The sequence below is a fragment of the Calliphora vicina genome, chromosome 1 (genome assembly GCF_958450345.1).
Source record: "Calliphora vicina chromosome 1, idCalVici1.1, whole genome shotgun sequence".
Taxonomy (NCBI): Eukaryota; Metazoa; Arthropoda; class Insecta; order Diptera; family Calliphoridae; genus Calliphora; species Calliphora vicina.
Genome location: NC_088780.1, coordinates 172,096,991 through 172,241,169, shown reverse-complemented (window position 1 = coordinate 172,241,169; position 144,179 = coordinate 172,096,991). Strand labels below are relative to the sequence as shown.

General features: G+C 30.3%; 4 protein-coding genes across 5 annotated transcripts; 3 read left to right on the top strand and 1 right to left on the bottom strand.

The window, feature by feature from the left end:
- Positions 1-10,984: 10,984 nt before the first annotated feature.
- On the bottom strand, positions 10,985-16,338 carry LOC135954297 (lipase 3). The gene is made up of 3 exons (XM_065504411.1): positions 16,315-16,338; positions 15,542-16,270; positions 10,985-11,371 (listed from the first exon to the last, which is right to left on the bottom strand). Exons 1-3 carry the CDS (start codon positions 16,336-16,338, stop codon positions 10,985-10,987), a joined length of 1,140 nt encoding a protein of 379 aa, XP_065360483.1.
- A 36,291-nt stretch (positions 16,339-52,629) lies between these two features.
- Dtg (Dpp target gene) lies at positions 52,630-66,446 on the top strand. Of its 2 annotated transcripts, XM_065512684.1 has the most exons (5): positions 52,631-53,171; positions 55,206-55,508; positions 55,578-55,649; positions 60,521-60,646; positions 64,280-66,446. In XM_065512684.1, the coding sequence occupies exons 1-5, from the start codon at positions 53,003-53,005 to the stop codon at positions 66,229-66,231; spliced, it is 2,622 nt and encodes an 873-aa protein (XP_065368756.1). In that variant the 5' UTR covers positions 52,631-53,002; the 3' UTR covers positions 66,232-66,446. The 2 variants fall into 2 exon arrangements, with proteins under 2 accessions (XP_065368750.1, XP_065368756.1); XM_065512678.1 differs by having other exon boundaries at positions 52,630-53,171; positions 55,206-55,649.
- A 12,411-nt stretch (positions 66,447-78,857) lies between these two features.
- Positions 78,858-97,110, top strand: LOC135948794 (uncharacterized). The gene is made up of 2 exons (XM_065498246.1): positions 78,858-79,777; positions 96,260-97,110. Exons 1-2 carry the CDS (start codon positions 79,198-79,200, stop codon positions 96,571-96,573), a joined length of 894 nt encoding a protein of 297 aa, XP_065354318.1. The 5' UTR covers positions 78,858-79,197; the 3' UTR covers positions 96,574-97,110.
- Positions 97,111-107,388: 10,278 nt separating this feature from the next.
- Positions 107,389-126,283, top strand: Gr93a (Gustatory receptor 93a). The gene is made up of 2 exons (XM_065504399.1): positions 107,389-108,450; positions 126,128-126,283. Exons 1-2 carry the CDS (start codon positions 107,389-107,391, stop codon positions 126,281-126,283), a joined length of 1,218 nt encoding a protein of 405 aa, XP_065360471.1.
- The last annotated feature ends 17,896 nt before the right edge of the window (positions 126,284-144,179 follow it).

The window sequence follows — 144,179 nt, the reverse complement described above, 5'->3', positions numbered from 1 at the left end:
AAGTTTCAAAGACATGTAAATTAAAAAAAATATCTCAGTTGTTATACATACACACTAATCATGTTCATTGGATGTTCAAAAATATCTAATTTTAATTTGAAATTTGTATTTATGTTTATTTGTTATTTGAAAATCGGCAATTTCAAATTATTCGGTTAACCGATTAACGGTTAATCGATTGAATACCCTAATATATACACAAAATTCACCATAAATAACTTTCATATAGGCATAAATCACACGACATAATTTCATTGTGATCGGTCCATAATTGGTCATAGCTCCCATATAAGGCCCACTTCCAAAAATCACTCACGAATATAAATTATTGATATTTTTATTCGTTCATTTACTTAGCTCATTTACTTGATGTAGGGTGTTATATACTTTCTTACTTGTTTTTATTGCAGAGGTCTAAAAATTATAAAATAGTAAACCTAGCTACCTTGGAGGCAAGTACTTACCACGTTTAATATGTATTCCATTACAAATTGTCTTTTAAAAAATATTCTTTATTTATTTTGTAAAAGATTAACTCCCATATGCATAAACAGTTTATAAATTTATCAAAGGTTTATCAAACAAAATTTCCATACAAAATTTGTTTTATAAACCTTTGATAAATATATAAAATGTTTATGCATATGGGGGTAAAAATATAAATTGAATGAGGAAAAAATATTTAAAATCAATTTGAATTAACAAAAAGGTCATCATTCAAAGGTTGAATTAATTTCACAATATAAAGAAATAATTATGAATGTTGTAAAAAAAGTTCTAATCAGATTACATATCACTCATTACCAAACTACTACGACGGTATGAAGTAGTCATTGAAAAGTTAGTTTTTGCTGGGATATGCTACGAAATGTATTTTTAAGATAGGTTTTTATTTTTCATCTACCGCCCATTTTTTTTGGATTCGAAAGCTCATAAAAACTTTCGAATCCTGCATACATGTTCCGGGTAACAAAATAGATATTTCCATGGACATCGGTTAACATATTACGTCGACGAATGGCGACGTACCATAACGATATTGATCTTTACGAAAGAAATCATTCACTTATTTAATAATTATATCATTAAATAAGTGAATGATTGTAACAAAACGGTTGACTATTTTAAATATTAAATATTATGTAACGGACTAAATGAACTTTCACTTTCAAGAAAACTATTTGCTACCTATGGTTTCGGCTGTGCTCAGGGATAATGGGGTGGAGATCTTGTTTCCCGAAAATAAAATGTACGTTACAAATAATTTAAAGATATAGGTAGCTCTACTATTTCCAATACTGATACAAAATAACATAAAGACAAATCAAAAATTATAAGAAATAAAAAAAATAACCAAAAATAATAATAAAGTGAAGCATACCAAGAAAGGAAGTTAGATGACATTACCCCCTGTGGTTCTTAACCCAACCCTACCTTTGCTATCTTCACCTAGTATAATATAAGATAGCCCAAACTCATGAAATTAGCTGTTTTTTTAAATCTTTCGTGGAATTAAAACAGTAGATTTAAAACATTATAAACTCAATAATAATAAATGTAAAATCTACAAGCAAAATTCATATTTAATTCAATATTCAAAATTAAGACAACAATAGTGAAAATGTTTGTTGGATGTTAACAAAGTTATAACAAAAACAATAAAAAAAACTATATTGTTAAAAGTAACAAACGTTATTAACATTAAATATGTATATTTATAAATTAATGTGTTAAATCAACAACATAAATATGTTAACATCTAACATTAATGTTAATAACATATATAAAAAAATTAATAAAGTTTAAATGATTATGTTAATGTTAATTTAAAAGAAAATTATTCAAACAATATTAATTTAACATGTAAATCAAATATTGTGTTAATGTGTGTAAATAAAATGAGAAATAGAATAAATTAAATAAAAACAATACATTCACCAAAAGATGGATCCGATGTTACAGCAGGTCCATGGATTTGAAATTTTGAATTTTTAAGTAGTTTTAAAATTCTTTTCTCATTTTGTTTAATGTGTCAAAAATGTAATATTAAATTTAAAAATGTATGTTTTTGTTTTTGTGTTTAAATTTTTTAACAGACAGACATGTTTAAAATAAATTTAAAATATTGAAATATACATAAAAAAAATGACAAACAAATTATAGAAAACAATCAAAATTGAAAAAAATTATACATTTTAGGAAAAAAAAATTAAATTTAAAATGTTTTATCCATTTTCAAAGGTCACTTCAAATGATTATAACTTAATGTTATTTGGTTATAAAGGTCTTGTCCAGGTTATAAAAGTCTTGTCCAGGTTATAAAGGTTTGATGTCAACCAAATGTCTCAATAATATGTTATTAGAAAATTTTATAATAAATAGTTTGATTTTCCTTAAAAATTCTTGATCTTGATGGAAGATGATAAATTGTTGCAGGAAAATTTGACTTGATTGGGAATTGTAGGGTTAGAGGTGTGATAAATAGTTTGAGGGATGCAGGAATAGATACAATATATTAGTCCACAAATAATAATAATTGGTCCTTGATAAAAATGTTTTTACGAATGGTTAGTTTGTTCCTTCCCAATAAACCAAACGATATTAAAACGATATCGAAACGATATCATCTAGATGATATAAACTATCATATATGATATCGTTTGCGTGTCATAAACGATAGTTTTTGCGGACTAAATTGTACCGTTCCTTATAATATCGTTTTTCCAGAAAATTATGATACCGTTTTCGCTGTCATAATTTCCAATAAAAACGATAGTAAAATCGCCATACTGCAGATTTTATTCTGAATGCTATTTAATACTAAAAATTATATAAATTTTAATCTCTAATACTAGATATTTCGCTGAAATAAACAAAAACCTGGAAAGAAAAAATAACATATATGTACATATATTTTCATCACATTCATATTTTTGCTATTTGAACGTTTCAAATATTGCATACAAATCATATTTTTGCTATTTGAACGTTTCAAATATTGCATACAAATCACCATAAAATTTAAGAAAATTATCGCGTTTTTATTACCTGCACACAGTTTCAATCAAATAATAACGTTTTAAATTATTTAATATTAATTTTGTTTCCATCTTGCGTTTGTTGTTTGAAAATTTTTAATTTAAATTATTTTTCAGTTTGAAGTTTTTTTTCAAATGTTTGTAATTTATTTATTTATTTTATTGCAAGGCGTATTAACAAGGTGAGTGCGTCCCGGCAACAAATACAACAATGCAAAAACAACAGGCAATTTGTTTTTGTTAAAATGTACGGTAAATGTCAAAATCAAGGCGAATTAAAATATTACTATGTTATTTACAATAACAAATGTAAACATAAACAATGTTTGACATATAGTGTACATAAATCCACAGCGAATTAAGAAACAGCTGATTTTATGCACTCACCTTGTTAATACACCTTGATTTTATTGGAAGGAAAATATTTGAAAACTATATTGTGATCATAGTTGGGGGCATAGGGTAACATAGAGATGAGACGGAATTGTCAAAAACCTAAGTCTGTTGTCAAAAACCTATCTCTTGCAACAACAAAACACATGTTAGTCAATGTATTTTGTTGTTGTATCAGAAATATTATTTGTTGTATTTTTGTTTGACAAATCGGAGTGTCTCGTCTCTATGTATAATTCTCTATGGTTGGGGGTAGTGCACTAATTTTTAACTATCACTAATAGTTAGTGGTAGTGTAAAATACTTCACTAATTTTTTTAATATTTAGTGATGAGTTGAAAAATATAAGCCTCACTCAATAATAGTGATAGTGTAGTTAAAAATGTTTAACTAATAATATTTTGAAAATAGTTAAAATATTTTTTTTTGCAGCCTAATGAAATAATTTTTTATACACTAAAATTTTTAGTTAAAAAAATATTCCTGCACTATTTTTTCCAACAAAGAAATTTTTTACTCTATTCATAGTTTAAGTTAATATATTTAAGGAAAAAACGTAAAAGCGGTATATAAATAAACAAATTACAATAAAAAGAGAATTAAGCAATTACACAGAAAATAATTAGCGATTATTGGCTTTAAGTAAAACAAGCTTTTCGAAATTCGAATCATTTAATTTATTTCTCCGAGGAGAATCCACCATTCTACTAAAAGAAAATAAACGCTCTACTGGAGCAAAAGAAGCCAAAGGCGTGTTAAATTTAAAAAACATTTGCCTTATTATTGGATATTTTTTGAGACTGCAAATATCAGTGTCCGAGCTTAAAAGGAACGCACGTATTTCACTTTCTATGCCATCTTTCTTCACAAAGGTTGAAGGTCATAATATTGAAGATATTAATAAACTAAGTAATTTCTTCAATAACTTTTTCACTTACTGTCAATTTCCCCAAAATCTAAGAATCCTACATTATCAGTGTTTTGTTGTGTTATTATTTCTTCGGATGCTGAAAAACACTTTGAAGCTTGCTCAACAAATATCTGTATATTTAATATTCTAGTTTAAACTGGAATAACTTCATGATCACTAATTTTGAATATATTAGTGCAAAGAAAATTATTGAATTATTTTTTTAGTTATTGTTAAATTTTTTAACTATTTGAGTTTAGTGCTTATTTCTACACTACCACTCAATTGATTTATAGTTAAAAAAATATCACTATCACTAAAAAATATTAGTGATAAAAATATAAGCTTCACTACCACTAAAGCTGATGAAAATTAGTTAAAAATATATTTTTTAAAATAATATTTAGTGCTAGTGAAATGTTGATTGCACTCAACATTTAGTGCACTACCCCCAACTCTGATTGTGATAATATCGTTTTCAATAATAAGTAGTAAATAATATCATAATCGCTCCCATAAGGTAATATCGATTTTGCTATCATATCGTTTTCTGGTTTATTGGGTTCCTTGTTTCCTTTATTGAGGAAACTAAACATCTTACCAATGGAATATGCAAGATGTTCTCAAAATTTTTAAATTGAATATGTGACCAAATAGAATCTAAAACAACAAAATTTACAATTCCGACCATAAGTCTGACATAACAAAATTTCAAAAAAAAAAAAAACTTCTAAATTATCTTACCAATATTCAATGTTCGCTCCTAAAAAATCTCCTTTCTTCCAAGATTATTATTTAAGATTTTCAAAATTCCAACAAAAAATCAAGAAAAATCAAATTAGTTGCCACGAACTAATATTTTCAACAGACTATTTTATAATGAAAATTTCATATACGTACACAAATTTTTCTATTTCAAATGCAAATAAAATCAATGCAATGAGACCAAATATTTTTTTTAAATAAACATTATAAAAGAAATTAGACCTCACACTATATTGGAAATTCACAATTTCCTTACCGTTATTGTCCTTTCATCTCTTGCGAACCAGACATTAAAACATGCAGAAGCACTTAGAAGTATGCACCTGCTTTAGTGAAGAATTCTCCAACTGGATTATCACATCACCAGAAATCATTGGTAAACATGGAAAAGGAATGAGAGTTTGTTGGATTAAGTAAATTTTGATTATTATTTACAAGAAGGAGTACCCACAAATAGCTCACTTACCATTCTAAGACCGAGTGTTACTGCACTCTGTGATAACTTATCTTTTTTTTTATTAATATTTTACTTTTAAGTGTGTGTAAAAATGTTTTCTTTAATTTCTAATTAATTTATTGTTTATTTTTGAAAACTGTCAAACAAATTTATAATAAACATAATCGTTTGTCGGTTGGAATTAGAGTTGTGTAGCTCATGAATGACCTAGTTCAATTGAACTATTCACTCAACTGAGCGAAGTGAATCATTCATCATACTGAGCGTTTTCAGCTCAGCACTGAGCGTTTTCAACTGAGCGGTTTTGTTTTATGCTCATGTTTCATTCAGAACTCATGAAAGAGCTGCACAAGCAGCGTTGCAACTCATAAAATATTTTTCCTACCAAATTTCTGATTAAAAACTACCAAATTTTGAATATTTGAGAAATGCTTTATGGATTGGTTTAAAATTAATAGTTAACGTAAAATTATAGTATTACTGCTATAAAATTACCAAGAGGAAGAAAATTATTTAATAATACTATAATCATAAATATGTTAAACATTTTAACGATTTAACGTTGTCCATCCGATGGACTGGATGGTTGTTCATATAAACTTGTGCACAAAGTACAGGCCATAATTTTAAAGATATTTTGACCCAATGACGGAGCCTATTGAAACTGGTAAAAATCTGTCTATTATTTCAACAGCCCCCTTACAAATGTCCACCCAAAATTTTACTTTATATAAAACTGAAATCTTGAAATAGCTGAAAAAATAATATTAGAAAAGAAACGTTTTGCGAGCCCTTTTGCATTTTTTTGAACTGAACACTACTAAATACTTACATATTTATCTGAATAAACTAAATTTAAGAAGTAACTTTGTAAGTATATTTCATAAAATAATAATGAAAAAGGGAAATACATAATTGTTATTGTTAAAATAATAATTGTAATTGAAAGTATGTAATTAGTAAAAAAAATACTATTTCAAAAATACATTAGTGGGATTATATCTACCAAAAAACATAATTAAAAAAATACAAAGTACTGATATTCTTAATTAAATTAGCAATATTATTTCAATCACTTTTTTTTAGAAAACATATATCTTATGCACTTTTTTACTATACTGCTACATCAACAGAACACTTGTCAGCTGCCATTGTTATATCATAAAATAATTAAGTTAATGTTGATAATATTTTTATAAATTTTTTTGATCATATATGTATATATAAGTTGTAAAAGTCAGGTAAAAATATATATTTTGCCAATTGATAACTAACATTATTTAAACGGGAAAACCCCCAAAAAATTGCAACAATATTCATTTTGGTTTAGTTATTGTCACATTTTTGTTTTGGATCACAATTATCAGATCATCAAAATATTTTTCCTTTTTCAAATTCCAGTTAATATCTTGTGTTTTTTGGTAAAAGAATACCTTCTAGTTAGTGAATGTTCTACTTAACATTTTAATCAATTATTTATTTTGATTTAATTCACTACAAGCAATTCTCAAAATGAAATGGTCATTATACAACATACTGAGCTAATGAGCTAAAAGAGCGACCTAGTTCATTTCAGTGAGCTGAGCTGAAAGGAGCTAATAAACCCAACTCTAGTTGGAATCACCGAATTTGATTTTTTGGTTTTATGACCGAATTTATTGGTTATTGTAACTGAAATCGTCAGTCCTCTCTGCCGAATTCCTTAATTTAATATTAACCAGACTCAAATTGATTACGTTAACTAATAATACAATTGTAGGAACCTCAATTTTATTACAATTATGATTTTTCACTTATAAATAAAAATAATCTGTGGAATTTATAAATGTTCAATGACTACAACACAATATTGAATTATTCTACTAAATTTTCACAGTTGCAACCGATTTCCAACCAATCCGCTTATTCTATGAAATATATACACATACATACATATACATATATAGAATAATATCACTGTCCAACAAATATACACAGAGAAAACAGATTCGTGTTCACAACCGAATTTGTCGTCAATCGAATTCTGTAGGTTCCACGTACTATCACAAAATTCGATTACAATAACTCAATAAATGGTACACATACAATTCTATTGATGATTCACTCAACTGTTTAAAAATACTAATTCGGTAGAAAGAACTGAATCTCTCAATAGGGATAATTAATATATTTTGTTACCTTTATGCTTTAAATTAAACTCTACTTTTTCTTTTTCTTCTATTTATTTTCAAAAAAAGAAATATTTAGTACCAAAAGTTTATAATACATTTAGGCGAATAGTGATTTATAAGTCATAGCTTGAATAATCTTGAATGACTTCTCTTATGTTGTCTGTTTTGAAATTTCATGGTGAAAACTAAGGCAAATCTAGAAGTATTGAGACAAAAAATAATAATATATCAGAAATTACTTTCTACTCGAACAATGCATGTAGTTTTCTCATATAGTTTTGCTTACAGAAACCAATCCAGGATGGGTGATAGCACAGAGTAATTTTGTTTTTTCCCTGAAAGTATGTACTTTCTGTAGTATCAGAATAATAGCTGTTAAGAAACCAATGAAAATTGTAGAACTCGTATTTATTTCGGACACAATATTTTGAGAATTTATCTATTGGACATACCTTTCTTCCATCTGCTAATACTAAAATTTTGTATGTTTATTAATTATATTTTTGGTTTTTGAAAAAATAATTTTTTTTTTTAAAAATATTCAAATAATTTATTTATCAATGTCAAAACAACCAACACACAATTTTTTGTCGGTTGAGTAGACTGAATTTGTATTTTTTTCGATTAGTATCATTAATATTTGGAACTAAAGACGATAATGCTGAATACAATTATGTTCTCGTTGCCGAATTAATACGATACAATGTTAATACGTACAAATCGGTTACAATAACCAATTTATGAATTGTTGCAACCTTAATTCGATTACATTTATGTTTTAACACTTTTGAATATAGAAAATCTGTTGAATTTATAATCTTTTAAACATAACAAATGAAATTCGGTTCATCATATTCATTATTTTCAATCACAACCGATTTCCAATGGATCTGTTTTCTGTGTGTATATATGTATATGTACATAGAGAAAACAGATTCGTAGCAGCAACCGAATTTGTTGACAATCGCATGATTATGCATTCGATTGACAACAAATTCGGTTGCTATTATCTATTGCTATTATTATGGAAATCTAGTTGTTGGTCACAAATTTATTAAAATGATTTCTTCAAAAGCGTATTTTCTAATACTTAATTTCAGATTGTTTTTGTATATTTTATTTTTAAATCTCTAGAGTCTAGACTATTCTTAACCCTTTTATATTTGTGGTCAAAATTGTCCAACACATAACAAGTAAACCTTGTGCGCAAAGTACAGGTCGCAATTTTGAAGATATGACGATAAAATTTGGTACATATAATTTTAAGGACCAAGCCGAAATTGGACTTTATCGGTTAATTTATATATGTACATATGTATCTACACAAATTTCGCTCCAAATAAGTTTTATATATACGAAATATACACCCATACATTACGAAAATAGTTAATAGAATTTACATTTATTTTGATTTGGGAAGTGCACAAGTTTTTTTTAGCTTAATGTTACACAATTTATCACATCTGCTTTGTATTATCTATGTTAAATAAAACGATAATAATATTTGGTGTTAGTGAGTAAAATACATAAATATTAACATCTATACATAAATATGTAAGTCCTCTCTACATTATAATATTGAGCAATATGAATTGTCAGGAAATCATTTAATAAATTCAATAAAAATAGCTAATTTGTCAATAATTTATAGTTCAAATGAAAGGAAAATGTTCCGTTAAAGTTTAAATGCTATTTCAAGTGAAAGTCGAAAACAAATTTATCGTACTGTAAATTTAATTAGGTTTATTTTAACAGCTTTCACATATTTGTGTATTGAGAATAATCCAAAAACTTAATTTAGAAAATAATGTTTAGTTACGTCCATAGAGAAACATAGAGCGGAAACTAGAAAAAAATTCCAAAAAAAAAAATACTCAAAATAATCACACACACGAGCACTGTTGCCAGATTTGCCGATTTATCGGCATTTTGGCGATTTTTGATAGTAAAAATGGCAAAGTGCGATTTGCCGATTTTAGTCCTTAAAATGACGATTTTGTGAAAAGTCTTTATTTACATCAAGGTTTTCATATAATCATTTAATTAACAAATACAATTAAAACACATTGAACCGTAATAGTTTTTGTATGATAGAATATGATATATAAAAATATAATCCGAATTTAAAGAACTTAAATTTCATGATTTTAATAATTTAATCAATCAAATCAAAACAAAAAATGTTAAGATTTTGGAAAAAAATCTTAAATTTTTAACTTTTATTTTTAGACGCATTGTCCGTGCGTAACAAATTTTTAACCAATATAATATTAATAACAAATTTTTAGTTCGTTTATACAAACAGTTACTTGAAGGATTTCTTTAAACCTATACTAAAGACTTTTTAAAATTAATGAAGTTTGATTTTTCCGAAATTCGTATATGTCGTTGGAAATGTCTTTGAAATCGCTTTCTTATCTTAATTGTTTATGTATATGACTTAGTATTTGAGATACATACATATATGTAGGTAAGTCGTGTGGAAAAATGAGAAATAAAAACGGAATGGTGAAATAACTAAATAATTCTTATTATATAACACATATTTTACAACATTAATTCTTTAAATATATGAATTCTTTATTGGATTATAAGTTTTTTTCTAAAAAAATCGTAAAATTTCACCAAAAAACTAGATATTTTTATTTTTTCCGTTTTTTTGACGATTTCAAAAATATTTTGCCGATTTTGACGATTTTTTAGTACCATTTTTACGATTTTATACCAAAATTATGTGGCAACAGTGCACACGGGTGTTGTTTTTGTTTTCACGTAGTTTTTTCTACTAATACATTCTCACCACTTAGGTTTCTGACAACAGGAGAGTTTTGGCTCTATGTCTATTCTCTATGGTTACGTCCTTCCTAAAATATGGTGACGGATAAGTAACTTGTTTTTTATTGTTCCCATATTAAATTCAATTATGAATATGGAACTTAGTACAGACCATAGAGAATTATACATAGAGACGAGACACTCCAATTTGTCAAACAACAATACAACAATGATACAACAACAAAATACATTGACTAGCATGTATTTTGTTGTTGCCAGAGATAGGTTTTTGACAACAGACTTAGGTTTTTGACAATTACGTCTCGTCTCTATGTTACCCTATGGTACAGACATTCCATAAATGTAAATTTCCGAATATGTATTATGAAATTCCATAATACTTTATTTCCCAATTCATACAACACAATATTATGTATAATGTAAAGGGGGTTGGTTTTATATAATTGCAATTTTTTTAATATAATTCATAAAAACTTAGAGTATTTACTATTTTATCGAAAATAAATGTTCTCACGCCCAAACCGCATATAAAGTCAAAGTGATTCCACCTTTTTGGCGGTAACTTGTAAATCGTACTGATATTTTTTAAACGTCTGATTAATTTCCAGATGTCTTCAACCGATACAATGTAATCATTTTCCGCATAGAAAATACTGGTTGGTACTATGACATTTTCCAAGTTATATTCTGGTGGTTCTAGCTGACGATAGTTAAGGTAATTTTGCTGCGGCCCATAATCATATTGACGGAATTTTTTTGACATGTAGCCTTGAAAATAGTGCATAATTTGCTTAAATGATCCACCAACTGGAAAGTTTGCCATAATGTCGGGAATTAGTGTCTGTGAAGAAATTAAATATTTTTGATTGAAATTAGTCAAGCTTATTAGTTACATATGCACATTAGAATGCTCCAAGATTGTATGGGCGAAAAAAGTTAAGTTACAGGCCGTAAAATCCAACCCCCCCCCCAAGAATTGTTCTATGTATTGTAAAACCACGTTCTGTAAAATATTAGGACAATAGAATAACGTTAACTGGTTGCGCAACGGCCCTAAAGTTTGGAAATGCATTTACAAAGGGAAAAATTGCATTTTTTCCCGTTTTGCTACTAAATAACTTCAAACAATTTTCAGAATTTTTTGATCATCACATTGGAATTTATTGAGATTATAATAGGGATTAAAAATTGCGATTTTCGAGAAAAACTATTTTTTTGGCCATATTTTGGCGAATGGGCCGAATTTCCTTACTGTTATGATTTTTAAGTAAAGGCTATTCAGAATATTATAGTCCTGGTAATTTTAAATATAGTCTGAAAGTTGTACTAAAATCGGAAAACGTTAACCCTAAAATCGGGAAGGTTAAAGGTAATTTTTTTCAATATTTGGAATTTCTTATGGAAAGATAGTGAAATGTTATATATTTTTGGGCCGATTTTGCTGAAACTTATGAAAAATATAACATAAGTTCTAGTATTTACAAAAACAGAAGAAAAATTAAAATTAACCCTTAATAGCACTTGGGGTTAAAATGAACCTCAACTTTGAAAATCACGAAAAACACATTCAATATGAATGGTGCTCAAGTTATTTTTTAAATTTAATAAATCAAAAGTACACTAAAGGGTTAAAATCAATTTTATTGTTCAAAAATCCCCAAAAAAATATTAATTACGTTATTAAAGCAAAAATCAGGTATAAATGCAATATTTTGCCGTTTGAAAAATGTGTCAAAATTTAACAAAAATGTGAACATTTTTCAAAATGGCTTAGTAATACTATTTTCTAATACGCAATACAATATTTTAAAGTTTGTGTCCTATAAAAAGCAATTTTTGATCAGCACTATTGAAATTGACAATTTGTTTATGGTTTTAGAAGTTTGGGGTCATTTCAACCCCAAGTGTTATTAAGGGTTAATTTTAATTTGTCTGCTGTTTTTGTAAATACTAGTTTTTGTGTTATATTTTTCTTAAGTTTCATGAAAATCGGCCCAAAAATATATACCATTTCGCTATCTTTCCATGAGAAATTCCAAATATTGAAAAAATTTACTTTGACCTTCACGATTTAAGAGTTAACGATTTCAAAAATATTTTGCCGATTTTGACGATTTTTTAGTACCATTTTTACGATTTTATACCAAAATTATGTGGCAACAGTGCACACGGGTGTTGTTTTTGTTTTCACGTAGTTTTTTCTACTAATACATTCTCACCACTTAGGTTTCTGACAACAGGAGAGTTTTGGCTCTATGTCTATTCTCTATGGTTACGTCCTTCCTAAAATATGGTGACGGATAAGTAACTTGTTTTTTATTGTTCCCATATTAAATTCAATTATGAATATGGAACTTAGTACAGACCATAGAGAATTATACATAGAGACGAGACACTCCAATTTGTCAAACAAAAATACAACAATGATACAACAACAAAATACATTGACTAGCATGTATTTTGTTGTTGCCAGAGATAGGTTTTTGCCAAAAAAATATTAATTACGTTATTAAAGCAAAAATCAGGTATAAATGCAATATTTTGCCGTTTGAAAAATGTGTCAAAATTTAACAAAAATGTGAACATTTTTCAAAATGGCTTAGTAATACTATTTTCTAATACGCAATACAATATTTTAAAGTTTGTGTCCTATAAAAAGCAATTTTTGATCAGCACTATTGAAATTGACAATTTGTTTATGGTTTTAGAAGTTTGGGGTCATTTCAACCCCAAGTGTTATTAAGGGTTAATTTTAATTTGTCTGCTGTTTTTGTAAATACTAGTTTTTGTGTTATATTTTTCTTAAGTTTCATGAAAATCGGCCCAAAAATATATACCATTTCGCTATCTTTCCATGAGAAATTCCAAATATTGAAAAAATTTACTTTGACCTTCACGATTTAAGAGTTAACGTTTTCTGATTTTAGTACAACTTTCATACTATATTTAAAACTACCTGGACTATAATATTCTGAATAGCTTTTACTTAAAAATCATAACAGTAAGGAAATTCGGCTCATTCGCCAAAATATGGCCAAAAAATTTGTTTTTCTCGAAAATCGCAAAATTTAAATCGCAGGTACGGAAAAACTGTAGGAGGTATTGTCATACTTTTTTCATATTTTTATTCCCTATTATGTTCTAAATAAATCCCAATGTGATGATCAAAAAATTCTGAAATTTGTTTAACAAAATTTTTAAAAATTTTAAATTGGAGTTTTGAAACGTCCATTATGAAAACTAAAATTTGTTGGTCATATCTGCTAATAGGTTAACGGTATCTTACGAAGACAAAAACTCACATACAAGTAAATATGGATATATTTTAAGTAAAAATAAGCTCTTATTTTAATATTTCTCAAAATATGTATGTTAATTTTGATCCCAAATTTCCCAAAATTTCTTGTTCTATTGGCCTGAGACACGTTAATGACCTGGCGATTTTTTAATAACTTTAAAATTTTTTAACCAATTTTTGTATTTTATATCTCATTAGAACGACAATTATGTCCACATTTCGATTCTTTTATATTAAATTGTAAAAGTAATTATTTAGTAGGAAAATGTTTTCATTTCCAAACTTTAGGGCCGTTGCCCTACCAGTTATTAACGTTATCCTATTGTCCTAATATTTTACAGAACGTGGTTCTACAATACATAGAACAATTCTAGGTGGGGGACGGTCAAAATTCGCATTTTCGTTTTTTTGGAGCACTCTAATGCACATACATATGTACATTAGGGATATAACTATTGAAATTTTTTGTAAATATGCAAATTGGCATAGCATAGTCGAATAGAGCATTAAAAAATATGAAGATGCATGGTATTATTTATTCAATATTTTCAATTATTTTAAAAAACAATATATTTTATTTTTATAATAGCTGCGGACATACATACATACTTCAAAAGATAATTTTTAAATAAGGGAAGTATCCCTCACACTTGCAAAAAAAATATGAAATTACATACATATTTATATAATTTTTCAGAGAAAAAAAATGTTGGCTTATTTTAGAAATTGGTGTTGATGCGTGATGTTTTTTATTCCAAATGACCTAAAAAAATAATGTTCATTATTTATACAACATTGGCCATCACAAATTAGTTATATACCTAATGTACATACATACTTATATAGATATGTATAGTAGAGTGTCCCTTAGAATTAAATTTTTTGAAATGTTGAAACGGTACCCGCGGGTACATTTTCCGATTTTAGGAAAACTTTCAGAATATATTTAAAATAGACAGAACTATAATATTCTGAACAGATTTCGCTTAAAATTAATAACAGTAAGGAAATTGGGCTTATTCGCCAAAATATGGCCAAAAAATAGTTTTTCTCGAAAATCGCAAAATTTATATCGCACGTACGGAAAAACTATAGCAGGTATTGACATACTTTTTTCACAATTTTATTCCCTATTATGTTGTAAATAAATCCCCATGTGATGATTAAAAAATTCTGAAATTTTTTTAACATCATTTTTAAAAATTTGAAATTGGAGTTTTGAAACTGCCGTTAAAAAAATATTTTTTTTATTCTATGAAGATAAAAACTCATATACAAGTAATCCATATTTTAAGTTTGTTTTAATATTTCTCAAAATATGTTAATTTTGTTTCTACATTTATTGTTCTAGTGGCCTGAGACACGTTAATGACCTGCCGATTTTTTAATAACTTTAAAATTTTTAACCAATTTTTGTCTTTTATATCTTATTAGAACGACAATTATGTATACATTTCGATTCTTTTAAATTAAATTGCAAAAGTAATTAAATTGAATTACAAAAATTAAAAAAAAAAACAGAAAAAAATGCATTTTTTCCCTTTGTAAATGCACCTCAAAACTAAATCGAAAGTCGGCACGGGTTGCCTTCTTAGAACAAGCTAAACATTTTTTTTGTGGTATTTTAGGTCACTACGAAAGCTAACAGCGGGTACCGTTTCAACATTTCAAAAAATTTAATTGTAAGGGACACTCTAATGTATTAGTTATTACCTTATTTAATAGTTGGGTATCATATCCAGCTGCTGGCCATAAACGACTTACACATACTAAGGGCTTTTCGTTTTCTAAACAAGCCATCGAAAGTAATTTTTTAACATACTTGTTTGTAGAAACCATTTCTACACTCTCCAATACCTTAGATACATAGTTTCGTGTTCCCAGCAAAGGACCCACCACTTTAGCCAAACTTCCTTTAGTATTACTTACGTAAGCTACTGGAGCCAGTAATGTTGCGGTTTTAAACGCATTATTGTATTGAGGTAACATCGAATTGAGAACTAAAAAAATGGTTCCACCCTGCGATATACCAATGAAATGCATTTTTTGTTCACCTGTATGAATCCGAATGTAATCAACTATTGCTGGCATATCATAAACACTCATCTCATGCCAGCTAAAGTTCCAAAATTCTCGTTCCGTTGTATTGTAAAAGATATTCTGCCTCGAATATATGTTGCCGCGATTGTTACCTAACCAAACATCAAAACCGTTACGCGAAAGCAAATATGGCAATGAATTCTCGTGTCCATTTAACAACCACGCATCTGAGGAGGCGTAGATTCCCGCCAGTAAAAATGCTACAGGTCTTCGAAGAATATGAGTTTTATCATTAGGCAGCTTCTGCACAAACGGTATTCGATGTAATGTCAAAACGTAACCATCTTTAGTTTGAACTGTGTGATGTTCAACCGGAAACCCATCATGATGTATTCGCTTCACCTGTAATTTAATAAATTCCTTTATAAAATATGCAATTCACAAACTTCACGTATTGGTTTAAAACCCATATATCGGGAGTTTGGGATTAAATAAAAATATATCTTTATAACATGCTTATAAGGTCCACCATGCTTAAGCATGCCTCAAGGCACTCATCGCAAAATGCCAATAAATGCAAATATAACTGATATTTCATTTCAACTGTTACATAAGTTTTTAAAATGCAAAATCAGACGTTATTCTGCCATAGACTCCCACTATAATAGTACTCCAGATATGCATTAATAAATTTTTACTTTTAATGGGTGGTGCCATGCACATTGCACCTATAAAGGTCAATTGTTAATCTAAACCATCCAGGAACCCTATCAAACACACACAACAAAATTCATCGAAATCGGCCCAGCCGTTAAGGAGGAGTCCAGTTACTAACACACGTACAGAAGAATTATATATATAAAGAAAGATAAAGATAAGTAGTGTTTATAAACCGGTTTTTCTTCGAAATCTCGGTTTATCCGGTTTATATCAATCGGTTAACCGGTTTTTAAAAATTGGGACTAAAATCAATAAATCTCATGTTTTGATAAATTTTTACATTCCTTGTAGATACATTATACAGTAATTTTGACTTACCTGCACAATCAACTTTGCACGATATTTTGTGCAGGTAAGTTAAAAATGAAGTTAACCTAAATGCACATACCTGCTCATTGATGCTGGTAAGTGCATTTACAGTTTACTGCCTAAAAAAGCAGCTAACGGCAAATAATTTACACGAAGCTTTGTGATTTTTCCGTCTAAAAATAACGTCAAATTGATATTTTAGCTACTTTTAAAATTATTAAGAAGTGTACAAAATATTTTTTCATTCAAAATCGTATTTTTCTTATTTGTTTTGATTTAATTTTGAATTAGGCAGCTAAATTAAATTTTTTTCATGAAAACCAGTTATAGCTTCCAAAAGTATTATGCACTTATCTTAAATGTGCAGGTATGAACAATGCACTTAAATTAACGAATTTATATGGAGTTTGGTAAATGAATATACAAAACACAAGTTTTGTGCACTTATGTATATGCAAAATGCTCTTAAGTGAAAGGCAGGTAAGTCAAAACTACTGTATCAAATATTTGGTCTGATTTGGAACCTAAGCTGCTGATATACAATATAATGCTATACATTTACATAATTACAATTATTATAAATAGTAATAAAAATTAAAATTAAATTTCGCATAAGTCTAGAAGTTTAGGCTAATCTTACTAATGATGCATTAAAAACTTAATTGTGATTTTACCAAACGTTGAATTTGAAGTACATATCTTTGATGTATATGCCTTCTTTCAATAATTTATCATTTCGTTAGCTTAGTGTACAAACGTGCTAAGTTCCTTTTCAGAAATATTACAGCATAGAGAAAAAACTTTCTAAAATCCTTAATTATACCCTACACCTTCGTGAGAAGGGTATATATAAGTTTGTCATTCCGTTTGTAATTTCCACAATATAATTTTCCGTCCCTATAAAGTATATATATTCTGGAGTATATATATTATAGATAGTGGAGTCGATTAAGCCATGTCCGTTTGTCTGTTGAAATCAATTTTCTGAAGACCCCAGATATCTTCGGGATCCAAATCTTCAATAATTCTGTCTGACATGCTTTCGAGAAGTTTCCTATTTAAAATCAGCAAAATCGGTCCACAAATGGCATATATATGAGAAAAAAAACAGGACAACCTCGATTTTTGACCTATATATGGATTACTAAGTCATTAAAATAGACCTTTGCAAGGACGTATATAAGACCATAGTAAGTTGGACCTAGAATGGGTCAAAATCGGAAAAAATATTTTTAACCCGTATTTTTTTTCACCAAAAGAAATTTAAAAAACAAAAATTTAAAAACAACCTTGGAAAAAATAATCCTTTCGATATGGTTACGTCATCCTTTTCGATATGGTTACGTCATCCCACCCAGTAACAGAGATTACTAAGTCGTCGTCGGAACCATATGTGCGGAAACCTAAGTTGTTAAGTTTTTCCAGAAGTTCATCGATGACAAGAGTCCACAATAGAGGACCCTAGTGGTCCTCGATGATCCTCCTAAGTCCAACTTAATAATCCTGGATGACAGCATTTCCAAAATCAAATCCTTATAATCAAAGATCCAAAATAACTCGTCCATACACCAAAAAACCCAAATCGTGATTTATATTTTTGTGATAAAAATAAATCACTGAAAATAACATTTTTAACAAATTATGGAAATAATATGATAAGTATGAAGTAATGAAGTCTGAGTAACAGAAATGAGAATTTTATTTAAATTGTTATTAATATTTTGATAAATTTTATATATTTAAGCGTTGATTTGCATCAAATCAAAGTCACAAGCTGACCTTTACAAAAAAAAAATATAAATCACTCATCCAGATTATTTGTGTTTGTTTCTTTTCTGTTTCTCTCAACCCCAAACCTAAAATGTTCTCGAATAAATCACTCTCTCAGTGATATATCACAAAAAATTATTTTTAAATGGCTGCGGTCTCTGCTTATAATATAAGGAACCCCTTTTCTATGCAGTGCTAGATCAATAGCACTGTATGAAGTGTTGTCGAAGGCCCCCTGAATGACAATAAACGCACAAAGCGATATGAAATTGACACCAATGGCCCTCTCTATTAGCGTCGTCACATGGTGAATGGCAGTCACCGAAGATTTACCAGGTTGATAAGTAAACTGGAAGCGGTGTATTGGATTCACCAAAAGATATGAAGACTACTTTTACCTCACGCCAAGTCGTTGGCTCATGACAAGCCAGTAGACTTGATTTGAAGATTCTCGACAATTGAGGGACAATAATGTCACCTTCTTTTTGTAGAAAGCATGGATAAATTCCATCAGTTCCTAAATTTAGATAACGCCCACATTACCCGTTCTATACCAAAGAATCTACCTACCAACCGGCAATTACTTTTGGATATTGAGGGAACCCACGTATGAATCGGAGATGGACTGAAAGGCATTGAACCAGGAAAGTGAGTATCCAGGAGAAGTTTGCAGGTCTCCTCCGGTGACTCAGTGTACGTACCATCTTTGTCCTCGGGAAGTCTGATGTGATTACCCCCAGCCGAATGATTTGAGCCATATCGCTGTACGTGGGTAGAGGAGTCTTAATTGTGACTCTGCTTTTGGTAGGTTGTGTACCATCTACAGATGCACTAGCTACTCTTTTAGGGGGATTCGGTTTCTCAGGAGTTGATCCGTCTGACCTACCTCTCTTCCTTGGGAGTTTAAGGTCACGCAGTTCGCTCCGAACTTCATTCATCACACACAACAAATTTCACCCAAATCGGTCCAGCCGTTAAGGAGGAGTTTAGTTACTAACACACGTACAGAAGAATTATATATAAAACGCTATAAATTTTGCGATTGGCCGCTAATGTCAGTTCTGTTTTGACATTTGTGTAGTAAACACATGCGAAATACATGTTAATAAACAATGTTACGCTACACTGCTCCAGAACGAGGAATATTGCTGACTATTTATTTGACCAATAATCGGTCGGTGACTTTGGCACAACGTGAATTTCATCGCAGATTTCCTGGCCGTCCATCGCGTACGTAAATAAGCAAAATTTACGCTTCTGGGGCACTGAAAATCCGCGTGTAACCCACGAAGAGCCATTACACCCGCTCAAAGTCACTGTATGGTGTGCTGTTTTCGCTAAAAGTGTCTTCGGACCTTTTTTCTTCGAAGACGTCGCGGTCCTAACGGTTACTGTGAATGGTGAGCGCTACAGAGCAATGATCAACGAGTTCTTTTTGCCGCAACTTGATGAATTGGGATTGGAAAACATGTGGTTCCAACAGGACGGTGCAACGGCACACACTGCACGTGCCACAACCGATATGCCGAAGGATGCATTTCCCGGGCGCCTAATCTCCCGTCTGATTTGACCGCTCCAGACTTGTTTTTGTGGGGCTTTTTGAAGTCGCGGTTTTATGTCAACAAGCCTCAGACTCTTGCAGCTCTTAAAGACAATATCCGTCAAGAATGTCAGGACCTATCGCCGGAAGTTTTGGCCAAAGTGATGGAAAATGCCATAAAAAGGGCTCAAATGACAATCAACTGTGGCGGCGGTCATTTACATGACATCATATTCTCGACTTAATGTAAAAAAAATTAAAAGACCAAATAAAAATAATCCACAAGAAGAATCAAAGTTTTTAATTTTTTTTTAATTACAGCCAAAAAACATCGGAAGTTTACTTTTGCGCCTCCTTGTATAAAGATAATAAAATATAAAACCAATATTGTGTGCTATTTTTAATAAAAATAAATTTGTATCCTTATCCGTTCCGTTAAGGATACATTACATTACGGTCGGCTAACCCAGCCTTTAAAAGTGACAGTTCGAAGATAGAGAACATGATATTTTTTTGTGGACATTTTTTGTCCAGTAAAAAATATCAACATAAAACAAGTAAGAGTGCTATATTCGGCTATGCCGAATCTTATATACCCTTCACCTTTGTTGTGGATGCATTATTATTTTTTATAATTAGTATATACAGTCAGCGTCTAAAGAAAGTGTACAACTTGTTTTTACATTTAAAACATTTTATTTACATATTAAAAAACTATTTGTTCTCCAGTTCTAGTATATTTAACAAAACATTTAATTGTTCTCTTGCAATATATAAACAAAAAACTAAACTAGTTCAAGTGCAACAAAAACAGTAACAACAAAACCAAAAATACTCCATTTTTAACGCGTCAAAAGAAAGTGTACAGTTTAGGGAAATTAGAAGAAAAAACGTGTTTAGTATTTTATTTGACATCTTTTGGGCTTTAAAACAGTTTCAAGCCTCCTTGGCATTGTTTCTACCAATTTTGATGTCACCGATGTTGGGATGTTGAACCACTCTTCCTGCAGGATTTCGTGTAGAGAGTCATTGCTGGTAATATTTCATTTTCTGATCTGTCTGTCCAAATGCTACCACAGATGTTCAATGGGATTAATGTTCGGTGACTGTGGGGGTTGTTCCAGTTGTTTCGGTGTATGATACAACAACCATTCTTTAACAAGTTAAGAAGTATGCTTCGGATAATTGTCCTGTTGGAAGATCCAGGTTCGGTCTAGATTTAATTTTCTAATGATGGGTTCCATATTTTCTATAAGAATGTTTAGGTAATCGGTTTTGCTCATCAAACTATCAATAAATATGAGTTTTCCCATGCCACTTGCCGCCATACACCCGCACACCATCACCTAACCACCACCATGCTTTACGGTGGATAGTACATTTTTTGGTCGAACTCTTGATTTTTGCTTCTCCAAATTTTACACCTTTTTTTACTTCCGAAAATCTCAAACTTGCTTTCGTCCGTAAACAGCACATTATTCCAAAACATTTTTCTTGGTTTTTATACCTGTTTGCGAATTCTCGAAGTCGCTGTTTATTTCGTTTGGAAACTCCACCATATAGAGCATTTGGGTGTAGCGCTCGGCGAAAAGTACTGTTGCTAACTCTCACTCCAGACGAATCTGTTAATTCTTCGCATAATTTTACTGCACTTACTGTGAATACTTTCTTCACTGCTCTCACAATCGATCGTATTTCAAGGTTGTTAAGGCGTTTTGGTGTTCCGGCACGTTGCTGATCTTCTAAAATTCTAAATTTTTTTTGTTTGTCTATAATTTTTTTTACAGTATTATGGCTTCTTCCTATTATAGAGGAGATTTCACGTGACGATTTGCCTTCATTTTTAAATTTTATGACTTACTTTCTTGTTTCAATTGCAGTTTGTTTTCCCATTTTGGTTTTAAAGTTCTCGCGATCAAACAAGAAAATCTACTATCTTAAAATCTCATGAGACTAGCAGCAAGATCCACAAAAAATTATAATCTAGGCAAAAATAAAGAATAACAATATATTTTTTATGTAGCTAGAAAAATCTTATTGCAATTCTAAATGTGTACACTTTTTTCTGACGCGTTAAAAATGGAGTATTTTTGGTTTTGTTGCAGTTGAAATAGTTTAGTTTTTTGTTTATATATTGCAAGAGAACAATTAACTGTTTTGTTAAATATACTAGAACTGGAGAAAAAATTGTTTTTTAATATGTAAATAAAACGTTTTAAATGTAAAAAAAAGTTGTACACTTTCTTTTGACGCTGACTGTATGTATGTACATTGCCCACTTTCAGCGTACAGCATCCTAAATTTATCAAGAACATAAAAAACAACAACGCCAAACGAAACAAAACACCAAAAGAAACAAGTAAGAGTGCTATATTCGGCTATGCCGAATCTTATATACCCTTCACCTTTGTTGTGGATGCATTATTATTTTTTATAATTAGTATATAGGTATGTATGTACATTGCCCACTTTCAGCGTACAGCATCCTAAATTTATCAAGAACACAAAAAACAACAACAAAGCCAAACGAAACAGAACACCAAAAGAAAAAACAAAAACAAAATACGCAAGGCAATGAAACCAACACACATCCAAACATACGTTTAATTGTATAAAAAACAACAACAACGCCAAAAGAAACAAAACTCAAAAGAAAAACAAAATACGCAAAGCATGCACATCCAAAAACATACGTTTTGTTGCTTTTTTGTCAAAAATACCAACACACAACCAAACAAACGTTTAGTTGTATAAAAAACAACAACAACGCCAAAAGAAACAAAACACAAAAAAAAAAAAAAATACGCAAATCTTGCACATCCAACCATACGTTTTGTTGTTTTTTTGTCAAAGCATGCAATACATTGTGTTTTTTGATGAAATTTTCAGAGGTTGTCTCGGATTTTTGCTCATATCTCCGTTATTTATGGATGGATTTTGCTGATTTTAAATAGCAAAATTCTCGAAAGTATGTCTGACAGAATTGTTGAAGATTTGGATCCCGGAGATATCTGGGGCCTTCAGAAAATTGATTTCAACAGACAGACAGACAGACAGACAGACAGACAGACAGACAGACAGACAGACAGACAGACAGACAGACAGACAGACAGACAGACAGACAGACAGACAGACAGACAGACAGACAGACAGACAGACAGACAGACAGACAGACAGACAGACAGACAGACAGACAGACAGACAGACAGACAGACAGACAGACAGACAGACAGACAGACAGACAGACAGACAGACAGACAGACAGACAGACAGACGGACATGGCTTAATCGACTCCGCTATCTATAAGGATCCAGAATATATATACTTTATAGGGTCGGAAATGAAAAATGTAGAAATTACAAACGGAATGACAAACTTATATATACCCTTCTCACGAAGCTGAAGGGTATAAAAACAAAAACAAAATACGCAAGCCAATGAAACCAACACACATCCAAACATACGTTTAATTGTATAAAAAACAACAAAAGAAACAAAACACAAAAGAAAAACAAAATACGCAAAGCATGCACATCCAAAAACATACGTTTTGTTGCTTTTTTGTCAAAAAAACCAACATACAACCAAACAAACGTTTAGTTGTATACAAAACAACAACAACGCCAAAAGAAACAAAACACAAAAATAACAAAATACGCAAAGCATGCACATCCAAAAACATACGTTTTGTTGCTTTTTTGTCAAAGCATGCAATACATTGTGTTTTTTGATGAAATTTTCAGAGGTTGTCTCGGATTTTTGCTCATATCTCCGTTATTTATGGACGGATTTTGCTGATTTTAAATAGCAAAATTCTCGAAAGTATGTCTGACTTTCTGTCAACAGACAGACAGACAGACAGACAGGCAGACAGGCAGACAGACAGACAGACAGACAGACAGACAGACAGACAGACAGACAGACAGACAGACAGACAGACAGACAGACAGACAGACAGACAGACAGACAGACAGACAGACAGACAGACAGACAGACAGACAGACAGACAGACAGACAGACAGACAGACAGACAGACAGACAGACAGACAGACAGACAGACAGACAGACAGACAGACAGACAGACAGACAGACAGACAGACAGACAGACAGACAGACAGACAGACAGACAGACAGACAGACAGACAGACAGACAGACAGACAGACAGACAGACAGACAGACAGACAGACAGACAGACAGACAGACAGACAGACAGACAGACGGACATGGCTTAATCGACTCCGCTATCTATAAGGATCCAGAATATATATACTTTATAGGGTCGGAAATGAAAAATGTAGAAATTACAAACGGAATGACAAACTTATATATACCCTTCTCACGAAGCTGAAGGATATAAAAACGTTTAAAACATATGGTTGCAAATGCAAACAAAACTAAAACGTTGAAAATTAATACAATTTACAAGTTTTGCAAAGAAAAGAAGTAAAATAGTACAAAACAAACGTTTTAAATTTTTTTTAAGTAGAAATTTATAACCGGTTATGGCCAATAGGCTAGGTTGTTGAAAATAAATAATAATAATTGATTTATAATAAAATACAACTCATTTTTACAAATTGTTGTTCGCGTACTTTTTTTTGTTACTTTTCAGATTGAGAGTAATTTATTTTTACTGTCTAAAATAATGTTACTGGATATTTTTTACTGGAAAGTACACGAACACACCTAATGTAAATATGAAATTTTTCAATAATAGTTTCAATAATATTAATTAGTTCTTTCATACTGGGAAAACTGGAAAAACTGGAACTGGAAACATCGCATAAATCATGGAATATCACAATATTAAGGTTAAGATTGGACATGACAAATATAGAGTTGTATGCGGCTGGAACAGCCCTTTCAAATGATATAAATATTTTCAAAAAACAAATTCTTTTATTGAAAACAGTCCAGCTCACGACCGAAAATATTTTTGAGAGGGTAAAAAAATCACTTTTATCCACTCCATACGAAGTGAGTCGCTCTAACGTACATACATATACAGTTAGAGTCAAAATTTAATATACAGCACGTATTTTCATCTATGAAGCTAAATATTTTAATTATAGAAAGAAATATATAAGTTTGATTAAACTTAAAATTAAATTTAGAGTTTAATCTTTTATTATTTTACAAATTATGAGAAAAAGAGAAAAGTACCTAAAAACAACAGCGCTCTATTTATAACATACACCACCATAGTGGGAAGGGTATTATGCGTTTGTGCAGATGTTTGTAACGCCCAAAAATATTAGTCTAACACCCACCTTAAATCTTGCAATTGTAATGAATAGCCGAGATTACTTTAAATTTTAAAGGACAATCTGAAAGTAAGTGCTGAAAAATTCAGTTCAGAAAGACAATGACCCAAAGCGCACCGCAATAATTGTTAACGAGTGATTAATGTACATATAACGTGCATAAGTAGTTATATTCACCTCCGCAATCTCCAGGCCTTAACCCAAAAGAGCTCCTGTGGGAAATTTTAGACCGTAATATTGGAAAACGAAGCAGTTCACCTATGGTCGAACTCCGAACACTCTTTAACGGAAGAGAGGGGTGGAATTTACTAAAGATATAACTGAATATCTTGGAAACTCTATGAAAATGCAACTATAAACTTTTTATTTTCGGCTTTTGGTGATATAAAATAGAGTGCTACCCATCAACTGTATACTAAATTTTGACTGTTGTTTTTAGGTACTTTTCTATTTTTCTCATATTTTTTCACGAAATCGATTTAAATTTTCAAAGTTTTTTAAAATAATAAAATATTAAACTCTAAACTTAATTTTAAGTCTAATCAAACTTATATATTTCTTTCTATAATTAAAATATTTAGCTTCATAGATGAAAATGCGTGCTGTATACTAAATTTTGACTCTGACTGTATGTACATACATATGTACAATATTTGTGTATAATAAATACCTATATAGCCGGTCGTATTTAACACTGTTGACATAAATTCGAACTTGAATCCAAAATAACAACTAACAGTTAAAAAACTCATGGTAATTTTTTAATTAACAATCAACTACATACATATGTATGTACATATTTTAAAATTATTCTTTCGAAACTTTTTTCCGTTTTGCTTTTTATTAGTACATATTACATAGTGTATGTTGTATATGAATTTGCACACCACGTAAAACTACATGAACATACCGCATCGGTTATAATGATTTCACGATTATTTCGGAATGAAATAAATGCAGCTTGAGCCGGTCCAAGACTATTTAGGATAATCAGTATGAGAATATTCAATAAAACATTTGCAAATTTTAGCATTGTGACAAATATAGCAATTTGACTCATTTTAGGTCTTCTGTTCCAGACAAACGAGTGTACACAATTTTTGGTTTCGTATTTATTTCTCTTGGAACACATTCCTAATTATTCAATTTATCACTTGAATTATTGCACTGCACTCGTTTCCGAAATAACATTTAATTGTTATTCTATTCCACTTGTTATTAGAACGATAGCAAATATGTATGTATTATGTAGTAACCGATAAAAATCATATTATTTCATGACAACGTAATTATGTAAATTATTATTTAAAACATATTAATATAGTATATACGCGTGTGACAATGAATGATCGAATGCCTTTTAACGACTGGACGTAGTTGCCTTCTTAATTCAAAGTTTAGCTCACAATCCGATGGCTTTAATAAATACAAGGGCTTGTATTGTATATACAATACAATATAATATAATACAAGCCCATGCTCGGTACTACAAACCTGTTGGCAGAAGAAAACAGCCAACTTCGAGTCATGTATGTACATATGTATATACTACATACATATATAAGTAAGTAAGTAAGTACGTAAACATTACAACATTTCCATCTACACTTTATTTATTTATTTAGGATGCCGGTGTAAGGCTGGCATTGCTGACTTTTGCGTCAGCAATGGCAGACAGTGCAATACAATATCACGTACAAAGAGCGTTTTATTGTTTTTGAGCTACAATTTGTTTAAGCTTAATCAATCGGTATACATATTGGTTTCCATATTAAATAAACTGAGATGTGCATACAAGTCGATTGTTTGTTTACTCAAACATTTCAAAAAGTGTTTAAAAATATTACTACATACATACATATGTATGTATGTATGTATGTATGTATGTATGTATGTATGTATGTATGTATGTATGTATATATTACCAAAATATCCCAGCAGTTAAGCAAGTAGTCAATGTATCCCTTAAAGACAGTAATTGTCACAAATGTATTATCACTTGGCTGACTCCATTTTATATATTTTGGCCATTTGACACGTGTGTGCACTTTGTAGTGCAGAGAGAAGACAATTGGTTACTTTATACATCCCAAGTAATCTAGATTGAAGACAGTTGACACTTAAGTGTCTGTAAGTAATCTGGAGTGTAGTCACTTTAAACGTTTTGTGAGTAATTCGTACAAACTGGTTTTATAAAAATTGTGTTGATATAATTCTCATACAGATTATTTTTATTTTTGCTTAAGTATACTGATATCGTATGTAACATAGCATGAAATCAATAGTCACTTTAGTGTCTCTTAGTGACCTATGGTGAAGTCACTTCCATTTTTTTTACTGCACTTTATTTTACCTACCAGAAAAGCGTTGACTACTTTCGATCAGCTATCAGATAGTCACATTGTAATCAAAAGGGTCAATTGACCCCCTACTTAGGACATACACGTGTTAAAATAACTAGTCAAGTAGCTGATCAAGTAACCAGTTACAAAGCTAGTAAGGTAACTGACGCTATGTAAGCAGTATGTGAATCCAATGCGTTGCCTAATTTGGAGCAGGTACGAGTATTAGACAGTCCCATTGTAATCAAAAAGAGACAATTGACACCCCGCTTAGGACATGTCCGTGTTAAAATGACTAGTCACGTGGCTATTGAAGTAACTAGCTCCCACCCTAAAGGATGGGTAAAATCACTAGTTCGGTACTGTCTCCTAGAACTACTGGGATACTATACACCTATAGTACTAGGCATGTATGGATGTAGCGTATTAGACCGGCCCGTACAAAATATACTTACTTTGGATGGGCCTAATTTTATATGTATGTATATGTACTTATGTTTTATAAAATCGATTTCCGATTTTTATAGATGCTCACGTCTAGAATTGTGTCATTTAGTGTAAAAGTGCCGAAAATGCCTCGAAGTTTTAAAATGACCATGTACTACTTTTTTTCATTTTGAGTTCACTTATTTTCTCAACTATTCTGGCATCTCTTGAACTTTACGCCATTTTGCAACATCTGACATCTACTAGTGAATTTTTCATTACTAATCGTGTATTACAGAATTAAGTAAAAATCTGGGAATCCCAATTTTGGTTTTGACTTGTACTCACAGAGAAATATTAATTTAAAGTTTGTTGCAATATTCGTGAGCAAAGGAGATGATGAACAACTACTGTGAATCTCCGCTTTAGAGAATAGCACAGGTATCAGTCAGGTAGTAGCTGTTAGCGATAGCCTTTTTCGGCAAGGGAAGGCAAAGTCCGATTGAGCTAAAACTTTTACAATAATATTTTTACACTAAAAGGAACAATTTTTTCACAAAAACCACCCATATACAATTTCTGTTTGAAAAATTTTGTAAATTTTTCTTGTTAATTATTAATTTGTTTGTTAAAAGATTACGTGTTATGTGTTTTCCAATTGTAATGAGCCCTTTGTGTTAAAAAATGTTTCCTTAAGTATTAGTCCTTCATCTCTTACATTCAAGAATTTTGGGCGACCAAGCAGAGGTAAATTTTAATTTAATTTTAAATTATTATTGTGTGACGAATTATATTTACCATATCATACATTTATTTAATCCTTGTTGTAAATCAGAAAAGTTAAAGGAAAATTCCTTTCGGCTTTCTTAACACAAAGATCTTCAAAACAACGCACAATAAGCACTAAATTATTACTAATATCAATTGGAACATACATCAAACTTACCCTCCCTTTTAACAAAACCATAAACAAATTCTAAGAAAAACAATTTAGAGTGCTATATTCGGCTGTGCCGAATCTTATATACTTCACCAAATTATACTCCAAAATACAAATTTTAAATATTTTTAGGCAATAAAAAAAAAAAAGAGTAACGTTACTGACTCACTGACTAACTGATTCATTATTGCAAAGCCCAAACAACTGAAGCTAGAATCATTAAATTTTAAATGTGAGTTCCTCCCTCCTCAAAACGATCCGATAAGAAGGGAAATTCGAACGTTTAGGAGTCAAAAAGGGTAAAAACTGGTAAATTCGGTAACCTTATATCTTCAAAACTAATAAATATACAAAAAAACTTAAAATTGCATGTTACTCCATTTAAAAAATAAGCTGACAGGTGTTTCGTTCTTTTAGGGGAGAAAACGGGTAAAAACTGTATTTTGGTACTTTTTTGGCACCCTATGTATCTTTTAAACCAATAAACATAGAAACAACTTTTAAATCGTGTTCTTTACTTATCAAAAAATATAAGTTTGGTACTTTTTGGAAATTCGAACCCTTAAAGGATAAAAATTTATTTTTGATACTTTTTCATCAAATATGTTTTTCTATAATTTAACATAGACCACGATGCAGATTTTTATTTGAATAAAATTTTACCACCGCAATGGGGATAAAAAAGGTACCAAAAAGGGGATAAAATCGGAAAAATACATTAACACAGATTTCAATCGTTTGAAACATGTCTGTAGCATGAACAATTTTGGCAAAATGGAGTATTTTTAAATTTCAAGCCTTGGGTGTGTTCAAGGAGGAAAAGGGAAATTGGTACTTTTCTCCTAATGGTACTTTTTTAATATTTTAAATTATTTCACTTATCGACATTAAATTTAGCTGATATGCATCTGAGAGAAGTTAATAGCTCTGTTCAATAACTAAAAGTTGTTACTAGTTAGTAACAATTGTTACTGGAAAAGCGTTCATTAACTCAAAAAACTTGCAAGTAGAGAAAAAATCAATAGCGTATAAATTTTAGAGAGTGTTCTCTCGTTGCAAACTATTACAAGTTCTATTTGGAACTCGTAATAGTTAGCAGCTTATATTTCAAATGTTTTGTATTATTGTTTATTTATTTACAATTTTATTTTTGTGGTGAAAAAATGTCAAAAAAAAGAATTATCAATAAAATTTAAGAAAATGTGAGTATTTATACATTTTAAAAGGAATAAAATAAGAAAATTGTGTGTATAAAATAATTATTACTGGAAAAGCGTTCATTTACTTTTTACTATTATTGAGAATTTAAGAGAGGAATTTTGTAAATTTTGATTTTATTCTCTCGTTGCAAGTATTTACTGGGAAAGTAAATGAACAGACCTAATGTTAGGAATATGGGATAATATTTAGGTACCAAAACTATATATAACTATAGGTACTTTTTTGTTCTTCTAATGGTACTTTTTTGAAATTTCTTTTTCTTTAATATAATAGTACTTTTTTGAAATTTCTATAACAATGACTTAGAAACATGAAATTAAGCAAATGTATATGGCCCTAAGTGAGTTAGAATTCTAGGGGAGACTTTTTGGTACTTTTTCTTTATTAGAATTCATCACCAATGAAACATTATGCTAAGTAGTGACATTATGAATTTTTTTTAATTCTAACGGTAATTTTTGAATTTTCTACAATAATATAATTAGATATATGAAATTTAGCATATGTACAGTATTGGCCATAAAATCAAAGTTTTAAATATCTATTATGTATTATTTTCATTTGTTAATATGTTTAGTATTGATAAACAAATACTTTCAAAGTTAACCTTTCTATAAGAAGTAACTTAAAATCAAAAAATATTTTAAGGTAGAAAATGAAACGGACAAAACTAAAGAACCCCTTCAAGGATATAATATAAAAAAAAAATTTAGTTAATTTTTTGTTGCAAATCCTTTGTTTTGGATGGCACAAGAACATCTCTTGGCATAGAAGATAATATGTTTTTATGGTGTTTTTCGATATTCCTTCCCAGACTATTTTAACGGCATGAAATAAATCGTGAAAATTTCCGATCCTTATTTCAACAATTTTCAAGATTTATTTTCATATTAACAATGTGCCACAAGTTCTCAATAGGATTGAGATCGGGAGATTGACCAGGCCAATGAAGAACTTGAATCTTATTGCTGTGTAGCCAAGTCTTACAAACTTTGGAGGGGTGCTTAGGATCGTTATCCTGTTGGAAGCTCCCTATAATTGGCATCTCTTTACTGGCATAAGGCAACATTACAGCTTTCAATACATCACGGTACATGAACCCATCCATAATCCCATAAATTTTATGATTTGGCCCAAATCCTTGACCAGAAAAGCAACCCCAGACCATTACATTGCCTCCTCCATGTTTAATTGTTCCTTTGCAATACTTAGGATTCAGTCTTCCTCCTTTTGGTCTGCGTACACGCCTTATTCCAGCGTAACTTTTTAAGTTGTATTTGGATTCGGCAGGGAACAGTACTGTCTTTAATTTTTGGACACTCCAGTTGATGTGGGCTTTGGCAAATTTCAGTCTAGCTTTCTTGTTCTTAGCTGATAGAAATGTTTTTTTTTCTGGTCGTCAGCTGAATAATCGGGCTTCTACTACTCTTCTACGGGTTGTTCTTTCGCTAACGCATAATCTTAAACTTGTTCGTACTTGAATAGCTGATGCTGTAGGAACTTTTTGTATTGCTCTTTTGATCAAGGAATCATAATATCGTGTTTTTTTCGCGAACGACCTCCAGAAGGAACGACCGGAGATTTTCGACCAGTCTTAAAAAATTTTGAAACGAGCCTGGAAATAACTGATCTGTTTGCTAAATTCATGTCTTCAATAACTTTAATTTTAAATTTACTGGAGTACTTGTTCCTTGTCATTGTTTTTTTTTACAATAAACTGTATAAAACTTAAATTTTGCACACTACGTCTTCCTATATTTTTATCTTTTGGAATTTTTAAGTCCATTCATTGTGATTCCCGATAATTCACATTCCAAATATGCAGTACCGAGTCAAATTTTTAAACATCTTATAAGAGGGTGCTTTTGTTTTGTCCGTTGCGTTTTGAGTTTTTATATGATTTATCATTTTAAATTAATTTTTAATAAAATTATCTTTTACTAAATGAATATTAAATGAACATTAACAATATTAGTTAATAAAATATATACAAAATACATCCCAAAAAAGCCGTTTTTATCAAAAAAATTATGATTTGAAAAAATCCATTGAGGGGGTGCTTTAGTTATGGCCAATACTGTATATGGAGCTGAGTGATTAAAAGTTTGACTTTTTTAAAAAATGTATGGTACTTTTTAATGATAATTTCTGAATTTTCTATAGCAATTGACCTAGAAATATGAAACATGATCATGAGTGAGAATTAAAGGGAAAGTCGGAACTAGTAAAACAGAAACTAAAAAATAGTTCATAGATAGTTGTAGATCTTATTCACAATTCATAACTAGCTTAGTTACTGCTTTGACATATAGAGAAAACAAAATATCGATAATATTTTGATCGATATATACTGTAATTAATTAAAAGGCTTATAAAGCTATTAAGAGACTATTTTTGTTCTCTAAAAGTACATAAAAAATTTATAGTTATAGTTTGTATGTAAATCAATTAAAATAAGGGTATGTAGAATGAAATTTTTCAATAGAATGTTGTTAACAAAAAAAAAACACATCTCTAGATTATTTTCTTTTTGTATACATGTATTAAAATGAAATCAATCAGCTTTTTTTTTGAATGTATTAGTAGTTGGCATTTAGTTACAACTTTACCCATGATTAAGTGCTAACTAATTGAGCTGAAAGTAACCAATTGTGAATAACTTAAATAGGTACTTAAAAAAGTCAACACTTGGTGATCGTTTATGAATATGCGCCAATATGTTTAAGGATAAAAAGTCGATGTTCCCAACTAAATTAACCATTGGACTATAGGAATGAATCAATAGATTTAACGATAAGTATCTGCTTCTGTAGACTATCGATAATAGATCATCCAAAGTAGACTTGAAGCACTGTAAATAGAAAGAATGAAGTGAAGTATGCCTTATACCGGTAAAAACTTCATTCGACACTTGTCAAATATGTTTATTTTAATGGACATCACACAAAATGTTTATGCAAAAACTTCAATACGTAGGCGACCTATTTATGCGCTTATCTGCAATACAAACAATTAGTGAAGTTTAGAACCTTCGTACAGTGGTGAAATGAACAAAAGTGAAAATAAATCACATAACACATCTGATTCAGTTTAATTTTTTTTAATTAAAGAAACGTATTTCGATAAAACAGGAAAATATTTGAATTCGTTATGTTGATATAACTAGAGTTTTTCACGGGAATTCCCGGGACGAGAAATCCCGGTAATTCCGCATAATTTTCAATCTCGAAATCCCGGGAAATTGTGCGAGAATTCCCGGGAATTGTTTTCCTTAGTTTTATGTGATTTTTTTTAACTTGACTCTGAAAGATTCTTAAAGCTCAAAAAAAAAAGTTCAGAAGATTCATACATCAAAAAAGATTTAACCCAAATTGACCAATAACAAGTTCATTATTCAAATTATTCCATGGCTCATGGCTGTCATAGAAATATATTCTGATCGAAACTTTCATTATTTAGGTATTTTGCTTTTTCACAAAGAGTAAAACGGAAATTTTTGGAATGAAACCACCTTTCGTGGAATTGTATTTTTTTTTCGTATTATTGGGTTTTCTTCAATTTTTAATTAACATCTTTACTTAATTTTTGATTTAACCCTTTCAGACATTTTGGCCAATATATTGGACATTTAGATTTTTCCTTTTAAAGTCATGTAGCGTTGACACAATTGGATAGATTTTTACAGTTAATAGCGTTATCAAAAGAATGTTTACTAGATTGTATATATATGTGATTTAAACATCTAATTTTTCATTGGTTTTTGTTAAATTAATTTATTTTCATAAGTATGTCAGCGTTCTATAAGAATGTGTCAGACATAGTAATATTCGGTGCTTTTTTAAAATGATAATTACATCATTTTAAGCTCTAAAAAAGCGTGTAAGTATTAATTGAGTATTAGTTTAGATATTTGTGTATTAATTGCAATTAATTACATTCAGTTTTTAAATTTTATTTATGAGATACATGTCATTTAAGAAAATTCGCCCAATATATTTGACTTCATCTGGCAGGCACGTGTGACGATTTACCTGTAATTTGACTTCATATTGTTACGAAATTGTACTTGAATTCAAATATAACGATTTTAACGGCTGATTTAAAAGTAGCATAATGCTTTCAAATAACAGTGCTGTAATAGCAGACTGTAACATATCTGTGGGCATTGGTAAATAAAAGCTTTCAGTTGATCGTAAGTTGGCAACGCTGTATTCGAATATGCAGTTAAAGAACATTGTAGAAAGTACACCACGGATGGCGTATGATCTAGAATATTCGAACTTTGACAGTTAAAGAGCTTTCTAGATGGTAATGCAGTGTTATAAATAGTGGCAGAGGTTGCAGTCGTGAGTGAGTTTATCAGAGACGCTTTTCGAATAAACATCATCCAAGTGCCTTAACCTTCGCTTTACCAATACCCACCCGGGTGACCACATCGATTTTATTGGATTAATATTTTTTTTAATTTTGTTTCGATTTAAATGAAATTTGTACTCACTGAACAAATTCTAGAGTTCTATAGAATTTAATAGAACCATTTTAAACTTTTTATAAGGTTTTTTCAATTTTTTAAAATTTCGTTCGTCGCATATATTTATAGAAGTGTGTGTCACCCGGGTGGGTATTGGTAAACCATGTACATAAAAAACCTTTGGTAAAGCGAAGGTTAAAGTGTGTTGTGTTTTCAAAGTAAATTCGTGTACATTATAAATTGTGTCTGTAATTCTGAGAATTTATAAACGTGTATAAAAAACATTGAGTGGCTATTTAATTCTGTTGTTGTTGTTGTACATTTTAAAGAAATAAAGAGTTGTTACAATTTTCAAACTACTAAACGGCTTTTATTTGCAATCAAAAGTATCCGGTTAATCTAAAGGAAATAAACCAGCGTTTTGAAAAGGTTAAAACGTAACAATATTCTTAATTAGCAGCCTCAAATTAGTTTACACTGAAATTTTAATCTCAACTAATTAATAAGAAAAACAATGCCAATTCAAAATTAAAAAAAAAAAATGTTTTTTGAAAAATTAACAGAATTAATTGGAATCTAACGATGGTAGAACTAAATCTAATGAAAATAAAACCATTCCGATACAAATGACAAATAGTGACAGGTTTGTATATAACCAAAATTAGAAATCGAGCCAGTTTATCGTCTAACGATGATAATCCAAATGATTTATTTTCAATTGATCAACTAAAAATATTAACAATGGAATTAATCAATAACTTAAAAAATTGCAGAACAAAAGCTGAACAATTTGAAGTTTTAACTTCATTAGCATTTAAATTCCTGTCGTAAGCATGTATCCCAAAATTAAAATAATTACTTGGAACGCTAGAGGTATTCGAAGTAAATTAAATGAGTTTTTTGATTATTTACTTAGAGAAAACATAGATGTTGCATTGATATGTGAAACGTGGCTTAATGATACTGTAAATATGAAACATCCAAACTATTTCTGTTACCGTGAAGACAGGTCAAAATTAAGAAGAGGTGGCGGGGTTGCAATCGTCATTCGCAAAAATCTTAAACTTGATCAAATTTGCTCAATTAATACAAAACTAATTGAAAATGTCGGGATTAAATTGTATCTTTCTGAAAACATGTCGATATATATCTTTTATTTGCAATCAAAAGTATCCGGTTAATCTAAAGGAAATAAACCAGCGTTTTGAAAAGGTTAAAACGTAACAATATTCTTAATTAGCAGCCTCAAATTAGTTTGCACTGAAATTTTAATCTCAACTAATTAATAAGAAAAACAATGCCAATTCAAAATTAAAAAAAAAAATGTTTTTGAAAAATTAACAGAATTAATTGGAATCTAACGATGGTAGAACTAAATCTAATGAAAATAAAACCATTCCGATACAAATGACAAATAGTGACAGGTTTGTATATAACCAAAATTAGAAATCGAGTCAGTTTATCGTCTAACGATGATAATCCAAATGATTTATTTTCAATTGATCAACTAAAAATATTAACAATGGAATTAATCAATAACTTAAAAAATTGCAGAACAAAAGCTGAACAATTTGAAGTTTTAACTTCATTAGCATTTAAATTCCTGTCGTAAGCATGTATCCCAAAATTAAAATAATTACTTGGAACGCTAGAGGTATTCGAAGTAAATTAAATGAGTTTTTTGATTATTTACTTAGAGAAAACATAGATGTTGCATTGATATGTGAAACGTGGCTTAATGATACTGTAAATATGAAACATCCAAACTATTTCTGTTACCGTGAAGACAGGTCAAAATTAAGAAGAGGTGGCGGGGTTGCAATCGTCATTCGCAAAAATCTTAAACTTGATCAAATTTGCTCAATTAATACAAAACTAATTGAAAATGTCGGGATTAAATTGTATCTTTCTGAAAACATGTCGATATATATCTACAGCTGTTATTTTCCTGGAGGTTCAGCCGGACCAGATGATATAAAAAAAAATAATTTTAAAGAGGATTTGAAAATGTTTTCCAGAACTAATGGCAACTACATTCTCGGGGGTGACTTTAACAGTAGACCTCAGAGCTGGGGTTGTTTAAGATTGAACTGTTGGGGCACTATAATCCATAATTTGATAACAACAAATACTTTTAGTTTGGTTTATCCACCTGACCCAACTTTAGTTCCTACAAGTGGTACCGCTCATACATCAGCGTTGGATTTTTTTTATAACTAATATTCCTGATAAAGTCTTCGGAGCTCAGACATTTAACAGATTAAATTCTGACCCTCTACCGGACATACAACAATTGATTTTTCATGTAACCGTCAAGACTCTCTAAAATATGATTATAAGAACACAAATTGGAATACATTTATAGACCATATTAATAATAACACTAATGTACTTTTACAAATGAATATTATTGGAGAATAAGATATCGACTGTCTTATACAACGATTTACGAAAGTTTTGCAGGATGCTATTGACGTCAGCGTTCCTAAAATACCCATAGCAAATATTTTCGTGAAAAGATTACCACAATCAATTTTAAAACTTATTAAATTAAGAAACTACGCACGACGAAAATGGATAAGGTTTAAAAATCCTCTTTATAAATCTCAAATGAACTTCTTAAACAATGTTATTAAAGACCAAATTTTTAATTTTAAAAATCAACAGTGGAATAATGTTTTGAAAAATCTACATAAAGCTTCTTCTAAGTTTTGGAAGATATCCAAAGTTCTTAAGAAGAAAGCAAGCTGTATTCCTACACTCAAACAAAATGATAACAGATATATCACAAACGACCAAAAATCAGAAATACTAGCTCAAAATTTTGTTTTGAATCACACTATTTCTTCAAATTTAAGTGATAGAAATACAGAAAGTTTGGTCAGTAATACAATAAATATGATTGATAGTGATCAACTCATGAACCACATTGTTATTAGTGTTAATGATATAAAAGATATTATAAAAAGTTTTAAAAACAAAAAATCACCAGGTACCGATGGCATTTCAAATATTTGCCTAAAAAAACTGCCTTTAAAGGGTTTAATGTCGTGCTTTAAATTTTGTTATTTTCCATTAATTTGGAAGCAATCGAAAATAATCCCTATCCCCAAGCCTGGAAAAGACCGTAGCAGTCAATGTTCGTATCGCCCAATTAGCTTGCTAAACGTTAATAACATATTACCACCAGAACAGTTTGGATTTCGTACCGAACATAATACTATTCAACCACTCGTAAGGATTAGAAATATCATTAAAAACAATTACAATCAAGGAAAATCCACTGGAATGATAATTCTTGACATAAAGGCAGCATTTGATTCTGTATGGCATGATGCTCTAATCTACAAATTATTTACTATAGGAATGGATATTTCTCTCATACGTATAATTAGAAGCTTTTTGTCTAACAGAACATTTAAAGTACACATTGGAGAAATCTATTCACAAACCTATGATATTCCAGCTGGATGTCCTCCAGGATCATGTTTGTCTCCTATTTTATATAACATTTATACACATGATTTTCCTGTTCTACGTGGTTGCAACTCTTCAATCTTTGCCGATGATACAGCAATTCTCAGTTCGGAAATATTATCAGAAGATATAATAAACAATTTAGAAACAGCTGCTACGATTGTCATCGAGTATTTTAAAAAATGGAAAATTATGATAAATCCCACAAAAACACAATCGATTTATTTTACAAGAAGAAGAAAAAATAGATTTATTCCGCAATCTAATATTATTATTGATAATGAGAATGTTCCTTGGGTAGATAAAGTAAAATATCTGGGTGTAATTCTGGATAAAAAAACTCTTATTTAATGAACACATTAACTACATTATCCACAAAATTAACTTAACAACGAAAGTTATGTACCCTTTAATAAACAGGAGATCAGAATTATCCATCAATAATAAACTTTTAATATTAAAAACCATATTTCATTCAATAATGTTCTATGCCGCGCCTGTCTGGTATGTCGCTTCTGAATGTCACCTAAAAAAACTACAAATTTGCCAAAACAAGCTACAAAACAAGCTACTTAAAACCTGCCAATTTATTTTTCGACATCAACGTTACATGCAATGTCAAATATAAAATTAGTTAAAGAAAAACTTAGCCTCTCGTCTAAAAACTTCTCTGATCGTTGTCGATACTCTAGCTATCCACACATAAATGAAATATGTTGATAAAGAATTTTATCTTACGTTTTTACCTATAAACATTTTTTTTTACAATATTCAGGGTTTTTATAGCTTTTTTCCCGTTATCTAAATATTACAAATGAAATTATAAGAAATCCAAATTTGAATTAATAATAATTAAGTAGAAAAATTTATATTAATTGATCTCTTAAGTATAAGCTTTCAAATTATTGTAACTAATATTAATATATTATATTGAAACAATAAAAATTGAAAAAAAAAATTTAATCAATCATATATATATATATAACACAAGTGTGTTATATTATGTCTGTCTGTCTGTCTGTCTGTCTGTCTGTCTGTCTGTCTGTCTGTCTGTCTGTCTGTCTGTCTGTCTGTCTGTCTGTCTGTCTGTCTGTCTGTCTGTCTGTCTGTCTGTCTGTCTGTCTGTCTGTCTGTCTGTCTGTCTGTCTGTCTGTCTGTCTGTCTGTCTGTCTGTCTGTCTGTCTGTCTGTCTGTCTGTCTGTCTGTCTGTCTGTCTGTCTGTCTGTCTGTCTGTCTGTCTGTCTGTCTGTCTGTCTGTCTGTCTGTCTGTCTGTCTGTCTGTCTGTCTGTCTGTCTGTCTGTCTGTCTGTCTGTCTGTCTGTCTGTCTGTCTGTCTGTCTGTCTGTCTGTCTGTCTGTCTGTCTGTCTGTCTGTCTGTCTGTCTGTCTGTCTGTCTGTCTGTCTGTCTGTCTGTCTGTCTGTCTGTCTGTCTGTCTGTCTGTCTGTCTGTCTGTCTGTCTGTCTGTCTGTCTGTCTGTCTGTCTGTCTGTCTGTCTGTCTGTCTGTCTGTCTGTCTGTCTGTCTGTCTGTCTGCCTGTCTGTCTGTCTGTCTGTCTGTCTGTCTGTCTGTCTGTCTGTCTGTCTGTCTGTCTGTATGTCTGTCTGTCTGTCTGTCTGTCTGTCTGTCTGTCTGTCTGTCTGTCTGTCTGTCTGTCTGTCTGTCTGTCTGTCCGTCTGTCTGTCTGTCTGTTGAAATCAATTTTCTGAAGGCCCCAGATATCTCCGGGATCCAAATCTTCAACAATTCTGTCAGACATACTTTCGAGAATTTTGCTATTTAAAATCAGCAAAATCCGTCCATAAATAACGGAGATATGAGCAAAAATCCGAGACAACCTCTGAAAATTTCATCAAAAAACACAATGTATTGCATGCTTTGACAAAAAAGCAACAAAACGTATGTTTTTGGATGTGCATGCTTTGCGTATTTTGTTTTTTTTTGTGTTTTGTTTCTTTTGGCGTTGTCATTGTTTTTTGTTTGGTTGTGTGTTGGTTTTTTTGACAAAAAAACAACAAAACGTATGTTTGGTTGTGCAAGCTTTGCGTATTTTGTTTTTTTTTTTGTGTTTTGTTTCTTTTGGCGTTGTTGTTGTTTTTTATACAACTAAACTTTTGTTTGGTTGTGTGTTGGTTTTTTTGACAAAAAATCAAGAAATCGTATGTTTGAATGTGCATGCTTTGCGTATTTTGTTTTTCTTTTGGCGTTGTTGTTGTTTTTTATACAATTAAACGTATGTTTGGATGTGTGTTGGTTTCATTGCCTTGCGTATTTTGTTTTTTCTTTTGGTGTTCTGTTTCGTTTGGCGTTGTTGTTGTTTTTTGTGTTCTTGATAAATTTAGGATGCTGTAAGCTGAAAGTGGGCAATGTACATACATACCTACAGTCAGCGTCAAAAGAAAGTGTACAACTTGTTTTTACATTTAAAACGTTTTATTTACACTAGCATAACCCGGTGCACTTCACTACACCTACCCTAGTAAAATTTAAAAAAAAATATGAATGGAAATACGAAAATAACACATACAAAATTTGAGAATCTCTCAATTATAGTCGAAAATGACTAACTAATTTTGTATGGGAGATACCACTCCACTGCTCTGATCCCACCCATTTTTAAACCTTTTATGTAAATTTCAAGCTTTACTTTAACTTTCCTTTATAAGGGAGGGGTCATTCCTACTAAGCATCATGCTTAGCTAAACTTCGAACAGGGATCAGGAATAAATTTGTTTTTAGCTAGCCTCCTTATAATGGTAATAAATTGATTGATACAGAGTTTAAATTCTTTTAGAATTATAGTTCTTCAGATATTCAAAATTAATTATTTACTATGCTATGCGGACCTTGCAATTATTACTTTGTATGGGAGGTGGCTCACATCCTTTTCCGACCTCTCCCATTTTGGGTGCTATGCCCTCTAATCTAATTCCGTCTATATTCAGCTAAACCCCGCACAGTAATAATAAATTAATTCTATAAAAGTTTAAATACTTTTACAATTATAGTTCTACAGATATTCGAAATTAATTATATACTTTGTATACGGTGTGCCACGCCCACTATTCCAATCCCGAACAATTTCAGCGAAACTATGAAAATTTATAAAAGAGCCATTTAGACTAAGTTTGAAGAATCTTGCAATTATATTTCACAAAATATTTAGAAATAACTATTTACTTTCTATGGAAGGCGACTCACTATTTTTTCCGAGCCGTCCCATTTTTCATTAAACTTCATGCAGTGATAAACCGTTGAAAATCGTCACAATTATAAAATAACTATTTACTTATCTACAATTACATATTTACCCCCATATGCATAAACAGTATTTTAAATTTGTCAAAGGTTTATAAAACAAATTTTGTTTTAACCTTTGATAAATTTAAAAATTGTTTATGCATTTGGGAGTTAGAAAAATAAAAAAAACACCTTCAAAATATATTTATTAAAGCGAATTTAAATTACTAAATTCTTCTTCTTTGTTTTCTATAACAACTCTCACTTAAAACAGAGCGAAATCAATACTGTTTAATTGTTTCTCCTATTTATTTACAACAACAAATTGAACAAACACGAAATGCTTTGTTTACTTTTTAGCTTAAGGTTCACATGTACACGTTTTTGCATATGTGTTAGTAACATCTTTAAACGCTTATAACTCCTAAAAAACTGAACCGATTTCAATAAAATATATATTCTGCACTTCTGTGAATAAATCCCTTTAAAATGGTATATTTCTTGCCCAAATTAAATGTATAATGTGAGAGTAAAAGGGGTCTAAAGAAATCGACTTGCCTATTAATATTATGATATCAAGCTTTACTTTAACTTTCCTTTATAAGGGAGGGGCCATTCCTACTAAGCCGATCATGCTTAGCTAATCTTCGAACAGGGATCAGAAATAAATTCGTTTTTAGCTAACCTCCTTAAGGTAGGATCACACGATTGCCGCAATGCACCAATTATTGGTCTATTTTATACGTCAATCGTGTGATTTCACAACTTATTGGCTCATATGTCAAACCACAACAATATTGTGCTTATTTGGCCCAATCAAATGCAACCCTGGTACGGCAATCATGTGAATGCTTGATAGGCAACATGTACCAATAAAAAAGTTAAAAATACACCAATATTTATTGTGTTCTAGTGCGGCAATCAAAGAAGACAATTAGCGCCAATATTAATTTTTGTAAATGAAATATTGTTTTTGTCAGCCACTCTCTGACCCACATACATCTTTTAACATTTCTTTATTAATTTTTTTATATGATAATTAAGGCCGACGCAATTTTCTTTTTTTATTTAACAAATATTTTTTTCAAAAATAGATTGTTTTTACATTTATGTAAACAAAACAAAATTTAAAATCTAGCACAACAGCTGTTTCTCTGAGTTGCCGTAAACTAGAACAATCGTGTGACTGAAATGCGACAATTATTGCCACTAAATCGCTTTGCGCCAATTTACGACAATCAAATTTATATAAAATGAAGCAATCATGTGACTGCAGAGAATTTGATTGGGACAATTTCTTTATTGGGCCCCAATTCAGCACAATAAAAATTGTATTAAATTGGTTCATTGCGGCAATCGTGTGATCCTACCTTTAGAATGGTAATAAATTGATTGATACAGAGTTTAAATGCTTTTATAATTATAGTTCTCCAGATATTCAAAATTAATTATTTACTTTGCGCCATAACCACTAATGCAATCACGACCATTTTCAGCCAATCTGTGTAAAATTGTAAGAGAGCTATGCGGACAAAGTTTGAAGAACCTTCCAATTATTACTTTGTATGGGAGGTGACTCACATCCTTTTCCGACCTCTCCCATTTTGGGTGATATGCCCTCTAATCTAATTCAGTCTATATTCAGCTAAACTCCGCACAGTAATAAGAAATTAATTCGCTATAAGTTTAAACACTTTTACAATACAGTTCTACAGATCTTCAAAATTAATTATATACTTTGTATAGGGTGTGCCATGCCCACTATTCCAATCCCGAACAATTTCAGCGAAATTATGAAAATTTATAAAAGAGCCATTTAGACTAAGTTAGAAGAATCTTGCAATTATATTTCACAAAATATTTAGAAATAACTATTTACTTTGTATGGGAGGCTCACCATTTCTTCCGACCCGTCCCAATTTTGATTAAACTTCATGCAGTGATAAACCGTTGAAAATCGTCACAATTATAAAATAACTATTTACTTATCTACAATTATATATTTACCCCCATATGCATAAACAGTTTTTTTAAATTTGTATAAAATAAATTTTGTTTTATAAACCTTTGATAAATTTAAAAATTGTTTATGCATATGGGAGTTAGAAAATAAAAAAAACACCTTCAAAATATATTTATTAAAGCAAATTTAAATTACTAAATTCTTCTTCTTTGTTTTCTATAACAACTCTCACTTAAAACAGAGCGAAATCAATACTGTTTAATTGTTTCTCCTATTTATTTACAACAACAAATTGAACAAACACGCAATGTTTTGTTTACTTTTTAGCTTAAGGTTCACATGTACACGTTTTTGCATATGTGTTAGTAGCATCTTTAAACGCTTATAACTCCTAAAAAACTGAACCGATTTTAATAAAATATATATTCTGCACTTCTGTGAATAAATCCCTTTAAAATGGTATATTTCTTGCCCAAATTAAATGTATAATGTGAGAGTAAAAGGGGTCTAAAGAAATCGACTTGCCTATTAATATTATGATATTAAAAAACAATTTTTTCTCCAATTTGTTCTCTTGCAATATTTAAACAAAAAACTAAACTATTTCAACTGCAACAAAAACAGTAACAACAAAACCAAAAATACTCCATTTTTAACGCGTCAGAAAAAAGTGTACACATTTAGAATTGCAATAAGATTTTTCTAGCTACATAAAAAAATATATTGTTATTCTTTATTTTTGCCTAGATTATAATTTTTTGTGGATCTTGCTGCTAGTCTCATGAGATTTTAAGATAGTAGCTTTTCTTGTTTGATCGCGAGAACTTTAAAACCAAAATGGGAAAACAAACTGCAATTGAAACAAGAAAGTAAGTCATAAAATTTAAAAATGAAGGCAAATTGTCACGTGAAATCTCCTCTATAATAGGAAGAAGACATAATACTGTAAAAAAATTATAGACAAACAAAAAAATTTAGAATTTTAGAAGATCAGCAACGTGCCGGAACACCAAAACGCCTTAACAACCTTGAAATACGATCGATTGTGAAAGCAGTGAAGAAAGTATTCACAGTAAGTGCAGTAAAATTATGCGAAGAATTAACAGATTCGTCTGGAGTGAGAGTTAGTAACAGTACGGTTCGCCGAGCGCTACACCCAAATGCTCTATATGGTGGAGTTCCGAGAGAATAACCCCACATTTCCAAACGAAATAAAGAGCGACTTCGAGAATTCGCAAACAGGTATAAAAACCAAGAAAAATGTTTTGGAATAATGTGCTGTTTACGGACGAAAGCAAGTTTGAGATTTTCGGAAGTAAAAAAAGGAGTAAAATTTGGAGAAGCAAAAATCAAGAGTTCGACCAAAAAATGTACTATCCACCGTAAAGCATGGTGGTGGTTAGGTGATGGTGTGGGGGTGTATGGCGGCAAGTGGCATGGGAAAACTCATATTTATTGATAGTTTGATGAGCAAAACCGATTACCTAAACATTCTTATAGAAAATATGGAACCCATCATTAGAAAATTAAATCTAGACCGAACCTGGATCTTCCAACAGGACAATTATCCGAAGCATACTTCTTAACTTGTTAAAGAATGGTTGTTGTATCATACACCGAAACAACTGGAACAACCCCCACAGTCACCGAACATTAATCCCATTGAACATCTGTGGTAGCATTTGGACAGACAGATCAGAAAATGAAATATTACCAGCAATGACTCTCTACACGAAATCCTGCAGGAAGAGTGGTTCAACATCCCAACATCGGTGACATCAAAATTGGTAGAAACAATGCCAAGGAGGCTTGAAACTGTTTTAAAGCCCAAAAGATGTCAAATAAAATACTAAACACGTTTTTTCTTCTAATTTCCCTAAACTGTACACTTTCTTTTGACGCGTTAAAAATGGAGTATTTTTGGTTTTGTTGTTACTGTTTTTGTTGCACTTGAACTAGTTTAGTTTTTTGTTTATATATTGCAAGAGAACAATTAAATGTTTTGTTAAATATACTAGAACTGGAGAACAAATAGTTTTTTAATATGTAAATAAAATGTTTTAAATGTAAAAACAAGTTGTACACTTTCTTTAGACGCTGACTGTATATACTAATTATAAAAAATAATAATGCATCCACAACAAAGGTGAAGGGTATATAAGATTCGGCATAGCCGAATATAGCACTCTTACTTGTTTTTGTTAAAGTTTGTTCTTATTTAGTAATTAATTTTAAGACGATTTGAGTGGAATTTATTTAAAATGGAAAATTTTTGTAAATAAACAAAATAATGTAGAAATGATCAAGAATATTTCAAATTTTATTTCGTATAGCTAGCTATTGGCCCATAATCATAGTCAAACACTAAAAAGGTAAACAATAGAAGTAACCGCGAATCTAAAGAAAAATGCAGTTTGTGAATATTTTGGTTCTAATTTTATTGATAACTGTTAAATAATTGCAATATCTTTCCCAAATCTTTTAACTTAACATTTTTATTTTTTGCCGAACTTTTTTACTTGGCGAAGAACAGCTGATGCTCTTCTATACTTTAACTTGTCTATGATATACATACATATGTACCTAAAGTCCAATCTTAAGTAAAGTCGTGTCATTTTGGCACAATTTATACTTTTATACACAATTTAAACACAAAGTATACAGAGGCGACACGGCAAAAAACATATATTTGACGCCTCTGCACAAAGTATACAGAGGCGTCAAATCTAACAGTTCAAAAACACTAAAATCAGCTTTTTTTGAAATTGTTTCGATAGAAAGAGAAAACAAATTTGCGGTTTAATACAGATAGTGCGTTAAAACAAACAACTATATAAATAAGCACAAAACCAAACCAATTGAAATTGTTTCGAGCGAAAGAGACAAATATATTTTTTTTGCCGTGTCGCCTCTGTATACTTTGTGGCCTCTGTATACTTTGTGGTTTAAATCCCATCAAAGTCATACACACATTGAAAAGTGAATGAGTATTGTGCGCAACAAAAATAAAACGAATGTGAGTTTGCTATGTATACGATCGTATGCTACCATGCGCTGTCGCGTATTTGTTTTACATTTTCAAAGCTATTAGCAAAAATTATTCGAATCATTCGAATTATTTTTGTTTTCATGAATGAATTTTTCTATGTATGCATTTCAATGTGTGCGGCCTAACGTGTGTTTTTTTCACTGTTTTTTTGGAAGTGGTACAGTTTTTACTTTTTTTTTATTTAGTAAAAGAATAAAATCTTATTCCTAGAATTTAGAAATTCCTACACACACGAACATTTAATAATAAAAAAAACTCGGTGTGCACTACTTCATTGTGACCTGAAATCACATACCATTAATTTGTTGTATATTTACTCTTATTGTCAGATACTGCCTCTCATTCTATACTCTGTTGTTTTGTTCTGTCCAGCGTTGCCACAAAGAAAATATTTTTCCTACCAACATACACTCTAAAACCTACCAAATTCTGTCCTATCCTACCAAAAATTTAATTTTAAATAAAAACAAGTAAGAGTGCTATATTCGGCTGTGCCGAATCTTATATACCCTTCACCAAATTATACTTCAAAATTTTAAATATTTTTAGGTAAACAAAATTTAATTTTTTTTCCAGTTGTTTTTTTAATTTTTTGAAAAAAATTTTTTTTCGATTATTTAAATTTTTTTTTTTTAATTTTTAAAAATTTTTTTTTTTTAAATTTTAAAATTTTTTTTTTTTTAAATTTAAAATTTTTTTTTTTGTTTTTTCAATTTTTTTTTTAAAAATTCGGGTTAGAATTTTTTTTCCCGATTTTGACCCATTGTAGGTCCAACTTACTATGGTCTTATATACGTCGTTGCAAATGTCTTTGAAATATCTATCATTAGATATCCATATTGTCTATATTAATGTCTTAGTAATCCAGATACAGGTAAAAAAATAGGTCAAAAATCGAGGTTGTCTTGGTTTTTTCCTCATATCTCAGCCATTTGTGGACCGATTTTGCTGATTTTAAATAGCAAAATTCTCGAAAGCATGTCTGACAGAATTATTGAAGATTTGGATCCCGAAGATATCTGGGGTCTTCAGAAAACTGATTTCAACAGACAGACAGACGGACAGACAGACAGACAGACAGACAGACAGACAGACAGACAGACAGACAGACAGACAGACAGACAGACAGACAGACAGAGACAGACAGACAGACAGACAGACAGACAGACAGGCTTAATCGACTCCGCTATCTATAAGGATCCAGAATATATATACTTTATAGGGTCGGAAATGAAAAATGTAGAAATTACAAACGGAATGACAAACTTATATATACCCTTCTCACGAAGCTGAAGGGTATAATAAGCATTTGATTACACAGGGCAACAAAATCATTTTGTTGCTTTTACATGTGAGTTTGTCATAATGTAATAAATCTGAACAATTTCTGCCGCTTTCGATTTTTCAGGATTTTTATAAAACAAAAAATTGGATATTTTTATATAAAAACGAAGGTGAATGGTATAAATATATAAATAAATAATATATTTTTTTTTCAAAATTCAGTCAATCGAAATAAGAACCATTACCTACTCAGTTCTATGTATATCAAACAAAACAGTAAAATTTTGTGAAAATGAATTCTAAGCGTTTTAATATTTTGCCAAAAAACCGGTAACCGGTTATTATTACAAGTGAATTGTACAAGTCACAAGTCTACAAGTCATCCTTCTACAAGTGCTTTCGTTTCACAAAACTAATTTTGCACTTGTACCAGGGATGGCAAAATTGGTACAATTGTACTTTTTTTGGTACAATTTGATCTTAAAAAGTACAATGGTACCAATGACTCATTTGGTACAATTTGAAAATTTATTTCACAGTTAATATATTAAAACCAATTTACGAATTTATGTTCTCTATCAATTATCCCAAAATATTAACAATAAACTTTTTAAAATTATACTTATGAGTTTTTGAAATAAAGAAGAAATAGCACACTCGTAATTTTAAGTGTTTTCCAAACCAAAAAGTATATAAACAAATTTAAGCCATAATTATTGCCATTATTTTCTGTTGAATATAAAACCAGCCTGAATATAAAATCAGCCGGTCACAACTAACTTGGGGGTTACACGATCAAGTTTTGCCTTTCAAGTTTTAATACACTCTTTACTAATACACTTTTTTACTAATACACTCACACTTTTAAGAATTGAAACGAACTTGCATTCAATTTCTCATTCAAGTTGGTTTTCAATTTTTCTTTCAAGAAAACAGCTGATTACAGGTTTTTGCCCAATTTGTACTAAAATTGTTTTCAAGTTGCGTGCTGCCTACGTCACAGCTTTCAATTTTTATAAATTTTGACAAACAGTATATGTAAAAGACTATCAAGAAAAACTTGATCGTGTGGCTGCAGTGTAAGGAAAAATTGGCGAGTGTTTGAGGTAATGGGGAGGCCCTATGCTCAGTGAAATTTCTACCCTTTTTATGATAAATTGTTATCAATTAAACACCGACTGCTCAGCGGTATATCTGGGTCCACCTCAGTGTCTGGAGGAAATGCCAACACAATTTGGTAATGTATTCCGTGGCATGTTTGGAATACCAATGAATACAGTTATAATTACTATTTAAGGTAGCAGCCCTGCCACCAAACTAGGGCCTGCAGGTTAATCTCCAGCGTTAACCCGAAACTTAAATGATTCAAGTATAATAAAATGAACAAATAATAAAATGAACAAATCTGGAAAATTTGTTGACAATCTATGCAATGGAAAAATAACTAGATTTGCACAATGCAATGTTCGTACTATGTATCAACCCTGGAAACTAGATATACTCTCTAAGGAATGTGAACGATTACGCATTGATATGTTGGGGTTGAGGTTGTAAAAATCATCTTGGATTCGCCTCACGTGAACAGAATCGTGGGAACTTATAGAACTTAAACGAGGCAATAAAATATCATTGTTAGGAGAAAATTATCCCCGTCAAAATGCAATTTACAACTGCGAATATGTCAAATTAAGTAAACGCATAAAAAGACAGATCAAGATTGATAAGATAAACTATTTTGAACAAATGGCCTCGGAGGCTCAAACGGCATACGAAAAGGGAAATTTAAAGGAACTCTATAGGATCACGAAGAACTTGGCTACTAGCAATATAAAAGGTACCCTACCGGTTCTGGACGAAACTAGCGGGGAAATTGTAACATCGGATTTTAACGCGACAATGTATCCAAGCTTTGTTGATTATGATAAAGCATTTGATGCCTTAAAGAGAGAATAATAAAATAATTAGTGTCATTAGGAAAAGCTATGATGGTGCACTAAGTGACAGCCACAGATTATTACAGATAAGAGACCATTGACATCTGTCAAACAAGTAATTTCGAACCGTATGGTTTTGTTTACATTTTTTTTTAAATTTTTTCCAATTCCGCCATTAAGGCAGATCTTAGAGCGAGAGAAAAAATAAAATGGTGTAAAAAATCGATGAGTGTGTGAGACGAGATATAGAAAGATAAATTTATATGTTTGTCCCTCTTTTAAATCTACCGTGGTTTATTATACATTTTCTTTTGTTAATTTTTCGTAAATTTTTTTTGTTTGCCTCCGCCATGTTGCTAAACACAGCTGATTCGGGTCTATGTTAGTCTATGGTGACAGCCATGGTGTAATGATATACAAGGTGACATTAATCAAACAGCTGATTATTTTTTTGCTCGAGTTTGTTTACAACTTCAATCTTGTCAAAATTTTTTTTTGCTGTAGTTTGTATACATTATGTCAGTTGTTTTTGACACTATAAAAGTTATTTGTTTTTGTATTGTTGTATTTGTTGCCGTAACGCATACACCTTATAATCATTACGCCATGGTGACAGCTTTAGAACAGTTAGTGGTGTAAGACAGGGATGTGCACTTTCTCCACTACTATTTACCACCGTGATGAATGTCATATTGGATGAAATGGAGGCAAAGAATATTGGACTGTTGTGGAAGATGAACCAAAAGCTATGTCATCTTGAATATGCGGACGTGTAATAGACGATTATTGAATAAAAATATTCTTCATTAAGCTCAAGGTGCATTTAATAAGGTGCCATCGGCAGCACAGCTGATTATAGAAATAGCTCGCACAAATGTCAAACTACATATCAAGGTGCATTTAATAAGGTGCCATCGGCAGCACAGCTGATTATAGAAATAGCACGCACAAATGTCAAACTACATATATAAAAAATATTCGCCCGTACGCCCGTATGTCAAACTCTATATATAAAAAATAAGTGAATTCGCCTGTATTTATTTCAATTCGCCACTGCTGTCACCTTGTTAAATACGCCTTGCTACATATATACAAAATATTCGCCCGTACGTCCGTATGTCAAACTCTATATATAAAGAATAAGTGAATTCGCCTGTATTTATTTCAATTCGCCACTGCTGTCACCTTGTTAAATACGCCTTGAAATTGCCTGTTGTTTTTGCATTGTTGTATTTGTTGCCGGGACGCACTCACCCAAAGTAAATTAATAAAGTAGCGACAGTACTACAACAAATACAACATTTACAAAAACCACAAGCAATTTTGTTTTTGGTTTAAGGTCTGAGCTGTCAAAGTTGCCTGTTGTTGTTTTTGCTTTTGGGCTTGTTGTATTTTTCGCCACAACAACCATAAGTGAATTGACAGATCAGACCAAAGTAAAAAAAATAGTCAGCTGTTCTACTGAGTCTACTTTATTAATTTACTTTGCACTCACCTTGTTAATACGCCTTGTTTTTCTGTAACGTTGCCGTTTTGTTGCGGATGAATCTGTTGAAAACAGAATTTTGTCCGCAACGTTAAGTGACAGCTAAAACAGCTGATATCATATATACACAAAAATGCCAACAATATGAAAGCAGTAGTGCCAACATTTTTGAAAGGGAAATATTTATTATTATCAAAAGAATAAAAAATATAATATTTTCAAAAAGACATTGTAATTTAATAAAATAAATATAAATTTCTTTTAATGTAAGTACAATGTTTGTAAAAAAATTAGTTAAATTAAATCATTAACAAAAAATATATGTATGTATTTATAAAAATGTTCACAATAATATGTTGAAGGTCTAAATACAAAAAACACTAAAAATAGTAACAAAATCACCATGATGGTTTTTTGGTTATTATTTTAAAAACAGCTGATACGATCTTACGGAAAAACTAACTACAATATAACAGCATTCAGAACGGCACAGAACAGAAACGTTACAGAACGCAAAGACTAATGGAGCCAAGGTGCATTTAATAAGGTGCCATGGGCAGCACAGCTGATTATAGAAATAGCACGCACAAATGTCAAACTACATATATAAAAAATATTCGCCCGTACGCCCGTATGTCAAACTCTATATATAAAAAATAAGTGAATTCGCCTGTATTTATTTCATAGGGAAAGTTGTGTATGTCCAAGGCGTATTTAACAAGGTGACAGCAGTGGCGAATTGAATTAAATACAGGCGAATTCATTTATTTTTTATATATGGAGTTTGACATAATGGCGTTCCGGCGAATATTTTTTATATATGCAGTTTGACATTATCGCGTGCTAGTTCTGTAATCAGCTGTTCTCGTGAGGTCACCTTATTAGATTCGCCTTGTGTCAAACTCTATATATAAAAAATAAGTGAATTCGCCTGTATTTATTTCAATTCGCCACTGCTGTCACCTTGTTAAATACGCCTTGGCCCAAGGTGCATTTACTAAGGTGCCATCGGCAGCACAGCTGATTATAGAAATAGCACGCACAAATGTCAAACTACATATATAAAAAATATTCGCCCGTATGTCAAACTCTATATATAAAAAATAAGTAAATTCGCCTGTATTTATTTCAATTCGCCACTGCTGTCACCTTGTTAAATACGCCTTGCCTTGGCCTGTTGTTTTTCATTGTTGTATTTGTTGCCGGGACGCACTCACCTTGTTAATACGCCTTGCAAGGTGCATTTAATAAGGTGCCATCGGCAGCATAGCTGATTATAGAAATAGCACGCACAAAAAATAACTGAATTCGCCTGTATTTATTTCAATTCGCCACTGCTGTCACCTTGTTAAATACGCCTTGACGCCTTGCTTGCAACTAGTTGTAGATATTCAGTGAAGTAACTAATTATTAACATTGATGACAGTTCTGACAGAATTTTGAAAGTGTACGCATAAAATAAAGTTATTACGGCAAACAAATTGCAGATAGTACTTTACTTCTTGAATCGAATTATAAATATTTAATAAATTTTATACGGAAGAAACATTTTAAAAACGAAAGTTACTAACAACTTTACTTCGCGATTTCCGCTTATTAACAAGTTTTAATATATTTTATGTATATTATTAATTGTTCTACTACAAATTCATTGCAATATACATACGTATGATAAAAAGCAAAATTTTTTAAAAGGAAATGAAAAATAAATACACCAGTGAAGATGAAATGGCGAGTAGCTGCAAAGAAATGCTGCATTGTGAAGATCGGCATAAAAGAAGATGCAACAGGTTTACACACAAGAAGCATTTAAGATACAGAACAGAGTTGATAGCATTAATGACTTTAGCTCTTTCCTTACTTCACTGTAAGTATTATTGTTGCAGCTAATGAGCGATATGTACATATTTATTTATATCTGTAGTAGGTAGATATGTAGATGGAACTCCTGCTGATAACACAAGTATACAAACAAAATATTTTTTTTGTTCATTGAATTAAACATATGTATATTTTTGAGAAAGGCATTTTTTAATAATAATTTTTAAAATTTAAAAATGTTATGAATAGTAGAAAAAATAATTTCGAAAAAAATTATGTATATTGAAAATTGTTCTAATTCTACCGTATTTGAAAGGAATTATCAAGGATCATAGGAAACTATAGTTGGAGTGTAGTGATGGAGACTAATGCCAATATTTATATTAAAGGAATTAACACTGTTAATTTGAAATTTTTCGTTCCAATTTTAATGTTTTTAGCATAGAGAACATAGAGCGGAAACTCAAAAAAATTACTCAAAAAAGTTACACATACGAGTATTGTTTTTGTTTTCACATAATTTTTTTTACTAATACATTCTCACTACTTAGGTTTTTGACAACTGAGTTAGGTGTTTGACAGGAGAGTTTCCGCTCTATGTGTTTTCTCTATGGTTTTTAGTATTTTTGAACAAATCAAGATCCGCGTAACAGTTTTTATTTTCAAAAATTTTTTTTTCTGTTAATATTCACATTTTCTGTATTGCCGGCCTTCCGCCGGGTGAAGGGACTTTTAACTCTGGGGTGTATCGAACACCGGCTTCGCTAAAATCACTTTTTCTGTATATAAAAATTTTCTGAAGTACTGTCATATAAAATCAAAAAGGAATTTTTGGTTCACAATATTAATAAACTGTACCATATTATATATCATATTAAAGGTATTGTGAAGCACTATTCAATGATACCCATAACGATCAGTTTGTTTTCCAAATATATGAGAAATGTACTATTATATGTATTGACTTTAAATTCATATAACTCTTAAACTGAGAGAGAGCAGGGAAAAATATTAACGTTTTTGTGCTTCTAATTATGAGAGCTATCAACACCAAAGAAATTATAAAAATGCAAGCTGTTTCGCTGATCTTGATTTATACCATTGTTTTCAATTTTAAGGTGTCCTAAAATAAGAATAGCATATATGGAGCCTACACACAAAAAAATAATCGAGGCTATATTAACTAAGCTTGCATACCTAGTTAATTTCTTTTTATATGAAAACTAAAAACTAAGTTTTATTATCTATGCCAAAAAAAACTATGTTAACACATATAACTATTGGAATTAGTAACTTGATGTTTTGTATCTTCTTCGAAGTTTTTTTTTGTTTATTTATTGTCAATTGAAAATATGTTTGGTGCAAAAGGGTATGTATGAAATTATCTAAAATTTTAGTTATATTAACTAAGAAACTTTGCAAATGCCATTCTACCCTTGCGCTTAGTTAAATTTATACCATATTTTTAGGAAATATAACCTATGGATTTATATATTTAGGAAAGTTGGATTTTGGCCATTCTCAACCCCCAGATTGGTGAACATTAGTAAAAAAATCATCCTGAAAAAATTTTAGGTAAATCGGTTGGGGTTAAGACAAGGGAAAAAAATGCTTTTTTTCAGTTTTTGTAAAAATTTTCCCATTCATAAATTACTTTTGCAATTTAATTTAAAAGAATATAAATGTGTACGTAATTGTCGTTCTAATGAGACATAAAAACCAGAAATTGGTCAAAAAAACTTCTGCAAAATTTGTGTTTTGTCGGGCTCGATACGTTTCACATCATAAACAAAAACCTTGAAAACTAGTGTAATTAATAAAATAAATTATGTAGTAAGAAATGATTAATTAATTGAACACTGTTTTCTGAAACCGAAAATATACTTTTACACTAAATAAAATCATCTAAATTAAAACTTTATTTACAAATTCAAAATTTAATTCTGTTTCCAATCCAAATCGGTTGGACATTATATAAACTGGAATACCTGTTTTTTAACTTCAGTGGAAGATAACCATTTTAATTATTTTACGTTACTAATTAATCTTGTGACAACTTTTTTATTAACTTCAATTGCAGATCAGAATAAAACTTTCGTCGAAGGTATGCAAATTATTTCACATGATTTGATGTCTGAATTTTCAACGACGCATATTCCTCAACTTTATATGGACACACAGATTTTTGAAGAATCACCAAAATTACCAAATTCAGATAAAAATGATAATGAAATTCAATCATTAAGAGAGTCGAATAAAGATGTACAATATCAAATAAAAACAGGCGATAAAACCAACGATTTACAATTAAGCACTGAAAGAAATGATGAAATTAAAGATTTATCAGAGTTAACTTCTGATACTACATCCTCCAAAAACTTGGGTTTGTCAATTCGAAACTCTGTGAAATCTGAACTAGAAATCGATAATTTGAAATCTTCACCCATTTTAGACATATTTAAGGAGTTATCTGAAGTAGACAATTTTGAAAAAATCATCAATGAAAATGTATACTCAAAAAAAGGTAAGAGAATATATTTGCTCAACAGGTACATGTTTATTACATATTATTTAAAATTATATTCCAATATAAATTCCTAGTCTTTTGAAATGTGTCTTTACATCATCACTCACTGCCTGTTTCTCTAAATGCTAACGAAGATTTTCTTTCGTATTTTATATTGAAAACAACAAAAAATTTAAAATTTATTTATAGTTTTTAATTTAAAATACGAAAGAAAATATATGAAACTATAGCTATGTTCAATAACTAAAAGTTGTTACTAGTTAGCAGTGTTGCCAGACAAAGTTTACCTTATGTCCCCAATCTGAAAGTCGATGTCCCCAAAAAATCCCCATTTCAAAATTGAAATCCCCAATTTTGTCACCATAAAAAAAATTAAATTATATTGTTAATACTAAATTTTACTATGTTGAGTTTAACAAACTAAAGTTGCAATCTGGCATAATAACATACGACAAGCATTTTTTCAAAATGTTGATTCATCGATTTTGGAACAAGTTGTTTGGAAGATGTCATTTTACTTTGAAACCTGCCAAAGAATTCTTGATGTTTATCCGATTTTTGTATGACTTAGTTTTTGTAACTCCTTGAGAAATCAAGAGCTTTATAATATTCGATTTTGTATTCCAGAAAAAGAAAGTATATTTTGTAAAAAATGGACAAAATAAGCCATAATTTCACCGCATCGGAAGTGGAATCCATTTAAGTATAATTTAAAAAAAGCACTGAAAAACTCATTGTCGTATTAAAATAGAACTTAAAGATAACACTCTGCTACAAAATAAAACTTTTTGTCAGAACTTGAAAAGCGACCCAATGGTGGTTGTAGGCCTAGGTGAGGGAATACTAAAACCGTTTTCAAAGATTTTGAAACTTCCTCAAAATTTTGAGTTATTTTGAAAAAAACTGTTTTAAGTAGTACTTTAGTACCTCTAAGAGCCAGTTTTTGACTTCGTATTTAAATATGAATTATATTTAAGTTCTATTTAAATACGAAAATGAGTTTCTCAGTGCTTTTTTAAATGATATTTAAATGGCCAACGTTGGTCATTTAAATTCTATTTAAGTTTCATAAACTACCATATGTTTTTGACAGCTGACTTTTGTTGTTTGGTTTTTTTTCACTCTATTGTAGTAAAAAAAAAAACAAACAACAGCGTCTTGCTAAAAAAAGCGTCTTGCAAAAACTACAATTCCGATGCGGGGCAATTGGAGCTTCTTTTGTGCATTTTCCTACCAATAATTTTATCGTTTAATAAACTTTTATTTCTTATTGGGCAAAATGTATCAATTTTTGTTTTGGTTGAACAGCTGTTTTAAGCAAAACTATCGATAAATTTTTGATATTTAGTAGTGCTACCATACTTTTATCTTATTTAAATAAGACAAATTATGTAGCACTGAAAAACTCAAACTGTATTTAAATACAACTTAATTTTAAGTTAAAATTAACTAAATACGTATTTAAATAACAAGTCAAAAACTGGGCATAACTCACACATTTTGCATATTTTTTTCGTCGTTTTTCAAATTCAACAAAGTTATTTTAATTTTTTTCTATGAAAACCTATTTTTTTATACAGTGTTTTAAAGACAATAGAATATATAGAAATAAACATTACTTGTTGAAATCGGTTTATATTTGCAAAAGTTATTAAACTTTTTCGAAAAAAGCTCCAAAGAAGGGTATATTGAGTTAGAGCTGATGTTTGCAACGTGCAAAAATATTGTCCCAATATCCACCTTAAAGTATACCAATATGTTCTGGATCACTTTCTGAGTCGATTTTGCGATGTCCGTCCGTCCATGTAAACCTTGTAATCAAACTACAGGTCGCAATTTCAAATATAATTTGGTACAAGCTATTGTATTGCCCCAAGGATGAAGCCTATTGAATTTGATTAGAATGGGTACATCATTTCTCATAGCCCCCATACGATTGCCCTATCTGAAAATAGTTAAGCTGTAATAAATATCTTAGTTATATAGATATAAAAAACAAATTCAGCAAAAATAAGTTTTATATATGCCGAACCTGCCTCACCAAATTTACCATATAATGCCCACTTCCGAAAATCATTTTAATGAGTATAGATTTCGTAAAAATATTTCAAACTCAAATAAAATTCAACACAAATAGTTTTCATATACATACATATACAGTAAAAATGTATATCAATGCATTGGTATAAGCTTTCATATCAAAATAAGTATTGAAATGCTATTAAAATCAAATTTTGTTTTTTTTAGATATTCTTAACAAAAACAATACTTATAACTTACAAATGTATCAAAAGATGCACGGTATTTTAAAACGTAATCAGTTTTCTTTCCAAACCCGTTGAAAAAAGTCGGACAAAAACGGACTAAAGCTAGCCCACACGGAATGATTTGTTCACCTGATTTGTGATTGAAAATTTTCAATTACTTGTGATTTTTATCGCGCACATCCCCATTAACAAGTAACAAGATGTCGAACACGAACAAATCATAATCACAAATCAACCGTGTGTGGCCAGCTTAAGTTACAGGTCGACGATAAGTTGACGAACATCATTGAAAACTTTTTTTTTAGAATAAATTCTGAATTTGAAATTCTGAAATTTTTTGACATTTTTTTCACTTTCGCACAGTGTAATTAATACGAAATTTTAATTAAAATTAAATACGAAGTCAAAAATTGGCTCCTAGAGAATGATTCAGCTTTCTGTGTTTAACAAGAATTTAAAACAATTTAATATCTGTGAACTTTTGATGAAATCCTTTTTTAATTTTTTTATTATCAAAGTAGTGTCCTGGAAACAAAAAATCGAAAATTTTTGCGTTTTTCATCAAATTCTGAAGAAATAAAATATGATTATTTAAACAAAATATAAAACCAAATAGATTAGAAATTGAAATGTTTGTCAATAAATAGCTCTTCTGCTTTATTACTAGGCCAAGTATTCTACATTGTGAATACCGCTAATGTCTAAAAATGTAAAATCCCCAAAAATGGGTGTAAATCCCCAAATTTTGTTAAAATCCCCAAATCCCTCCCCACGAAATTCTGTCCCCAAAAAAATCTTGAACAAATCCCCACATCTGGCTACACTGCTAGTTAGTAACAATTGTTACTGGAAAAGCGTCCATTAACTCAAAAAACTTGCAAGTAGAGAAAAATTCAAGAACGTATAAATTTTAGAGAGTGCTCGCTCTGCCGTTGCAAACTATTACAAGCATAGCTGCCAGATTTGACGATTTATCGTCATTTTGACGATTTTTGGTTTCAAAAATAGCAATTTGACGATTTGACGATTTCTTTCTCGAAAATGACGATTTTCAGCATTATGAAAATATGGTACTATTTTATGAAATAGTTAAAGAATTTTCTCATTTTGTTGGTGAATATTTAGATTTTGAACTTTGTCAATTAAAATTTTTAGATTTTAAATCAATTTTTGTAAATAAATTACTGAAATAAAACGTAAAAATTCTAAAGCACCTTTTTCTATTTTGACAAAATTTATTCAGAATATAATAACATCAATTGAAACCGCCAAGCTTGAATTTATGCTTTAATCTCAGGCATTATTACCTTCCAAATAATGGACCAAATGCTATATTTTAATGAAATTATATTAAAAAAGTAATGTCAGATATTGTTTATTCGGGTCATAATAAAGATTATAGACATTAAATTCTATTTTGTGTTTTATTTAAAATTAAAAAAAACTTCTGAATAAAACCTTATATTATAATTAAATTGAGATTTACTTTTTTATTTTAGTGATCCCTTATTTATAAACTTGAATTTTAAGAAATGTTTTTTGATAAATGTGATGTTTTCGTTCACTTTTTAAATAGAAATTTAAAATTCCTGTTAGAATTCTTTACCTTTTTAATTTTCCGATTTTTTTTGACGATTTTTATCGGGATATTGACGATTTTTTCCCAAATTCATCTGGCAGCCCTGATTACAAGTTCTATTTTGAACTCGTAATAGCAAGGCGTATTAACAAGGTGAGTGCATAAAATCAGCTGTTTCTTAATTCGCTGTGGTTTTATGTACACTATATGTCAAACTTTGTTTATGTTTACATTTGTTATTGTAAATAACATAGTAATATTTTAATTCGCCTTGATTTTGACATTTACCGTACATTTTAACAAAAACAAATTGCCTGTTGTTTTTGCATTGTTGTATTTGTTGCCGGGACGCACTCACCTTGTTAATACGCCTTGTAATAGTTAGCAGCTTATATTTCATATGTTTTGTGTTATTGTTTATTTATTTACAATATTATTTTTGTGGTGAAAAAATGTAAAAAAAAAAAGAATTTTCAATAAAATTGAAGAAAATGTAAGTATTTATATATTTTAAAAGGAATAAAATAAGAAAATTGTGTGTATAAAACAATTGTTACTGGAAAAGCGTTCACAAGGCGAATCTATAAATCTGCCTTGAGCGTTCATTTACTTTTTACTATTTTTGAGAATTTAAGAGAGTAATTTTGTAAATTTTGATTTTATTCTCTCGTTGCAAGTTTTTACTGGGAAAGTAAATGAACAGACCTTATGTTAATACAAATAATTAAATATTTTAAACACAATTAAAATAATTGCCTGGCCCACGATGTCGAAAGAAAAATGATTGGAACAAATTTGTATGAAAACTATTCGAAAGAATTTTAAAAACTAAGCGTTTTTCATACAATTTTTTTACAAAAAAATTTTACATATTTTTAAAAGCGATATGATACATATATAGATAATATTTTTTTGCTCAAAAGAAAGCTTAGGTCTTTTCCTTTAAGACCTATTTGATCGCTTATCTATAAAAATAATAATAAAATAATTAGTGTATGCTTATTTGTTTTTCTTTCATATAGCGTTCTATCAGCCGGAGTTTGCAATGGAAGAAAATGATGAACATTTAGAATTGCATGCGGATGGAGAACAAATGAATGAAACTATATCTAAAATATACGACATTAAAAAAAGTAATTATATAGAAGGTAATGTTAATTCAAAGGAATGTACTAACCAGTCCTGTAAAAATAGTAATTTTACTTTACAATTTTTCGAGCTTAAAGTCTTTTTTATAAAAATGTTTATACCCTTCACCTTCGTGAGAAGGGTATATAGGGTAAACGCTCCTATAGTCGACATGACCCAGTAGTCGGCATTTTTGACTTAAAAGCTTAATAAATAAGAATAACGATAATTTTATACAAAAGTAAGATTTAACTTTAATTAAACATACACTCATTTATCTTTATGTAATGTTTAAATTTGGGTGAGATGAGTATTTTCATCTATTTTTGTCCTCATTAAGTGACCATCTTTCAACTGGTGCGGAAGTGCCTGTTTTTTAAGAAATTTTTTAGTGGCAAGGCCAACTAAAACAAGTTAGTAACCATATCAATTTAAGTAATATTTTTACCAGAGTGGTGTTAACAGATAAAACTTTGTTTAAATATTACCTACAATGTGAAAGTTTTCACAAAAAATATTTTTTTTGGTTATTTTAATTGATGCCGTCATTAGGAACAAAAATTTCTATGATTTTCAATAGTCGGCATAGTGATGCCGACTTCAGGAAAATTGCAAATTTTTTGTATTAAGCTCAAATTCTACAAATTTGTTTATTACTCATCTCTCTTGACAATAGATTTGAAGAAAATGAGTTTGAAATGAGTTTACCCAATACTCGGCACAGTTTTAATTGAGCATTTTAAGAACTGCCGAGTATAGGAGACCAAGCATCCTGAACTCGGCAGCAGCTTTTTATTTGACTGGAGATCGTTAAACAGAGTAATATTTAGAGATTCAGTAGGTATTATTAATTCTAACATCTTAGAATTCCAAATATGGACACTCCAGAAAGAAAACCCATGCACCAATATCCTGAAAAAGCCTTAAAATATTTTCTATGCGAGAGAAGGCCCGATTTCTGTATTAGGTGCCAGTAAACAATATGGAGTTCCGCGTTCAAAAATATAGGACAAATTATACGGTTCCGAAGGTCCTATAAGAATGGGGCCGCAGTGTTATCTAATTCCAAAGAATGTGAGGATTAACTTAACACGGTTCAATCAATCGTGAAGGAAGAGCAGCAAACCACACCATTTGTATATGATCTACCCGGAAAGAAATGGTATAAAGGGGTTTTTAAACTGTTCTCTCTAAAATAATCATGTAAGGTAACTTAATAAACAGGCTCTTTACTAAATCAGTTGGAGTTATTAGTAGGTGATCGGCCTGAAAATGAGAAAAGAAACGGATTTGATTCTAGCTTTTGAAATAGTCAACCGACTAGCTCCTAATATGAGCGTAGAATTGATTCCGATGACATTATCGAAGAGAACAATAACTTAAAAATAAATTATCAAACTATTGAAATTGTGAGTAATCTTACCATAGAGGCAGGCACGTTCATAATTAACAAGGAAAAGTTGAAAATATGGTAGTATCGCCAACTTTAGCTGCAGAAAATCACAATGAAACGTTGAAACCTGTTCACTACTCATCTCCAACTTTATCAAATAATTATTCAAATACTTGGTTTCAGCCTTTTAACTGTTCAAGTCCTATCCCAACAAGTTGTAGTTGTACATTTAAAATTTTTTAAGTTTTTTAATAATATTATGGTCATGGATATGATTGCGGTAACCATAATATGTTTACGTTACCATTAACATGATTGTAAATAAATATATATTTATGGCAATCATTTTCATGATAATGATTTATCATAATATGTTGATCTCAGAATATGATAACCATAATCCTAGAACAACACAATATGTTGAAGTATTACATCATAAACATGGTTGCCACAAACACATAAATATTTACTACAATCATATGTATATATGATTGCTACAATGATGTGAATGGTAACTTAAACATAAAATAAACATAAATGGTTACCGCAAACATATACATAATTACAGTGGCCATAATAGAAAAATAAAATAAACCAAAACAAATTAAAAAAGGAAGATAAAACGAGTTAGGGGCACATGTGAAGAGGATTTGGACACAGATCCTGAGGATGATGGTCTAAAAACGTAGGATATGATATTTGCCCACAGTGGTTTCACCTCAAATGCACTAATTTATGTTTTTTATTAGTATTTATTTAAATGGCTGATATTTTAAATAAAAAATAACTTGAATTCTTTTAAGATTTTATTCTTTTCTTAATAAAAAATGCTATGCCGACTATTGGGTCACAAATTGCCGACATTAGGATCAAGGGTGCCGACTTCGGGCACAAATCGTGTTTTTTCAAAAAAACGTAAATTGCTCAAATTTAATAAAAACTGCTTGAAAAGAATTAATTGAGTCTAAAACTATACAAATTACTAAACAACAATAACCCATTTCCATCCCAATACCATGTTCACACTCATAATGGTATCACTTTAAAAACTGAAAAAAAGTTAAACTGCCGACTACTGGTGCATTCACCCTATAAGTTTGTCATTCCGTTTGTAATTTCTACATTTTTCATTTCCGACCCTATAAAGTATATATATTCTGGATCCTTATAGATAGCGGAGTCGATTAAGCCATGTCCGTCTGTCTGTCTGTCTGTCTGTCTGTCTGTCTATTGAAATCAGTTTTCTGAAGACCCCAGATATCTTCGGGATCCAAATCTTCAATAATTCTGTCAGACATGCTTTCGAGAATTTTGCTATTTAAAATCAGCAAAATCGGTCCACAAATGGCTTAGATATGAGGAAAAAACCAAGACAACCTCGATTTTTGACCTATTTTTTTTTACCTATATCTGGATTACTAAGACATTAATATAGACAATATGGATATCTAATGATAGATATTTCAAAGACATTTGCAACGACGTATATAAGACCATAGTAAGTTGGACCTACAATGGGTCAAAATCGGGAAAAAAATTTTGAACCCGAATTTTTTTTTTTTTTAAAAAAAAAATTGAAAAAAAAAAAAATTTTAAAATTTAAAAACAAAAAAAAATTTAAAATTTAAAAAAAAAAAATTTTAAAATTTAAAAAAAAAATTTTAAAATTTAAAAAAAAAATTTTAAAATTTAAAAAAAAAAAATTTTAAATTTAAAATAACAATCAAAAAAAATTTTTTACAAAAAATTCAAAAAACAACTGGAAAAAAAATTAAATTTTGTTTACCTAAAAATATTTAAAATTTTGAAGTATAATTTGGTGAAGGGTATTTAAGATTCGGCACAGCCGAATGTAGCACTCTTACTTGTTAATTCATTATTTCGCTACATCAATGTGTAGCATCTTTGGAAAATTTTTGTTATTATTGCATACTATTTATAATACATACAAATATTTGTATATTACAAATAATTATTAAATATATATTCGTCTAATGTCCGAAACTCTAGTTTAGACTACGTACAATGTTTTAGTTAAACATACAGCAATTTTTTAGATCTTGTATCAAAACATTTTCAATTTGATGCATATCAAAAAAACATCTCGGTTAAAACGAATATGGATTTAATTCTATAAATTCCTAATTATACAAAAACATTTTCGAAACGCTATCTCTAATTAAACCAAAAAAAATTTATTTTGTATTATATTCGAATGCAATTTTAAGTGATACCAATAATAATGTTTTATATTTTTTAGACAAATTTTATGCATTTCAATCCGTTTTGATGAAAAATAATAATACAAATTATCAGGCGGAGGCATCAACAAATAATAATAAATTAGCAATTGTTAAAAAAAATATGTCAGCTAATTTTGAAGATTTGTCCAATGAAGTAAATGAAACTAAAAAGTTTGATAAATATAAAGCTGATACTACACAGAACTATTATAATAATACTTTAAGATCGCAAACGCCAATTACAATTGAAGATACTGAAAAAGTTGAAGCTTCAAAACTGGAAAATATCTTAAAAGAAGTGCAAGAAAATGTTACCAAAGATGAAACAAAAGAATTTCAAACTCAAATAAAACACTTTAATAAACAAAATTCTAGTTTAACACATTTTATTGCCGAAGATCCGCCTCTACTTACATTCGATTCAAGTGATTTTGTTACACAGTACTATGATAATAAGTATAATGATATCTTATCTGTGGACTTGAATGAGACTATTTCAACACCTTCAAATAATGTTAAAGAAACAAATCTTTTAAATCTTGAGGAATATTCGAAGTCATACATTGGAGAAACAACAGATGAATCTGAAAATGCTAATAATACTATTATAGATGAAGAATTGGAACACGTAGTTATAAAAAAGGTATTGGATGCCCAAAAAATGTTCGATGATCCGTTGGCTACAACAAATTATCCCTTTTTGCAAAATAAACTTCAGCTAACGTACACTGATCACAACGACCAAGAAAATGATGTCGAAAATAGAAATTCAGATTCGATGTACCCTTGCACAAATCACACATCTCATATTGATACATTGTATGACAGCATAAAAACTGATGAATTAATGCCTGAGTATATTATAGTCAGTACTGGAATAGAAGAAAATTACGAAAATATATCCACAACTGATATAATTGAATACTACCAGTCAACGGATGCGATTGACCAATACGAAAACAATTATTTTAATAAAACTGACAGTGAAATCGAAAATGTATTGGTAATGAGAGATTCCGATCAAAATCCTAAGCAAGAAGACACGTTAAACAGTTCTGAACATTTTCAAAATGAACCCGAACAAATTGCAGACAACTCAAAAATTGAAGTGGGCGATTCACTTTGGACAGGTGCTAAAGAACATGTTCTTAAAGTGTTGTACCTCGAGAGTCCTCCCAAAGAAGATATAACTGTAATATATGCTAAAGAAAATATAACAGCTGAAATTGATAAATATATGCAGTCAATGGAGACGACTGAAAAATCTGAAAGTAATACTAATCTAATTCAAAATAATCAAAACGAACATTTGACTGACATAACTGAAATGAATGAGGATATCAATGAACAAGATACAAATCAAGAGATTACATTAAAGAATTCTGGAAACATAAAACATGAATCCGAACGATTTGATGAAAATAATTCCACTATTGTGATAGCTGATGTTAATAAATATACAAAGGTAAATGAAAAATACGAAAGCAATTATACTTCGACAACCATTGCAAACGAAAAAATAGAGATATCGGACTTGGGAAAAATTTCGAAAGGTCCCCGATCAGGAAGCAAACATGTAATTACAATACCATACGATGATAAAGCTGCAACATTATTTGAAGCATATCCCCCACGAGATGTTGGACAAACGTTCAATGATAATTTGGCAGATGAATCAACTGGAATTGGAAAAGCTCTTCCCGTCTCAATTTCTAACGGATCCAATCGATCTACTATAATAATTATTTTTAGTTGTGGTACTGCTGTACTTTTTATAATAATCTCTGTAACTATATTCCTTATTTCCTTTCAACGCCAACATGGTACTTTGGATATAGAAATGCATGAACGCAATTGTGGTAAAGATGACTTAGACGAAGAAGATGCACAAACATTTGCAAAATTATTAGAAGTCGAACTTTCTCCATCAATAGCTGTGACTTTAGAAGAATCTGAAGAATGTTTGTAACAAGGATTACTAAATGCATTTTTCCCAAAAATTCAATACTTTTTATGTAAATATTACCCCTGTTGAGATTATTTTTTAATTACTTTTTTATATACGAGTATTATGCTATAATAAGTGTTTATTCTTAAATTAAATTTAAAATAAAAAAGTGTACGATTTTTCGCTAATTTTTACTTTATATAAAATTAAACGATCAATTATTTTCACAAAAAAAATCTGAAATGTTGATGAATATAATACGGTGTTGTCATAGAATCCAATCATTGCATAGTGATATAGAAAAAATAGAGAAATAAATCTGTAACTTCTAGACGCTTTGTCCGATTTCAATAAATTAAGGAAAACTTACCAACTCGCAGAGAATTAAACTAGCACTGTTTTTACATTCATAAAAATGTTGTTAAGTAGGCAAACACACTTTTTATGAATTTCTAGTTGTTAAGTTTCTCTGCGAGTTGTTAAGTTTTCCTTAATTAATTTGCCACGTGTAAAACATAAGGCATGTTATATATCAATGAATAGGGGATTTCGTCTATTTTTCAAAAATATATATAACTTCTGACAGTTAAAAAATTAATACTTTTTTGAAATTTTACAGTTATATAGATTTTTCTATTGAAATTGGAAAAATAAAAACAAATTTTTAAATTTGTGATCAGGAATCCCGCAATTCCCAAAAATGAGTTGCACAATCTAAAAAATGGGACTTTTAGTTTTTGGTCTATAATATCCATACCAAGGGCGGAGTTATCAGAACTCTTTACAAGATAATTAAGAAAATATTTGGCAACCTAACAAATAGGCGTTTTTGGGATGGTACCCTTGTTTTCAAAAATATTAAATTTGTTTCATTTAAAATATTTTATTATATAAAGTATATGACGATACATCAATTCTCTGCTCCGACATTCATTCAGTGGATATAATTCATAATTTGCAGGTTGCTCTTAATAACTTGAAGAATTATTTAAAAAAATGGAAAATTATGATAAATCCCGAAAAACAAAAGCTATTGGCCCATAATCATAGTCAAACGCTAAAGTCGGTTCTTTTTAGAAACAACTTTAAAATAAATACCTGCTTTTAATTATTTTGCAACTATGTATAGTCAAAATTAAAGTGTGTTTTAAATTGAACCGACTTTAACTGTGTGCCACCTCAAATGTAGAAAATTTTTTCGTACAATATACAACAAAATATAGACAAGTGGCAACGCTGAACAGCTGACATAGAGAATTAAAAAAAAAACAAAAAAGGTAAACAATAAGAGTAACAACCAAAGTAAATTAATTTACTTTGGTAACAACCACTTTTTCTTCTACCTTTGTGGTGTGAACGTCAAAAACACAAAGTATACAGAGGAGACACGGCAAAAAAATATATTTCTCTATTGCGCTCGAAACAATTTCAACTGGTTTGGTTTTGTGCTTATTTATATATTTTGTTTGTTTTAACGCACTGTCTGTATTAAACCGCAAATTTGTTTTCTCTTTCTATCGAAACAATTTCACAAAAAAGCTGATTTTAGTGTTTTTGAACTGTCAAATTTGACGCCTCTGTATACTTTGTGGTCAAAAACTTTATCTCTGGCTATTTGCAATTAAAATATCCGTTATTTTTTCTCAATTTTGTTAAATCACTGCGTTTTTGTTTTTTTTTATACAAAAAAAGGAAACGTGATATAAATTGTTAAATTAAATAATTTTGTATTTGCAATAATTCTAAACCCAACATGGGTAAAAGGAAAAAAAGAAACAAGATCCTAGTGACCAAAAAAAAACAAAAAGAGGATGAATCAACACCAACTGCACAGGCGAGTAATTTCTCAGGGAATTCTTATTCCTCTACAGGTACATCGAACACCACTGAGTCATCTCTACATGAGCCGGCAAAAACTATGAATTCTGATGCTGTTGAAAACATGCCTCTGAGTAAATCACCTACACCGACTGTTTATGAAGCGCATTCGTTACCTGGTGCATTAAACATGCAACAAGATAGATCTACTCAACCTCAAAACGTTTTAAATTGGTATCCTGGAAATCATCCTTTTTTTGTTCTAATACGATCGAATTGTGAGTTATTTCTTTTTGAAAAATTAAAGAAAATTGGCATAGATGACAGAATTTTACTCAACATTGGTGAACGTCTATATCGTGCTTCTTTTCCAGATGCCGAATTAGCAAATAGTTTTGCACTAAATGATAAACTCGAAGCTGAGGTTTTGGAGGCTTTCATCCCTGACAGGTTCACACAAAAATTTGGCATTATTAGAAATGTCCCTCTATCATTCTCTGATAGGGAAATAACAACTGAAATGGAGGACCACAATTCTTTGGAGGTGATTTCAGTGTATAGATTCCAGCGGAGAAATTAATCCGGTAATTTTGTTCCATCATTATCTATTAAGATTGGTTTTAACTCCACTGCTCTGCCTAAGACTGTCAAGATGTTTGGTACATTGGTCGGTGTTGACATATATGTACCCCCATTAAGACAGTGTAAGAACTGCGGCCGTCTTGGCCATGTTTCTGCTCGGTGTAGGGGCAAGAAAAGGTGTCTCAATTGTGGTACTGAGCTAATTTGCCCGGACAAATGCGACGGCTTCAAATGCCAATTTTGTATGGCAAATTCTACTTGTCGTGAGAATTGTGGCGCTCCTAAGTGCCTTAGTTGCAACTCTACTCTACATGGCTCATCAGATCATGATAAGTGTCCAAAATGGAAAAACGAAAGGGATATCCAGGAGGTCATGGCACTGACCAACCTGTCGAGGAAGGAAGTTCTGACCAAATACTCTATGAGTGAAAACTACTATGCTATTCTGACCAAATACTCTATGAGTGAAAACTACTATGCTATATTGGCTGATCGAGAATATGATATCAATTTTCCTCACCTAGGTGACAAAACCAAACCAGCTATGCATGATCACAATCATGAAATCAATCGAAGAATCACTAAAATTAAATATAACAATAATTTAAACCTATCATAATCCAACCTTCTCAGCCTGTTTATAATAACCCCTTACATTTTACTGTTTCAGAGCTCCAGAAAACCTTGAAGACTCTTGCTGATCAGATCACTGCATTATTTAAGGATAATTATACAACAGAAACTATAAATATCGCTACTAATTTTAAAAATTCACTACTAGCTGTTGGCAATGCCATTAACAATGAAATCAATAACAAATCAGTATCGAAACTACCTTAACAGATTCCTCCAGGGATTCCTCTGTCAAATCCATCAATCAAGTTCACTTTTGCTCAGTATAATTTCATCACTCATTTACATCAAATCTCATCATGTTAATCTGTCAATACAACATTCAAAGTCTAAAATGTAACAAATCCTCATTTGAATTCTTTTTAAACAATTACGAAATCGACATTTGTGCGGTAAGTGAAATTTTTTCTTTCGATGACTCACAATCATATACCAATATTCTAAATTACAATTCTCTAATAAAAACCAGATCTGACAATTATGGTGGTGTTGCCATCTTCCTCAAGAAACACATCAGATATAAAAAGATTAATTTTTCATCTTCTCTTGACATTGTAATTTGTGAAACTACCAATCTCACCCAGAACATCACTCTTGCCTCAATATACTTTCCTCATTCGGTGCGAAATGAAATTCTTCGGGTAGAAATGGTCAAAATTCTAAGTTTTCTGGAATTTCGTCAAAATGTATTTATTTGTGGTGATTTCAATTCTCGCTAACAAGTCTTTGGCGACTCTGTCATCTAGTCGAGGTACACTTCTATGCCAACTTTTTGATCAGTCGGAATTTAGATGTCTTAATAATGGCGAGAAAACTTTCAAAAAATCCATAACTGATCCTGCATGTCTGGGGTCAGTTCTGGATCTTACTTTTACCAATTCAACGTTATCTACAGAATGGAATGTTCATTTATCGATTATTGGGGGCAGCCATCATTTTCCAGTTATGATTAACTGTCTATGACTTACCACATTTCGAAAAGGAAATTACTTACTACTATACATAATGCTTTCATTCAACCAGATTTTGATAATATCGAGAACAACTTTAGCAATGCTCTAAAGTCATTGTCACCAATATAATTGGTGACAAACACTCTCCCAAGGCATGGTGGAATCATTCACTGACCAGACTTCATAGGATTAAAATCGCGGCTCAAAAACGTTTTAACAAATACAAGTCTATGGAAAACTCTCTTCTTATTGATGCCATTAAAAATTGTAAAATCTCCATCAGAAAGGCTAAAAATTATTCTTTTAACGGAAAAATAAATAAATTGAATGCCAATCCAAACCTTAAACTTCTTTTTCGCTTTGTTAATAACTGGACAAGAAAACCTACACAATAAGTGGAACACAGACAATAATATGCTCTACCTAAATCATCTCAAGAACCAAGTAATTAGTGATGTCACACTGTCTCTTCCCCAAATGGATAATCCTCCGATTGTTGAACCCTTCTCTATTGATGAATTGACCTTGGTACTTAAGGCAAAATCTAAACCGTCAGCTGGTTTTGACATGGTTACATATGAAATGGTAAGATCGCTACAACCTCATTCTATTGAAAACTTACTAATAGCTATAAATGATAATTAGAAATCACTAACTTTTAGAGATGCATGGAGGAGGATTAAAATCATTCCAATTCCTAAAAGGAATAAGGATCTGGAGTCTTATACCAATTTCAGACCTATTGCCCTCATTTCTGTTTTTGTCAAAATTATAAATCTTATGGTAAAAACCAGACTTACACATTTTCTGGATGATTTTAAAATTCTTCCGGATCGATCTTTTGCTTACAGGAAACACTTCTCTGCTAGTTCATGTATCAATGAAATTATACACTTATTGGATGTGCTAAGGAAAGAAACGAAAAGGTTGTCTTGGTTTCGCTCGACATTTCGAAAGCCTATGATTGCGTTAACCTATCTAAACTATATAATATTTTGATAAATATAAATTGTCCAAATCACATTACTTTGTGGATACTTAACTTTCTGAAAAGGAAGTTGAGGAAGGAGGAGGTTGAGGTCTCCAATGGATTACCACAGGGTAGCTGCCTCAGCCCTACTCTTTTTAATATATATACAATGCATCTTCATAATCTTCAGGATTCTCAGACCCAAATCTTTCAATTTGCTGATGACTTTATAATCATATCTTCTAACTCATGCTTTAGCACTGCGGTACACAACCTTCAACGGAAATTGGAAAAATTTAAGGAAAATGCTCATCTGCTGAATCTCACCTTTAATTGGGAGAAAACAAAAGTTATGTATCTGGCTAAAGGATCTCGTAAGGAGGTAAAAATTTCTGTAGATAACAACTTTATTGAAATGTGAAAGGTTTTTACTTTCTAGGCCGATATCTTAATAAAAGTTTGACAGTTAAAGAACATTACGATGATATAGTAATTAAATCAAGGTCTGCTATAAATGCCATTAAAATGCTCACTCCTATCAAAGCTGGTATAAACCCTAAGATAGCACTAAATCTTTTCAAGAGTTTAGTTTTCGCTAAGGCTGAATATGCTCGTACTACGACATCCAACTGACCTACCTATATTAATAAAAAATTAACGTCTTTTCAAAACAACTTATTAAGAAGATCACTTGGACTCACTCCCTCCACACCTGTGCATACTATCTACGCTTTATCGATGCAAATACCACCAGATAAAAGGGCTCTGTACCTCACAGCCAATGAACTCATCAAGATGAAAATCTACAGAAGGAATACTTATGACAAGATCACCAATAATCACACCATGAAATCCAGCCTGTCTATGACTTACCACAAATTTAATAAGATATTTGACAGTATTGGCACTTTGGAAAATTGTCCCCGGCCTATTCAACTTGAGGTGAAGATGGAGATCTCCCCTTTTGGTAAGCGATCGGCAAATTTGGAGCAATTCCGCCCTTTTTATCTTGAGGCTTTGAATTCATATGGTGGTGAGTGCTACGCCATATATGCCACTGATGCTTCGATAACCCACACTACTACAGGTATGTCCGTCTACAACGTTTCATCAAATAATTCCGCACTTTTCCGTTTTGAGTCAAAAGTTTCCTCCCTAACAGGAGAATTATATGCAATTTTGAAATCAATTGAATTAATTATTGACGAAGGCATATCAAAGGCCTTAATTTTCACAGATAGCAATAATGCTTGTATTCTCTTAAACAAACAAACGGATGACAACTTTTCAATTTCAAAAATTTTTTCATTAATTCAAAACTCACAAATTGAGTCGATTATCTTCAGTTGGTGCCCATCCCACATTGGTTTAGATTTCAACGAAAAGGCTGAAACGGAGCTTAGAAAATGTCACAAACGCCTCAGTATGCTTCTTCACAAACGCAAAACTGACTCAATTCATAAATATCTGTGGAACTTAGATGCCACCCAGTACTCAATTTACTCTCTATGGCGAGCTACAAAAAAATTAAGAAGACCAGTTATGAGCAGACCTCCTCTACGTAATTCTAGTGGAGGCTGGGCGATAAACGATACTGAAAAAGGAAACCTGTTAGTCATCCAAAGAATGTATTTTCCCCAAACGAATCAAACGACATAATAGAGTTACCACCTACTTTACCCCATATTACTGCAGCTGAACCACTTCGTTTTGAGATTTCAGAGATTGACAAGGCCATTGTTGATTTAAACTCCAAGAAATCACCTGGTAAAATCAGTAACAAGATGCTCCTCGAGCTACCCCAAATTGCATTAATAATAATCCTATTTATTTTTAATGCTATATTACGCCTTGAATATTATCCACCAGAATGGAAGGTGTCTTTAGTTACAATGATACCTAAGCCGGGAAAAGATCACAGTAAAGTAGAATTATATAGACCCATTAGCCTATGGTCAAATATATCAAAGCTATTCGAAAAACTGTTAATGCACAAGTTAAAGCCGATAGTGAATCATTTTGATTATATTCCAACTCATCAATTCGGATTTCGAGAAAAACATAACACCATAGAACAAACTCACAGGCTGGTAGATATCATATCCAAGATATTTGAAGAAAAAAAAATATTGTTCTGCACTCTTCATCGATGTCATCGAGCCTTCGACAAAGTATGGCATGAAGAATTATCGATAAAAATAAAACAATATTTACCAGTAAACACGCATAAGCTTCTAGAAAGTTATTTAAGTCATCGAAAGTTCGTTCTTAAAGAGGGAGACTTCATAAGTTCACCACAGCCTATTGAAGCAGGCGTACCCCAAGGAAGTATACTGGGTCCCTTCCTATATTTGCTATACTAGCCACTAGAAGCATCTGTACTTTTACAAGACCATATACTCGACATAGAGAATGGAGAATAAAAGTAAACGAGCAAAAATGTATACATCTCACTTTCACATTGCGTAGAGAATCGTGCCCTCCAATCCTAATAAATAATCACGTAATACCTCAACAAACTGAAGTTAAATATCTAGGTCTGCATCTAGACCGACGTCTTACCTGGAAAAAGCATATAGATATGAAATTGACTCAAATGAAGTTAAAATTACTACAAATTTACTGGCTAATTGGTAAAAACACGAGATTGAGTTTATATTGCAAACTTTTGCTGTACAGCTCAATAATAAAACCCATATGGTGCTATGGAATTCAATTATGGGGCACGGCCTCAGCTTCTAATATTGAAAAAAATCAAAGATTCCAAAACAAAATATTAAGAATGATAACAGCAGCGCCTTGGTATGTGAGAAATATTAACATTCATAAGGACCTAGGTGTCTTCCTGGTGAGAAATGAAATAAAAAAACAAGCGGAGTCATATTTGAAAAAGTTTGAAGTTCACTCTAACCCACTTACACGAACATTAATGAGAAGTAATGGCTACATCCGACTAAGAAGAAGGCATCCAACAGACCTGCGCTGATGATAGGATCTATAAATTAAACATAATTTTTCGTCCAACTGTGGTGGGACGTAAATAAAAATTAATATTTAGATTTAAGATTTGAACAAATTTTTGATAGTTTACATTATTTTGTGAAGATACAATAAATTAAAAATTAAAAAAAATATATATATATTTTTTGTGCGGAAACATAAACTATTAAACTATGGATCGCGCAATGTCTAAAAAATACACAACAGTGTTCAAAGCAATTAGAACTCTCTAAATTTTACCCGGAATTAAATAGTTTAAAATAGTTTTAAAATTATAATTGTTCTTCTGAGGAAACGGGGGATATATTAATATTTAGAGCTTCTATCTTACGACTTGCCTTTTAAAATCATCAAAATGTTGATCGTGATGTAAAGTTGCATCCAACCTTATTTTTTATCTCGTAATAACACAGCAGGTAAGCAAGTAGTCAATGTATCCCTTATAGAAAGTAATTGTCACTAATGTCTGATCACTTGGCTGACTCCAATTTATATATTTTGGGTCATTTGACACGTATGTGCTCTTTGTAGTGCAGAGAGAAGACAATTGGTTACTTTATACACCCCATGTAATTTAGCGTCACTTAAGTGTCTCTAATAATATATAGTGTAGTCACTTTAAACTTTAATTGTTTAGTGCATTTGTCTCTAAGTTATTTAAAAAGATCAATTGACCCTTTGCTTAGGACATTCACGTGTTAGAATAACTAGTCACGTACTAGGTATGTAACTCACTGTCACCCTAAATGATAGTTATACACCCCTATCGTGAAAAACATGTGAAATTTATGTTCCCATGAAATATCCATTTCCCTCGAAGGGAAAATTGCTATCGTGATATTCCCCTGAACTTTTCATTCACAATAGCTGATTTTGTTCGTAACAGCTGTTTTTTGTTTACAAAATTTCATCTAAAAATTTCCCAACATGGGGAATTTTTTCACGCGAACAAAGTTCATGAACGAAAAATGGGAAAAGGGAACACATTTCATGTGAAATATTAATTTGCGATAGGGGTGATAATCACTAGTTCATGATAATCTCCTAGAACTGCTGGGAAATGATTGTCAGGAGCGGTAACTGTGTGTGTGAAGTTATAAAATCTTTCGATGACGAAATCTCTTTTAAATCGAAATTGCAATGAAAACAAATAGGAATGTTTTCGATACATTTATGTGCTGTTTCTATAATACAAGCGAGTACTTGAGTGAAGATTTTACATATATTATGTTTTTGTTAAACTTCCACTCAAATTGTATTATAAAAACAGCACATTAATGAATTTTTGATACTTAAACACAAAATTTTTAGAAACTGTAGTTTTCAATTGATAGAGAAATTAAGAACTTAATGTTACTTTCTCAGTGTTGAAAGAAGTTAGTCGATAATATTTAATGATATTTTTATAACAAATTCGACAAAAAACCTTTTTCCAGACAATATGTTGCCCATTGACGACAAAAAATATATTTTTATTAAAAACTTGGATAATATGCATATAAATATGCATCTGAAAGTAAAATATAACAAAATATGCATTATCAATAAAATATGCACTAACAAATCGATGCCATTTTGCAGCAAAATGTGCGATTCGTATAGATAATTAGTCTACATTGTATTTGAACGTTTGAGAAAAAACATGCATTTGCATATAAATCCGCCCCCTACTTATGACCATATATGCTTAATTTCATGTTTCTAAGTCCATTGTTATAGAAAATTCAAAAAGTACCATTAGTTCAGTTCTCACATTTTGGTACCTAATTATTATCCCCTATTCCTAACACTAACTTCACTCAGACTCAGATATCATATCAGCTACCTTTAATGACGATAAGTGAAATAATTTAAAATATTAAAAAAGTACCATTACGAGAAAAGTACCAATTTCTCTTTTCCTTCTTAAACACCCCTCAAGTTTGAAATTTAAAAATATTCCATTTTCCAAAATTGTTTATGCTACAGACATGTCTCAAAAGATTAATATCTGTGTTAATGTGATCAAGAAAAAATATGTTTAAAATACTGTTTACCCGGATTTGGCCCAATATACACCTTAGCACTCGAGTTCCAAATAACACCCTGTTAGTTAATTTTTGTATGAATCCAGGAACAAATGTTAAACAAATTATCAAAATTGGGTTAATAATTTCAAATAAAATGTATTTTCCCGAATTTATCCCCTTTTTGGTAACTTTTTATCCCCATTGCGGTGGTAAAATTTTATTCAAATACATTTCTGTATCGTAGTGGAAGCTCATAATAAAATATGCGTATGCCTATGTCAAATTATATTAAAAAATATTTTATGAAAAAGTACCAAAAATAAACAAAATTTTTACTCCTTAAGGGTTCGAATTTCCAAAAAGTAACAACTTATATTTTTTATTTTTTGATAAGTAAAGAACACGATTTAAAAGGTTTTTATATGTTTATTGGTTTAAAAGATACAGTTTTTAGCGGTTTTCTCCCCTAAAAGGTTCGAATTTCGAAAAAGTACGAAACACCTGTCAGCTTATTTTTTAAATGGAGTAACATGCAATTTTAAGTTTTTTGTATATTTATTAGTTACCGAATTTACCCGTTTTTACACCCTAAACGTCGAATTTCCAAAAATCCCTTCTTATCGGATCGTTTTGGGGAGGGAGGAACCCACAGTTAAAATTTCATGATTCTAGCTTCAGTCGTTTGGGCTGTGCGATGATGAATCAGTCAGTCAGTAACGTTACTCTTTTATATACATATGCATGTATATTAGACAAGCCCTTCAAAAATACATTTGCTTTGGATGGGTCTTATTTTGTTCATTAGCAGCTAAAACTAACTACTGCAAAATTTAAGTGCAATCGGATAACTAGTACACGTGCCGGAAATCGATTGAAAGTTGTAAAATTGGGTAAATAATGGTACTTTTTTCGATATCTTAAAAAAATTCCCTATATTTTCGAACTCTGGTTTGAAACATAATCCAGAATAGATAGATTTTTGTCAATTTATGCATGGAACACATTGAAGACAGCAGCTACCAACTGCAATCCGTCAAAATTAGAATACATACATACGTATATATGAAGACGATTCTTTTGACGACAGCACAGCTACACGACCACACGATTGCTTTTGCCGCTGCAGTCGAATTAGGCTAATTTCAAAAAGAACAACAGGCAACTTTGACAGCTCAGACCAAGGTGCATTTAATAAGGTGCCATCGACAGCACAGCTGATTATAGAAATAGCACGCACAAATGTCAAACTACATATATAAAAAATATCCGTCAAACTCTATATATAAAAAGTAAGTGAATTCGCCTGTATTTATTTCAATTCGCCACTGCTGTCACCTTGTTAAATACGCCTTGGCTCAGACCTTAAACCAAAGTAAATTAATAAAGTAGCGACACTACTACAACAAATACAACATTTACAAAAACCACAAGCAATTTTGTTTTTGGTTTAAGGTCTGAGCTGTCAAAGTTGCCTGTTGTTGTTTTTGCTTTTGGGCTTGTATTTTTCGCCACAACAACCACAAGTGAATTGACAGTTCAGACCAAAGTAAAAAAAATAGTCAGCTGTTCTACTGAGTCTACTTTATTAATTTACTTTGGTTTGTTGCAAGGCGTATTTAACAAGGTGACAGTAGTGGCGAATTGAAATAAATACAGGCGAATTCACAAATTTTTTTTATATGGAGTTTGACATAAATGCGTACTGGCGAATATTTTTTATATGTGTAGTTTGGCATTATCGCGTGCTATTTCTATAATCAGCTGTGTTCCCGATGACCCTTATTAAATGAACCTTGGCTGTCACCTTGTGGTATCATACTTTGTGGTATTACGCCTTGGACGGTCGCAAAGTAAATTAATAGACTCAGTAGAACAGCTGACTATTTCTTTTATTCAGTCTGAAGTTCAGACTCTGAACTGTCAATTCACTTGTGTGCAAAAAATACAACAAGCCCAAAAGCAAAAACAACAGGCAAGTTTGACAGCTCAGACCTTAAACCAAAAACAAAATTGCTTGTGGTTTTTTGTAAATGTTGTATTTGTTGTAGTACTGTCGCTTCTTTGTCTGCTTTTACACAGGGCAATTTTTCTTGCGCAAGTCTAGAGTTTATAGGAGAATGAGCCAAGAAGAAAGAAGAGGGGTACACACTTGCTTGTACTGGCAAGTCTCTTCAAATTTCTTTTGTTTTCTCATTTTCAATATGGCGTCTATTAGGTTTTTCCATACAAAATTGCTCACAGACTTGCTGTGTGGAAACAGACGAAAAGGGAATCGACGAGACTTGCTTCAAGTAAACTTGCGTAAAAGCAGACTTTATTAATTTACTTTGGACGGGCGTAGTTACAAAGTCGCATGATTTGACAAAAAAAAATCGCAAAATTACCGTCACTGATCAAATAGCTAAAAAAAGAATAAACAATATGATTGAACGACTTAAGTGCGAATGAAAAAGACTGATACAAACATGGTAAATTCACTGGGTGGCGACAGTCGTATAGATTTTTTTTTCATGTTGTTGAATACAACTGTCAAATTTACTTGTGTTTTTTGTTGGTAATTAAATAATGTACCCAAAAGTAATAGAAACAGCAGTATAATTTGACAGCAATGTTTTCAATAACAATATTCCTGTTGTTGTGATACTAACACCATCCTGTTAATAATGCCCCTAATACAAGTATACACAAAAAAACAAAATGAAAAATCACGAAAAGTACAGTATATGCTGAAAATTAATATAGCTATTCGCAAATTGACTTGAAACAAGAATGTGTGTATTAATGTTGGAGCGATAATAAAAGACGCGTAAAACGAAAATAAATAATAAAAAATCTATTCTTTATCTTTTTTTAAATTTACAAACTTGAAAATATTGTTAGATCACAATTGTTGTGTCTTAAAAGAGATCAAATAAATACACAAAGTAATGACATCAAGTAAACGAATGTTGAATATAAAGGTGATATAAATAAAAAAAAAGTGACAAATAAAATTAAACTAATTACCAATATCTAACAAAAAATGACAGCTAGTAGTGTCGAATTTTTCCCATGTCGTGCGCCGTTGATGGGTTTACCACGATCATCTACTAGCCTTGCCGCAGCAAATACTTCGAACAGCCTTGTGAACTCTATACATCCTCCAGCCGCCAAAATAAAGGGTATTAGTCGCAATTTATTTGGAGCACCCGACCCACTAGAAATGAAAAATCTCTACCAGCAAGAAGCTGAACGACAACGTTCATATGTTTTACAAAGATACAACTTTGATACAATTAATTCAAAACCAACAAATGAAAAAGAACGACAACAGCAACCTACAGATAAAAATTATACCAACCAAACCACAAACAACCCCGCAAAGCCTCTCACCCAAATTCCCACTTTGATTGAACTAGAGTTGAGGCAACACGAACAACGTTTGCAAATTGAAGAGCATGGACTTAATCGAACATCTTTAGATATGAATCCACCAAATGAGACAATTCCCAACGAGACAAAAAGTGGTTCCAAGGTTACTCGTAGATGTTGCGAATACTCACTTTCCCTATTGCCAGCAGCTGAGCGCCAGAAGCCCTACACTAGACAATCCCTTCTAAAAGGTACGTAAATCAATATATCATTTTACTTGAGGTATACTACGTGCTGCTTTTATAGACCGAACATTGCTTTTCATATACATATGTCCATTAGGGCAGCGCTGTAACCAAATGTTGGTCATATCAATATGCCATATTTGCGAAAGCTCTTGTTTCCGTTTTTTTTTTGAAACAAAAACCTCGCCCATTTTTCAAAATAAAAAAATATATATAATTACTTTTGGGTATAAATCAAGATCAGCGAAACAGCTTGCATTTTTATAATTTTTTTGGTGTTGATAGCTCTCATAATTAGAAGCACAAAAACGTTAATATTTATGCCAGCTCTCTCTTAGTTTAAGAGTTATATAAAGTCAATACATATAATAGTACATTTCTCATATATTTGGAAAACAAACTGATCGTTATGGGTATCATTGAATAGTGCTTCACAATACCTTTAATATGATATATAATATGGTACATTTTATTAATATTGTGAACCAAAAATTCCTTTTTGAATTTATATGACAGTACTTCAGATACACCCCAGAGTTAAAATTCCCTTCACCCGGCCGAAGACCGACAATACAGAATATGTGAATGTTAACAGAAAAACAAATTATGAAAATATAAACTGTTACGGAGATCTAGATTTGTTCCGATTTACGATAAATAAATGGAAGAATTAAGTTATAAAACTATGACATAAAAGCCAACGAACGAATAGAATCAGGCCGAAAACGGGGTTCTCATCCCGAAACCGAACTTATATACGGACAAAAAATCGTTATACGGCATAATCTGATGCAAACCGATATTCTTGAAGATTTTAACACATTGTAGGTGCCCTGTAGCACCACATTTACATGTATTTTGTTTTTGTTATTATAGGATTTAATTTCGATTTTGGAGACTTTGTCTACATGCTTAAAGTGTCATATTGTTAATATTATTCGTCATTCCACAAATATACATACATATACAGTACGGGCTCGATTTGTGCAACTACCTATTATTGCAACTGACCGATTAGCGCAACAGCCTATTTTTTAACATTACAGTCTTTATAACTGCAACTTTTTCAAAAAAACAGACGCGATAAATGCAACTTTATTTATTTTTTCATATGTAATATTATTCAGAAGTTATTCTATTCTCTTCTCTATTTATTCTGCTTGTTTTTTAATCGGAAGCGTAATTCAAAACTATTTGTCAAATCATAGGCACCTAAAAAATACTTTCACGACGACACTGCTCTCATAGAGTTTTGGCTGTTTATTCACAGTTATTTTTTATTAAAATATTTTTTTATTTATTCGAGTACATATTATATTTATTTACACCATTATTTTTACTTTGTTTTGTTTAATAAATGAATTAATTACTTTTTGTTAATTAAATTGCATGTTTTTGTTAAAAAAAGAATAAAAAATAATAGGTTGCTTATTGCAACATTTCGAATATCGCAACAACCTCGATTTCCTTTCAGTTGCGCAAATCGAGCCCGTACTGTATTCCGTCTTGTCCTGAAGGCCCCAAATAATTTACATACATTATTGATGCATCAATATATCTGTCATAGTCCAACATTTAAAATAGAGAAAAAATTTATGGAAGTTAAGCTCTTAATATACCTATCATTTGTTATTTTAATGTTTAAGGATGTTTGCAAGATTATAAAATGAGTTGCAAAATTCTAATTTTTTTAGTTTAATCACCGCTAATATATTTTAGTTGATTATAAATAGAAATATACGGGAATTATACAAGCCATATTTTAGTTTAGCATTCCAAAATTAGATATACGTATTTATAAAAACTATGTTTCAAATTTCAAATATTTTTATTTCTATAGGTACTAAGTTATTTTTCCGAAAAAGGCGCCAAAAAAATCTTCAATTGTTTTTATTTTTTCATTTATCACCGCTAATGACGAAAAAATACATTGAAAGATTTGTTTTTGCATAACGAAATAAGTAAGAATCGAAAATGGAAAAACGCGCCTAAAAAATAAACATTATCACTTATGTGTTAGTGTTTTGACAGAGATTTTTGTTAGTGTTCTGATTAGCAATATATATGTAGTTTTATTTGGGATTTTCTTTTGTCATGTGTTTTGCAATTCTTTGCGACACCTTTTTCGTTTGTTTTGATCTATTATTTTATATACATATGTATGCATATATTTTTCAATTAGCTTTTAGGGGCAATTTTTAAAATCTTCTGTTTTGATTTATTATTTGTTATTCATTATTTGCATCACATTATTAAATAGCATGTATTTTATGCCGCCACAAAGTATTCCAAAAAACTCAAGTTACTTTCACATTAGGTGTTGGTAGGTTAATATTTATTTATTGTTTATTTAATGTCAGATATGAAATCATCAAAAACAGTACATGGAGTTGCATCCATGGCAATAAGTACAATTAAGAAAAAAAGTACAATTTTAAGTAGAAATTTATAACCGGTTATGGCCAATAGGCTATGTTGTTCAAAATAAATGAATAAAACAAAATTGTATTATTTTAGAACAAAAGCAATTATAACATAGAAGCAACAACTTATGTAGTTAAGAACAAAGTATACCGTTAAGTACTTATAATCAGTGCTGCTGTAAAAAGTTAGTTCATTTTTGATATTTTCTATTTCTGATTTAGTTGTTGGACAATACAAAGTAGCTTGCCAGAGTAACAAATATAATTAATTTGACGAAAAATATAATTAATTTATAAAATTTAACTAAGGTCTGGTAACTTATCAAAATTTTAAAAATAGTTTAGGCATAATCAATGTTTAAATATATTCTTTTCATACAAAAAAAATATTTAAACATTGATTAAGCTTAATTATGTTTAAAATTTTGATAAGTTAAACGGCCTAACTATGTATTTAAAATCGAAATTAATTTATTTTTAAGTTTATTGATAACAGTTTTTTTGAACAATGTTTTCTTTTTTAAAATCACGTGGATTTCAGAACAGGCCTGATAAGTTTATTTAGTGTTTTTACTCCTAAAAGAAAGTGAGACTAATAATTTTACTTGAATTTTGATGAGGAACTTTTATTTTACGTTTTGAAAATTCTCCCCATTTATCTTCTATTTTTTTTTTTATTTATTTATTTTCTACAGCCTATTGATGTGTGTGAAGATAAATTCGTATTTAACTAGCACAGACAAAAACCACATTTTTTAACATTGCTCATTTTACAGTCAACAGAGCACTGTTAATCACTTAACAGTCTTGATAATTGAATTATAATACAAAAATACGTCTGAAATAGGTATCAGAAATAATTTCAGAAACAATTTCAGAAATATAAAAAATTAAAAAAAATATTTCAGATGTTTTTTTTATAATATTAAAAAAAAACATTTTGTAAAAAGTCACTTTTATGATGAAGTTTAGGCGACGAATTTGGAAAAATATGGAGTTGCACACGTAACCCACTATATACGAAGGGTAGTCCAATGGGTCCTAAATGCGACTGCATAAGTCGAATTTCTGAAATAATTTTGGAATTTGAGAAAAACAGTTTTTAAAAAAAGTCTATTTTGAAAAAAGTCACTTTTATGATGAAGTTCAGGCGACGAATTTGGAAAAATATGGAGTTGCACACGTAACCCACTATATACGAATGGTAGTCCAATGGGTCCTAAATGCGACTGCATAAGTCGAATTTCTGAAATAATTTTGGAATTTGAGAAAAACAGTTTTTAAAAAAAGTCACTTTTATGATGAACTTCAGGCGACGAATTTGGAAAAATATGGAGTTGCACACGTAACCCACTATATACGAATGGTAGTCCAATGGGTCCTAAATGCGACTGCATAAGTCGAATTTCTGAAATAATTTTGGAATTTGAGAAAAACAGTTTTTAAAAAAAGTCTATTTTGAAAAAAGTCACTTTTATGATGAAGTTCAGGCGACGAATTTGGAAAAATATGGAGTTGCACACGTAACCCACAATATACGAATGGTAGTCCAATGGGTCCTAAATGCGACTGCATAAGTCGAATTTCTGAAATAATTTTGGAATTTGAGAAAAACTGTTTTTAAAAAAAGTCTATTTTGAAAAAAGTCACTTTAATGATGAAGTTCAGGCGACGAATTTGGAAAAATATGGAGTTGCACACGTAACCCACTATATACGAATGGTAGTCCAATGGGTCCTAAAGGCGACTGCATAAGTCGAATTTCTGAAATAATTTTGGAATTTGAGAAAAACAGTTTTTAAAAAAAGTCTATTTTGAAAAAAGTCACTTTTATGATGAAGTTCAGGCGACGAATTTGGAAAAATATGGAGTTGCACACGTAACCCACTATATACGAATGGTAGTCCAATGGGTCCTAAATGCGACTGCATAAGTCGAATTTCTGAAATAATTTTGGAATTTGAGAAAAACTGTTTTTAAAAAAAGTCTATTTTGAAAAAAGTCGTGTGCAACTCCATATTTTTTCAAATTCGTCGCCTGAACTTCATCATAAAAGTGACTTTTTTCAAAATAGACTTTTTTTAAAAACAGTTTTTCTCAAATTCCAAAATTATTTCAGAAATTCGACTTATGCAGTCGCATTTAGGACCCATTGGACTACCATTCGTATATAGTGGGTTACGTGTGCAACTCCATATTTTTCCAAATTCGTCGCCTGAACTTCATCATAAAAGTGACTTTTTTCAAAATAGACTTTTTTTAAAAACTGTTTTTCTCAAATTCCAAAATTATTTCAGAAATTCGACTTATGCAGTAGCATTTAGGACCCATTGGACTACCATTCGTATATAGTGGGTTACGTGTGCAACTCCATATTTTTCCAAATTCGTCGCCTGAAGTTTATCATAAAAGTGACTTTTTTCAAAATAGACTTTTTTTAAAAACAGTTTTTCTCAAATTCCAAAATTATTTCAGAAATTCGACTTATGCAGTCGCATTTAGGACCCATTGGACTACCATTCGTATATAGTGGGTTACGTGTGCAACTCCATATTTTTCCAAATTCGTCGCCTGAAGTTCATCATAAAAGTGACTTTTTTCAAAATAGAGTTTTTTTAAAAACTGTTTTTCTCAAATTCCGAAATTATTTCAGAAATTCGACTTATGCATTCGCATTTAGGACCCATTGGACTACCATTCGTATATAGTGGGTTACGTGTGCAACTCCATATTTTTCCAAATTCGTCGCCTGAACTTCATCATAAAAGTGACTTTTTTCAAAATATACTTTTTTTAAAAACTGTTTTTCTCAAATTCCAAAATTATTTCAGAAATTCGACTTATGCAGTCGCATTTAGGACCCATTGGACTACCATTCGTATATAGTGGGTTACGTGTGCAACTCCATATTTTTCCAAATTCGTCGCCTGAAGTTCATCATAAAAGTGACTTTTTTCAAAATAGACTTTTTTTAAAAACTGTTTTTCTCGAATTCCAAAATTATTTCAGAAATTCGACTTATGCAGTCGCATTTAGGACCCATTGGACTACCATTCGTATATAGTGGGTTACGTGTGCAACTCCATATTTTTCCAAATTCGTCGCCTGAAGTTCATCATAAAAGTGACTTTTTTTAAAAACTGTTTTTCTCAAATTCCAAAATTATTTCAGAAATTCGACTTATGCAGTCGCATTTAGGACCCATTGGACTACCATTCGTATATAGTGGGTTACGTGTGCAACTCCATATTTTTCCAAATTCGTCGCCTGAACTTCATCATAAAAGTGACTTTTTTCAAAATATACTTTTTTTAAAAACTGTTTTTCTCAAATTCCAAAATTATTTCAGAAATTCGACTTATGCAGTCGCATTTAGGACCCATTGGACTACCCTTCGTATATAGTGGGTTACGTGTGCAACTCCATATTTTTCCAAATTCGTCGCCTAAACTTCATCATAAAAGTGACTTTTTACAAAATGTTTTTTTTTAATATTATTATAAAAAAAAACATCTGAAATATTTTTTTTAATTTTTTATATTTCTGAAATTGTTTCTGAAATTATTTCTGATACCTATTTCAGACGTATTTTTGTATTATAATTCAATTATCAAGACTGTTAAGTGATTAACAGTGCTCTGTTGACTGTAAAATGAGCAATGTTAAAAAATGTGGTTTTTGTCTGTGCTAGTTAAATACGAATTTATATTCACACATAGCCTATTGGACATGTTACAAATTTCTACTTAAAAATTGTTTACATAAAAAATATAAAAAAAAATTATTTATAAAATAATTAATAATAATAATCTTTTACAATGGCAGTTGTAATGGATGTTCTCATAGATAATAAGAATACTTGTAATATAATTAGTTATTGGCCAAATGGCTACATACAGTGGTTGACAAAACAATGGAAACTTTTCTTTATTCTTTATTATGGCATTGACAAAACAATGGAAACTTAGGTATTATTTTAACAAATATGGTCTAAACTTTGCATAACTCAATATTTTATTGGGTATTTTTTATACCTGCTACACATCGACGATGCATTGAACCAATTAAAGAGTCAATGTTCTCCTTTTTGCCATTCCCTTATAACCGCCCCCGATAAATCTTTCTTCCTGTTGTAATTTTGGGTCCTTATTTTACGATCTACATGGGATTGAGATCTGTGGGATTGAGATCTGGCGATTGGGCAGGCCACTTCAAAACACGTACCTCGTTGGATTGTAACCACTCGGTTACAACTAGGGTATTCAATTAATCGGGTCTCTGGTTTAATCGGTTAATCGAGCAAATAATTAATCGAGGTTTAGATTTATTCGGTTAATAATCGGTTAATTTAAAATTATTCGATTAACCGAATAATTTCTATTTTCATTTTAAATTGAAAATACAACAACGAATTTTGTGTACAAAAACATAAAAAACAGCAAATAAGGTATTTGAGATCAGTTTTGTAATTATTTTGTATTTGCTGCAACAACGTCATAACTCAAAATCCGTGTTTTATGAACTGAGTAATACAAAATATGCGCTGATCTATAATCTTTCATATAGTTTTCAAAAAAGTCAATTATTTTTTTGTGAGAGTTTTGTGTGTGTTTTTTTTTTGTTGTAAACATCAAAATTAAAATTCATGTTTTCTCGTATATTTCATAAGTAAAAATTTGGGTTAAATAAAGATTACAAAGATATTAACATCTACTATTTATATTTCTGAAATCGCATGATTTGTTGAAAATTTATATAAGAAATAGTAAAATGTCATAAAATATTCAAAGACATTTTTTGGAAACGACTTTTTTTTAATTATTACGTTGTTGCAGCAAGAGATCTTCTGAAATAATCTTTTATAAAAAGAATATAATTTAAACGATTTTTTTCTTCAGATTTAATAAAACTTTTCTTGGAAAAAAACTCTCTCGCTGATTGTATATGTTGGAGAAATCAAAAGCATGATAAAGAATATTCCATTTTGGATTGTTTTAGATTTGGCGAATCTAATAAGGTGACCTCACGAGAACAGCTGACTTTTATTCTTGAATTCGCCGAATTCGTTCAACTGTCAAAATTCCTCATTTGTTTACAATTGTTAACTGTCATTAAATTATAATTGTACAGCCATATGCATAAACATTTACAAAAGGTTTATAAACCAATTATAGGAAAATTTTCATAAAGTTGTATTCATAAACGATTAATAGCTTAAAATACCTTTGATAAACAATTGTTAAATGTAAAAATTTTATAGTAGGTTCGACCCTACTTTAAACCTACTTTAAGGAATTCTTTTTGCTTTTTATCTTACAAAAAGAGGATACTATTGCAATTTCTAAACACAATTTCCACTCCGCTGGCGATTAAGTTCCATTTTAATAGTATATGATTTTGTTTGATATTCCTCCGGCAGTGAACTATACAGTGCCAAACTTAAGTATTGGCACAGGATGCTCATTGTACTTTAAGATCGATTTAAAGGCCATATTGTTGACATTTTTAATAAAAAAATATATTTATCAGATAGATTGATGAATTTCCTACAAAATACCACCAACTTTATTTCAACAATTTTGCAATATTATTTACTAATAATAAAAAGACGAAAAATTCCCCAATTCCGTCGAACAAAACTATTGGCACACTTAACCAGATTCTTCAAATTTTATCAATCTATCCACTTTTTGTTCATAGAAAATGCCATTTTATCTTCTTTTATTTAACAGTTTTCGTTTCTAAAACTGTTAATGTCAATTTGTAAAAAATTTGCACAATAATTATTAATTTTGCTGAAAATAGCTAACAAAAAAATGGAAACAACAGAATCTGAGCGCAAAATCATTTTTCACTTGCACAATCAAGGAAAATCGTATGCTGAGATTGTAGAGATTATGGAAAGGAGCCGTTTTACAATTCGGATTATCGCGCAACGTTTTAAGGGAGCATCAACAATTGAAAGTGCTAAACATACAGGTCGTCCTAGATACTAAAGTGAGCGTAAATGCAGCCATATAATCAAAAAGGTCATGTTATGTCCAAAAATATCTTTAACAGAGGTTGCTGCAGAGATTAAAGAAGAGTTTGGGAAAGAAGTTCACGCAGCAATAGCCAGAAGAATGCTCCAGAAGACAAACTATAGTTGTCGTATTGCTAGACGTAAACCATTTATTTCATCTGTGAGCCAAAAGAAGCGTTTAGAATATGCCGTTTAGAAATTTACGTAAGCCACATGATTTTTAGCACCTAGTGCTACTCTCTGATGAAAGCAAAATTAATAATTTTCGCTCTGATGGGCGTCAAATGGTATGGAGAAAACCCAATAAAGAGCTGGAAAAACAAAATATTGCTTCAACAGTAAAACATGGTGCTGGAGAGGTAATTGTGTGGGGTTGTATGTCCGCTGCAGGGGTAGGAGAGCTGGTGTTCATTGACGAAATAATGGACAAAGTGAAATACAGTACGGGCTCGATTTGTGCAACTACCTATTATTGCAACTGACCGATTAGCGCAACAGCCTATTTTTTAACATTAGAGTCTTTATAACTGCAACTTTTTTCAAAAAACAGACACGATAAGTGCAACTTTATTTTTTTTCATATGTAATATTATTCAGAAGTTATTCTCTTCTCTATTTATTCTGGTTGTTTTTTAATCAGAAGCGTAATTCAAAACTATTTGCCAAATCATAGGCACCTAAAAAATACTTTCACGACGACACTGCTCTCATAAAAAATGTTGGCTGTTTATTCAGTTATTTTTTATTAAAAGATTTATTTACACGATTTATTTGTACTTTGTTTTGTTTAATATATGAATTAATTACTTTTTGTTAATTAAGTTGCATGTTTTTGTTAAAAAAAGAATAAAAAATAATAGCATATATAGTGGTTGCTTATTGCAACATTTCTAATATCGCAACAACCTCGATTTCCTTTCGGTTGCGCAAATCGAGCCCGTACTGTATATGAATACACCTCAGAAAAAGTGCCGAAAAGTTAATTTTACCATTTTCTTTCACTTTTCAAAATGACAATGACCCCAAAAATTCGGCCTATACTGTACGTATGTGGCTTTCATACAATATTTCGCATGCCCTACCACACCCTCCACAATCTCCGGATCTCAACCCAATAGAGCATCTGGGGGAAGAGCTAGATAAGCGAGTGAAAAAGGAATTAGTTGAAGAATGGCAAAGTATTGGGTCAGATATCACAAACAAGTTGGTGGATTCATGCCTAAGCTACTCGAGGCAGTTATAAAGCAAAAATCACTTGCAACTATATACTAAATTTTGCAATGTTGCTTCCTAAATCAAATGTTTTTTTAGCTTTTAATGAAGTGTGCCCATAATTTTGTTCATTGAAATGAAGTATTTTTTATGTTGTTTTGTTATTCATAAATAGTGGTATTAAATTGTTGGAATGAAGTAGGTAATATTTTATAGGAAATTCAACAGATAGACTGTATCTGAAATATTTTTTTTTATTAAAAATCTCTACAATACTGCCTCTAAATAGACCTTAAAGTACAATGAGCATCCTGTGCCAATACTTAAGTTCGGCACTGTATGAGGTTCACAAGTGAGTTTGATTGGCATTTTTGTCATTTACTTTTAACCTGCAACGCTATATAGTAATAAAATGTGTAAACATTGTGGAAGAAGGTCCACAGAATCTAATATACCCACTCCGGAATTAAAACTATGTGTTTCCACATAGAAATTCATTAAATTTTGTTAAAATTTAACAAAATGTCAATAAAAATAAATTAATAAAACAAATTATAAAACAGTGATGTTATTTTATCACAGAATATTCGTCATTCGAATACTTTAAATAATAATTGAAATGAACTATATAAAAAAGTTTGTACATCAATACATTTTAGCTTAATATAAATTTACTAGAATCAGATATACATTTTTTTATCTAAAAATTAGTTGTTATCTTCAAAAATTTATTATTACTAAAAACAATTAATGAAAAAAAGAAAATTAACGAATATTTTATCCTAATTGAAAACAACACTAACGTCAAAAAAGGGGAAATAAATGAGAAGCATTGCCAGCTTAGACAAAAATCAGTACATTAGTTATTGTACCTTTATCAAACTTTTATGAATACAATACTTTTATAAATGGTTTTTAAAGCTAAAGTGTTCGTTAACAAAATTGTGTTTTAAATCTACAATAAGGTTTTTTATGCATATAGTCGTTAGTTTTTAGTTTGTGAAATTTTTGTTTTTGCACAATAATGTATAAAAATCGGCCAAAGGCCGGGAGTACATATGTACATACAAAAATTATATTGTATTTTTTTTCTACTTAAAACAACATCCAAATATCGAAATTTTACAACATCATGTGAATTATATGAAGTACAAGTTGTTCAATGACCAATTCCAATTTAAACTTGATTTTATTGATAATTTTCTTCTTTTGGTTCAGATAAAACTTGAAAATAACTACAAAAAAATTAGTTTACAATTTGTTGTTATAAATGACAGCTGATTTTGACATTTGGACAAATTTTTCACAAAAACAAAAAGCAAATGTCAAACTACATATATAAAACATATTCACCCGTATGTCAAACTCTATATATAAAAAATAAGTGAATTCGCCTGTATTTATTTCAATTTGCCACTGCTGTCACCTTGTTAAATACGCCTTGGTAGTGTCATCGGCGAATATTGACATAATGGCGTTCCGGCGAATATTTGTTATATATGCAGTTTGACATTATCGCGTGCTAGTTCTGTAATCAGCTGTTCTCGTGAGGTCACCTTATTAGATTCGCCTTGGACACTACCTTATAATTAATATACCTTGATAGAAGCCATCAAGGCGTATTCAAAGTAAATTAATAAAGTAGACTCAGTAGAACAGCTGACTATTTTTTTTACTTTGGTCTGAACTGTCAATTCACTTGTGGTTGTTGTGGCGAAAAATACAACAAGCCCAAAAGCAAAAACAACAACAGGCAACTTTGACAGCTCAGACCTTAAACCAAAAACAAAATTGCTTGTGGTTTTTGTAAATGTTGTATTTGTTGTAGTACTGTCGCTACTTTATTAATTTACTTTGGGCGTATTTAACAAGGTGACAGCAGTGGCGAATTGAAATAAATACAGGCGAATTCACTTATTTTTTATATATAGAGTTTGACATACGGTCGGATATTTTTTATATATGTAGTTTGACATTTGTGCGTGCTATTTCTATAATCAGCTGTGCTGCCGATGGCACCTTGGACGCCATAGTGAAACTTATATATACCCTTCTCACCTTCGTGAGACCATATAAAGTATATATATTCTGGATCCTTATAGATAGCGGAGTCGATTAAGCCATGTCCGTCTGTCTGTTGAAATCAATTTTCTGAAGGCCCCAGATATCTCCGGGATTCAAATCTTCAACAATTCTGTCAGACATACTTTCGAGAATTTTGCTATTTAAAATCAGCAAAATCCGTCCATAAATAACGGAGATATGAGCAAAAATCCGAGACAACCTCTGAAAATTTCATCAAAAAACACATTGTATTGCATGCTTTGACAAAAAAGCAACAAAACGTATGTTTGGATGTGCATGCTTTGCGTATTTTGTTTTTTTTTTGTGTTTTGTTTCTTTTGGCGTTGTTGTTGTTTTTTATACAACTAAACGTTTGTTTGGTTGTGTGTTGGTTTTTTTGACAAAAAAGCAACAAATCGTATGTTTGGATGTGCATCCCAGCAGTTCTAGGAGACAGTACCGAACTAGTGAGTTTACCCATCATTTAGGGTGGGAGCTAGTTACTTCAATAGCCACGTGACTAGTCATTTTAACACGGGCATGTCCTAGGCAGGGGGTCAATTGACCCTTTTGATTACAATGTGACTATCAGATAGCTGATCGAAAGTAGTCAACTTTTCTGGTGGGTAAAATAAAGTGCAGTACAAAAAAATGTTTGAAGTGACTTCACCATAGGTTACTAAGAGGCAGTAAAGTGACTATTGAGTTCATGCTATTTTACATGGGATATCGGTATACTTAAGCAAAAATAAAAATAAACTGTATGAGAATTATATTAACACAATTTGTAACAAAACCAGTTTGTACGAATTACACACAAAACATTTGTGACTACACTCTAGATTACTTAGAGACACTTAAGTGACAATTGTCTTCAGCTAGATTACTTGGGATGCATAAAGTAACCAATTGTCTTCTCTCTGCACTACAAAGTGCACACACGTGTCAAATGTCCAAAATATATAAAATGGAGTCAGCCAAGTGATAAGACATTTGTGGCAATTACTGTCTTTAAGGGATACATTGACTACTTGCTTATGCATATGCTTTGCGTATTTTGTTTTTCTTTTGTTTCTTTTGGCGTTGTTGTTGTTTTTTATACAATTAAACGTATGTTTGGATGTGTGTTGGTTTCATTGCCTTGCGTATTTTGTTTTTCTTTTTTTTTTTGGTGTTTTGTTTCGTTTGGCGTTGTTGTTGTTTTTTGTGTTCTTGATAAATTTAGGATGCTGTACGCTGAAAGTGGGCAATGTACATACAGTCAGCGTCAAAAAAAAGTGTACAACTTGTTTTTACATTTAAAACGTTTTATTTACATATTAAAAAACAATTTTTTCTCAAGTTCTAGTATATTTAACAAAACACTTAATTGTTCTCTTGCAATATACAGTGGTGGCCACCAATTTAAGACAAATACTTGAATTTTTTTCATCAACTGAATTTTAAGTGCGATAGAACCAAAATAAAAGGACCTCTAAGGGTATGAAATTTATTATTAATGTTTCTAGTTTCTGAAAAATGTTTGGACAAATCGGTAAAACATATATGGACAAAGATATGTGGAAATACGTTGACCCACCTCAGCGAACATCCGCTGTTAATAACATGATATGACCGAAACTAATGGAACTAGAAATACGAAATTTGGTCCGAATATTTTATAATAATAAAAATATAATGATATAAATGTGAGAAAATATGTTTATTTAAAAAAAAAATTTTTGGTCAAGTTTTAGAAAAATTTTATGTGTTCGTGGTGAATATGTATGAATTGACACAGTCGAATAAAACACACTTGTGTGTTAAAACAGTCCTCATGCATACATATTTGTGGAAATATTTGAAAAAATAATTGACAATCACGTGGAATTTAGCAAACAATTTTTGTCTTAAATTCCTGGCCACCACTGTACATCTGCTCAAAATAATAGATACACCAAAATTTTTTTTTTAAAAACGAAAAAAAATAATGGTATATTGTAAAATTATAAAAAAAATTCAGTCGATTTTTATTTATAGTTAAAAGGAGAGTAAAAAACAAAAACAAAATATTTCATAATTAATAATAAATATTATAAAGTAAATTAAATTTCTTAAATTTCGAAAAATTTGGTGCTCATAATAATAGATACATTTTTAAAAATTCTTATTAAACAAAAGCTAATAAATTTTATCTTAAAAAAATTAGTTTATTATTAAAGTAAAGCTAGTATCCAGTATATCCACCTTTGTTTTGTAAAGCTTTCTCCACTCTTCTGGGCATACTGGATATCAAGTTCTGACACTTCTCCAATGGAATCTCGTACCATATTTTTTGCGTTTTCTCCCATAAATCGTCTTTATTTTTGAAAACTTCCTTCGAAAGCCTTATCTTTAATTCAGTCCACAAGATTTCTATTGGGTTTAAATCAGGGGATTGGCTGGGCCAGCTTAAAACAGGTACGTTATTCTCCAAGAACCAGTTTTTAACTAATCTTGAACTATGTTTTGGGTCGTTGTCCTGCTGGAATGTCCATATTAATGGCATATTTTCCGATGCATATGGAAGCATTACGTTTTCCAATATGTCTCTATACCCACTAGCATTCATGGTATCTTCTATTCGGAATATCGGACCAACACCATTCCATGAAAAGCAACCCCAAACCATTATGTTTCCCCCGCCATGTTTTACCGTCTTTTTTGTAAATTTAACGTGGAATTCTTTTCCTTTTGGTCGGCGTACATTTCTTTGGCAGTCGTTTCCAAACAAATTTATTTTTGTTTCGTCGCTCCATAAAATATTTCTCCATTTTTTTTCGCCTTCACACCCGGACCATTGTAAGTGCTCTTTAGCAAATTCTAATCTTGTCTTGATATTTTTTTGGCGCATTAGTGGCACTTTTCTGGCAATTCTTCCCGGCAATTTAGCTTGTAAAAGACGACGACGAACTGTTTGTGGACTGATTTCGTTACATAGCTCCGCAGAAATAGCTTTCGATGATATGAAAGGGTCTTTTTTAACCATAAGAACCATCCGCCTATCTGTTTCTGGACTGGTTTTCTTTGGTCTACCGCGAGTTTCTCTTTTTTGTTTTTTAGATAAAGCATTTTGGACAAAATGTAAAGATCTTCCTATGCTCTTTGCTATTTCCCGTAATGATTTTCCTTGATTTCTCATCGTTTGAACAATTTTTTTCTCATCTTCGGTACAATGATGATTTCGTCCCATTTTCTTCAAAAGAGTCCTATTTTTTATAAAATTGTTGCTAAAATTTAAATTATACTTACTGTTTCACGTAAATAGGAACAAAAAATTGCACAAAAAAAAAATTGTATATAAACAAATTACAAATTACTGATGTGTATCTATTTTTATGAGCAAATAATTTTTTTGTAATTCAAATAAATTCGTTTTTAAAAATCAACATGAAAGCAAATAGTTGCCAGATTTTTGACTGACATGACATTGCCAGATAGAAATTTTAATAATATGATGTATTCTTAACGCTTGCGAGGAAATTTTCAATGTTACCGCCATTTAAATTTTTTCCAATTAGGTGTATCTATTATTTTGAGCAGTTGTGTACGTCTTTACTCATGCACAATTGTATGTTGAAAAAAAAATAACAACAAAAATAAAAAAAAAATAAACCAAACGCACTCAAATACATACAACTTATGAACGCGTGTCTTTGATTTGTAATTCTCATTTCATTCCACATTGTAGAATGTTGTTGTTGGGTGTTTGTGCTGTTTACGTACAGTGATGTTAACTTTTTAATTTCGATTACCGTACAGCCCTAAAAAATACCGTTTTTTAAGTAAAATTACCGTATGCAAAGTTTTGTACAAAAATAATAATATTTTCTTATTGAAACAGGTTTATTACTTGAGTTATTAAAATTCGGTATGCTACAATTATGATTTTAAAGCAACTACTGAATCTTACATATAATTTGTTTTTAAAATTTTGCATTATTTATATTTTCTTCTCAAAATATTCAATGTGTATGTAGGAAAATGATAAGATATATTGCATTTTAGAATTAAATTATTTTGATTTCATTTATGCCATCTGTCAGTTTTTAATGTGATTTATTTAGATATCGGCTAATAATACAACATAAGATAAAAAACACTTTAAAAGTAAATACTTTTTAAGCAAACTCCAAAAAATTATAGTACACATTATTACCCTTCCCCACATATAAATTATTTCACGGACACGCTTGAATAAACAATGTTCTATTCCAAAGAATATATGGACGACAACAAAAACTTCACAAAAAAGATAACGCATGTTGACACAAAAAATTATTTACCACATCTAACTTTTTTTTGGAAATTTTTAATAACATTTTAATTTACATACATTTACAATGCTACCGGCTTCGCCCGGTAGCATTTTCTAGTTTTAGTTCTTCAAGTTTCTCCAACCCACGCACACCAGCCTGTTCTTATTTATATGCAAATATCTAAATTTGTACTGCATACTTTAGGGATCTTTTTATTACAGTTGACTGGATTCACAAAAAAAAGAATTTCCGAGTTTTACCCGGAATTTTTGAATTTTTTCTTTACAAACCATCTCCTAAATATCGAATAAGTCGAATAAAAAAAAATCAGCCAAATCGCTCCAGCCGTTCTCACGTGATGACATTACATACATGGACCATTTCATTTATATATATATAGATAAATACTACTTTTTTAAAATTAATATACATAGATATGAATATTGATAGATAAATAATTAATTTAATATCATAATTTATTTATTTTTAGAAAGCTTTAACATACGCAAAAATAAAGTATGTGTGACGAAAAATGGAAAAGACTGTAATGGTAAAATAATATGTTTGGAAAACAGTCAAAACTCTCATCGAAATCTCGAAATATTACAGTTACCTAAACCAGAAAAATCTCTACAGAAAGAATGTAATATTAATGAAAATGGATTTGAATTGCGAACCTGTAACGAAGTTAACAAACAGGAACATGATGAAATCGAAGCAAATAAGAGCACAACTATTAGCTGCAACGACAATTGTACAACATATTCATTACAACTTGTGGTATCAACTCAAAATGTATCGTGAACATCTACTCCTTTTTATTTAAGACTCCAAAATATTTTGCGTAAATCTGAGTAGGAGGATATATAAAATTATAAAATAATTTTATTGAAAAAAAAAAAACAAGAGGAAACATATGCGCTGGGACGTTATTTCAATGACATTTTCCCTACTCACTAAAAATTGCAATTGTTTGTTTTAACTAAAAACAAATTACTAATAGTTTACAGGAATTCAAATTTTATACATTTGAAGTGAACTTTCAAATGATCTCATTTATATGCAAACAACAAACTACTTTTAATAAATTATAATTATAATAATTACGATAATGGTTTTTTTAAAGTTATCTTCAGAGTTCTTAAAACAAATATTAACTTCAATTAGAAAAATAGCTAATGCTTATATTTTTATGACATGTAAAATGGTAGCATTTTCTATTTAACTTTTAACTATTGTACATTTTATTATAAAATATTGTTTTTCTATTTACTAATGTATATTTTTCAATGCATTTTAAATCATAACTATGTACTAATACTAAGTATTTATTTGGGGGATTCAAACGGTCTGCTATTAGGTCGTATTGTCATAATGTCGTAAAATATTTTTTTAGTTTAAACAACTTTTTGTTGGGTTTCAAACAAAAAAGTTATAAACTAATAAGACTTTTTGAACTGTGTTTATTGGTTTGTCATAAAATAACACTTTTTTGTTTGCAGCACAACAAGAATTTGTTTAAACTAAAAAAATATTTTACGACATTATGACAATACGACCTAATAGCAGACCGTTTGAATCCCCCAATTATGTTTTATTTGAATTTTACACTTAAAAATGTAAATGTAAAGTAATTCTTTATGCATACTAATAACATTTGTTTTAATTTAACATCAATCTACCACTATTATATTCCTTCTAAGTATGTATACACTACACTGGGCATACTTTTCGAAAAATTATCCCTGTATAATATTGATTAAAGAAAAGATTTTACAAACAATAGAAAATATATTGTTAAGAGAAATTGTTTTATTTAAATTATTGCATAAAATAATAAAAACAGAAAAAATTAAAAATTGTCGGCATTAAACACGTGTAGTTTTTTTTATCTGTTATAGTTGAGAGTTGAAGTGAGATAAAGTTCAAAAAGTACTGTTTGAAAAATGGTAGCAAATGTGTGGAAATGTTTGTTTTTGAACAAATGAATAGAAATATTTTGGGGTTATATGTATGTATTTGTGGATGAAAAATAAAACAAAGTTTTTGGTAAAAAAAAATGGAAACAATTTTTCTAGAAATATACATTACGACCTATTCGAATACCTACCTAACATATTCTGCTTTTACACAGGGCAAGTTTCTTGGATTTTCTTTTAAACTTGCTCGTGTGTCTAAGACAGCAAGTCTGTGTTCAATTTTGTATGTCAAAACCTAATAGACGCCATAGTACAAGCAAGTGTGTATCCCTCTTCTTTCTTCTTGCCTCCCTCTCCTATAAAATCTAGACTTGCGCAAGAAAACTTGCCCTGTGTAAAATTAGACATACATACAAAATTTCATAAAAAGTTCAAACACAAACATTGAAATACGAGATTTTTATATATTAGAAAGAATATTTTTTTGTAATACGAGATTTTTATATATTAGAAAGAATATTTTATATACATACAGTGAATGTCGTATTCAAATTTTATTCATTAGTTTTAGAAAGTTGATGTTTTGGAAATATTTTAAAATGCTATTTTTATATTGTGCTATTACCTATCAGAAAATTGGGTATAATTTTAATTGCCCTTATCCACAACTAAAAAATTTGGGTAAGACTGTCAGTGCCCAGAATATCAACGCTTCATTTAAAATCGTAAAGGCACTAAAAAATACCAAATGATACCCTACAAAGTATTAGGATTATTTAATATTAACATTTTTTTTAATTTTTAAAGTTTTAATTATAATTGTACGAATTTAAGTGAAATATGAATTTTGTGATGTTCTTTAATTTTCATCAATATTTTTTTAACGAATTGAGGTTTTCTTAACTTTTTTGTTGAAATACATATTTTTTGTTCCAATTAATAAAATGACTTTTAATTTTTTATATAATCACCTATTATTGCCTGTATAATTTCATAATATTTAAAAAAAATATGTTGTACGATTTTGAGTGACACTCACTGTACATATGTATGTATTTTTTTGCATATTCGGACGTCATGGGCTGTGTGTTTGGGGTCATTGTACTGTTGAAAATAGAAATGTTCCCAAGCTTTAACTTTAGAGCGCATTGTAGTAGGTTTTCTTTTAAAATATGAAGGTACACTGTTTTGTTCACTGAACCGTCGATGAAAACTAAGTTTCCTACACCAGATGCAGCCATACAACCCCACAACATGACCCCTCCTCCGCCATGTTTGACAGTGTTTACTACATTGTTCTTTTCCAATTCAGTGTTTGGCCTTCTCCAAACTCTTACTCTATCGTCCGATTGAAAACTACTTACAAACAATCTTACAAAATTAAATCTGAAGATTTCTGGAACGGAATACTATTCTCAGATAATATTTTTTAATCGGAGTAACAGTTTGGAGAAGGCCAAACACTGAATTGGAAAAGAACAATGTAGTAAACACTGTCAATATTAAACTATTAAAAAAACTATTTTCCTATTAAAATTTAGAAACTGTGTGCATATTTTTGTCCCTTTAAAATCAAACTTCGAAACATTAGTTAATGTGCCAACTTATATTTAGTTTTTCCATATATTTCAATAATTTATACGTAAATAAATATTTTTTGAAACCCGTACGAATGTTGTGGCCTTCGTTTAAAAAATATGGAAGATTAAAGATAAATATGTATGCTGTGTGAATATTTAAGTCCGGCACTGTAAGTATGACGAATTTAAGTTATCAATGTATTTTTGGGTTTCAGAAAGCTGCCAAAGTATCAAAAGACACGTAATTACTCGGAATTGTCCCTAAATTATGAAGAATTAATTGGTCTTTCAAACTGCATTGTTAGGTTTTTTAATTTTATCTTATATATAAACAGGCCACACGTTTTTTTTGTGGTACACTTATAAGTATGTTATTGTCCACCAATATTGATGAAACATATATGGTTTAAAAGGTTATTTTCTCTAGATGTGCACAATATAAATTTTTTTTAAAAAAATCTTTTCATAAAAGTGGTAAAAAGCATTTTAAATTTGCTTGAAAAATAACAACAACATGTTTATGCACATCGAAATTCACGTGTATTTGTACACAAACGTTAAAAATATTTTTGCGTATATGTACTCAAAAGTAACTGTATAATTTCGTTATTAGTGGTCGAATTTTGATCACCAGGCGATCCTAGTTTTTATACAAATTTTAAATGTTATATAGCGTTATTTACAAAATTTACTGAAAAATTATGAAAAATTGTAATGTAGGGCACCTTAATAAGCCAATTCATTGCAAAAACTAATAGATTTTGCACACAAAAATAAAGCTTGGACATTCTTCTTTTAAAATGTAAAGAAAATCTTGGGTTTTGACAAAGTTATGAAGAAAACTAAAAAAAAGTCCGACAAACCCGATTTTTGGCAAAAACTCGACTTGAGCGATCTCTAAACCTCTTCGCTATAAGCTTTATATGAAAAAAACGTAAAAAATTGGCAAAGGGGGCATGGTTTGTGGAACTTCTGAGGAGTAAATAAAGCCCTTTTATTTAAGTATTTGATATTGTTGAAAACATTACGACTTGTATTTTCAAATACTGAAATTCCTAAAACGGGGAAAATGTGTTCCAAAACTGAGTTGTTTGAGAAAAGTGCTTACTGTGTGTGACGTTGTTTACCGTGTGATAGTAAAAACACTTTGTAAGTATTTAAGAAACATATGGGATTATACAAATATGGAGCTTTTTCGTGGATCGGTTGATAAAACTTTAAAAAATTAAGAGAGGGTGTAAAATTTACCACCACCTCATAAGTTATAGGTTAAATCGGCCAAGTTTGGATAGGTCTGGGGGTATTGTGGTATACATGCCACCAAATGTGACTCCAATTATCCAACCGTATCCGAGTTTTTAAAATAATTAAACCTAAAAGATGTCACTTCTGTTCTTATGTTGACATGGGAGGAGTTATCGTCAGATATGATAAATAAATGTTGGGTTCCTCTATTAGGTGGTAGTGTGATTGCAGAAGATAGTGATGACGAATAAGAAAATCTGCGATTTAGCAGTACAAAAAGCCAAAAGTACATGTACAAAACAAGCAACCAGTAGCCCGTTTCTGTATTTCTCGAATCGAAAAACTTTCCGCATGAAACGATTGAATTGCAACAAAAACAGTGTAAAATGAAACAAAATATGTTTTTTCTCGCACAAGTGTTTCTGCATCTTGAGTTTGGGAGAATTATCTGTCATTTAAATGATGTTCCAGCAATTATTGGAAGGATGTGAGAAAAAGTGTTTCTGTAACAATATTTTGCGAAAAGTTTCTCACAAGAACTGTCAAAACAAGTCACATTTAAAATTGGTGTTAGAAAAACATGGAACCCAAATCAGCCGAAAATGTAAGTAGCACAGAGTTTGAATAAAAACAAGTAAGAGTGCTATATTCGGCTATGCCGAATCTTATATACCCTTCACCTTTGTTGTGGATGCATTATTATTTTTTATAATTAGTATATACATATGTATGTACATTGCCCACTTTTAGCGTACAGCATCCTAAATTTATCAAGAACACAAAAAACAACAACAACGCCAACGCCAAACGAAACAAAACACCAAAAGAAAAAACAAAAACAAAATACGCAAGCCAATGAAACCAACACACATCCAAACATACGTTTAATTGTATAAAAAACAACAACACCAAAAGAAACAAAACACAAAAGAAAAACAAAATACGCAAAGCATGCACATCCAAAAACATACGTTTTGTAGCTTTTTTGTCAAAGCATGCAATACATTGTGTTTTTTGATGAAATTTTCAGAGGTTGTCTCGGATTTTTGCTCATATCTCCGTTATTTATGGACGGATTTTGCTGATTTTAAATAGCAAAATTCTCGAAAGTATGTCTGACAGAATTGTTGAAGATTTGGATCCCGAAGATATCTGGGGCCTTCAGAAAATTGATTTCAACAGACAGACGGACAGACAGACAGACGGACATGGCTTAATCGACTCCGCTATCTATAAGGATCCAGAATATATATGGGGGATTTCATGTCAAGTGAACCAACTTTTGAAATCGATGTCTTCCGATCGGGATGAAATTTGCACCAAGGTTAGCTCTATTGGATAGTAACTCAGACACAATTTTTCAACAACATCGGTCGAGAACTCTCTGAGTTATAGGGGGTAAAATTTTGACAATTTGGTCAAACAGGGGTTTTTTCTTATCCATGTAACTTATTACCTATTGTTCTTAGCAAAATGTGTTCCAAATAGTATAGATAGCTATTTCTTCGATCTTTCGAAAAAAAATATTTAAAAAAAAAAAATAAAAAATTTTTAATATTTTTTTTCCGAAATCAAAAACTTTTTTGACTTTTTTTTAAAATACGCTATTTTTTTTTTTTTCTTAAAATAAAGTTTAGATATTTTCCTTGAACACCTACTTGGTCGCTTAGTGGGATGCGAGTGGGATATCTATCAAAATAAATATTTTGTAACTCAAAACATAAAATTTTTGACTTTTTTTGCAAAATCAAAAACTTTGTTGACTTTTTTTTTTTCAAAATGGACCCTTTTTTAATCTTTTTTTTTAGGTCAAACAAAAGCTTAGATATTATCCTTGAAGACCCTTTTGGTCGCTTAGTGGGATGCGAGTGGGATATCTATCAAAATAAATATTTTTTAACTCAAGACTTACAATTTTTGACTTTTTTTTTTGCAAATACGATTTTTTTTCCAAATGGGCCCTTTTTTTAAAATTTTTTTTGTAGTCAAAAGAAAGCTTAGGTCCATTCCTTTAAGATATTTTTAGTCCCTTAGTGGGATGCGAGTAGGATATCTATCAAAATTAATATTTTGTAACGCAAGACATACAATTTTTTAATTTTTTTTTGCAAAATCAAAATTTTTTTCCAATATGGGCCCTTTTTTAATTTTTTTTTTGCTCAAAAGAAAGCCTAGGTCCATTCCTTTAAGATATTTTTAGTCCCTTAGTGGGATGCGAGTGGGATATCTATCAAAATAAATGTTTTAACACAAAAATTGTATGTCTTGAGTTACAAAACATTTATTTTGATATATATCCCACTCGCATCCCACTAAGCGATCAAAACCATCTTAAAGGAATAGGCCTAAGCTTTCTTTATAGCAAAAAAAAAATTACAAAAAGGGCCCATTTTAAAAAAAAGTCAAAAAAGTTTTTGATTTTGCCAAAAAATCAAAAATTGTATATCTTGAGTTACAAAATATTTATTTTGATAGATATCCCACTCGTATCCCACTAAGGGACCTAAAATATCTTAAAGGAATGGACCTAAGCTTTCTTTTGACTAAAAAAAAATTTTTAAAAAAGGGCCCATTTTGAAAAAAAATTAGAATTTGCAAAAAATAAGTCAATAATTGAATGTCTTGAGTTACAACATTTTTATTTTAATAGATATCCTACTCACATCTTCCTAAGTGACAAAATAGGTCTTAAAGGAAAAGACCTAAGCTTTCTTTTGAGCAAAAAAAATTTTTAAAAAAAAGTCCCATACTGGAAAAAAATTTCGATTTTGCAAAAAAAAATTAAAAAATTGTATGTCTTGCGTTACAAAATATTTATTTTGATAGATATCCCACTCGCATCCCACTAAGGGACTAAAAATATCTTAAAGGAATGGACCTAGGCTTTCTTTTGAGCAAAAAAAAAAAATTAAAAAAGGGCCCATATTGGAAAAAAATTTTGATTTTGCAAAAAAAAATTAAAAAATTGTATGTCTTGCGTTACAAAATATTTATTTTGATAGATATCCTACTCGCATCCCACTAAGGGACTAAAAATATCTTAAAGGAATGGACCTAAGCTTTCTTTTAACTACAAAAAAAATTTTAAAAAAAGGGCCCATTTGGAAAAAAAATCGTATTTGCAAAAAAAAAAAGTCAAAAATTGTAAGTCTTGAGTTAAAAAATATTTATTTTGATAGATATCCCACTCGCATCCCACTAAGCGACCAAAAGGGTCTTCAAGGATAATATCTAAGCTTTTGTTTGACCTAAAAAAAAAGATTAAAAAAGGGTCCATTTTGAAAAAAAAAAGTCAACAAAGTTTTTGATTTTGCAAAAAAAGTCAAAAATTTTATGTTTTGAGTTACAAAATATTTATTTTGATAGATATCCCACTCGCATCCCACTAAGCGACCAAGTAGGTGTTCAAGGAAAATATCTAAACTTTATTTTAAGAAAAAAAAAAAAAAAAAAAAAAATAGCGTATTTTAAAAAAAAGTCAAAAAAGTTTTTGATTTCGGAAAAAAAATATTAAAAATTTTTTATTTTTTTTTTTAAATATTTTTTTTCGAAAGATCGAAGAATTAGCTATCTATAATATTTGGAACACATTTTGCTAAGAACAATAGGTAATAAGTTACATGGATAAGAAAAAACCCCTGTTTGACCAAATTGTCAAAATTTTACCCCCTATAACTCAGAGAGTTCTCGACCGATGTTGTTGAAAAATTGTGTCTGAGTTACTATCCAATAGAGCTAACCTTGGTGCAAATTTCATCCCGATCGGAAGACATCGATTTCAAAAGTTGGTTCACTTGACATGAAATCCCCCATATACTTATATATACCCTTCTCACGAAGCTGAAGGGTATAAAAAAGAAGTTTTCCGATGCGAGAAATACAGAAACGAGCTACAGTAATGATTTATTTGTTCCTTGCCTTGCATTAATTAGTTCACTATCTCGACTCCAATGTACATATCTCTCATTTGGTACAACAACGTCATAAATCAAAAAACACAAATTTCGAGTTAATAGTACCAATGTATAGTAAATAAGTTGTTTTAATAACTGACAAAGTCTTGTGAACAGCTTCCAAAATTACACGCAGGATCGCCATAGAAGCATTTTGTCCAAATTTCATAACCTATTGTCTACTACTAGCAATGACAGGTGGCATGTCACAGTGTCCATTGACATAATGTCCATGGACATTATGACACCCCATAAAGTGACATTATGTCCATGGACATTATGTCATTTCGGTAGTGTCATAATGTCCATGGACACTTTTGAAAGTGTCATAATGTCCAAACTAATTTTTATAAAATTTTTGATCCTAGTAACAGTTTATATTTTCATATATTAGAAAACTTCATGTAGCGAAGCCGCCTGCTGCGTTCCATGGAGGAGAAAGCCCCTAAAAGCGGCCGCAGGTCGCCAATAAGAAATACCTTTTTCTGCGATACCGAATAGTTGCTCGCCATGCTACTGAGTGCAAAAAACTTGTCTTTGTAAATAAAGTTTTTCTGCGTGGCGGCCTACGGCCGCTCTTAGGGACTTTCTTCTCCATAGAACGCGGCAGGTGGCTTCGCTAAATAAAGCCTTTCTTGTAAATAAATTATTAAAAAGTATTTTTTTCAAGTGAAAGTTCTTAAATTTTTTATTGAACTCTCTTTTTTTGTCAAATTTATTCCTAAATTCATTTTAACACTTTAACACTTTTACTTTTTTAAACATTAAATTTGTGACGTCTGAACTCTACAAAATTCAGATAACTAAAAATCGCAGCTGTCGTCTTATTACTACTTTAAATTTACAACAGTAAATTCGATAGAAGTTAAATTAAGACATAAATACTTAAATTATTTTTTAAATATCATGGACATTATGTAACTCCAAAAGTGTCATTGTGTCCATGGACTTTACGACACTTTACACATGGACATTATGACACTATCAAAATGACATAATGTCCATGGACATAATGTCATCTTTTGGAGTGTTATTTTTCGAAAATATTGCAATTACATATCGCACTTGATCAACAAGAGGGTATTAACTCAAAATTTTTAAAATTTCACTTTTTGCAAGAAATCAACTAACAACATCAATATCTATCTATCTACTGTACAAATTTCATTATATTCCGATTGCTCTTTCATCTCGAAAACGACATTTGAGACCATTTTCGTGATAATGTAGTGACAAGTTAATACAAAAGTTGAAATTGAAATGCATCGTATGTTTTCATAAAAAAAGTATTATTTTCATTTGAGCCTTTATTCAAGTTAAAAATAATCAAGTTGTTTTATTTAAGTTTGGTTGTATTTTGAGTTAATAAAATTTTCACATTTTTTCAGAAAAATGATATAACTCAAAATATATATTTTTTTCGCAATAATTGAAACAATTTAAGAGAAAAACAATGTAAATATAGTTTTAAATGGTATTTGCCTACTATGACGTATTCGGATTTTTAAATTCTCTTAAAATGTAACCACAAACAGTTTTTAACCTCTACTGAAAATTTAAAAATTTTGTTGATCAAGTGCGATATATACATATGTACGTATTAATTTCAACTAATTATTTTAAATAACAAGAAGTTATATGGGAATACAAAATTAATATTTTAGTAAGAATTGTGCTAAATTTCCCAATTATTGATAAAATCACTGGGATAAGCTTGCTCCTATGCGCTGGTTTCACTGGTTGCTTAGGCCAGATATCATATCAAAAATAACAAATATTAAATAACTTTTTATTATTTTTGCAACAAATTACAGTAAAAGTTCGAATGTCAAAGACCTTGCACTGATATCGTCAACATATCGTCGCTACGCCAACAATATAACTTCCTATAATAAATTTTATTTCTATATGTAGAAATGCACATTAATCTCTTTGAATACTTTGGATCTAATAAGCATTGAGATTAGTTTTCTAAGAAAATTGAAGATTAATACAACTTTCCAATGTTCAATGATTTCCAATGAGTAAGGGCATTATTACTCATGTAAGGACATTAGCTAATTCAAATTTAATCTATCGATTTTATCAATTACACTGTGCCACAGTATATAGGTTCGACTCTACTACCAATGGGTAGTAAAACTATTTTTTGGGAAAAAAAATTTTAACAAAATTTATTTGGCGGACTATTAGCTATATTATTGTCATATAAAGTTAAGCCGTATCACAAAGTCTGAATTAGCTGTTAACCAAAAACTGATGACACCTTTTTTAGAGGCCCCACTGATTTTCAGTAACTTTGGGGGCCCATAAAAAAAATCGGTCACCAAAATGGACAAACTGAGTATAGGATTTTACTACCCTTTGGTAGTAGAATCGAACCTATACTGTTATGATCTTGTGTTTTTCCAAAAGTCTTCATTTGTTGCATAGTGTTATAAAACAACTTTCGAAATATTTTTTTTAATTTTTCTTCACACAAACCACATTCCTTGCGTTCGCGGAACCTTTTCAGTGATAATAAATAGGGAAGTTGCGAATAGTAATTACAGTTTCTTTGTGAATGCGAATGGTGTTGAAAGTCAACATCAAATACATTCGTTTAAAATCGTTTAAAATCGTTAAAAATCAAACCGGTGAGTTAGCGGTAACGGTAGCCAACCTTTCTTAATATACAACAAATACATAAATAATAAATAAAAAACCACTTACTTAACTTACCTATGTTTATACTAGGCCATTGTTAGTTTCAACACTTTTTGTGGGCTCATCCTAATACATAAGAGTATTTATAAATAAAAATGATTAAGAACTATTGTACATGTATGTCCTTGACAGGAGGAGTTGCCAGTAGATATCCAGTCAACTAATCAGTCGACAGCCAAAAGAGCGCGAATAAAGTTATAAACACTTTTGTGCATAATGGGAGAAAATGGAACCAAGCAAAAGGTGAAACGTATAGAACAATATTCCCATTGGATACTGCTTAGTATGTTTGAATATGCTCGAGTCCTGGATATAATCGATTGTCGCTTAGATCGCAAGAAAATTATTGTATATCCTGTCAACAAGTGGATGCGGATAGGAAAGACGATTGTCCGTATGATAATAATAATAGCATATTGGGACGTTATTCCATCAGTATACTTTGACTTGCAAACAACTCCAAGTAATGTTCTTCGTTTATTTTCGGTACAGCAAATAATTTCAGTGGCGGTTTTTAGCACTGCTCTGCTCATATTGAGAGCACGCAATGATGTCAAATTAATTGAAATGATTAATCGATTTATACGATTAAACAAAGGAATAACTGAAATAACAAATAAAAATAAATTGTTTTGTACGCAGTTTCTGATATTAACTTGTCTGAAAGGTTGCATTACTATATTGGGTTACATCAATGAACTGCCCACCCTTCTCAATGTTGAATCATCGAATTTAAACAAATGGTTTAGTATCGTCATTGGAGTTTTTTTGTGGCTAAGTTCTATGTTTGTATTAGATGCCTGTTTTATAGGTTTTATGATAGTAGCACTTATGTATGGAGACTTGGGTAACTATTTGCAAACAATTATAACTAATATGAAAAATATAGAACCTGGAAACAAGTTTGGCTCTTCTCTGACAACATATCATCGCATTAGGTTGGTGTGTGACTATTCAGACAAGTTGGACAGTATTTCTCAAATGTATAGCTGCATATACAAGGTCACCAAGGAATTCGTAGATATTTTTCAATGGCATGTTCTGTATTACATATATTACAATTTTATGGTGATTTTTCTGCTGCTAAATCACTGTATTTGGCAATATATTCGTACTGGCTATGTTGATATTATTAAAATATTTATGGTCGTAGTAAAAATTTCAAACCTGGCTTTGATCATAATGTGTGCCAATCATGTTGTGAACAAATCGGAGATACCCAATCAACTTAATCTTGATGTCGTCTGTTCAGACATTGACATGCGATGGGATACCAGTGTAAGTGTAAAAATTTATACATATTTATTGATATTGTTTTATGTACAGTAGACCGACTTACAGAAAAGTGTATTTGTTTTTATGTAGTGAACATTATTAGGCGACATAGTACAAAAAAGTACAATATAAATCAATGTTAATATACATACATACATACATACATACATACATACATACATACATACATGCATACATACATACATACATACATACATACATACATACATGCATACATACATACATACATACATACATACATACATACATACATACATACATACATACATACATACATACATACATACATACATACATACATACATACATACATACATACATACATACATACATACATACATACATACATACATACATACATACATACATACATACATACGTACATACATACATACATACATACATACATACATACATACATACATACATACATACATACATACATACATACATACATACATACATACATACATACATACATACATACATACATACATACATACATACATACATACATACATACATACATACATACATACATACATACATACATACATACATACATACATACATACATACATACATACATACATACATACATACATACATACATACATACATACATACATACATACATACATACATACATACATACATACATACATACATACATACATACATACATACATACATACATACATACATACATACATACATACATACATACATACATACATACATACATACATACATACATACATACATACATACATACATACATACATACATACATACATACATACATACATACATACATACATACATACATACATACATACATACATACATACATACATACATACATACATACATACATACATACATACATACATACATACATACATACATACATACATACATACATACATACATACATACATACATACATACATACATACATACATACATACATACATACATACATACATACATACATACATACATACATACATACATACATACATACATACATACATACATACATACATACATACATACATACATACATACATACATACATACATACATACATACATACATACATACATACATACATACATACATACATACATACATACATACATACATACATACATACATACATACATACATACATACATACATACATACATACATACATACATACATACATACATACATACATACATACATACATACATACATACATACATACATACATACATACATACATACATACATACATACATACATACATACATACATACATACATACATACATACATACATACATACATACATACATACATACATACATACATACATACATACATACATACATACATACATACATACATACATACATACATACATACATACATACATACATACATACATACATACATACATACATACATACATACATACATACATACATACATACATACATACATACATACATACATACATACATACATACATACATACATACATACATACATACATACATACATACATACATACATACATACATACATACATACATACATACATACATACATACATACATACATACATACATACATACATACATACATACATACATACATACATACATACATACATACATACATACATACATACATACATACATACATACATACATACATACATACATACATACATACATACATACATACATACATACATACATACATACATACATACATACATACATACATACATACATACATACATACATACATACATACATACATACATACATACATACATACATACATACATACATACATACATACATACATACATACATACATACATACATACATACATACATACATACATACATACATACATACATACATACATACATAACATAATTAACTTCAACACTTCCCCTTGATGTTTAGTCCTAATTTCTGTCGAAGATATTTGCGTTGTTGGGGTTGAAATGTTTCGTCGTGATATCTGCAAGTTGTTCTTGAGATACAATTTGATTAACTTCTTTTTTCCTTTCGACTACTTTTTCACGGATGATATTCGGGATTTTGTGCAAGTCTAACTGCGGCTGAAGTATGTATCTATGTGGCTTCAGCACTCACCAAATTATTTCGTTGGTTGTTTCTGTTGCTGCAACTACTTCGGCTTCAGTTTATAACAACTCCAGAAGTTGATATTCCAGTTTTCATACCTCCACCAAAGTAGACAGACTTTGGTGGAAGAGGATATTATAGCTAATTCCATAATTGATAGTCCAAACGATATATCTGAACACTCTTTTAACACGTATCATGTCTGTGTGTGACGGATTTTCTAAAGTTCTGGATAAAAGTCCAATGTTGTATGCTAAACTGGGTCTAGTTCCTAGTATCAAATACATTATACCGCCAATTGCTTGTCTATAAGAAAATTAGCTTTCTCTTGATTCTTCTTTTTCTTCCCCAGACTCTGAAAGTTCGGTATTGAAAAATTTACAATTTGACTTATGGGTCGATTATGGATGGCAACCGAACTTCAGTTGCCAGAGGGCAACCACAAAGTTGATGCTGCCAGTTGCCATCTGTAATACCATTTAGGCAACTGACAATGCAACTGAAGTTCGGTTGCCATCCATAATCGACCCATTATTAAACTTATCCAGTAGCTTCCTGGCATAGACTTCTTGACTAATTGTTAGATTTTCTATATTTCTTTTAAGCTCTAGTCCGGTTTTATAATTGTTTTGTACAAAAGCACTTTGTATTCCAAGATCAAGATGGATACCGAGATATCTCACATGGCTCTGTTCTGGAATTTAGATATTATTTATCCGTATGGAAGGACAACTTTCTCGTCTTAGAGTAAATGTAGCGTGAATACATTCTTGTATGTAATTTTTAAGCAGTTTATGTACATTCGCAGGTAGTAATCTAGTAATTTTGTGTATAAGTCCAAAGTGCCAGACTTTATCGAAGGCTTTAAAGATTTACAAAATCACATAAATTCGGAAAGAAAATATTAAAATCGAAATAACTTGCATAGAATTAATTCTTAATTCCATTTTCGATATCAAATTAAACCATTCCGATAATGAATTAATTCATACTGCCTCTCTTTTTTTATGTATACTAGGATCGCCTGGTGGTCGAAATTCGACCAGTTTTAAAACGCTTTTTACCAAGTCTATGGAAAGAATTTTTTTATATTGTGCAAATTTACAGACAAAAACCTTTTAAACCATATATGTTTCATCAATATTGGTGGACAATAACATACTTAAAAGTGTACCACAAAAAAACGTGTAGCCTATTTATATATAAGATTTATTTTAATTTCTAAAATAAAATTTAAGTGGAAAAATCGTCGGCATGTTAGAGAATTTACAAAAGAAATCGTCAAACGTCAAATCACTAAATTTACTCAAAAAAATAGTCAAAATGAAGTAAAATCGTCACACCTAACACCACTGTTGTGTAGCCCTTTAGTACAGTACCTAGATAATAATTGATAACGTCAGGATTTTATTCTAAGCGCGCAATATACGTACTTAGAGTATAATCTATGTGTAATCCAACACATCATGCGATAATTATAACTTCGATTACGATTTAAGCAGATAGTCAGCTTCTATTTAAATCTTGTTTTTATTTTTCAATAGACTAAACATAAATAAAGTGCCGTTTCTTTCTTGTTTCTACATGAAAATCAAAATTAATATATATTTACATGTTAGTTTAAAGTTGGTATTATGGTGTTGTAAGTGAAGTTGTTGATCTTAGTGCCATAAAATTATAAATTAGTTAAATGAAAATGGAAGGTTTTTCCTCCAGAATTTTTTATACAAAAGTATTCTTTCAATTACAAAAGGTACTTGCCTTAATAGCATTGTAATTAGGGGTGCCAGACGTAATGGTTTTAACAGTACATGTACTGATTTTTTTAATTGTACTGTTTTATTCACACTTTGTACTGTTTTTAATGCAACAATACAAAAATACATACATATCTCTATTTTAAAATTTTAGAACAAAAAAAATTCTATGAACCCCAGTAGAAAATGTATAAGTTATGAAAATGAAACAAATGAAAAACAAGAAATTAGGATTTTGGATAAGGAAATTTTATTGAACTAATTTTGATATACCTTTTTTGGCTGACTTCAAAAGAAGGTAAAGGATAGAACAAAGTAAATTAATAAAGTAGACTCAGTAGAACAGCTGACTATTTTTTTTACTTTGGTCTAATCTGTCAATTCACTTGTGGTTGTTGTGGCGAAAAATACAACAAGCCCAAAAGCAAAAACAACAACAGGCAACTTTGACAGCTCAGACCTTAAACCAAAAACAAAATTGCTTGTGGTTTTTGTAAATGTTGTATTTGTTGTAGTACTGTCGCTACTTTATTAATTTACTTTGGGATAGAACAAATGGGGAATATATAATGAGGGGAAACAAGGATGAATACAATATCCAGCAACAATGATACATGCAATTGGTAAATAATTTCACACTTTTCACTTTAGGTTTTAAAATGGATACTATTGTTCTTTCTATGAAATAATGAAATAATTAATATCTTGACTTACATAGAGTTGACTGTAGTGTCTTCCCCACAGAAATATGTTAGACCAAGATGTATTAACAAGGTGGCAGCGTAACTACAACAATTACAACAATACAAGAACAATAATCACTTTTGTTTGTGCAAAACCGTGTAAAGTGTCCAAAAAAAAATTCACAAAAACGCACTTTTATAAATGAAATAGTTTTTTTTAACACTTTTAAATATTTTATACACATAAAGCGGTGACAAATACTCACTTTTTTAAATATAAAATAATCTTTTTAATCTTATAACAAATTTAAAATTTTTTGTAAACAAGCTTTTGACATTTCACAAGGCAAAACACGAGTAGAGCAAAAAATAGTCAGCTGGCGTTACGCTGCCACCTGGTTAAATATGCCTTGTGTTAGACTATGTTGTTGTTTTTTTTTTTATTTTATTTTTATTCTTCGTAGATTTCGTTGGTTTTCGTTGATTTGTCTTATTATTTAGGTATTCAATTTTCATAAAATTTTTTGGCGGCTACCTCGTGTAGCAATATCAGAAAATTGAATAATAAAGAAACAGTTCTTCTGATGTCTATGTTAATGCACTTTTGAGACTAAAGCAAGTAGTGTCTCCAGTTTCGTCTATTATTATGTTCTCATCCGACAATTACATGTAAATTAAATATATCAGTTATTATACTCACTAAACATATATCTTGAATGTTCGAAAAAAATATGCTGTTTTTCTTTGACATTTGTATTTGAATTAAAATGGAAAATTAAAAACAAAAAAAATATGTTTAAGTGCAAATAAAAGAAATTTCGGTTAATCGGTTAACCGACACAAATTAATCGGTTCACCGATTGAATACTCTACTATGTATGTAATAAAAAATAACAAATTTGAAAAACTGAGTATTTTCAACATAAATTCAAACATTTTATTTCAAGATTTTACTGAAGTTGTTAAATTGTACTCAATTAAAAATATTCATATAGAAATCTCCTACAAACAGAAAAAACTATTGACCAAAAATAGAAAGACTTTTTTTTAGCCTATGGAAAATTATCCTTGCAGGCAATTAACAATTATAATATAATAAAAAATAAAAAAAAAAAATATAAAAAAAAAACTTATTATAAAAAAAAATTAAGAATTCATATAAGCCAAGGCGTATTAATCAGGTGAGAGCGTCTCGGCAACAAATACAACAAAGACAATATTTGTTATTTGTCAAGAGATTGAGAATGTCAAAACAGAAAAATTAAAAAATAAATAAATAAATTACTGGTAATTTTTTATAAATACGTCGAACGGGAATAAAAATCTTAGTGATTACAATATAACTTTTAAACTATCCATTTAACAGTGTCCATCTGTTTGTGTAAAACCTTAGCATGTCCAAAATACATAAACTAATTCTTGCAAGGAGATGTAATGAAAATCAGCATTTAGCTTTGTCTGTCTGTTTAAAATATGTACTTACAAGTCCAAAATACACAACCTAATTCGTGAAAAGATTTTGGTATTGAAAATCAGCATTTAGCTGCATGTGTAAAATACTCGCGAATCCAAAATACACAACATAGTTCTTGTAAGGAGTTTGACAAAATACACAACCTAATTCGCGAAAGGAGATTTAAGCATTAAGCTGTATGTGTAAAATACTGGCAAATCCAAAATACACAACCAAATTCTTGTAAGGAGTTTGGTAGGTATTGAAAATCAGTAAAATGAGAGTCAATCTTGAAAAAATTTTATGTATTTTCAACAAACAAATACTAATATAGCTTATTTTGTTTTTGCAGATATTATTGTTGTTGTTTGCTGTAACGCTGTGTGAATTTCGTGTGTATGAGTTTGAATGTTTATACTATAAACACTATTAACTTTATAGAGTGGAATTTGTGTAATTCAAGATTTATGTATTAACGATTTGGCACAGCCGAATATAACGTTCTAACTTGTTCCGTATTTTAATGTATTATGATGATGTATTTATCTACCAATGATTTAGCATCCTACTTTATATAATTCTTAAATAAATATAACAATATACATATTTAAATTAATTAAACTAAATGATTTTATTAGTTGGAAAATATAAGTAGATACATAGGTATACAGGAGTATTTAAGTATATTAAATTATATTCAGCTTTAACGGTCGAGTTATATGGATATGTATATTGATTACGTCGGTATAGAACATTTTTCCTTCACTTTTTTAACTTTGTACCTAAAATTATATAAGACAAACATATTATTTATAGAAGCTTACAGTACTATTGCTTTTATTGTTTTTAAGGTTTACTAATTTATTATTTTTTGTATTATATTTAATAAAATTGAATGCATTCTTAATATACTCCACGATGTGGTTACAATTGAATGCGAAATGTTGTTGGATTGTTAAGCATTAGTAACTTTAATATCCGTCTGCAAATATAATAAGCAAAATAGGAAAAGATACTTTAGTTTTTAATGAATAATTTTAGTTTCTAATAAGAATTGTTATCAAATTAAATAAGGATTAAATACTTTAAATTTTGTTTATTTGTATGTGTCCCTTTTGTGGTACATCGACATATGTAGCGATATGCGACATTTTGTACTACACACGTAGTACTTTTTGTAGTCATGAAGTTTGCTTTGTAGACTCTTAGGAATTTCATCTATTGTTCTAAAAGAATGTTTTTATTAGTTTAAAATTATAGTTGTAAAACATTAGCAAATAAATATATACACATGTATATACACACATACATACCATTATGTATGTTAAGAAGTTTTATTATTGTCGAGTAGAGTTTTTTGAAAGTACATATAGTAATTGCACTTGAGAAAAGAAAATAATTAGGATTAAGTATTAATTTTTAATTAATTAATTACAGAACTTACTTTTTGTTAATAAAAGAATTTACAAATTTATTTTCAACATTTTTTTGTAGCCCATGATCCGTTGTTTAGCCTTTTGGACCTTCAGACGTCTATTTAAATGCCTTACGCGAAAATGTATTCTGCATTTGAAGAAAAATTTCTTTATGTTTTCGGGTAGTTCTACATGTGTGCTTTCCCTGACCAAGTGTTCATGAAGTTTCCGGCAGTGTGATATTTCCATGCCATTTATTTTGTGGAATACACATTCTAACTTCTTCACGTTTGCCATAAAGTGAATTGCCGGCTTTTTTAGGGAACCTCTTGACACCTGGTCAACCCATGTAAATGAATTTTGATGGCATTCGTAACCTTCAAGATTAAGCTTTCTAATAATATATCCAGATATATATTCTAAAGCATACTCTTGAAGGGCACCAATGTCATCAAAATTCGCCACATCTAGGTCATCGAGATCATGAGTATTTTCTGCATCCTGTTCTTGGAAATCATCAAACATGAGCAGGTCCATATTTTCCGCATCGCGTACAACGTTTATGGTTTGATTTGTGGAAGTGAGCCACTCGGTATTATCACTTTGGACATTACCAGTTCCATTTAGGTACTCTGTGTTTCTAGCTAAAAAAAAAATTAAATATTTTTAAAATTTACAAAAAGGATATACTATTTTAAACACACCCAAAATGTATTTTCGTAGCCTGTATTTAAATTCCTTTGGAGAAGGGTGATCATTTAAACCACCTTTACTACGTATGGCGCCAAAAAAGTGTTCCAATACATCTTGATTTAGACGACTGGTTACCACATATGACATTTTGAACTTCTGGGCGACGTATTCGTAAAGCATCACCAAAGCTTTGTTGGATATTAAAACACCCTTTTGAAAAAACTCCAATTTCTTTTTCCCAGGAACTAGTGGAACTGACATAAGCTCGTTCATTTGTGTCAACTTGAGTTGTTGATTTTCTAATGCGTTTCCGTATGGTTCCTTAATGGATTAAAATATGTTGTAGAATATGGTCTTACTGAAACAGAAGATTATTAACCTTTCCAGGGTATCCAAATGTATTTAGTGACGAATTAAGAATATCGAACCAGTCGTTCACTAACTGAACGAAGTCAGCTGTTAGAATTGCATTGCAGAGGACATTACCTAAGGAGTAACACCGTCTAATGGCATTCACAGAAAAAAATGGATTGTAAATACAATTAATTTTTTGCATATACAATTAAAAATTTGTTTGTTTTTGAGCCAACAACAATTTTTGTGAATATAACCACGGGATTTAGTATTTTTTATAAAAAATTAACTTATTTTTTTTTCAATTAATATTTTTGCTTTATTAACTGATGAAATTGTTAAAAACAAAATATATTTTTAATAAATGTGATTGTCGAATTTAAATATGTTTTGAATTAAAATTATTGTTTTTTTGAACAAACCAATTGTTAAATCTGAAAAATATTTTCAATAAAATTGGTTATTATAGTAATAAAATATTTTGTTAAATTTCACACACATTTTAATTAAATATATTGTCTAAATAATGTTAATTATTTAATTAAATTGGTTGTTACGGTAACAAATAATTTTGTTACTATTACAAACAAATTCAAAAATTTTTTTTTATTATAGCTGATATTTTCAATGAAATTTATTAACCAAAACAATTTTTATTTTTTAACAATAAATTTTATTGTTTTTTTATTCTATTTTTAATTAAAAAAACGCTGTTTTTGATATTAAATTATGGTATTTTTTATTCTTATAAAGATATATACATATTTCAATAATAAAAAATGATTTTATATAAATAAAATTATACAGAGAAATGCAATAGGGTTTTATAACTAATTAATTTGATTACAAATGATAATTTTAAAAATTATATGTATATCATTAGTTAAAGTAAAGAGTTAATTCAAAAAAAAATTATTTTATACATAAATTTGATGTAAAAAGACATTAACATTTTATAAAACTTGCAAGTTTTAAATTTTTTTTGGCTGTGGGCATTTCAAAAAAGAATATTTGAATAAAAGTGTAAAATATTTCTGATTGTTTTGGAAACTCTAGATTAAAAACAAACATTATTTTGTATAAAATATCTACAGCAGTTAAGGTAGTCATCATGGGATACCTTATTCCATCAAAATATATCGAAATATTTTTAATATCTTCTAAATCACCTAACACTAAAAGTAATGGCTGTATACTTATTGACTGCAGCTTCATCAAATTCAATTTTGTTTCCAGCTCTTCGGAACTTTTGCCCATTATAGCAAATGATTCTTGAGAATCGACAATTTTTTACGTTGTTTGGCCCCATTAGGTTCCGTTATTACACTTAATGGCGGTGGAAATATATGATGAAGAAACCAAAACGTTCCAAATATTTTTGTGTCTAAAATTAAAAGGAAAGGGAACTGAATAAAAATAAAATAATTAATATTATATAAATTATACATTTACCTTCGTTACAGCCTTCTAACTTTTTGAGTATAGCTGAAGCAGTCGAGTTAACGACTTTATTCCGCAACAAACTAAACAATTTTCCCCCGTAATCTGCTCATTTGGTTTTCAATTCTTTAGCCTTTGGAAACTTTAGTTGAAAGTCTATTGATATCTATAAAAAAATAAATGAATTATAAATATTAATAACTACATCTACTAATCAATAAAAATACTTACTAATTGAAATCCTGATGACTATTTATATTCCGGCCACTCGTTCAATATTTCCAATGTACTTTTCTTCTCTTTCATTTGTTTAAATCTGTAGTAAGCACATTTTCTCCAGTAGAGGTCAAATTCCTCCGGTGATTAGTTTCCAATTTTTAAAAGGTTCAAACACTGTTTCCAATCGGATTCCGGATCTGTAAATAAAGAAAATATTACTTTTCAGGTTTATTTTAATTTTTGTTTTAATTTACCGTGTTCATCACTTTCATCTATTTGGGCAAATAAACAATTTATCACACAAAAAACAATTAATACAATTTACCATTTTTTTTAAATATTTTATTTAAAATATTGTTTCAACACCAATTTAATGTAAATAATCACTTTATATAAAAAACACTTTAATTCTTACAAAACACTTGACTTCTTTACTGTCGCATAGATCAAACAAAACTGAAGATGTTGTTCCCTTCTTTTTTCTTTGTTTTTCAAATCTTGTTTCGTTTTGTTCTGTAATAATGTCAGTTAAACATTACTTCTTTTATGTATGTGTGTATATAGGCTGCATATAGAGCACATATTAGATTTGCAAACATATATTGTTGCTAAGTTCTTTAATATGTGGTTTTGTAACGAATTTAAACATTGTTCTTGTTTTTTACATTTTTTTATACGTGTCTTGCATTCCGTTAGAAATTCATTGAGATTTTTAACAAAACTATTTGTCAACATTTTTAATTGAAAAAAAAAGGTTGAAGATTGTTATATTAACAATGTTGATGGTAACTTCTTTATTTTTATATTGTAACAAATGTTTTTTTTTTAAATAATTAAAAGATAAACCAAAATGTTTAAAATTTACAAATATTTTGGCTTTATTAATAAAAAAATTTTTTAAATCTTAAAACAAATTTAACAATTTAAATTCTTATGCAAAATATTAAAATTTTAACACAAATTTGGCAAAACTAATAATCAATTCAATTTATTGAATTTTTTTTTTGATAATTGTTATATCAACATCCTTCTTAATTGTATTAATTAAGCGTGTTTCAATATAGAAATTGCTAATTAACAACTAAAGTTGTTACACGGATTTTGGACACAATTTTTTCTGTGTTGGCAGTGGTATTAGAAAACAGCTGCGCTGCTAGCTTTACTTTTTGTCATCCTGTGGATTTTGTAGATACAATTATATACACATTTATTTATTGTTAAATGAAATATTGATGTACCTGCTCCTTTGACCGAAATATGTTCGTCGGTCAGTTTAAATGTAATAGATACATCGGACTTATTAGTGTATGTTAACAAATCAAGGATCGTTCGAGATGTTAACAGTTGGTTCTTATAAACTAAGCCTGTATCTAAATAATGATTCCTTATTAATTTTAACAGGTGTGGTGGATCACAGAAAGTAAATATCTTGTCATTGGGATTTTCAGGATTAGGAAACCATGGTTTTTCTTGAAACAAAATGTATAATTAGTATCAAAAACATAATAACTAATGATAATTACACAGCGCTACGATGGAAAAAAAAACTTGGTTAACGACCCAGCGTGGGTTATAGGTCTTGCTGAGTACATTAAAAATTGTGTCAAACAATTTCAGAAACACCCTCAAATTCAGAAGTTATTCTAAAAAAAACCGTTTTCAGTGATGTTCCCCAACTTATCGACCTGTAACTCCGTCAGTTTATGCATATATTTTATGAAAGTTTAATTGCCTATCCATAATTGTTTAAAATTTTGAAATCGGTCTAAAAATGTGTGAGTGAGAGGTACTAAAGTACTACGACCTACCCTAAATCAGTTTTTTAAAAATAACTCAAAATTTTGAGTGTGTTTCAAAATCTTTGAAAACGGATTTAGTATGTCCTCACCTAGGCCTACAGCCCCCATTAGGTCGCTTTTCAAGTTCTGACAAAAAGTGTTATTTTGTAGCAGAGTGTTATTTGTGTTAGTTATGTGCAATATTAATTACCATGTGTTTTTCAGGAAACCAGAGTTTTAAATCTTTTTTCTTCGTGCTTATGTTGGTCCAAATAGACAAGAATGACTGTTATAGCATTAAAGTCATGTGTAGTGTATGTATGTATTTATGTATATGTGGTTTACGGTGTAGTAATACTTACCTACAGATACACCTAAATCATTCCACAACTTACGATTAGTTGGGCCCATATCACATACCATCGCCACCACTTGAAAACCAGCCTTGCTTAGGGCACAAATTATGTTTGACAGAATCTCCTTGGTCATTTTGCAGTCGTAGTTGTAAAATCCGTTGCTTCCACGATTTTTTTAGACCTCGAGCAATAACGACTTGAACATAATTTGCAGGTTTTCTGACAACATCACCTATTGAGTCGTATTCGTAGGTTTCCGCTACCTTCATTTCGTCGAATACTAGCACACAAATCTTATCTTCAATTGACATATCAGTGGCTTGACGCATGAAGTCAATTGAAGTATATAAAATGCCTTCATTTAAGTCTATTTTTCGACACCAACATTGTAAAGTGGACACATGAGGTAGTGGAAACCCTTTTTTATATAGGTGATTATAGGCCCTTGGTCCAGACGCGTGCAAACATATTGCATTGGAAATATCGGTCCACTGCCACTGGATTGTTCCCGGAGATTTTAATTTCCTAATTTGGCCCTCTGTAAAAATGGTTCTCATGGCGTCAATTGCTTTATTTGCTTGAGCGAGCTGTAGTTTTAAGTCTTTGTTTTCTGTTTCAAGTTCGCGAATTTTTTCCAAATACTTTTCACTTTTCTCTGCAAATTTTACAGGGCTAGATGCATACCATCAATTGCGATTAAAAAACATTACAATTATACCAATTTATACAATAGTATGCCCTTACTCAGTTTGGGTTTGCTGTTCACTATAATATTCTATTCTGGATTGTTCTTCCATAGGGGTAGATATAGGGTTAAAAAGGTCAATCATTGGATTATCAATATTTGGAAAGGAGAGTTGGAGTTCATTGGGAATGGAAGAATTAATGGTTGTGGGAACTTCTATACATTGTGGATATATCACTTGATCTACAGAGTCCATTCTAAATAAAGGAAAAATATATATACGAGTATATATATGGTCAAAAACAGAATTCTGTTTAATTTGAACAAATATTGTTAAAGATTTTTTTATTACATCAATAGCGTTTTGTGTGAACAAAAAGAAGTACTTCAGCGTGTAAAACCAAAAACTTCTATAATCACGTGGATGTGACTCGTGAAAAACTATATTTTTTAAAAAACTTACGCTAATGTTTTCAGTTTTTAAAATTTCCCCTATTTATTGATGAAAAACGGAATTTAAAAAATCCCGAAAATCCCGGTATTTAAAATTAAAAAATTCCGGGCTTCGGGATTTAAGAAATCCCGAAAACCCCGGGATTTTCGGGAACGGGATTAACCGTTTGGCATCTCTAAGCATGAAACATCTTAAATTATCAAATTATTTAATTAGCAAATAACGTTTGTACACAATTTTCAAAATATCTAATCATCCTATTCCATCTGATTCCTATTTATTTTAATTTTGCATTAGAATAATAAAAAATTACAATAAAGTCCCCACTTGTAGATTTCCTTTCGCTTAGGTCCATATAAGATTTATTTCATGTTTAGATGTTCATTCAAAGAGAATACAAAAAGTACCATTCGAATAAAGAAAATGCAGCAAAAATAACCCCCTTGAATTCTCACTCATGACCATATACGCTTAAAGACAAAGTATTAAAAAGTCTCCCCCTAGAATTATAACTCACTTAGGACCATATATGCTTAATTTCATGTTTCTAAGTTCATTGTTATAGAAAATTCAAAAAAGTACCATTAGAATATAGAAAAAAGTACTAAAAAGCCCACACTTGTTGTTTCTCACTCACTCGGGTCCATATAAGCTTTATTTCATGTTTATAAGGTTTATTGGTGAAGAAATTACAAAAAGTACCATTCGAATAAGTAAAAAGTACCAAAAGTCTCCCCCTAGAATTCTCACTGACTTAGGACCATGTATGCTTAATTTCATGTTTCCAAGTCCATTGTTATAGAAAATTAAAAAAAGTACCATTATAATAAAGAAAAAGTACCATAAAGTATCCGCTTGAATTTTCACTCACTTAGGACCTATGCGCTTAATTTCATATTTCTAGGTGCATTATTATAGAAAATTCAAAAAGTACCATTAGAATATAGAAAAAGTACCAAAAAGCAGCCACTTGTGAATTCCCACCAACTCGGGCCCATGTAAGCTTTATTTCATGTTTCTAGGTTCATTAGTGAAGAAATTACAAAAAGTACCATTCGAATAAAGAAAAAGTACCAAGTCTCCCCCTAGAAATCACTCTCACTTAGGACCACAAATGCTTAATTTCATATTTATAGGTCCATTATTATAGAAAATTCAAAAAGTACCATTAGAAGAATAAAAAAGTACCTATAGTTCAGTTCTCACATTTTGGTACCTAAATATTATCCCCTATTCCCAACACTAACTTCACTCAGATACATATCAGCTAACTTAAATGTCGATAAGTGAAATAATTTAAAATATTAAAAAAGTACCATTATGAGAAAAGTACCAATTTACCTTTTCTCCTTGCCACAATTATTTATGCTATAGACATGTCTCAAAAGATTAAAATCTGTGTTAATGTGCCAAGAAAAAGTATGTTTTAAAAAAAGTACCAAACTGTTTACCCGGATTTGGTCCAATATACTCCTTGGCACTCGAATACCACCCTGTTAGTTAATTTTTGTATGACCCCTTTCACACTAGGCAATTTAGTTGCGCAAGTCTCTTGCCCAACAACAAAACAGCATGCAAAATTTTCTTCTCCTCAACCCGACATTACCTCTGGTATCTACAAACACAAGAGACTTGCGCAACTAAATTGCCTAGTGTGAAAGGGGTCTATGAATCCAGGAACCAATGTTAAAAAAACTATTAAATTTGGCTTAATAATTTCAAATAAAATGTATTTTCCCGATTTTATACCTTTTTTGATACTTTTTTTATCCCCATTGCGGTGGTAAAATTATATTCAAATAAGATTCTGTATCGTGGTGGGAGATCATAATAAAATATTCGTATGTCTATGTCAAATTATAGAAAAACATATTTTATGAAAAAGTACCAAAAATAAACACAATTTTTATCCCTTAAGGGTTTGAATTTCCAAAAAGTACCAAACTTATATTTTTTATTTTTTGATAAGTAAAGAATACGATTTAAAATTTGTTTCTATGTTTATTGGTTTAAAATATTCATAGGGTGCCAAAAAAGTACCAAAATACAGTTTTTACCCATTTTCTCCCCCAAAAGGTTCGAATTTTGAAAAAGTACGAAACACCTGTCAGCTTTTTTTTTTAAATGGAGTAACATGCAATTTTAAGTTTTTTTTTGTATCTTTATTAGGTTTGAAGATATAAGGTTACCGAATTTACCCGTTTTTACCCTTTTTACCCCCTAAACGTTCGAATTTCCAAAAATCCGTTCTTATCTGATCGTTTTGGGGAGGGAGGAACCCACAGTTAAAATTTCATGATTTTAGCTTCAGTCGTTTGGGCTGTGCGATGATGAATCAGTCAGTCAGTCAGTAACGTTACTCTTTTATATATATATAGATATATGTATTGCCGTGTGTTACTAAATCTCCAAAAAGGAACCTAAGGCCATTTACCCAGCGTACTGGTGAATATACAAGCCGCTAGGTGGTAGTAAATACCGGCGTGTGTTTCACCACACGTTGGTACTGATAGTGACATTGGTAATTAAATATTTTTTGTAATTACGACACAATCGATCTAATGTTAACCTTGGTTTACGTCTAAAGGTAGGGTCACACATGACAAATATTTGACGAAAAAGACGTAACCACTAAATAAAATACATTTTAATTCGTTTATTTATTTCAAAAACTTATTTTACTTAGGATGATTCAAAACAAAAAATTTAGTTTTATTTTATTCCATGCTGTTTGATCTTACAAAATACTTCTAAGAGTGACCACGTCTTTTGAGCAAATATTTGCCGCGTGTGACCCTACCTTAACTACTTTGAAACATTAATTGCAAATATACTTTCCAAAATACATATCATAAACAACATAAATAACTAAAAAAAATTGTACCGATCAAAAGATTTCAAAACACTTAACAGTACCAACGTGTGGTCAAACACACTGCGATTTTTAGAAAAACTACGCGTCAAAAACAACATTTTTTTCCAAAAATATTAAAAATGATATCATAAGACGTTCCTGAAATGTTCATCAAAAAATTCCATCGTTTAAATTTATGAGTTAATTAGAGAAAGAAATATATATGTATGTAAGTTTAAATAAACTTAAAATTAAGTTATTATTTTAAAAAACTGAAAATCAAAATTGATTTCATGGAAAATTTGTGAAAAATGGAACAAGTACCTAAAAACCACAATCAACCATTAATATACAGTTGATGGATAACGCTCTATTTTATATTGCCTTTTCATTGAGTTTACAATATGTTCAGTTATATCTCCTTAGATGAAATGCTTCCTTTTCCAATATTTCGGTTTAAAATGTCCCACCGTAAAACATGGTGTTGGGTCTTTGATGGTGTGGGCTGTATGTCAGCTGCAGGACCTGGCAATTTTGTATTCATTGAAAGTAAAATGAACAGCCGAGATTTTGGTTTACGTGGTAGTTCACTACGTGCGAACAATCAAGTAGAGTCGAAGGGACCCCGTTTTGATGTAAATTTTGATGTCAAATTTGATGTAAAGCCGAGATTACTTACAAAATTTTGACAATTTGAAAGTAAGTAAATTTTGACTCTGACTGTATAGAACCCTGAATCGCTAGGGAGAATTTTCAATATTTACACCTATAACTGCCAATTTTGATTTTGATATTTTTTCATATTTTCATATAGTAAAACCCATGACAACAATATAAGGTACACTCAGTAGAAAATAAATTCTCAATTATACAATTCTTGTAACAAATTGTATAATTGAGAATTTATTTTCTACTGAGTGTACCTTATATTATTGTCATTGGGTTTACTATAAGAGAACAATCTGTCACGTACGTTATGTCACGTACGATATTAAATTTAATTTATTATAAAATCATCCAATGATTGTTTTTATTCAAATATGACGGATTGTAGAGAAAAAATATTTGGATTAGTGTAAGAAATTAAAAGAAAACATAACGCGTCTCACGATTCGTAAATTTGGATGCGATATCTTGGTCAACAATGTTTCGAATGATCGTACTATCTTTTTAAATAAAGTACCCTCTGAATGGAACAAAAGATCAAATACTTTTTCAGATACTCTTATTTTTGGAAAATCTATTCCACTCTATAGGCGTACAAATGTCACGTACGATGACATGGAATTACCCATATGTAGTTAATATAAAATCAAAAAAATAAATTATTCATACATCGTTTTTTTTTTTTTGTTATATTTTCAGGTGGAAAAATTTCTCAGTCAACGCAAAGCAGAAAATCTCGAAATCAAAATTTTGGGATTCTTTACCATGAATAATCAGTTTATACTTTTAATATTATCAGCAATAATTTCGTATTTATTCTTAATTATACAATTCGGAATGAGTGGTGGATTATAAATATCCATATACATATATACTAAGAGCTAGTTTCTGGGATAGAGATAATCTACATTCCTCGCTTAAACCTAAATTAAACTAAAAATTGTGTTTCTCACTTATTGTTTATATGCTATATAATCTAGGTTTAACTGAGCTTCATTGGTGAGTTAAACCTAAGTATAAAATGCCAAAGCACAAACAGATGGAAAATAAAATAAACAATTCAGCACAGCAGCTCTTTGTTTTTATTTGCTTTATTAACATCAATATAATTTATAATATACATTTTATATACATTTATGTCGCTTTTTCTTTTAGAAAGTTAAAATTTACAAAAAAAGTTATGTAACGCGGTTGCTTTTTCTTATAAAATGTATAGTATTGCCATATTTATATGAAAAAATTTGTAGAATAAACATGTGATTTGACTGAAAAGTATGGCAATGCTAACAAAATTAATCCACTAGTGCAGGGGTGCCCACAAGTTCCTTATGGAAGAGTAAACACCAATACAGTTAAAGAAAATCTACTTTTTATTCAATATTTGTTGTTGCTAAAACCAATTCATACAAAGAAAAAAGAAAAAAAAAACTCACTTTCAACACACACATTTTTAAAATATCATACGATAAACAAAAACAAAATCTACATGGATGATCGCAGTCGTCAATGTTTACCAGCAAGCATACGAAAGTGTTGTTGCTTTCAACATGCGTGTATTCAGTGAAGAACGACAAAAAAAATAATAAGACAAAGTTGTTTGTGTATTTTGTATTGCTAATGCTGAGTGCTCTAGTGAGTATACAAAACACACAGCCTATAGCTAAGAGCAATTACAATAACAAAAGAGTACCAAGAGTATAGGGCTTGGGCATGACTGCACTAGTGAGAAACACAATCATTGGTTAAATTCCGGCAAAATATGTTTCAGGATTAATATAACAGCGTGTTAAGCTGAGTTTAACTGACAAGTAAGAAACTAGCTCTAAGTAATATATTGGAATATTTTTAATTTGTATACGCAATTAAACGTAAAACGTCGTTTCTAATAAATTTTCCAGTCATAACTTTGTTTAATATTATTAAGAAATTGCATTATCAATTTGAATTTAACGGATCGTAAAGGTTGGTTTAAACTTTAAATTTTCATCATCATGGCAAAAAAAGTTCCTAAAATAATACTACTATGTATGCTATGTTTATTGTTGTCGTAACCAATCATCAAGCCGAGTCGTGAAATATTAGGACATTATGACAATATGACTGATAAGAGACCTTGTGAATTGACCAAATATATATTTTACATGTTTGTTGCAAAAAAAAATATTTTGTCTTAAACCATACATTTTGCATACTACCGCATCAACACATCGGATATTGGTTTTTATGTAAAACGATTGCCGCAATGCACCAATTATTGGTCTATTTTATACGTCGATCGTGTGATTTCACAACTTATTGGCTTATATGTCAAACCACAACAATATTATGCTTATTTGGCCCAATCAAATGCAATCCTGGTGCGGCAATCATGTGAATGATTGATAGGCAACATGCACCAATAAAAAAGTTAAAAATACACTAATATTTATTGTGTTCTAGTGCGGCAATCCACAAAGTATACAGAGGCGTCACGAGACAGAAAATAATCTCGTTTTCTATTTGTCTCTTTCTTTATAAACTGCCCTTTTCATCGTTTTGTTTATTTCTTTGTTTTGATTACATTACTTTGTCTACCATATTTGCGTTGTATATAGCGTTTTGCTTTAACACATCACTTATATTGTAGTACAAAATATTTGCTATCCCTTTTTAAGAGAACTGCCCTATCATCTGATATTGAATTCTTGAAACGTCAAATTTGACATCTCTGTATATAGTTTTTGTGAGCCACTCTCTGACCCACATCTACATCTTTTAACATTTCTTTATTAATTTTTTTATACGATAATTAAGGCCGACGCAATTTTCTTTTTTTATTTAACAAATAATTTTTTCAAAAATAGATTTTTTTTACATTTATGTAAACAAAACAAAATTTAACATCTAGCACAACAGCTGTTTCTCTGAGTTGCCGTAAACTAGAACAATCGTGTGACTGAAATGCGACAATTATTGCCACTAAATCGCTTTGGGCCAATTTACGACAATCAAATTTATTTAAAATGAGACAATCATGTGACTGCAGAGAATTTGATTGGGACAATTTCTTTATTGGGGCCCAATTCAGCACAATAAAAATTGTATTAAATTGGTGCATTGCGGCAATCGTGTGATCCTACCTTAAGAAATAAATATAAGTTTTTGTTATTCAACAATAGTTGTGTTCGCGTATTTGATAATTTGTACAAATTATCACTAGAAGTTACGAGATTCCGTTCGTTTACTTTTAAAATATTGTAACGAGAAAGCAAGAGAGTGTTAAAAGTGACAGTTCGTAGATAGAGTAAAAAATATCAATATAAAAAATTAGTTTAAAATATAATGTTGCAAATGTAAACAAAACTAAAAAGTTGAAAATTAACACAATTTACAGGTCTTACAAAGAAAAAAAGTAAAATAACACAAAACAAACTTTTTAAATTGATTTATAATAAAATACAACTTATTTTTACAAATTGTTGCGTACTTTTTTGGATATTTTTTAGATTGAGAGTAAATGTAGTTTTAGCTTTTAAATCAGTGGTGCTCAAACACATACCATCAAAGCTTTGGTTGTGTTCAGTGTTGCCACCAAAAAAATTATAAACTACACATGCCTCATTCCTAAATTACACATACGAGAAAAAATTACACATGTAATTTTCGTGATCGCAATAGGATAAATTGTCTAAAGGTAGTCCTATTGCGAATACAAGATTTTTAAAACGTACATGACAAAATTCAGGCATTGTACATAGGTCTAGAAATACACAATTTATGGCCAAAACTCAAATCTTGCGATGACATTTTTGGTACTCCAATGTTGAAGTAAACACTTGAAATATACTTATTTGGACTTCTGTTTTTTGAAAAACCTACGACACGTTAGACCACGATGATACAAAAATAAAATATTTTTCGTAAATTAAAAAAAATATATATTCCTATCATGTTGGTACAATGCTTATCCAACAGATTTTTTAGTTAAATAAAGAAAATAATAAAATATTTCTTATTTAGATTATAGTTGATGATATATATTTTATATGTCAAAAGTTAAATCTTAAAAAAATTTGCTGATGTGTAGAATATATTAGATATATTTTATTCATTATTATTATTAGGTCTGTTCATTTACTTTCCCAGTAAATACTTGCAACGAGAGAATAAAATCAAAATTTACAAAATTACTCTTAAAATCTCAAAAATAGTAAAAAGTAAATGAACGCTTTTCCAGTAACAATTGTTTTATACACACAATTTCCATATTTTATTCCTTTTCACATATTTCATATTTTATTCACATTTTCTTCAATTTGATTGAAAATTCTTTTTTTTATATTTTTTCACCACAAAAATAAAATTGAAAATAAATAAACAATAAAGCTAGGTACTCTGTTCAAAATTTCGTGCGAAATGCTGTCAAACTACATATAAAATATTTGGAATGAAATATATGCGAAATAATTTCGCACAAGCAGTACTCTGTTTTTATTGTGGAAAACATGTGAAATACATCTGGCAACCTTATTTTTCCACACGAAATAACATACGCAGTAGGGTTCTATAAGTCGATTGTTCGAACAATCGACTTTTTGCTGAAAAAAGTCGAAATGTCGAAATCGACTTTTTGGTCGGAAAAAAGTCGAACAATCTATAATTTCATCTCAAAAGTCGAATAGTCGATAAAAGTCGAAAATAGTCGATAAAAGTCGAAAAAAGTCGAATAGTCGATAAAAGTCGACTTTTTAGATTATTAAAAAAATATTTAATTTCAACATTATACTAAAACTATTACAATTTGGTACACTTGCATTTTTTGTAGTGTATGCTAATATAAATAATAAATAAATATTTATAAATTATAGCTTTTTTCTACACAACATTCTTCTAACTATTATCGCCTTTATAAATTTCACTTTTATTGCTAAACATTACAAAAGCCGCATCAATAAATGTAGAAACTATGTATTTGTTACAAGAAATGGTAATAAGTTGAAAAAAGTCGAAAATACTCGAAAATAGTCTAAAAAAAGTCGATTTAACTAAAAAGTCGAAAAGTCGACTTTTTAAAAAACGAAAAAAGTCGAAAGTTCGAAAAGTCGACTTTTTAATAAACGGAAAAGTCGAAAAGTCGACTTTTTGTTTCAGCTATAGAACCCTAGTATATGCATTAAACACATTCAAGACAGCAAGCTACACGACTACACGAACACAAATTCTGCTGGTTACAGTTGTAGTCGTGTGGCAGCTACTGAATTATTTTAAAGACGACAGCTACAAAGTAATTAGATTGAAACAATTATTTTGAGTAAAAATATATATATGGTTATAAATAATTATGTACCTGTTATTAATTTACATCAATATGGTTATCAAAAACTTCTCTTAATTAAGTAAAAAAAATATATTTTTTTTAAGCACTCATTTGATTTACATTTTTTATTATATTAGCAACACTATCTCTGCTTTGTAGTTGACAGAAATAGAAATTAGTTTAATTCGGCAATCATGGCGTAATGATTATAAGGTGTATGCGTTACGGCAACAAATACAACAATACAAAAACAAATAACTTTTATAGTGTCAAAAACAACTGACATAATGTATACAAACTACAGCAAAAAAAAATTTTGACAAGATTGAAGTTGTAAACAAACTCGAGCAAAAAAATAATCAGCTGTTTGATTAATGTCACCTTGTATATCATTACACCATGTCGGCAATCGTGGCCGTGTAGCTGTGCTGTCGTTAAAATAATCGTCTCCATATAAACGTGTGCATTTTATTTTTGACAGATTGAAGTTGGTAGCCTGCTGTCACAAAGTATACAGAGGCGTCAAATTTGACAGTTCAAAAACACTAAAATCAGCTTTTTTTGAAATTGTTTCGATAGAAAGAGAAAACAAATTTGCGGTTTAATACAGACAGTGCGTTAAAACAAACAACCATATAAATAAGCACAAAACCAAACCAGTTGAAATTGTTTCGAACGAAAGAGACAAATATATTTTTTTTGCCGTGTCGCCTCTGTATACTTTGTGCTGCTGTCTTGAATGTGTTTAATGCAATAGAGTTAGGTACTGTTGTCAAAGAGTTGGACTACTTGTTATACTTTGGTTTATACATTCATACATTGTAATGTTTAGCAATAAAAATGAAATTTATCAAGACGACAAAGTAAGAAGAATGTTGCACTATGGTTTCAAATCCAGTTTTTATGGCATAAATTAAAATAATCATGTCAGAGCTTTTAATTTCAGCACATTTAATGTCCATGGCAAATAAATAAATTTAAACAAAAAATAGTCAATTGGACCACGCCCACTAAATGGGATGGTATCCAAACTGAACTCTTTTTTTATATGTAAAAGAAAATTATATATATTTGTTTTATTTGATTTTTTTTTGTTAATATTCAGATTTTTATTGATTTTTTTAAAGAACACACTCTATTAGTACATCATATTTGCGCCCGTTAGTTATCCAATCCGAAAGCATTTCGGTACGGGTAATCAAAAATTGTGCTAAAATGAAATGACAATTGTGAGTGTTTGATGAAAATTGCCGGCGAGATATGAGGTCTGTTCATTTACTTTTCCAGTAAATACTTGCAACGAGAGAATAAAATCAAAATTTACAAAATTACTCTCGTAAATTCTCAAAAATAGTAAAAAGTAAATGAACTTTCCAGTAACAATTGTTTTATACACACAATTTTCTTATTTTATTCCTTTTAAAATGTATAAATACTCACATTTTCTTAAATTTTATTGAAAATTCTTTTTTTAACATTTTTCACCACAAAAATAAAATTGTAAATAAATAAACAATAACACAAAACATATGAAATATAATAAAATATAACTTGTAATAGTTTGCAACGAGAGAACACTTTCTAAAATGTATACCAAGGCGAATTTATACAAGGTGGAGTCAGTCAATCAGCTGATTACTCTTTTTTCGCTTGTTTGGTTCTAACACCTGTCAAAGTTTGTTTTTATACTTCAATATCTACATATTCTAAGCTAATTAACAAAATATTTATATTTTGCATAAATAAGTAAAGCCCTCACTATTCAATTATCTACACTATATTTAGTTTTAATAAATATTTGTTCAATTTTTAATTTCTGTTTTTTGACATTTGTTAAGACCATTTGTTGTTTTTGTAGAACTACCACCACCTTGTATAAATTCGCCTTGATGTATACGCTCTTGATTTTTTCTCTACTTGCAAGTTTTTTTAGTTAATGAACGCTTTTCCAGTAATAGTGCATTTACACCAGCGAAATGCAAACTCACACCACTACAGTTTTTAGATATTGTAGTTGTATGAGTTGAGAATTATTCTCTGGCAAAAACAAATAGCTGAAATAATTAAATAAACAAGCATAAAAGCGTAACACAACCTGCTTCTATCAATGTTCATGCGAGACTGACTGTTTTTATACAATGTGTGTGCTTGCGTACATGTGAAAATAAAAACAAGAGAGCTCATTTGAGAGCTCATTGCATTTCGCTGATTTACACCGAAGCGAATTCTAGTACATATGAGATTTCGAGCCAAATCTAGTTATTTTGACGAGATTTCCCATACAAAATGAAATCTACTTCGTGACTAGATTTTGGGGAAATCTCCTCAAATCTACTCAGTACCAAGTGATGCAACCATGAATTTCTTCATAACGGACTAAAAAATACAGCACTGTACAAGGCGTATTTAACAAGGTGACAGCAGTGGCGAATTGAAATAAATACAGGCGAATTCACTTATTTTTTATATATAGAGTTTGACATACGGACGTACGGGCGAATATTTTTAATATATGTAGTTTGACATTTGTGCGTGCTATTTCTATAATCAGCTGTGCTGCCGATGGCACCTTATTAAATGCACCTTGGCACTGTACAAGTAAAATTTGACAGATACAAATAAAAACAAGTAAGAGTGCTATATTCGGCTATGCTGAATCTTATATACCCTTCACCTTTGTTGTGGATGCATTATTATTTTTTATAATTAGTATATATGTATGTACATTGCCCACTTTCAGCGTACAGCATCCTAAATTTATCAAGAACATAAAAAACAACAACGCCAAACGAAACAAAACACCAAAAGAAAAAACAAAATACGCAAGCCAATGAAACCAACACACATCCAAACATACGTTTAATTGTATAAAAAACAACAACGCCAAAAGAAACAAAACACAAAAGAAAAACAAAATACGCAAAGCATGCACATCCAAACATACGATTTGTTGCTGTTTTGTCAAAAAAACCAACACACAACCAAACAAAAGTTTAGTTGTATAAAATACAACAACAACGCCAAAAGAAACAAAACACAAAAAAACAAAATACGCAAAGCATGCACATCCAAAAACATACGTTTTGTTGCTTTTTTGTCAAAGCATGCAATACATTGTGTTTTTTGATGAAATTTTTAGAGGTTGTCTCGGATTTTTGCTCATATCTCCGTTATTTATGGACGGATTTTGCTGATTTTAAATAGCAAAATTCTCGAAAGTATGTCTGACAGAATTGTTGAAGATTTGGATCCCGGAGATATCTGGGGCCTTCAGAAAATTGATTTCAACAGAAAGACAGACAGACAGACAGACGGACATGGCTTAATCGACTCCGCTATCTATAAGGATCCAGAATATATATACTTTATAGGGTCGGAAATGAAAACTGTAGAAATTACAAACGGAATGACAAACTTATATATACCCTTCTCACGAAGCTGAAGGGTATAAAAATATGCCATAAAACTACTTAACTTGGGCTACATTTGCCATTTTTGAAATACTTTATAACTTTATTTTTTAAGGTTTGCTCGTTATACAATTGTAATACTGTTTTAGTCCTTAAATGCATATTGTTGCCAATTGTCTACATTCCAGTTCCACTTAATTTTAGACCAATATAAGCTTGATACTAATTCAGATTCTACTTCAGCATAATCCAATGGAGTACAATAAGTCTCAGCTAAAAAAATTATAAATCAAATTAAAGCTATAGGATATATAATAAATAAAAATCAAATAAATATTTAATAATTTATAGAAAAATAAAAGTAACTTGGGGGTTACACGATCAAGTTTTGCCTTTCAAGTTTTAATACACTCACACTTTTTTACTAATACACTCACACTTTTAAGAATTGAAACGAACTTGCATTCAATTTCACATTCAAGTTGGTTATCAATTTTTCATTCAAGAAAACAGCTGATTACATTTTTATGTCCAATTTGTACTAAAATTGTTTTCAAGTTGCGTGCTGCCTACGTCACCGCTTTCAATTTTTATAAATTTTGACAAACAGTATATGTAAAAGACTATCAAGAAAAACTTGATCGTGTGGCTGCAGTGTAAAAATCATGCATTTAAGGGTTAACACTTGTAGTATTGTCTTTAGGAAAATAAATTAATTTTTAACAATTTTTAAAAAAAAAATTTTGAATTTTTGCCAAAAAAATCGATTTGGAACCATAGTGTGTTGTAAGAATTGTGTGTAAAAAAAAGCTTTATTTTATAAACATTTATTTATTATTTAAATAAATTAGCACACACTACAAAAAATACAAGTGTACAAAATGCAATGGAACATAATCATAATCAGAAATAAAGTATATTTTAATAGAAATAAAGTCGTCTTTACTTAACACTGCAGCCACACGATCAAGTTTTTCTTGATAGTCTTTTACATATACTGTTTGTCAAAATTTATAAAAATTGAAAACTGTGACGTAGGCAGCACGCAACTTGAAAACAATTTTAGTACAAATTGGGCAAAAACCTGTAATCAGCTGTTTTCTTGAAAGAAAAATTAAACACCAACTTGAATGAGAAATTGAATGCAAGTTCCAAAGTAACACTGCAGCCACACGATCAAGTTTTTCTTGATAGTCTTTTACATATACTGTTTGTCAAAATTTATAAACATTGAAAGCGGTGACGTAGGCAGCACGCAACTTGAAAACAATTTTAGTTCAAATTGGACATAAAAATGTAATCAGCTGTTTTCTTGAATGAAAAATTGAACACCAACTTGAATGTGAAATTGAATGCAAGTTCGTTTCAATTCTTAAAAGTGTGAGTGTATTAGTAAAAAAGTGTGAGTGTATTAAAACTTGAAAGGCAAAACTTGATCGTGTAACCCCCAAGTAAATTAATAAAGTAGCGACAGTACTACAACATTTACAAAAACCACAAGCAATTTTGTTTTTGGTTTAAGGTCTGAGCTGTCAAAGTTGCTTGTTGTTGTTTTTGCTTTTGGGCTTGTTGTATTTTTCGCCACAACAACCACAAGTGAATTGACAGTTCAGACCAAAGTAAAAAAAATAGTCAGCTGTTCTACTGAGTCTACTTTATTAATTTACTTTCGCAAGTTCGTTTCAATTCTTAAAAGTGTGAGTGTATTAGTAAAAAAGTGTGAGTGTATTAAAACTTGAAAGGCAAAACTTGATCCTGTAACCCCCAAGTAAGAGTGGACTACCATAGACAAGTTCAAGGCGTATTTAACAAGGTGACAGCAGTGGCGAATTGAAATAAATACAGGCGAATTCACTTATTTTTTATATATAGAGTTTGACATACGGGCGTACGGGCGAATATTTTTTATATATGTAGTTTGACATTTGTGTGTGCTATTTCTATAATCAGCTGTGCTGCCGATGGCACCTGATTAAATGCACCTTGGACAAGTTAAAGTATATTATTGACGTTAAAGTCGACTGTAAATCAATGATGTTCATTTCATTGTGCTTTCGCGCTGAGTAACAACACACATATTCTTGTTCTCTTTAAAAGAGCGTAACAAATGTCTCATTTTTTCAGAAATTCATTAAGCATTGTTGTTGGTTGGTTTTTGGACGAAGCAAAGCAAACACACGCGTTTCAATTACAAATGAACACAAAACAACAAAGTCAGAAATAAATAAAAAAATTTAGAGAATTTCGGTCGTATAATGTGTATTCTTTTATTTCCTTAAAATTTAAATTACATTCATTTAATAAATCGGTTATATCTGGCAAAAATTCTAAATCTAAACATTCTTTATTTTGTTCTTATTTTAAGTGTTTGACATTATGTTTGCTGGGTAGCTCTCTCACCAATACATCTTCATTTATATTTTTGAACATCACTGCTGTAAGGCGTATTTAACAAGGTGACAGCAGTGGCGAATTGAAATAAATGCAGGCGAATTCACTTATTTTTTATATATAGAGTTTGACATACGGACGTACGGGCGAATATTTTTTATATATGTAGTTTGACATTTGTGCGTGCTATTTCTATAATCAGCTGTGCTGCCGATGGCACCTTATTAAATGCACCTTGCTGAAGCTGTTATTAACTCATTTAACAACAGCATCAGTGTTCTTCGCCATGTAAAAAAGTTCGGCAAAAAGTAAAAAAAATTAAGGTACAAGAATTTGGGAGAGATTTTGCAATTATTGAACAGTTATCAATAAAATTAGTACCAAAATATTCTAAATATGATATTAATCTTATCTTTTCCATTTTTCCACCACAAAAAAACTTTTTTTCTTTAGTTGTCCCGGATACTTTTATTGTTTACCTTTTTTGGTTTTTGTTTTAATTTTCTATGTCAGCTGTTCAGCGGTGCCACTTGTCTGTATTTCGTTGTATATTGTATGAAAACATTTTCTAGATTTGAGGTGACACCCAGTTAAAGTCGATTCAATTTAAAACGTATATAGTTGGGAAATAATATAAAGCGGGTTTTTAATTTAAAGTTGTTTTTAAAAAGAACCGACTTTAATGTTTGACTATGATTATGGGCCAATATTTTTAACAATTTAAAAAGTCCACTTTTATCGACTATTCGACTTTTATCGACATTTGAGATAACATAATCGATTGTTCGACTTTTTTCCGACCAAAAAGTCGAAATCGTCGAAAGAGTTGATTGTTCGAAAAATCTACTTATAGAACCCTAGTCTCTACTACTCGTAGTCTGAACTAGGCTTCTATAGCTGAAAAAGTCGACATTTCGACTTTTTCCGTTTTTTAAAAAGTCGACTTTTCGAACTTTCGACTTTTTTCGCTTTTTAAAAAGTCGACTTTTCGACTTTTGGTAATTTATAAAAGTCGACTTTTCGAACTTTCGACATTTTAGTTAAATTGACTTTTTTCGACTTTTCGACTTTTTTAGACTATTTTCGCCTTTTTTAGACTATTTTCGACTTTCCGACTATTTTCGGCTTTTTTCAACTTTTTACCATTTCTTGTAAAAAATACATAGGCGCATATTCATAAACGATCACCAAGTGTTGACTTTTTTAAGTACCTATTTATGTTATTCACAATTGGTTACTTTCAGCTCAATTAGTTAGCACTTAATCATGGGTAAAGTTGTAACTAAATGCCAACTACTAATACTTTAATTTATAAACATTTATTATACCCTTCAGCTTCGTGAGAAGGGTATATATAAGTTTGTCATTCCGTTTGTAATTTCTACATTTTTCATTTCCGACCCTATAAAGTATATATAAAAAACAGCTGATTACATTTTTATGTCCAATTTGTACTAAAATTGTTTTCAAGTTGCGTGCTGCCTACGTCACCGCTTTCAATTTTTATAAATTTTGACAAACAGTATATGTAAAAGACTATCAAGAAAAACTTGATCGTGTGGCTGCAGTGTAAAAATCATGCATTTAAGGGTTAACACTTGTAGTATTGTCTTTAGGAAAATAAATTAATTTTTAACAATTTTTAAAAAAAAAATTTTGAATTTTTGCCAAAAAAATCGATTTGGGACCATAGTGTGTTGTAAGAATTGTGTGTAAAAAAAAGCTTTATTTTATAAACATTTATTTATTATTTAAATAAATTAGCACACACTACAAAAAATACAAGTGTACAAAATGCAATGGAACATAATCATAATCAGAAATAAAGTATATTTTAATAGAAATAAAGTCGTCTTTACTTAACACTGCAGCCACACGATCAAGTTTTTCTTGATAGTCTTTTACATATACTGTTTGTCAAAATTTATAAAAATTGAAAACTGTGACGTAGGCAGCACGCAACTTGAAAACAATTTTAGTACAAATTGGGCAAAAACCTGTAATCAGCTGTTTTCTTGAAAGAAAAATTGAACACCAACTTGAATGAGAAATTGAATGCAAGTTCCAAAGTAACACTGCAGCCACACGATCAAGTTTTTCTTGATAGTCTTTTACATATACTGTTTGTCAAAATTTATAAACATTGAAAGCGGTGACGTAGGCAGCACGCAACTTGAAAACAATTTTAGTTCAAATTGGACATAAAAATGTAATCAGCTGTTTTCTTGAATGAAAAATTGAACACCAACTTGAATGTGAAATTGAATGCAAGTTCGTTTCAATTCTTAAAAGTGTGAGTGTATTAGTAAAAAAGTGTGAGTGTATTAAAACTTGAAAGGCAAAACTTGATCGTGTAACCCCCAAGTAAATTAATAAAGTAGCGACAGTACTACAACATTTACAAAAACCACAAGCAATTTTGTTTTTGGTTTAAGGTCTGAGCTGTCAAAGTTGCTTGTTGTTGTTTTTGCTTTTGGGCTTGTTGTATTTTTCGCCACAACAACCACAAGTGAATTGACAGTTCAGACCAAAGTAAAAAAAATAGTCAGCTGTTCTACTGAGTCTACTTTATTAATTTACTTTCGCAAGTTCGTTTCAATTCTTAAAAGTGTGAGTGTATTAGTAAAAAAGTGTGAGTGTATTAAAACTTGAAAGGCAAAACTTGATCCTGTAACCCCCAAGTAAGAGTGGACTACCATAGACAAGTTCAAGGCGTATTTAACAAGGTGACAGCAGTGGCGAATTGAAATAAATACAGGCGAATTCACTTATTTTTTATATATAGAGTTTGACATACGGGCGTACGGGCGAATATTTTTTATATATGTAGTTTGACATTTGTGTGTGCTATTTCTATAATCAGCTGTGCTGCCGATGGCACCTGATTAAATGCACCTTGGACAAGTTAAAGTATATTATTGACGTTAAAGTCGACTGTAAATCAATGATGTTCATTTCATTGTGCTTTCGCGCTGAGTAACAACACACATATTCTTGTTCTCTTTAAAAGAGCGTAACAAATGTCTCATTTTTTCAGAAATTCATTAAGCATTGTTGTTGGTTGGTTTTTGGACGAAGCAAAGCAAACACACGCGTTTCAATTACAAATGAACACAAAACAACAAAGTCAGAAATAAATAAAAAAATTTAGAGAATTTCGGTCGTATAATGTGTATTCTTTTATTTCCTTAAAATTTAAATTACATTCATTTAATAAATCGGTTATATCTGGCAAAAATTCTAAATCTAAACATTCTTTATTTTGTTCTTATTTTAAGTGTTTGACATTATGTTTGCTGGGTAGCTCTCTCACCAATACATCTTCATTTATATTTTTGAACATCACTGCTGTAAGGCGTATTTAACAAGGTGACAGCAGTGGCGAATTGAAATAAATGCAGGCGAATTCACTTATTTTTTATATATAGAGTTTGACATACGGACGTACGGGCGAATATTTTTTATATATGTAGTTTGACATTTGTGCGTGCTATTTCTATAATCAGCTGTGCTGCCGATGGCACCTTATTAAATGCACCTTGCTGAAGCTGTTATTAACTCATTTAACAACAGCATCAGTGTTCTTCGCCATGTAAAAAAGTTCGGCAAAAAGTAAAAAAAATTAAGGTACAAGAATTTGGGAGAGATTTTGCAATTATTGAACAGTTATCAATAAAATTAGTACCAAAATATTCTAAATATGATATTAATCTTATCTTTTCCATTTTTCCACCACAAAAAAATTTTTTTTCTTTAGTTGTCCCGGATACTTTTATTGTTTACCTTTTTTGGTTTTTGTTTTAATTTTCTATGTCAGCTGTTCAGCGGTGCCACTTGTCTGTATTTCGTTGTATATTGTATGAAAACATTTTCTACATTTGAGGTGACACCCAGTTAAAGTCGATTCAATTTAAAACGTATATAGTTGGGAAATAATATAAAGCGGGTTTTTAATTTAAAGTTGTTTTTAAAAAGAACCGACTTTAATGTTTGACTATGATTATGGGCCAATATTTTTAACAATTTAAAAAGTCCACTTTTATCGACTATTCGACTTTTATCGACATTTGAGATAACATAATCGATTGTTCGACTTTTTTCCGACCAAAAAGTCGAAATCGTCGAAAGAGTTGATTGTTCGAAAAATCTACTTATAGAACCCTAGTCTCTACTACTCGTAGTCTGAACTAGGCTTCTATAGCTGAAAAAGTCGACATTTCGACTTTTTCCGTTTTTTAAAAAGTCGACTTTTCGAACTTTCGACTTTTTTCGCTTTTTAAAAAGTCGACTTTTCGACTTTTGGTAATTTATAAAAGTCGACTTTTCGAACTTTCGACATTTTAGTTAAATTGACTTTTTTCGACTTTTCGACTTTTTTAGACTATTTTCGCCTTTTTTAGACTATTTTCGACTTTCCGACTATTTTCGGCTTTTTTCAACTTTTTACCATTTCTTGTAAAAAATACATAGGCGCATATTCATAAACGATCACCAAGTGTTGACTTTTTTAAGTACCTATTTATGTTATTCACAATTGGTTACTTTCAGCTCAATTAGTTAGCACTTAATCATGGGTAAAGTTGTAACTAAATGCCAACTACTAATACTTTAATTTATAAACATTTATTATACCCTTCAGCTTCGTGAGAAGGGTATATATAAGTTTGTCATTCCGTTTGTAATTTCTACATTTTTCATTTCCGACCCTATAAAGTATATATATTCTGGATCCTTATAGATAGCGGAGTCGATTAAGCCATGTCCGTCAGTCGATTAAGCCATGTCTGTCTGTCTGTCTGTCTGTCTGTCTGTCTGTCTGTCTGTCTGTCTGTCTGTCTGTCTGTCTGTCTGTCTGTCTGTCTGTCTGTCTGTCTGTCTGTCTGTCTGTCTGTCTGTCTGTCTGTCTGTCTGTCTGTCTGTCTGTCTGTCTGTCTGTCTGTCTGTATGTCTGTCTGTCTGTCTGTCTGTCTGTCTGTCTGTCTGTCTGGCTATTTAAAATCAGCAAAATCCGTCCATAAATAACGGAGATATGAGCAAAAATCCGAGACAACCTCTGAAAATTTCATCAAAAAACACAATGTATTGCATGCTTTGACAAAAAAGCAACAAAACGTATGTTTTTGGATGTGCATGCTTTGCGTATTTTGTTTTTTTTTGTGTTTTGTTTCTTTTGGCGTTGTTGTTGTTTTTTATACAACTAAACGTTTGTTTGGTTGTGTGTTGGTTTTTTTGACAAAAAAACAACAAAACGTATGTTTGGATGTGCGTATTTTGTTTTTTTTTGTGTTTTGTTTTATTTTGGCGTTGTTGTTGTTTTTTATACAACTAAACTTTTGTTTGGTTGTGTGTTGGTTTTTTTGACAAAAAATCAACAAATCGTATGTTTGAATGTGCATGCTTTGCGTATTTTGTTTTTCTTTTGTGTTTTGTTTCTTTTGGCGTTGTTGTTGTTTTTTATACAATTAAACGTATGTTTGGATATGTGTTGGTTTCATTGCCTTGCGTATTTTGTTTTTTCTTTTGGTGTTCTGTTTCGTTTGGCGTTGTTGTTGTTTTTTGTGTTCTTGATAAATTTAGGATGCTGTACGCTGAAAGTGGGCAATGTACATACATACCTATATACTTATTATAAAAAATAATAATGCATCCACAACAAAGGTGAAGGGTATATAAGATTCGGCATAGCCGAATATAGCACTCTTACTTGTTTATTATTTATATTAATTAGCATATACTACAAAAAATGCAAGTGTACCAAATTGCAATAGTTTTAGTATAATGTTGCAATTAAATTTTTTTTTAACAATCTTAAAAGTCGACTTTAATCGACTATTTTCGACTTTTATCGACTATTCGACTTTTATCGAATATTCGACTTTTGAGATAACATAATCGATTGTTCGACTCTTTTCCGACCAAAAAGTCGATTTCGACTTTTCGACTTTTTTCAGCAAAAAGTCGATTGTTCGAACAATCGACTTATAGAACCCTAGTCTGAACCAATGCGAATTTATTGAAAGTGACCTCAGAAGAACAGCTGATTATTTTCAAGGCGAATTCATACAAGGTGGTGTCAGTTCTACAAAAACAACGATTGGTCTTAACAAATGTCAAAAAACCAAAATGAAAAATTAAACAAATAAGTATTTAAACTTAATATAGTGTAGATAATTGAATAGTGAGGGCTTTAATTATTTATGTAAACAATACATTTTTTGTTAATAAGCTTAGTATATGTAGATATTTAAATATAAAAGCAAGGTTTGACAGTTGTTAGAACCAAAAAGCGAAAAAAAATTATCAGCTGTTTGACTGACTCCACCTTGTATAAATTCGCCTTATTATTTTTATGTTAATTTGCTTAGACAATTGAACTGTCAATTCACTTGTGGTTGTTGTGGCGAAAAATTCAACAAACCCAATACCAAAAAAAACAACAGGCAATTTTGACAGTTCACTTATCTTTTAACAAAAACAAAGTATCTGTCAAGGCGAATTTATACAAGGTGGTGGTAGTTCTACAAAAACAACAATGGTCTTAACAAATGTCAAAAAACAGAAATTAAAAATTAAACAAATATGTATGTATTAAAACTAAATATAGTGTAGATAATTGAATAGTGAGGGCTTTACTTATTTATGCAACATATAAATATTTTGTTAATTAGCTTAGAATATGTAGATATTGAAGTATAAAAACAAGCTTTGACAGGTGTTAGAACCAAACAAGCGATAAAAGAGTAATCAGCTGATTGACTGACTCCACCTTGTATAAATTCGCCTTGGTATCTGTTGTTTTTGTACATGTTGTATTTGTGGTAGTTCTGTTGTCACCTTCTATAGATTCGCCTTGGTCTGAACTGAAATCAATGGCGCATATTCATAAACGATCACCAAGTGATGACTTTTTTAAGTACCTACAGTAGCCCAATAAAGTCTACATACAGGAATTCAAATTAAATTTCTTTCGTTGAAAGCTGTGTTTGTAAGTTAAAAGTAGTGAAATATATTTATTAAAAAAATAAATTCACACTAAAAAAAATTAAAACAACATCACTTAAGTCGAGTTTAGCAACATTTCCTATCACTTCCAAAATTTCACCGTCATTAAATTTTTTGATTCTGAGTCAAATAACGAACATTTTTTTTGGTTTTTTTGGCTTTAATGTTCAAAATATTATGAAACTTAATAGTCCCGCCCACCCAAAAGTAGGCGTGACCGAGAATAAATTTAACGTTATTTTACTCAGAATCAATAACTCTAATAACGGTGAACTTTAGTAACGAAGAGTTTTAATGGTCTCCACCAGGGTTTATCAAATTAAAAGACACGCGGTTGGTGCAAACGACGTAAAACAGGAACCGTTATACGAAGCCTTACATCACACACGTGCCAGAGTGAGACGCAAAATTGTCGAAGGCAAAAAAACTAAAACCTGACTGCACTTAAAAAATAATTGCAATGACGAGTGAGTTGTTAATCAACCCAGACCCACTTTGTGCCAGACCTACTTTACGACTGAACTACTAATACATTCAACAAAACAGCTGATTGATTTCATTTTAATATATGTATACAAAAAGAAAATAATCTAGAGATGTGTTTATTTTTTGTCAACAACATTCTATTGAAAAATTTCATTCTACATACCCT

Coding starts and splice junctions, on each gene's coding strand:
- LOC135948794 (XM_065498246.1), top strand. CDS start 79,198: ATGACAGCTAGTAGTGTCGAATTTTTCCCATGTCGTGCGCCGTTGATG. Junction 79,778..96,259: donor TAGACAATCCCTTCTAAAAG/GTACGTAAATCA, acceptor ATTTATTTTTAG/AAAGCTTTAACATACGCAAA.
- LOC135954297 (XM_065504411.1), bottom strand. CDS start 16,338: ATGGGTTTTAAACCAATACGTGAA. Junction 16,271..16,314: donor GTTTTAAACCAATACGTGAA/GTTTGTGAATTG, acceptor ATTAAATTACAG/GTGAAGCGAATACATCATGA. Junction 11,372..15,541: donor ATACCCAACTATTAAATAAG/GTAATAACTAAT, acceptor ATTTCTTCACAG/ACACTAATTCCCGACATTAT.
- Gr93a (XM_065504399.1), top strand. CDS start 107,389: ATGGGAGAAAATGGAACCAAGCAAAAGGTGAAACGTATAGAACAATAT. Junction 108,451..126,127: donor ACATGCGATGGGATACCAGT/GTAAGTGTAAAA, acceptor TTATATTTTCAG/GTGGAAAAATTTCTCAGTCA.
- Dtg (XM_065512678.1), top strand. CDS start 53,003: ATGAAAAATAAATACACCAGTGAAGATGAAATGGCGAGTAGCTGCAAA. Junction 53,172..55,205: donor AGCTCTTTCCTTACTTCACT/GTAAGTATTATT, acceptor CTTCAATTGCAG/ATCAGAATAAAACTTTCGTC. Junction 55,650..60,520: donor AAATGTATACTCAAAAAAAG/GTAAGAGAATAT, acceptor TCTTTCATATAG/CGTTCTATCAGCCGGAGTTT.